Here is a 101,817-nt window from a genome sequence, read left to right on the forward strand (position 1 = left end):
CTCCTACTGTGTAAATCTTTGGGTTTGTCCCTCTTGACATCCTGAGGTGGGGGCCTGGCACAGAGTCAGCACCTGCTGAGTCGGGAAGGGACAGAGAAGAATGTAGGCGCTAGACAACTGTGATGTCACATCTCCTCCAGTCTCTGTGACAGAGCTGTAGTCTGGGCTTGGTACAGAAGAGAGCTTGGGGTGGGGGGTAGGTATGGTGGAGAAGGCAGGGACATCAGGGCCATATTGAATATTGAATGTGAAACTCCAGCCACAGGTTATCTTTTATGCCTAGAGCAAATCCCATATCGAAGTGTTCAAGCGTTATCTGGCTAACGAAGCCAGTGCCCTGGTCTTCTTCAGCCGCAGGATGGACATGCCTTACCACTTCCATTGTTCCCTCTTGGAACTGAACTACCCCAAAGGCAGAGTGTATGAGGTGAGTACCCTGCCATCCTTGGTCCCTGGCCCAGCCCTCCGGTCTCCAGGTGGCTCCACACAAGGTATCAGGATGCCTTGGGACTCTAGGGGAGGGGGCAACTGGAGGCACCAAGGGCTGTAGCTGGTGCTATAGTTCCCTGGCACAGTTGTTTCCAGATATGTAGAATGACCCTTGACCTCCCAAGCTGGTCCACACTCACCAGTCAGGTTTTGCTGAGGTTGCCCTTCCAATTTCCACAGGGTGGGGCCTTTTCTGTTTTCTGGTTGAATATCTGTCAGCCTTGCTAATAAGTATAGGGTATACTAGAGGCCTTGCTCAGACAGGTTGGAATACAGGCTTCTGCAGTGGCGGGAGTGTGCGGGTGTGGGTGTGGTTGGGTGCGCATAGCCTTAATAAAGATGTATCCCTCCACAATCCAGGGCCAGAATGTCTTCACAGGAGATGTCATCAGTGGCCTCCAGACTGAAGTCAACTTCACTGTGACCATCAATCCTTCGGGGGTTGTGATGTGGTACCTGTATCCCATCAAGGGCTTGGAGATATCCACGAAGATGTCCCAGTTGTGAGGACCCAAGAAAGACAGGCTGTGGCAGCTCCGCTGAGCCTAGACCTTGGCATGCCGGGGACATGACAGGGCTCTGTCCTCTCCAGGCTGCTTGGTGATGTGACCTCCATCATATCCAAAGTGCATTTGCAGGGCCAGGTTCCGTGTGCCATGCCCAGCTGAAGCAGGGGCTCTCTTGGAACTCTTGGGATAGTTTCCTGTGGCCTTCGGGCCTCTTCCCCCACACAGCTCTGCAGACTTTGCTGAACAACTCAGCCAGCCTCCTGAGCCCCCACAGGCAGGGCCCCGATGCCCATCGGACTCCAGCCTCTGACTTTGCTGACTCAGAAATCAGGATTTGGAATTTTTTAAATTAAGAATAGAGACCTGGCTCCTGGCCAGGAATTCTCAGAATCATGTGATTGACCTTCCTACTGGAGAAGGCCTTTGCAGTTTGTGCCCTGGGGAGTGAGAGGTGGATCCCTTAGCTCCCTTAGGTCACTAATAAAGTTGGTTTTTTAAAAACTGTTTTTAATCAACTAGTGGTACTATGACCTGTGGTGGTTGTGGAGAGCTCATTGAAGGACTCTGGGTGGCACTAGCCAGATGCTGGCAGCGAGTCTCATCCCACACACAAGATGTATAGCATCTTTCTGACCCTCATTTTTCCACAGTGACCTCCGGACCTGATTCCTTTTAAATATTTCTTTTCCTGCATTTTCCACGTCCTGAAAATGTCAAGCTTGCCTCCCAACAGGGGGCCATCCCTGGCGAGCCTAGAACTGGTGAGCTGGTGGCCACGTAGTGAGATGGAGCAGCGATATGCTGAGACCCTCCAGCATAAGCTCTATCCAGCAGTAGTCCCTGTCCCCTGCTCCACAGCCTGGTGGCTGCCCCCCACCCCATTTTCTTTATCTCTCATTCTGTCAACAGAAGAGATTCTGGTTTCCCCACTAAGTTCACAAATCTGGGCGCCCTTTCTGTCCTGGGGTTATTGCCTGAGAGAAGCAATAGTCAAGGAATAGTAGGCTCTGGACCACCTATCCTTGGTTCTGACTCCCAAGCCCTCCCTGTGCCTTTATCCAGCTTAGGATATAGGACACCTGTTTTACCCAGTGGCTCTGGTTCTTTGCCATTCGTAATGCTGGTAGCAGAGCAGGCTTGCTAGGTCCTTCTTACATCTTAAATGCAGGGGCGGCTGAGCTGCAGTTTATCCTGCCATTTCTTCTAAGAAGATCTGTACTTCACCTTCAGGTTTTTTGAGGCCCTTGAGTCTACAGTAAAATGTAAAAATCTTAGAACACACTTGACCTTGACCACCCCATGTGTAGGTTCTCTAGAGGAACCCAACATATGTCTCTCTGTGTGTATGTGTGTGTGTGCATGCATGCATGTGTGCTTGTATGTGTGTATGTGTGTGTTTTAAAAGGATCTATTAAGTTGGTCTAGGAAATACGGTTGAAATGGTCTCAATAGTTTCTGTCTCACACCTGAGATGTCAAGAACCTATATTTGCTAGGTTTTCAAAGCTGGATACCTACTCCAACAATGGCCATCTCATATCCTAGAGGCTGACAGCTCTGTCCACAAGGCTGAGTGCCTAGGCAGTCCAGTCTGGTTTGGAATGCCCTGGAGCGTTCCTGGAGATTCACTCCTGTTTATTGAAAGCCCAGAAAAGCTGGTACTGATATTAAAGGTCTCAGTAAATTCACTTATCAGTGATAGGGCAAGCCAATGACTTCCCTTCTCTGTCCTTTTACACCTGAACTGTCCCCAGAAAGTACTGCCCAAATTTGGGTTGGGTTTTCCCAAATGAGTCGAGGCACTCAACAGAACACACCCACAGACAAGCCCACAGGCCAAGTTGAATGTAAACAACTCAGCTGAGGCTAGGTGACGTGGTGACTCCAGGCTGTGGCAAGCTGATGTGTAAAAGCAAACACATCGTGTGAGATGACAAGCTTTGCTGATAGGCCGCCCCGTCTTACCAATAGAAGTTCTGTCACCCGAGAAAGCTGCCCTTCCCCCAAAGGCTCTACCAAAGAAAATTCTTGTTTTGTTCTCCTTTATCTCAAGGATAATCACACTGAGTGTGGAATTTTAGCTGCTTCATCCTGCTCTGTCTTTGGAGGTTCAAGCAGTTTGTCCTCTTGTCCTTGTCCTAAGTTCATCCATCCTAACCCTGGAAGATGCCCTGTCATTGTGTGAGGGTCTGTTTCTTCCTGGTACTCCTAAATATGTGCCCCACACCATTTGTGACTCTTTTTTTTTTTTTTTTTTTTTTTTTTTTTTTTTTTTTTTGCACAATTTACCTTTTGTTTTCTCTTCACCCTTTAGTCTCAGTGGTTACATGTGTGAGTATGTGTGAGTGTGTGTGTGTATACACATGCTTGTGCACAGGCTCTGAGGCCAGAAGACAGTATTGGCTGTCTTTATTACACTACCTTGTACCTTTTGAGGCAGGGTCTCCAGCCCCAGGGTCTCTCATTGAGCCTGGAGCTCACTGATTTTAACTGGGCCAGCAGCAAGTAAGCCACAGTCATCCTCCTGCCTCTGCTGCTCTCTGCTGCCCTCTGCTGGAGTGACAGGCACTATGCTGGGCTCTCATGTGGGTGCTTAGATTTGAACTCTGGTCCTTACCCTTTCAAGGATAATCTCATCACTAAGCAGTCTCTCCTGTCCGTGCTGGTTACTACTGGCATATAAACAAATTGGATGACTTTCCCCTTGGCAGTGCTTAATTCATTCCTGAATTCTTACCAGAACATTCCATTTCGGTTCTAGTCATTTTTGATAGGTTAGCTCCACCCACAAAATAAGCCAATTCAAGCCAAATGTATATAAAGGCAAGTGTATTGGGTGCAGCTCTTCAGTGGGTTCCCATGATCTCACAGACAGATGTCAAGGACTCTTTTTTTAGTTTCTGGTTTTACTGTGGCATTGGGAGGTTTGTATTGTTACTGTTTTGAGACATGGTCTCTAACTGTAACCCAGGCTGGTTCAGATTCACCATCTCCCCACCTTGGCCTGCCAAGAGTGGGTATTCCAGGTGTGTACCACCTACATTCTGAGATGGGCTTCATATATAAAGGCTGTTCATTCAGTTGTAACCCCATGGTTATTTACGTGGGTGTCTGGGAAGGGGATAGGAAGGAGTTAATCATCTCAGATCAGGTCTCAGTCTCTGGTGAACTCTGACCTAGCCTTTGACCTTACAAGCCTTTATTTACAACAAGCTGCAGAGGAGGAGAGTAGGGCTTTCTCTTTCACTGGGTCAGTTAGGCCCAGCTGGTTAGGCTATGACAAAATAGTTAAACAGTCCTACTAAATGCGTTGGGTATGTTCTTCAAAATAACTGCATGTCCCTTCTGCTGAAAACATTAAGGGATCTTGATGGTTAATTCTCTCCTTTCTATGGGATCTTAACTAAAAGGCAGCATCTCAGCCAGTTTCCAGGAAGGATGAACTTGGTGGTGGGGGTGGGGGACTCCTGCTTCAGAGTGGGCCTGTGGCACCTTCTAACATGTGGGCAGACAGAGCTGCACCAAGTCTTGCTCGTGAGTCTGTCTTTTAGTGTTCCTGTGGTAGCACCCCGCTCCGGCTTCGTCAGCCTTCCAGGGTGGACTTGGTAAAGAATATTCTCTGTTTCAGCTTTACACACACACACACACACACACACACACACACACACACACAACCATGAACACAGCAAAAGTAACTTGGCAAGACAATGTCTTTTTGCAAAAAACCTGTGCCACTACCCAAACCAGTCGAGACAGCCCACCTGGGGGAGAAGTTGTTCTAAGAAGGCAATAAGGCCTTTGCATAAACTAGACTTTTAACAGGTGGAGAAGATTAAATGATTTGCATAGGGGGCTGGAGAGATGGATCAGCAGTTAAGAGCACTGACTGCTCTTCCAGAGGTCTTGAGTTCAAGTCCCAGCAGATAGTGCCAAGAGACTTCAAGGCTTGTCTGACTGCAGAATGAGACAGGTGCCTCGAGCATTACAGTGAAGCAGATGACAGCACTGTGTTTGGGGTGAAATTAAAGCCCATACCAAAGTGGGCCAGCCAGGAGCACTTGTCAGCCTGAGACAAATGTAAACACCAGGAATAAAAGAAAACAGACATGCAATCCCTTTCGACACACTTCTGGAACTGTAAACTGTTAATACAAATACTCCAAGGTTAACTGTTTTCTGAAACTTACTTTTTTCCAGTGTGAAGGCAAGTCTTTGGTATGGTGACCCGAACTTATCACTGCTTTTTGCTCAGCTTCTAATTACACGTTATACTCAAATTACTCAAATGTGTTACCTCCAAAACAGCTCTCTACCTTCCTACAAAGTACCAGACAACATAAACCACTGAATGTTCCCTATTAGAAATGCTAGCATACAAAATGCCTTGGGCTGGAACAACTTAAATAGCAAATAACCATGACAAAAGAAAATCAATCAGATATAAATCCGGACTGGCCCTTTATTCAAACAGTGTGCTGACTCACTTCCGATTCCACGTCCTAAATTATGTCGAGGCCGTTTCTGAGTGCCGTCTCATCATCAACTGCCACTGTCAACTCCTGAGAATATAACTTTCAAGGACACTTGTTGCACATTAATCCCACCAGCCAGCAAGTCAGTAGTGATCAGAACACAGCTTGACCCTGATCGGAATTCCCTCATGACATCTCTTTCCTTCTGGTCCGTGTCACCACGCACAGCAGAAACTGAAGTCCCTGGCATGCATTTTCTCTGAGAGCCAGTCCACCTTGCGCCTTGTATTGAGAAAAGTAACTGCTTGTGTGGTAGTCAAAGCATCATACAAGTCACATAGAGTCTCCTCTCGATCAACATTAATATAAAATTAATTCCTTCAAAGGTCAATTCTTCCTCAGAATTCAAATTGGAGCTCTCGTGAATTTCTTGGCCACTTCCAGCACACCAGTTGCCACTGTGGCAGAAAGCAACACAACCTGGATACTTGTATTTAGTTTTTGCAAAATCTCACAGACCTGATCTTTAAACCCTCGGCTCAACATTTCATCTGCTTCATCCAATAGAGAACATGTTGATCCGTTTTGGAGAAAAGGTACCTTCTGTTTAGCATATCAAACCCTCTCCCTGGAGTGCCAACAATATGAGGGGCTTCAGCCTGTAACTTCTGCATTTCATTTCGAACATTCGCTCCTCCAACGTAGGCATGACAAGTTGCTCCCATATCATCTCCAAGAGCTGAAATTACCAATACTAGTGCTTGGGTCTCCTTGAACTCAGTGTCCAGCTGCCCCAGGGTAGAAATAGCAAATGTTGCTGTCTTGCATGGGACTGAGCTTGAGCAATCACATCAAACCCTTTAGTACAAGGGAAAATAGCTCTCTGCTGAATAGCCGGAGGCTTTTTAAAACCATACGCATAGATGCCTCGAAGAAGGGACTCTTTTAAATTCGTATCATCAAAGTTATCAACAATTTCATTCCAACTGCTCTCAATGACACCATCGGGGTCCATTCCCTCTGGGCCGCCATGTTCTCTGTTGTAATCCTCGGAGCCGCCAAACAGGACCAGGAAAGCCACTGGGCACCCAACTGAAAAGACAGCCTTCGACGCCAATTTTTATAGGCTTGCGGCTGGAACCTGTTTCTCGCGGAGGAATTTTCTTATTCCCCCTTCGGAAGCCACTAAATTGTACTCCTAGAGTTTGTCACTGGAGGTGGAGCCCTAAGGGAGTCGATGACAAAATCCACATTTTACTATTACTTGGTATTACAGCGTTCCTGGAGATTCATAAGTCAGGAGGAGGCCTGGGACTCTTTACTTTTGGCGGAAGAATATTGTCGGGTCCATTTTCAAAATAAAAGTACTTTAAATCAGGCTTGGTTCATTAGCAGATAAACAGAAAACCCTGGCTGGCCATCTAATTCCCCCTCCCAACTCTCCTAGTCTAGTTACCTTTCTACCCAAAGTACCAAGAGTGAAGGGCAGACATGGAAAGATTGGAAAAATGGGTGGGGTCGGGATAGATGATGTGAAATTCCCCAAAATTCAACTTAAAAAATTATGTTTAAAAAAAACATATTTCTATGTGGTAGCAACAGCCGGAGCCAGGATCCTCCCCACCAAGACTTTGGTATAGGTTTTCACAAGATGGTTGATGAGTTCCTGACAGGAAAACTTGGTGGCCACGGTTCCTTTCCAGAGATCAGGGCCAAGCAGCCATAATCTCATTATGCGGTCATAGCTGACCTGGTATTCACTATGTAGACCAAGCTGGCCTTGAACTCATGGAGGTCCTCTTGCCTCTAGAATTAAAGGTGTGTGCTACCATACCTGGCCACCTCCATCTCTGAATTTTTTTTTTTTTTTGTTGTTTTTGTTTTCTTAGGTTCCCAAACTTTACTATGCTTAGCTGTAAGATGAAGCTATGAACAGCAAGTACCTTGTTGGCTCTCTATAGGGTTAAGTTGGCAAACTGCCTGACAACCATCCACGGCAGTGAGCGTATTCAAAAGTCTTTGAGCACAGAGTCCTCTTTGGACTTTGGCCGTCCAGAACCCCATGGCCCACTGTGACATGGGAGGAGCTGGAACAAAGCTCGGCCTTCAACACTGAAAGGCTCAGTCAGCCAGAGAGACCTTCGCGCTCCCCCAAATCTGAAAATATGTATGTCTTCTAACAGCCTGCTGAACAAAACTGATTCTTCAGATACACTCCATTTGGTGGCTAGAAGTCAGCAGTGCACATGCTTGTGTGTGTGCGTGTGTGGGGGGGTGCCTGTGTGGTACAGTTAAACACAGCATGTTCTTTTTTTCCCCTCACCAAATTCCTAGTGGCCCACCCTGTGACCCGCCCAACAATGAGACATGGCTTCTGTTCTTCGGAAACCCACAGGCTGCCGGGGACTGAAAATACACACAGTCCCTACAGGACTGACACAGCCCTTTGGTGGGACATACAAAGGACACCCCGCAAGCTCGGCAGAAGGTAATTAGCCTAGAAGCAGGACTCAGAGCACTGCTTAGGAGAAAGGACTTCTGGGCTGTTTTGAAGGATGACTGGGATGATGGGGGGGGGGGGGAGACAGAGGCCAAGCCAGCTCAGTTCAGTGTCTGCCAGTGTGTAGCACAGCTGGATCACACAGCTGGAGAGGTCAGTGTAGGGCAGATAGAGCCTGGATAGGAACAAGGTCCTTGTATACACGAGGACCAGAAGTCTAGCCTTTCCCCTGAGACGGTGGGAAGCCACTGTGCCATTCGGAAGCAAAGTGGAACTAGGCAAGCTGTCTACACATCTTTTAAATTATTCACTTTAAAAAAAAATCGGTTCTACATGAACACAGGACAAAATTCAAAAGGTACAAATGGAGTTTATAGTTGTCCCTGCATCCTTTTCCCCAAGTCACGCAGCTCCCCAGCCAGAAGCAACCCGTTTACACTGTCTAAGGTTATTCCTGAGGTCGCTCAGTCATTACACATGTAAGAGTACTGGTAAAGACAGTGAGGTGAACTGTGACTCACTTTTTTATCTATTGTATTTTGGAGGTTAGATTTTTTTTTTTTTTTTTGTAACGAGGTCTCACTGTAAAGCTCGAACTGTCCTCCAACTGAGGTCTTTTACCTTAGCCTCCCAAAGACTGGCAAGATGACTCAGAAATGGTGCCTGCCACTAGGCCTGCGGATCTGACTTTAATCTCGGGGATCCACATCATAGCAGGAAAGGAAGAAGTGCCCCGGTGCTGTGCATTGATCTGCCTGCCCAGACCATTTGGAGAATTTTCTAACAGCTGACAGCATTTCCAAAAGAGATGCTAAGTTGGTTTTTTTTTTCTTTTTTGTTGGGTTTTTTTTTTTTTTTTTTTGGTTTTTGGGGTTTTGCTTGTTTGTTTGTTTGTTTGTTTGTTTAAGACTGGCATATCAGAAAGTATCTGCCTGCCTTTCAGCTGGATTCTGAAGAACAGACTAGACCCAGAGCATCAGTAGCAACAAACACTGGATCAAGCTTACAGGGCTGGAGAGACAGGTTACCAGTACTGTCTATGCATCCTGTACAGAGTCCAAGATCTGCCAAAGGCATCCTCTGCCCCTTTCTCTCAGGGGCCTGCAGGAAAAGGGGCTTCCCAGTACTTTTAAATTTGTGGTTCTTAAGAGAAGCTGATCTTCCAGAGGTCCTGAGTTCTATTCCCAGCAACCATATGGTGGCTCACAGCCATCTGTAATGGGATCTGATGCCCTCTTCTGGTGTGTCTGAGGACAGCTACAGTGTACTCACATACATGAAATAAATAAGTCTTTAAAAAGGAGATAGATTACAAGTGAAGAGACAAGGATGGATGGTGTGGTGGTTTGACTAGTAATGGCCCCCAATAGACTCTTGTATGTAAGTGCTTGGGCCATAGGGAGTTTTAGGAGGTGTGGCCTTGAAGGAAATGCATTACAGTAGGGGTGGGCTTTGAGATCTCTTATGCCCAAGCTACATCCACTGTGACACCCTCTCCTTCTGCTTCCTGCTGATCAAGGTGTAGAACTCTTAGCAATCTCTCCAGCACCATGTCTACCTATGTACCACTATGGTTCCTGGCATGCCCATAACAGACTGAACCTCTGATCTCTGAGCCAATTCAATGTTTCCCTTTATAAAAGTTTTCATGGTTGTGGTGTCTCTTCATAGCAATAAAACCCTCAGACAGGTGGCACTGGAAATAGAGGGCCCTGGGGGTCAGGAAGAAGCTGAGTGGCCATCACTAATTACCAAGATTGACGGAGGGTGGAAAGTCAGAAGAAACTCTTGGTCATGAGTGTAGCCTAGAATCTGTCCTTCACACTCCATTCGGCTACCTTTGAAAGAGTCTGTTCTCCAGCAGCATGGGATGAGCATGTCCTACCCATCCACGCCCCAGAAGTCCCACAAGAGAAAAGCCAGGACAAATGCTACACATCCCACTTAGCACCCAGTGTCTTAGTAACTTCTGTAGCAGAATGGTGTTTTGTTTTTTTGTTTTTTTTTTTTGTTTTTTTTTTTTGGCAAATTCTCGTTACCCAAATTGGCTTGAACTCACTACAAAGCTAAGATGGCCTTATGGAAGAAGTGTGTTACTAGGGATGGGTTTTCAGGTTTCAAAAGACCTACACCATCCCCCATCTCTCAATCACTTTGCCTTCTAGTTGCAGATCAAGATGTGAGGCCGGGTGATACCTTTAATTCCAAAACTTGGGATTCAGAGGGAGTTGGATCTCTGTGAGTTTGAGGTCAGCCTGGTCTACAGAGCTAGTTCTATAACATCCAAGACAGCCAACGTTACACTAAGAAACCTAATCTCTGGGGATGAGGGATGGGAATGTCTGTAGGTATTTTCTTAGTAATTGATGGGGGAGGGCCATTTTCAGTGGTGCCATCCTTGGGCTTGTGATCCTGAGATCTATAAGAAATCGGGCTGAGCAAACCATAGAGAACAAGCCAGTAAGCAGCACCCCTCCATAGCCTCTGTGGTCAGCTTCTGCCTCCAGGTTTCTACCCTGCTTGAGTTCCTGTCCTGACTTCCTTTGATGAACAGTAATATGGAAGTGTGAGCCAAATAAACCCTTTCCTACCCAAGTTGCTTTGGTCACTGCATTTCATCACAGCAAGAGCAACCCAAACTCAGACACTATGTAGCATGAGCTAGCTTGGAGCTCCCTATGTGCTCCAGACTGGCCTTGAACTCACAGAGATCCAACTGCCCTGCCTCCAATGTGCCAGGACTAAAGGCACGTGCTACTACATTTGGCAAAACACATCACTTTTAAGCCATAACCTTTGTCCCTTTGTCCCCATAGACTCATAATTTTTATAATGTAATATGTGTTTAATCTAATATGATATTATAATTTTTTTGAGGCAGAGTCTCACTATATAGACCAGACTGGACCCAAATTTGATAAAGAACAGCTTCAGCTTAGAGAGGGATTCTGAGGAAGGGGAGTTCTGAGGTTCTGGGAGTGGCTAAACAAATAACTGGAAGTCAAATTGTGGATTACAAGCTGACAACCTGTGTTCTGCATGTGTGCCTGTGTGCATGCCTGCGTGGTGCGTGTGTGCATGTGTGTGTGTGTGTGTGTGTGTGTGTGTGTTTCTGCTTGAGATAGGTTTCTCTTGCTATTCTAAAAACTTTGGATAGCTCATCTCTTGCAGATCAAAACCCCAATCTTTTATTTACAGATCAATTCAGTCATCACCCCAGGTTCCCTTTTGCTTATCCCATAAATCAGTATCCTAGGACCCCAGCCCCTTGATTCTTACAGACACGGCAAGCACAAGACAGACAATAAGATAACTGGTGGGATCCCATCCTGAAATTACCATTCCGACCACATCTGAGACTGGACTCAAACTTCCTCTGACCCAGGCTGACCTTAAACTCAGGAATCTGCCTGCCTTTGTAAGCATAAATGAACAAAAACTTAGCTAGGTTGAATCTTTCCCTGAAATCACTAAATTCCTTTATTTCCTTCCTTAGCCTCTTTCTGACAAGCTGGCTCAGTGTGGCTGCCTCTGTTTCTTTAGATCTGTGAAGCTCCTTACACAATTCATATTGCATCCTTACATTTTGCATAGTTGAGAAATATATTTTTGAACTCATGTTTTCAGCATTCTTTCCCACGGCCTTAAGGGCTGTCCTGAAGGTCAGAGCAATTTACCATTTTGCTGAGATATTAGATACACCCTCACCTCCCAGACTTATGCTGTCTCTGATTATCCATGGGAGTTACATTTCCCCATAACCTTAGCGGGGAGAATATTTTCTGTAGGAGGAACATGAAGTAATATATACATTGTGGAGAGGCACATCCTGTTAGCTCTTTTCCAGTGGTGGAAGCCATGTCATACCACCTGCCATGGCCAAACAGGACTCAGCATAAACTCATAGAGATCTGCCTGCCTCTGCCTCCCAAGGGCTAGCATAAATCACTTCAACTTTAAAAGTTCCCGGAGTCAAACAAGGCAGTGGTGGCACATATCTTTAATCCCAGCACTTGGAAGACAGAGGCTAGCCTGGTCTGCAGAGCAAGTTCCAAAACAACCAGGATTACATATAGGAAAAAAACTTGTCCCCAAAAATGTTCCTAGCATCTTTAACAATCCCAACATTTTAAAAGTTTTAACTGTAAACTTCTAAAAAATCAAAGTCACATGCTTCCAACATATAATAGCACAGGGTAAACATTCTTCTCAAAAAAATAAATAAAAAGAATCAAGGCATACAAAGAATAAACCTGTAACTTCAATTTCAGGTCATCTGAGCTCTTGCCTCCATAGGCACTAGGTCTACACACACACACACACACACACACACACACTTCATATACTCACATACACACACATTCATATACTCACACACAAACCAAAACCTTAAAATTTGACTAATAGCTATTTCTGTACCCTCCTTATATGACATTTATGGTATTAATAATTTGTTGAAATTGTGTGGAATCATGTGAAACTATTGACTATGCATGGCATGTTACAAAATATTCATTACATGTAAATCTATGTTTGTTTTTTTAAGATAAAGTTTCAATATAGCCCATGCAGACCTTGAATCTGTGACTCCCCCCCACCTCAGTCACCAAATGTTGGAATTACAGGTGAGTACCACTGTTTACAGTTTACAATATATTTGCTACAAATATGCTATAGAAGGGTCTAGATTTCATATTTATGGGCATGCATTTTAATTACTTCTGTCACTACTGTGACCAAATAATCTACAAATGGCAACTTCAGGGAGTAAGGGTGTTTGGGGTTCACAGTTCAAAGGCTCACAGTCCATCCTCATAAGGGAGACATGTGGTAGAAGGGTCTGGGTTCAACATTGTTCAGGAAGTAGAGAAAGGGGGAAGACCTGCCCACCTGCCCTTTCTCCTTGATTCCCTTTTTAATTCCACTGAAGACCCCCAGCACATAGGAAAGTGTTGCCTACATACATTCTGAGCAATTTTTCACAGTTAAACCTCTAGAAATAGCCTCGAAGACACACCTAGAGGAGTGTCCCACTATGCCCAAGCGTTCCTCAGTCTTGATCAAGTTGACTGGAGAAACTAACCATCATGTAAGTTATTTCTACTTTTGTACTATTGGAAACAAAGAATGCAACAGACCCTTTCTGTATGCATCTTTGTGGGCATGTGCCAGTATCCCTTAGTGGGGGATGCTGAGATTCAAAACTGCTATGGCGAAGATCTTAATATGGGGGGAGAAGTCAGCTCAGTGGTAATCTGCCTGTGTGTAGACCACCCTGGGCTCAATCCTCGGCAGTGCAGGAGCAAAGTCATTCAATATCTAGAAATGTCTTCTCATTTTGGGTCAAAGTTCCCCAGCACTGTTTGAGTCGGCATTCCTTTAACTACTTTGTCACGTTACTACCTCCGAGAGCATTACTGTCTCCATCAGCATCATTGCCTCCCTGTTAATTGGTAATACACATATATTTTTTACATGTTCATTTCTTTCCTTTTTGATGCTAAAAAATGTTTATGTAGGTGTCTATGCATGTGTGCGCTCGTTGGCTTGGAGGTCAAGTTAGAGGTCAAGTTCAGGTGTATTCTTCAATTGCTCTCCACCCTATCTGGAACGAATTCTCCAATCAGGGGCTCGCTGATTCAAGCTGACTGACTCACTGATTCAGCTGCCTAGCCAGGCCTGAGGATTCCCACCCATGGAACAGGAATTTCGCAGCAGGGTCTGGCTTCTTACAAGTGCTAGTGATCAAAGCCAGGCCCTTACGATGCTAACAAGCACGTGAGCAACTAATCATCTTCCTGGTCCCATTTCTCTTTTGCCAGCTCTTCACACTCCAACTGCAGACTGTTAATGCACATGCTGGAGATGACTACCCTAGTCTGCTGATTTGGACCTGGGATCGAGGCTGCCTTCTCTACACTTCCCACATCTACACACTGTTCTATTGTATGTATATGCTGTAATTTAGAAGATCCTCTATAATTAAGGTAGTCCTATTTCCACTAATAGGAACAGCTGTGTTCAATGTGATGAAGTTTGGATTTTCCTTCTGAGACAGGTTCTAATGTAGCCCCAGCTGACAGTTAACTCCCTACATGGCCAAAGATGACCTTGAACTTTTGAGCCTCCTTCCTATCAAGTGCTGTGGGATTACAGGTGTGTGCACCTGTGCCTGGCACCCGAATTAACCCATGGGGATTAAACCTACAACCATCAGCATACTAGGCAAGCGCACAACTGATCTCTATCCCTGGTCCCTTTTTATAGTTTTTGAGACAGGATCTCACTAGGCTGACTTTGACTCCGCAGTGCAGGCAAGCCTTGAACTTGCCATCTGGGGTTCCAGGCCTGGCCCATCAGGCCCAGCTCTCAGCATGACGTTTTAACAGATCTTAGTATCTTACAAAAAGAGTAGCATAGCGGGTTTGAACACAGATGAGAGCAGGAGGCTTTTTGCAAACTCACATCAAGGTATGTTTTAAATACAGCCTATGGCAAGCAAGTCATTAGGGGATTAACCCTCTGGCCCTGTTCCTTCTTTATCCAGCTAACCAAGAGATGAAACTGCTTCTAAAATCAAGGCATGAAGATAAGGCTTGGCTCTGCCCTGTGACTGAACTCCCATGGAGGGAGACAAACTACCGAGAATGGGTCTGTGATCAGATACCTAAGTGCTCCGTGTTATCTTGACTCCAAAGCTAGAGTGCGGTTTTGCTTGGTGAAATTTCAAGGTTTACATCTTAGAGGGGGGAGAATGGGCCTGTGAAGACGAGGTAGAGGGAAAAGATGCTTGAACTTCAGGATTCTGGGCTGCCACAGACGCGGGACGGCCTGCTTCAGACTCAGCAGGTGGTGCGTCCTGTGTTATAGGCAAGGCTGTGGATCCGGATCCAGGACGTAAGGACTCACGCCCTGAAGGAGGAGTTCCGTACCCAACAGGCGGGGCTTCATATCCGGGAGGTGGGGAACCGGATCCCATAGGTGTAGTGGCATATCCGGGAGGAGGGGCTCCATACTGCATAGTGGGGGCTTCATATCCAGGAGGTGGGGATCCATATCCCACAGGTGGAGGTCCGTACCCAGGAGGTGGGACTCCATAGCCCATAGGGGTAGCTACGTAGAGAGGAGGAGGGGATCCATATCCCGAAACTCCATATCCTGGAGGCAGGACATCGTATCTGGGAGGTGGGGCTATGTATCCTGCCGGTGTGGCTCCGTACCCTGCAGGTGAGGCTCCATACCCTGCAGGTGGGGCTCCATACCCTGCAGGTGGGGCTCCATACCCTGCAGGTGGGGCTCCATATCCTGCAGGTGGGGCTCCATATCCTGCAGGTGGGACTCCGCATCCCGCAGGTGGGACTCCGTAGGCAACTGAGAATGGCAAAAAGAAGGAAAAAAAGTTGTTACCCTGTGAACAAAGAACAAAGAATAACTGAAGAACACCAAAAAAAAAAAAAAAAAACAAGGCCAAGAAAAAACACACATGAGAATGGAGCCATGCTAAAAACCTTATCTTTAGCTGTTACCTGGGTAAGGTGGTGTTCCTTTTGGTGAGGTGGTCTGAATTAACTGGAAATAGCCTTCTCATTACATCGGTCATTCCTGAGAGTTGTGCAGATATATATTGTATTTGGTAACGTTTGTTGTGGTTATGAAAAGAGGAACACCCTCAGTGAGGAGTATAATTTGGAAACTAGAATGGGCAAGATCATTTTAGAGGCGGGGTGGCTCTGGAGAGATGGTTCAGTAGTTAAAAACACTGGCTGCTCTTTCAGAGGACTCAGGTTCAATTACCAGCTCCCACATGGCACAACCATTTATAACTAGAGTTCTCCCCCAATTCCTGCCAATCTTCCCATCTCCCCTCCCTACCTCACCTACCTCATGCGCTCTCTCTCTCTCTCTCTCTCTCTCTCTCTCTCTCACTCACTCACTCACTCACTCCTTAAACCATAAAACAAACAAACAAAAATAGGAACAAACAAAACCACTTCGTGTTGGCTAGCACTCCTCGGTTTAGGGTCTGCCCTGGAGTGTGGTTGATATACCCAGAGACATGCCACTGGAGAGAATTACTTCCCCTTTCCCAAAGGCTATCAATTACAAATAGCTACTGTGTCCACCACCGCTACCCCCTCTAGATAAGGGGGTTTTTGTCTGTTTTGAACTTGTGAAGGTCTAGTGTGTGTTGTCAGTCTCTGTGAGTCAAGCAGCTCAGACCTGCTGTGTGTAGAAGACACTGGTTCCTTGAAGTCATCTGTCACCTATGGCTCTTAGAATCGCTCTGCTTTATCTTCTGCATAGACCCTGGGCCTTCAGGGGAGGGTGCTTTGTGGTGGTTTGAATGAGAATGGAACATGGCACCCGTACGCTCGAGTGTCTTGGTGAATTGTAGAGGAAGGGGTAGGAGCTGTGGCCTTGTTGAAAGAGGTGTTCACTAGGGTGGCTTTGGGGTTTCAGAAGCCCATACTAAGACCAGGCTTAACTTTGTCTGCTTTTTTATAAGATATAAAAGCTCAGCAACTGCTCCGGCACTATGCCCACCTGCCTGCCACCATGCTCCTCACAGTGACAGTTATGGACTCACCCTTTGGAGCTATAGTAAGCAAGCCTTCAATTACATGCTTTATTTTATAAATTGCCTTGATCATGGTGTCTTTTCATGGAAAAGAAAGACAGGATTGTTGAAAATACCTCATTTAAGACTAAGTGTTCTCTCTCTGTCTGTATTTGTCTAGCTGTGGGTCCCTGTGTTAACTGCTGTCCCCGTAACAAGAAGCTTCTGATGAGGACTGAATGACACACTAATCAGTGGCTATATCATGTCATTAGGAAACGTTTTGTTGCTATGTTCCTTTAGCAGAATAACAGTATTAGTTTCCCTCTAGGTTCATGGTCTATCTAGTCGAAGGTTCTTGGCCATTTTAGCAGTATCGGGTATGGGCTCTTTAATGGAGTGAGCCTTAAATCCAATAGAAATTAGCTGGTTACTCCCATAGCTTCTGTGCCATTAGTATTAGTATATTAGTATTAGTGTATCTTGTAGGTAGATTGGCATTAGAGATCACAGAGTGTGTAGCTGGGTGGTACTGATGATTACCTTCTCCTCCAGTATTGTCTCCTTAAAAATGTCAGAGAAGCTAACTCATGAAGTCTTACCAGCATGGCTGCTTAAACATGACTTGGAGGAGGAAGACACCAATAGCCATGGTACTATGAAAGGGGGAAAGCCCATAAAGTTTCAACCCTAGGCAAAAAAAAAAAAAAAACCTGCAGGCAACAGTGGAAGTAACAGTCTTCCCCAGAAAAGACCACAAATTGGTTATCCAACACCAAATGGTCAGCCCTGAAAACATTTAGATACAAGTGATATTCTATAGACTGAGAAGATTTTATTTATATATTTAGGAATACACACAAGCACAACTACAATTAAAAAGAGGCCATGAGTTTTGTGGCCTTGTTGGAGTAGGTGTGGCCTTGGAGGAAGTGTATCTCTTTGGAGGTGAGCTTTGAGTCTCTCTTAGCAAAATGGGAACCAGTCTTCTGTTTGCCTTCAAAATAAGATATATAACTCTCACCTCCTCCAGTGCCAAGCCTCCCTGCACACTGCCATGCCCTGCCTTGATGATAATGGACTGAACCTCTGAACCTGTAAGCCAGCCCCAGTAAAATGTTGTCCTTTATAAGAGTTGCCTTGGTCATGCTGTCTGTTCACAGCAATGGAAACACTCACTAAGACAAATAATAGAAACATATTTAAAAATATTAGAATGATGATGACTTGCCTTTTAAGTCAACAAGCCAGACAAACAACAGAAGGACATAAAATCACAGTAGTCTTACATGTCCGATGTCTGGGCTAGAACAGGTTAAGAGCTTGGAAACCAGCCAGCTAGTAGTGTCACACACTTTTAATCCCAGCACTTGGGAGGCAGAGGCAAGCAGATCTCTGAGTTCAAGACCAGCCTGTTCTACAGAGCAAGTACTGGATAGCCGGGTCTACACAGAGAAACCCTGGGGGCTGGGAGGGGGGGAAGAGCTTGGAAACCATCACTTCCATCCCTATATAACAATTAAAAAAGAAAGAGATGAGCCAAAAATCCATCAATGAATTAAGATCCCAAGGCAAGCTGCCACCACCACAAAACATGGAGACAATGAATACAAAGGCCAGAAACTGGACTTCAGTGTAACAGTGGGCATATATGGATACAATGTAACAATGAGGAAAAACGTGGACACTGCTGTGCTTGTGTGAAAAGGCAAAGACAACAGAAAGGAAAAGGAGCAAGAAGAAACTAAAGCCCTGGAACCTACAACCAGAGAAACTGAGGAGTCTCACTCCTACCCAGATTAGAGGAAAACCACACACTAAAAACCCACAATCTGGATCTGTAACTTAATACATCATGATTTGCATTCAATAAAAAGCCACAGACATCCAAGTAGGGTTTTGCATCCCTATAATCTCAATTCTGGGTGATAGATTCTCAATTCTCAGATAGATGCTGACTTCAAGGGCAAAAACGGCAGCTGAGAACTGTGGCACACGTCTTTAATCTGGAGGCATAGACAGACAAATCTTTACATTTGAAGTTGCCTTGGTCTACATAGTAAGTTCCAGGTCAGCCCAGGCTATGTGGTAAGAGCCTGCCTCTGAAGGAAAACAACAGCAAAGGCAGAAATCCAACTAACCACAAAAATAAAAACAAAGGACCAGCAAGACGGCTCAGTAGATAAAGTCCTGTACCACCAAGCCTTACAAACAACAACAGCCTCACACCCAAAACCCTAGCACCAGGTGAGGCTGAGACAAGGATTACCACATTTCAAGGATAATGTGGCTTCTTACAGAATAAATTCCATGCCAGACTAAACAACAGTGGAAGACCTTGTCGTTCAAACTAGGTATGGTACTGCACACCTGTAATCCAAGCACTTGAGAGGTGGAGGCAGGGGGATCAGAAGTTCAAGGACATCCCCAACTATATAGTAAGGCAGAGATCAGCCTGAGCTACAAGAGACCCATCTCAATAACAAAACCTTTTATTAATTATCTCAGGAGCAGAAGTCTAACCAGAGAAATGGGAACTCTGGGAAAGAATCAACATTTCTTTTTCTTTTCCCTAAAGTGTTGTTTGGGTCTGACATTAAAAGCTCTTTCTCTTTATATACTGTAGCTGTCTTCAGACACACCAGAAGAGGGCATTGGATCCCCTTACAGATGGTTGTGAGCCACCATGTGGTGCTGGGAATTGCACTCAGGACCTCTGGAAGAGGAGTCAGTACTGGCCCTTAACCACTGAGCCTCTCTCCGGCCTCCATTAAGGCTCTTATGACAGGACCTTTGGTTCATCTTCTTGTTGCTGTGCACTGTTAATCCCTCACACTGTGTAGTCTCCTTTGGTTCTTTGGTTTCAAGTCAGCCTTCAAGTGCTGAAAACTGCTGATGGGCATTTGCAGTCTAGTGCAAGGGACATGAATGCCCGTGACCAATATGAGGGGGCTATGTATACAGTTTTTTAATCTTGGATTTCAAAATGAGATGTTAAATCAGTAACATTTAATCTAGAACATATCGTAAATAACTGGAATGGTGCCTCACTCATATACTACTGAGCAAGCCAGGTCTTCCTAGAAGCCTCCAACTTCCTCCATCTTAGGCATGGTAGATGTGAAAAATAGGAGATGAGGTGGGCAGAGCTGTGTTTTCTGTTCAGCTCTCATAGGAGTTGCTTAGGTGCCCATATGAACCATGATCGAAGTAAGTCTACAACATGCACACGAGACCTCAGTATTCAGTGGGCTGAAACTGTATGGCGAATTCCAGGCCATCCCCGTTCCAGGCACACAGGTTTACAGGCAAGCAAGCAGAATGAGATCTGAAATGCAAGTTCAGTCCTTTGCTTACTCAGTATTGGGTTTCAACCAGGAAATAAAGCTATGAAAGCCCCAAACCCTGAAGCAAGGTGGTGAACTGTCCAGGGTCTAGCATACTTTTCCACTTCCTGGAGCCACCTCTTCCCACATCTCACCTTGGCATGCTTGTGGGGCATACAAGCTCCTCTCCCCAGTGATGACATAAATTCCTAGAGGGCCCATCCAGAAGCTTGCAACTCTGAGTGGAACTCCTTGGGCAGCTGAGAAGACAATTTGGCAAGATAAGAACTCTTTATTCTTTTAAATCAGGTATGTGTTGGCTATGAATTGAATAACGATCAGCACTGACACCTTACATGTGAGCCAACAATAAACAGTCTTGTGGTACCAGGTAAAAAAATACATGTGGCCCTTTTCTTAAGCTGCATATTTCTTGAGAATAGCAACTTTGTTTCACTGCTGTGGTTATTTAGGCCTAACAGTATTCACTATCTAACCATCCCTTAATTTGTTTTCCCATCTCTCATAATACTAGTTTCTCTATCATAAGGTTTTATGAGCATCATACTGGCTCAGGCCACTGCCCACTACAGTCAACATTTTTAAAATGCCAGCTAAATTACTTGTCTTTAAGTGGAACTCATTTCCTCTCAGATTTACACTGATTATGGGTCTTGACCATGATACATGGCATCCTAGTTCACTCGATATAGTAACTTAGACACATTATACCCTTTTTCCATTTTATCTGCAAATCCATATTCATGCCTCTGTTAAAGCAAACATATGTCTGTGAATATCCATCTTCACTAGACTGTGTTTTTTTTTAAGATGTGTTTATTTTATATGTATAAGTACAATGTAGCTGTCTTCAGACATACCAGAAGAGGGTGTTGGATTCCATTACAGATGGTTGTGAACCACCATGTGGTTACTGGGAATTGAACTCAGGACCTGCTGAGGCATCTCTTCAGCCCTAGACTGTGCTTTTAACATATATTTTAGAGTCTGAGGTGGAAAGAAAGAAAGAAAAAGAAGGAAAGACAGAAAGAAAGAAAGAAAGAAAGAAAGAAAGAAAGAAAGAAAGAAAGAAAAAAAGACAGAAAGAAAGAAAAGAAAGAAAGACAGAAAGAAAGACAGACAGAAAGAAAGAAAGAAAGAAAGAAAGAAAGAAAGGGAAAGGAAAGGAAGGAAAGGAAAGGAAAGGAAAGGAAAGGAAGGAAAGAGCCTTTCCTGACAGAATGAAAAGGCAACCAGGAGAGTGGATAGGGCACAAAGCACAGTCTTACTGGACTGTAAAAGTGTGGGTGGCATGAACAGAAGCCAGGTTGGATGAAGAGTATTTTATCAGTCACAGAAAGCCATGAGGTCGGTAGTATAGGACATAGTTATCCCTAGTCTCCTCTTACAGATGATAAGAGCAGACAAGAGAAGCAAGGCCAAGGCGAAGAGATCAAAATACACATGGCAAAGCCTTCCCCAGGCCAGGCTCAGGGAATTGGCAAAGTCTTCCTATAATCCATGTACAAATATTGACAGAGATCACAGACAGCTCGACTGTTCCCAGCCTGAGACTGCTCCAACAGTCCTCTACTGAGAATACCTGACCTTTCTGCTTGTTCTTTTCTATTCAACACTCTTGACTTTCTGGGCTGCTCGTGGTACGGCTCAGTCCCAGTGAGCAAACCCACCACATCCAGCTATCCTGTACATGGCTGTGTGTATTCATTCCCGAGCTGCTCCAGTCAGGGATCCAGGTGTGCAGGATGTGGCACAAAAGACCAGCAGTTTTAGGTTAGTCATGTAGATGTCTGACCACAGGCTCCCAGCTCCTCCAGGACAGGATGAGGTTTATAATCACACAGTGTGGGATTTGACACACAATAGGTGTACTGGCTGGTTTTGTGTGTCAATTTGACACAAGCTGGAGTTATCTCAGAGGAAGGAGCCACTCCTGAGGAAATGCCTCCATGAGATCCAGCTGTAAGGCATTTTCTCAATTAGTGATCAAGGGCAGGAGGGCCCCTTGTAGGTGGAGCCATCCCTGGACTGGTAGTCCTGGGTTCTATAAGAAAGCAAGCTGAGCAAGTCAGAGGAAGCAAACCAGTAAGTAACATCTCTCCATGGCTCTATATCAGCTCCTGCTTCCTGACCTGCTTGAGTTCCAGTCCTGACTTCCTTTGGTGATGAACAGCAATGTGGAAGTGTGAGCTGAATAAACCCTTTCCTCCCTAACTTGCTTCTTGGTCAGGATGTTTGTGAAGAAACTCTGACTAAGACAATAGGTAAACTCAGAAATGCTTGTTGAATGAATTCATATAGAAATACCAAATGCCTGATACGGGGCTAGCCACTCTGCTGAGTAAGAGGCCCGTTTCAACTCCTTAGCCCCTAAAGCTTTTACTAGTTTTATCACTCACCAGCAGAGGCAGCTTTGGCCATCAACTGGGCAAAGTCGATAGCACCTCCTTTCCTGAAGACTATTTTAAAAGTAGCAGAGCCTTCCCAGCCTCCTAGAGGAAGAAAGGACAAATGTTTACCGACACTGAGGAACACACTCTCAAATGGGGAGGTTAGCTTTTGTTTGAATTCTAACATGAAACAGGTTTTAATCTTAATCTTTCTAGCATCTTTTCTGGGCTGTAGGCGAGGCATTTCTAAGAGAGAAAACTTACCATCTGGAGCTGCCTGAATTGTCCCTTTAATGTAGTTTGCACCAAAGACTGGTTGTTCAACAGTACAGTTATTCATTAGACGAAATGGCATCGTAAAAGACAACATGGGACTGTTGTCCGGATGTGAAGTCACAAAAATCACCTGAATGAGGAAGGAAACTTTGGAGAAGGAATTCAGAATTTGTCCGTGGATAGACTTTTGAAAGCAAGCTCAAGGTCACTTGGGCACTATGGCCTAACTGAGAAACATCTCTTTTCTTCCATCCTTCTTCTAAATGGAAGTCTCAAAGTAAAAAAATTTTAGACCACCTTCAAAGCCAATATTTAACTTTTTTTTTTAAAGCATTAGGAACAAATGTAAACTAATCGGCCAATCAAAAGTCCAAGTTACCCGGTATGAGGTGAGAAACAGAGCCCCCCTCTTTGTCCCACTGAAGAGGTTGGAGCCTGGCGGTGGCTGGGGGAAGGAGAGGTCCACATCTGAACATTTCTTCAAGAGACTGCGGAGAGGCAAGGCAGGCAGCACATGTTAAGATGTACATAAAATGAGCTAGTCAGTGCTGGCGCACATCTTTAATCCCAGCACTCAGTAAGAGACAGATCTCCTCCCCTTTTTTATCATGGGGTTCTCTTTGTCTTTTCAAGCATATTTCTATTTTCAATGTCTGTCACTAATTTTTTTTTTAAGATTTGTTTATTTTATATATATATGAGTACACTGCAGCTGTCTTCAGACACACCAGAAGAGGGCATCAGATCCCGATACAGATGGTTGTGAGCCACCATGCAGTTGCTGGGAATTGAACTCAGGACGTCTGGAAGAACAGTCAGTGCTCTTAACCACTGAGCCATCTCTCCAGCCCCACTCATCCTTACATTTCTTGTGGAAGAACTGGGCTCTTGGAATGTTTAGCTGGTAAGGAAGGAAGGGCACAGGTGCTTGCACCCTGGCACATTAGTCCAGCTTCTCTCTGAGTGGGGACAATTCGGGTTCATGCTCTCTTCACTCACAGAATCTAGCTCTCTCATCTCTTCGTTTCAGTTTGTTCACTGCCTCCCTGGTGATTATTAGAAACAATGACCTCCTTCTTCCCGGCTGTGGCTCTACCAAAGGATAAGACACTAAACATGTTCTTTTAAATAAGAAAAGGAAGCATGAACAGGGAACACCATGCAAGTAATCGGAGACATGTGCCACATAAATGGCACAAAAATGTCCCAGTCATTTGACAGGAGGGATTTATGGAAAGGATGTGGCTGGAGCCGATTCTTAAGAAATAGGTGTTTTAAACAGACAGAGGTAAGAATACAAGGAACAATCCAGACCGGGGGGGGGGGGGGGTCAGAGGCATTAAGAGAGATGGAGAAGCAGATCACTGGCAGCAGACTACCCACTTGGGAGAAGACTGGCTGTGTAGACGCACCAAGGCTCAGCACGCGTTAGGAAGGTGGGACGCTGTCTGGATTTGAGCTTGGGGAACTCACTGGACTGGCAAAAAGAAAAAGAAAGCTCTAGATTTTTTCAGAATGAAGTCACGTAACTGAGGAAAAGGGGCTAGCTGGAGTAATACAGCAAAAGGATCCATTTAAGATCATAGGATAAAACAGTAACTCCACATTTGTAGTGGTGATGATAATATATAAAACTCTAGTTTGTGACAGTAAAATTTTGGGAGTGAGCAGAGCTATATAGGATAAGTGCACACCTCACAAATACACACTTCATAGCATATGCACCTGTACATCCACAACGATCACAGAACACACCCTTCGTTCAAGGCTCACATCCTGGGTTTATGTAATGATCTGCAAGACTCTTTAGTGACATCCTGTCTCAAAACAGACAGACAGCAGGACTGCAGAGATGGCTTGGTTGTTAAGAGCACTGACTGCTCTTGCAGAGAACTTGGGTTTAATTCCCAGCACCTGCATGGCGACTCACAAATACTGGTAACTATAGTTTCACACATGGCACACAACATACGTGCTAGCAAAACACCCATATGATAAAATTAAAATAAAGGAAAACATTTAATTGGGGCTGGCTTACAGTTCGGAGTCCGTTATCATTAAGGTGGGAAGCATGGCAGCTCACGGGCAGACATAGTACTAGAGAAGAAGCTGAGAGTTCTCCATCTGGATTGGCAGGCAGCAGGAAGAGAGAGAGACTGGGCCTGACTTGAGCACTTGAAACCCCAAAGCCCACATTTTCATCAACAAGGCCACATCTACTCCAACAAGGCCACATCTACTCCAACAAGGCCACATCTACTCCAACAAGGCCACATCTACTCCAACAAGGCCACATCTCTGAGACTATAGAGAACATGTTCATTCAAACCACCACAAAATACAACAGTGAAACTCACATAAACTAACCAGGCATGAATAACTTTTATATGGGAGAACAATAACACCGTGAGAGCTAATGGTATTATTTTCCCACTTTAATTAAAATTAATTCAAGATTAGTTGCTTGAATCCTGATTATTTTTATTTTTTAGTGTAACTTGAGTATCTCTTAATGAAATATTTAGGATCAGAACAGTTTTAGATTTTGGAATGCTTGCATATATAAGAAATTTGAGGGATGAGACCCAAGTCTAAATGACATTCAATTGTTTCATATATATCTTACTTATATAACCTGAAGGTAACTGTCTATTTAAGCAATGTTATGTATAAAACAAAGTATCATGGAATGGAATTTTCCAGAAAAGGTATTTGGTGGCACTCAGGGGTTCTTTTGTTTTTGAGATAGGGTCTTGCTATATAGCCCAGGCTGGCCTAGAACTTAGGATCCTCTTGCATCAACCTGAGTGGAGGAATCACCAGGTGGTTGCACCTTCGGTATGCACCAGCACACCTGGATTTATTTTTAATTATGTGTAAGACCTCTGTGGGGGAGGGTGGTATATGTGAGTCTGTAGGTGCCCTTGGGAGGCCAAAGGATGCTGGTTCCCTCTAAAGCTGGAGTTACAGGCACTTGTGTGCCATTCACCACAGGTTCTGGGACCTGAACGAGGGTCCTGTGGCAGAACAGGATATGACAGAAATATCTTGTAGGTCCCCTTCTCGCACAGTCCCTGACTGTCAAGGCGGTTTCACCTTCAGGTGAACTCAGCTACTCTTCTGTGAACAGCAATGCTTTTAGCACTCACTCCATCAAATGATTTGTCTACTGCGATGGTGTGACTTTTATCCAAAGCTAGACAAACACAATTCTTTCACAATGCTTAGTATCTTCATCTTTCAAATTCACAATTCACTACACATGAAAAATAACCAGGGCAAGCTGGGTGCATACACTGTGTTATTACTGGAAAAAGTCATTACTGTTTTTTTCATAGCAGAAGAGAGGCTCAACCTGGCTCCTCCTTGCCTCTCACAGCATCCTTGGTATCACAGGTAAGGCAGAGAACCAGGTTGGGTAATCAATACCAGCCTCATTTTGATAGATGGGTAAAGAAAGGAATGTTTTCAACCAGGGCCTGGCAAGATAGCTCCTTTAGTAAACACACTTGCCACTGGGCTTGGTGATCTGAGTTCGATCCCCGGGGCACACATAATAGAAGATAACAGAACTCCTGCAAATCGTCCTATGACTTTTATATGTGCTCTGGCATGTGCGTATGCACATTCACACACACACACACACACACAGACAATTTTATTTTAAAAAATTATTCTAAACAGTAATGCTTACAAATGAGGGGAGAGCCTCAGAATAGTTCACCCGGAGAACCAAGCCAAGATGTATGCACACTGGAGTACCAGCCATGGACAGCAATAATATAGATATGGCTCCTGGAAACTGTCCCATTATATCCCATTATATTAGCAAATGTAAATTAGAGACAAAGCCGTTGTTGGGGGGGGGGGTGTGGAACAAGCATAAGCTTCCCAAAGAAAAAGTGCAGAGAAAGCATGCCAAAATGCAAAGCTTACTGAAAGTTGGAATTTGGGTCATCAATTTCCCCCCTGATTTACCTACTGTGACATCAAGTAGCTGCACAATTTTAAATAATGATGAAATAAAACAATTCAGTCTTTTCCACTTTTACAACCCAGCCTGGCCCATACATTTATGACCTCTCAGCCATGACGACCAGTTATCTACGAGCCAGGCACGGGGGCATGCATCTGTATTCCCAGAAGACTTGCATCATTGTCACGGAACTGGCTCCGATGGCGCATTTGGGTTTTTTAGATTAGGAATGTTCAACATGTCTATGCTAAGGCAAGATAGAAACAAAAATACTTCACCTCCAACTTGAATCAGTAACTTATTCCTCATCACTGAGATATATGCTTCTCCGCCACCAACCAACCTCTTTGTAAGTTACTTCCTCATTTATCAATACACTGCGGATGCTTCTCAGTGTCAATATCTATAGTCTTATTACTGCCAACGGTTGGTGTTCCAGTGTGAATCAATCCTTGTTCAACCCCAAATCTAAGATATCCTGGGACATTTTGTTGTAGTTGTTTAATTACCACAACATTTATTGGGAGGCTAAGGCAGAATCACAAGTCCAGGGCCAGCCCTAGCCAAATAAATAAACAGCAAGACTTAGTCTGATCACAGTCAAACACACAATTGTTAAGTGAACTCTCAAATGTGTATGAAAATCATAAAGAAAACTCAAAATAGAACCCATTTTCCACCTCTCAAACTACTTCCTTACAGTATTTGAGAAATGCAGAGAACAGATTGTTCTTTGATGAAGAGGAAGCAGGAGATAAAAGTTTTCTAAAGGCCAGCAAGAGAAGTTAATGCGTGGCATTTAATTCAAATCCAAGTTCAGGCTTTCCCACGTGCACCAAAAATGGCTTTGAGCAAATTACCTCTCGAATTCCTACCTGTGAAATGAGGGAAATTGCTCACTGCAGACAGAGCAGTTATAAAGACAAAGAACAACACTTGTCACGCTTAGCTGTTCTGTGAAAACTACTGGTACATATTTAAGAGCACAGACTCTAAAAATTTAAAGGAACAAGAAGGGGAAAAAAATAACTTTTCTTTTTTGAGTTGGAGTCTTTCTACAATGTAGCTCTGGCTGTCCTGGAACTCGCTTTGTAGATCAGGCTGGCCTCAAACTGACCTCGGGGTTCTCTTTGAGCACATTGTCGAATGAGACTCACAGCTAAGTGGGAAATAAAAGAAAATCAGCGGAGAGAGGACATAATCCAGAAGAGGCAGAGACAGAGGGTGAGGAAAGTGGGTGAGGGATAAAGAGGGGAATGCATCCAAGTCATTAAGTTTGCCTAGAGATGGGCTTCTCCAGACAGGGAAGCCTCTTTCAAAGCCTCAGCACTGCGACAGACTGGGAGTGCCATTCTTCCTGGGCACCCCTACTATTGTTCCCAACCATTCTAGTAAAGGTGACATAGTCATGTCCTAGACTGAAGCAACCAGCAAAGGGAACTTCTGGGGAATTTGGAGGAAGGCCTGTGACAGTTCTGGATTAGGTGCCTAAACTCCACATCCTACCCCTTCTTCCAACTTGCCTACCCCTTTGTTCCCGGTCACATGAGGCACACCCAGGGCCCTCAGGGCGACTGTTACCCTCTTAAAGTAGTAAAGTCTCACACAGCCAATAGAGGCTGCCCCAATCTTCACACAGTCCTTGCCTCAGGGGATGCACCTAGCCACAGGTTCCTGGATCATTCTCATTGACGCATGCGCCCAAACGTCAAGGGCGGAGCTCCGAAGAAGGAGCTCGAAAAGGGCGGGAAAGTCCTCAAGTCGCAGAGGGCTTTCTAGTGCGCATGTCTACCCTGAGCATCCCTTCCTCGACAGCAGCCCAGAAGTCCCCACAGACACCTTTCACCATGCGGGATGGCGGCCCCACGGCGGTCCACCGTATGGTTCTGGTTCACCGCCATCTTGCTCTTGGTCCCCTCCCGCCGCCGCCAGCCCTTCAAATGGGAAGGGGCGGGGCCTGCAAGGCAGGGCGGGGCCCTGAGGAGAGGGCGGAGATTATGGCGCAGAAACCCTGCAGTTGGGTGGGCAGCTGTCACAAGAGGAACTGTCACTAGTCAGGGAGAGAGAGAGCCCTAGTGAGGAAAGAGGGTGTGTGCGTGGAGCTGGCTTCACCCCTAGAACGGGGAGGTCCTGCTTGGAGCCAGCCTTGGTCCTGATAGGAGATAGAGGTTTAAAAAGTAGCCATTAGCCCCAAATCTCAGTCCAGATTACACCAAATCAACCCACATTGAGGGTGTACATTTCCTCCACTCTTTTAAGACCAGAGCTTCCTTCCATCAAAGAGGGCTTATGAAAGAACCTTATGAAAGAACCTTATGAAAGAACCTTATGAAAGAAAATATGGTCTTGTGAAAGAACAGCCAGAAAAGAAGAGCGAGGTCAGTGAATTTCAACCTTCACTGGGTCCAGTTCTTGGATCCATTGAACCTTTGTAAGAGCTCAGTCTATTGCTAAGACACACTGGAGTGTTAGTGCGCCGGTGAAGAAATGAAAATTGCCAAATAATCAGATAATCAGATATGTTTTCATTGTAAGACCTGTCCTGGTTTCAGATTTTGTTGTTGTTGTAAACAGGGTCTATGTAGCTCTGACTTTTCTGGAACTCACTGTGTAGACCAGGTTGGTCTCAAACTCACAGAGATCCTTCTGCCTCTGCCTCCCAAGTGCTGGGTTTAACGTCATGGGCCACCACTCCCAGCACAGAACATTTTTACAAGACTTACTAGAATTAAGAATCAAACTTAATAGGAATATTTATTATACAGCAGCAAACTTTGAGATCTAGCCTCTTATGGTCAGTGAAACCTTGGGCAAAAACAAAAACAAAAACAAAAAACAAAAAAAAAAACAGTGTTCTCTAGACTTGTCCTTCCACACTTGAATTTTAGTGTGTAGTCTTACTGTGGCTTATGGGTTGATGTCTACCAAACAGCTGTGTCTTTCACATGTCACGTCTCTTCATGTATGTTTGTTCTGTTACCATCAGTTGGTATCTTCCTCATTTTACCTGTATGATCTCAAGAGCCTCTCGACTCATCTTCCATTCTGGCCCCTCCAAACTGTTTCTCTTAGGTTCACCTCTCAGAAAGTCAAGTGTTGCAGGATATCTGCGGGATTTGATCATACTGTGAACCCCCGAGATTTGTGTTATTTGCTGGGAAACCTATTTCTAGTTGTGGTGTGGCTCAGCCCTAGCACACACCTTTAATCCAAGAGCTTTCTGTTTGTTGTAAACAGGATTAAGTAAGTCAACCATAGGTCAAGTGGCAGAGCAAGCAACCAGTTACAGAGAGGGAACATAGGAAAGAAGACAGGGAGTAAGAGGGAGTCAGGAGGATGGGTAGAGAGATGCACAGTAAACAGGAGGGAGAGACATTAGTTGGAGGGGCTTGGGAGACTGTGGAGGAGAGCTTTCCTTTTGGGATGTTGGCTGAGGAGGAAGATCCGCTGGATGCTTTCTCTGCCTCTGAGCTAATAGGTTTTCACCTCAGCATCTGGCTCCTGGGCCTTTATTGGCAAAATTGAATGCGTGAGATTTTGTTTAAAACAACGGTCAAGGTCCCAAATAATGGCTTAAAGTTCACATTAAAATTTAGGAAATAACAAGCAAGTGAGAGTTGTGATATTTACTGAGCTACATATGAGGGGAAGGGTCATCCCAAATTCAAGAACAATGCTACTGCATAACTTCCTTTGTGTGGATGAGAAGTATATGTGCACTTTGAGCATTTGTTTGGTGGTGCATGCCTGTGGGCACATGAAGAAGCCAGAAGAAGATCTCACATATCTTATCACCCTCCCCTCTTGCTTCACACATCTCCTCATCACTCCATAGCCACTCTCCGCTCTTGCAACCTTCCTCCCACCAAAAGAAAACAATATGTATCGTCTAAAGATATTATATTGTTAAATACGAATTGAATATAAAGTATTTAAATATAAAATAAAAAATAATATAAATTACATATAATGGAGCTGGAGAGACGGCGCAGTGGTTAAGAGCACAAATTGCTCTTCCAGAGGTCCTGAGTTCAATTCTCAGTAACCACATGGTGGCTCACAACCATCTGTAATTGGATCTGATGCCCTCTTCTGGTGTGTCTAAAGATAGCAACAGTGTACTCATATAACTAGAATAAATCTTTTTAAAATTACATATAAAAATATTAAATTAAGGGGCTGGAGAGATGGCTCAGCGGTTAAGAGCACTGACTGCTCTTAACTTCCAGAAGTCCTGAGTTCAAATCCCAGCAACCACATGGTGGCTCACAACCATCTGTAATGAGATCTGATGCCCTCGTCTGGTGTGTCTGAGGACAGATACACTATACTTACATATATAAAAATAAATAAATAAATCTAAAAAATATTAAATTAAATATTATATATACTGTGTATTAAAAACAAAACCATCTTGCCATGAAAGCTATGGTGTGTCATGGTTTGTCACACAGTATAACAGCTTTATTTGCAAATGTTCATTGCCATGAGTCATTAGTCTGCTTCGATGCCTCTGGCTTCTGTACACTATCGATACTGGATCCTCACTGGGACCACTCTCCGATATCCTGTTGTTGCCTTGTGTCATGGAGATCCTGCAGCCTTGGTTCTGCAGGACTGACACCTTCACGTGCTCCAGCAGTTCATAGACAGGGTAGATGTTCAGGTGGTACAACTCAAAGTCCTGGATCTGGGTCGAGGTGGCACCTGACTGGGTTCACCCTGACAGCTCTCCTGCATCCACAGCACCAGGGCCAGCTCCCCCACACTCACACCCTTGGGGCTGGCTCACCTGAGCCCACAGCACCAGGGCCAGCTCCCCCACACACACCCTTGGGGCTGGCTCACCTGAGCCCACAGCACCAGGGCCAGCTCCCCCACTCACACCCTTGGGGCTGGCTCACCTGAGCCCACAGCACCAGGGACAGCTCTACTGTACTGCCCAGGGGGAGGTGCAAGATACTCTCTCACTTTCATGCCCTTGGGGGCAGCTCTCCAGCACAGCCCTGGCAAAGGGTGGGTCCAGGTCTCCTGCTCTTAGGCCCCCAGAGTCGGCTCTTCCACAGTCACACCAGGTCCAGCTCTCCCAAGGTGCCCAGGGGAGGGGCAGAGTCAGCTTTATGCAGTCCTCAGACATCAACATGGCCTCAGGCAGCCGTCTGGACCAGGGACATCCACATGGCCTTTTATGGTAACATGGGCCACAGACATTGACATAGACCTCTACTGCTATAGGACCTCAGACACAGATGTGGCCCTTAGTGACAGCATGGGCCTTAGGTGGTATTGCAGGCTTCTCACATCAGGCTGTTCTTCACCACCCTCCACTTTCCAATTCTGCCTCTTTTCAGAGCATACAAACCATTCCACCTCTTTCCACCACATCCTTGCTCATTATAGGCACCGAATGGTAGGCAGGGGCCTCTGAGTCCTTATCTGGATTTATGTGGGCGTTAGGGATCTGGACTTCATGTTTGTGCAGCCAGCACACTGAGCAGCAGAGCCATCTCCCTGCTTCCTTTTAAGTTGTGTGTATGTATGTTTGCATGTGGATGCACACACGTGAGCTCAGAAACATGTGGAGGTCAGAGGACAACTATGGAAGTTAGTTCCCTCCTGCCATGCAGGATCCAGGGTTTAAGCTCAGATTATCAGCCTTGAAGGCAAGTGTTCTTCCCAGCTGCGCTAACTGGCCCCTTTATATTCTTAATATATTCATAGTAAAATAGCTTTCTAGGCTAGATGAGGCTTTCATTTATAGACTTGGCCCTTATGCCTTGGGGATAGGAGACATACTAAGATGTTAAGTAACTAGGACTAAATACTTCCTGGGAAAACACAGGACCTAAGAGGGTCAGCAGTCCTTCTCACTGGGATTTCAAAATTCCAGGAAATGACTGGGATATGGCTTTCAGGTCACCCAAAAATGAACAGATACCACATGTTCAATCTTTAATATCGGTGGCTACTTCTTGTCTTGCCAAGAGGGTCTCTGGCTCACTCCCAGTGAGATGGTGTCATCCATGGCTGATTTTATCAAAGAGCAAGAAACACGAATAAGACCCATTGTTGTTCAAACAGTAATGTTTAATTGTACAACAGAGGCTAGCAAGATTTCCATGACCAGTTGGAGTGTCTGTTGGCTTGTTTTCAATTGGGAAACTAAACTGGAATCTCACCAAAAACATTGTCTGGGACCAATAACATTTTTTAAATGGGTCGTTCTTGCATCCCCTAGGCTTGGGCCTCGGTCCATCAGGACTTGTAGATGAATTATCCACCAGTCACCAGCCTTTGAGCAAGTTGTGTCCAGGTGGAGATGGCAGGTGGGTGGCTGAGGGAGAGTTCTATAAAGACAAAGTGTATGGGGCAGTGACAGCCGTTTGCAAACATTCATGCATCTGATGGGGGCTTTGCCCTCCATTAGGTATTTTCCATTAGCCTATAGCGACCACCTGTGGTCAGGCTAATGCATTGCTCACATTAACAGGGTGGGGGATGGGAGTAGGACTAGGAGTAGGTGGAAAGAGATCCCTCTTATTGCTAAATGTACAAAAGGGTGCTATTTTTCTTTCTAGAGTATAGTTTGTAGGTTTGGGGCAGTCCACGTGTGTGTGTTTAATTCCCTTTTAAAGTTTGGGGATAAGGATGTCAACTCCAGCAACCTCTTTCCAGGAAAACCACTTCCCAGATGGCCATATTTTGGGCAAAACAGGTTGTCTACACACATAACTCACTGGGCCAGCCACCAGCGGTGATTTTTTTTTTTTTTAATGATGCTAGCCCTCTTGCTCCCCAACATGTATAATGAATCACCCTTATAAATACGTTTAAGCAATGAAGGAGACACCCTTGTCCCACACAGGGGCTCACACGACTGACCTCAGTGACTCTGACAAGCAGGAAAATTGCTTTCTTGACCGGTTAAGGTAGCCAAGAAAGTACTCATGCAGATGAATGGCTAGGGAGCAATGCCGGTTCCCTTGGAGACAGTTACAAGTCGCTGGGTATGCGCTTGCCAAGGGCAGGAGAAGCTCTCCGTGAGTTCCTCCTCCCTACACAAGGGCTGGGTGGGGCGGCTGACACAGATGATGGAGCAGGGTGGTGCTGGCAGGAACTCCATTCCACGGGGAGGAGAGGAGTCCTTTGGCTTAACAGAGGAAGCAACTGTCCTAGAGACGCAGCTAGCCCCTCCCACCTGCTGAGGGCTGGGAGGGGCTGCCTGGTGGGCTGGACAAGCACGCATTAAAGGGGGCGTGGCCCTGAAGCAAGAACAGCTGGGAGGGATGAGGGAGAAGCAGCACTTGAAATGGCCGTCATTCAGCAGTGGGGCAGGGGATGGCTGGCACAGGTGGAAGGACAGTGCCCAGGAGGCCTTCTCCCTGCAGGGGGAGTTGAGAATGGTTGAGGGTGTGGAGACCGGCAGCTGACAGTAGACACATACAACAGCTTCTCCAGGGAGAGTGAGACCACAGCTTAGGGGAGATGGGCAGCATTCTCCTACTTAGCCTCTCCAGTGCCCACCATCCTTATCCCCTACTGGCCCAAGGTGCCCCAATCCATGTCACCACACAGGGCAGCTCCCTGGAGCAGTCAGCGAACTCTGTAATGGTGCTACCATTCTAGCCTGCAGCCTGACTACTCTTTAGTTATGGGATGAGGGCTAGTGATAGGGCAGTCTCCAGAACAGGCTAAAACCATAGGATTAGGGTCACATGATCTGATCATTCCCTCTGCTTGGTCCACTGAATTATGGGTGTTTCATCTCTTTTTGGTTTTTCTTTGTTTGTTTGTTTGTTTGTTTTGCCTTTTCTAGTGACTGGGTATTAAAAACCCGAGGTCGTAAGTGCTGGCCTTCAGTGGGATAGTGGATAGATCAGGTGTAAACAGAATCACGTGGTTTCTTCCCTTTCCAGAGGCTAAATGGCTTTCCTTAAAGCAGCCTTAGAAACTACAGGGAAAGCGAATAACTTGAATGTACAAGGAGCAGTAAAAGTATGCACTAATAAATACAGGGCTCCTGAAAAGGCAAAAAAAAAAAAAAAAAAAAAAGCTAGATGTCCGGCTGTGGTATTCCTGGGAACATGTACAGGGTCGGACGGTGAGAGGAGGGGAGGAGAGAGAGCGAGAAAGACGAAAGAGAACAGAGTGAATCGGGTTTGCACAGAACAAAGCCACAGAGAAGCCAGCTTAAGCCAGACAAGGCTACTAGAGAAAGGGACACCTGTGTTAAAATTTGTCTCAGAAGTCCAGCCGCCTAAGAAACTCAGCATATTTTTTCCCGGTACTTCAGAATTAGTTCTCGAATGTAATTTCCTCCACCCAAAGGATGCCTCATTTGACTAATATATGTGCTTCCTTGAACAGAACAGAGCAGCCCAAGCTACCAGGTTCTCCCATTTCCCCAGGCTACTCCCAGTCAGAGCAAATTTCAGTGGTCAGTCACAGAAACTGGTTTTCCTAGAACTCTGAACTCTCTCGAGATCTCAGTATTCACTGCCCCAGGCTTTTACTTGGGATCTTATTTTTTTTTAAGGTTTATTTATTTTTATCTTATGCATATGAGTGCTTGTCTATGTTCATGTATGTATTCATTCTCAAGGACGCTAAAAGAGGGTGTCAGATCCTCTGGAACTGGGGTCAACAACTGTAAACTACCAAGAAGGTGCTGGGAACTGAACCTGGGTCCTCTGCGAGAGTGAAAGGTGCTCCAAAGCACAGAGCCATCCCTTCAGTCAACTAGCCAACCCTAGTCGAGATTCTCGCTTAGGGCAGTAGAAAAGCAATTTAGGAAGTAGGCTGGGCATGATTGCTAAATATAGAAAGGAAGCTAACCTAGATTGCTCTAAAAGGAGACGAAAGGTCAGAGACAGGCAGGAAATGGGGTAAATGCATGAATATACGAAGAAAGGAGGCAAAGGACGCTGGGGATGGAGAAAAACCAGGAAGAGGAAGCAGCCTGGAAATACAGTGAGGGCAGGCACAGAAAGCAGTGGCTTGTCGCGGTGATGCTCCACTTACAGTGACCTCAGCATAGACACAGGGTGGAACTCCATTTCCAGACACTGATTCTTCAGGAACCCCCTCAAGCTTTCTTCCCTGCTCCCCAAGAATTTTCTTTCCGTTTTCCCAAGAAGTCCTAGCCTTACTCCAGATGACCTCAACTTACAGTGAAGGTCTGAGCTCCCACAGCCCACCACAGGCTAGCCCAGGTTAGCCCAGCAACCATTCCATGAATACTTGCAGCCCCAGTTTGCGGGTGGCTCAGAAGTAAGAAAGAGTTGGCTGTGGCTCACCTGTTCCCAGCATTTTAAAATAAAACCTTCCCCAGACCTCTTGAGTGAGGCGCACAGCTTTTTGTTCTGGAGCACAAGAAAAAAGGAGACAGAATGGGGAGTCATGGAGAAAGCAGACTTACAAAGGACTTTCCAGAGAGGGCAATGAAAATGCCTCACCTCACACACACACACACACACACACACACACACACACACACACACTCTTCATTATATACACACACACACACACACTATAGACAAAATACTGCACAAATACCAGACAGGCCTGTGGGACAGAGCCTAAAGAAGGAGGTGGCTGGAGGTGGTATCTGGGATGTGTGTGTGTGGAAAGGGGGACATGTATGATAACACAGAGAAGGGCTCATCACGGGTTACTGTCCTGGCTTTCCTCTGTGTCCACGCTCACCGGAGGGAGGCCTCCATTGTCATTAAGCCTCTTGGCCCTGTAAGTCTCATAGTGGATATTGTGTGTTACTTCTTTGAGGTCCTGGAGGTGAGTCCTAAAAGACACAGTAAAAAAGAGAGAAGCAGATACGATTAAGGGTCAGGAGAGAAGGTGGTCCACCTCTGAGGCTAACACATCTCCTTGGTAGACTGGACCCAATGACTGGGACCCACCCTTGGGGACTAATGTCAGTTTTATAACCCCTTTGAGACAGGGGGTTAGAACTGGGACAAGAGCTCTGTTAGAGAGGAAGTGAATCTGAGCAGATGCTCTTTGATCAGAGATCATTAAACCAGCCATCCCGGGGAGTGTGGAGGCCACATCGTACCTGATGACGAAGTCTCGAAGCAGTGCAAACTCACAGTGGTTGAGGTTTTCCACTGCAGACAAAACAGAAAGAAACAGGTAGCCAGCTCGCAGTGTCAGCCCAGAAGGTAGGCCACTTTAAGACACTTAAACACAGCACAAGGTGGGTTCTTATGTGGACTTGCCTGAGGTTTGCTTGCTAGGGTACTGCCTTCCTCCCTTCCTTCTTTCCTTCCTTCCTTCCTTCCTTCCCTCTCTTTCTTTCTCTCCTTCTTTTTTGTTTTTTTTTAACTGAGCAAACACTTTTAAGTCAGGTATGAGGGACACAGCACCATACTAGACACTGTAGAATGAATCTTAATATGGACTGGTTTTGTCCCACATTTTACAAAAATAAAATAAAATAAAATAACGTGGGGAGTTTAAGAAACTTGTGAAGGCCTGTTATGGTTTCTCTTCTAAAGATAAAATAAAGATTGAAAGAAGGTCAAACACATAGGACCTAATAACTGGCCCAGCTTCCAAAGGTCACATTCTATACAATAAATCCAGTTGACAGAGATGGGGTGACTGCTGTCTACAAACCTCTCACCAAGAATTGTGGGAACAGAGGAGGATAAGACATGACTCTCTGGGCTTAACGATGCAAATGTGATGTTCTCATGAATAATTCTATCTCGAGGCAAATACTGAATCAAATCCCAAGGTACTGGGTGTGGTAAAGTTGGTGACCCACCACTGTCATCCCAACATTTGGGAATTAGAAACAAAAAGATCATAAATTGAAGGTCAGGGCTGCAGAGATGGCTCAGCGGTTAAGAGCACTGACTGCTCTTCCAGAGGTCCTGAGTTCAATTCCCAGCAACCACATGGTGACTCACAACCATCTGTCATGGGATCTGATGCCCTCTTCTCCTGTGTCTGAAGACAGCAAAAATGTACTCACACATAAAAAAAAAAAACAAAAAAAAAAAAAACAAAAAAAAAAAAACAATTCTTTAAAAAAAAGTTTGTATATTCATTTGACAGGCTAAGTCATTGCCACTGGTCACATGTTAAATGATGTCACGGTTTACTGCCTGTGACTAGCATCTCAAACTCTAAGATTCTTAAGGGTAGCAGCCAACTGATAACAATATCCTAGTAACCTGGGCTACTGACACTTTGACCTCCTGCTATTTAGTAGCTGCCCTCTGGACAGCCACTCCTCCTGGGAGATGCGCTGGATTACCTTCGATGATCCCCCAGGGCGTTTTTCTCCCGAGGACCCTCTTGCCATTCACTTGGTACTCCTTGTCGCTCCCCACCACTGCGAAGGGCATGCTCTCCTGCTGGAGAGGGGAAAAAGCAAAACCAGACACAGATGCTCAGTCCTTGGCTCCAAACTGAGGGCAGCACAGCCTTTCACATCTTATTCCTTTGCTCGCTCAGTGAAGCCACTGGTGGCGAGAGCAATAACGCTCGGCCCCTTGAAGAGACTGAGCCTCTGAGACTCAAGGCCAACCCTGACTACACTCTTGTCTGACTGGCCAGCCACAGTAAGTTGGCTTTCCTTCAACTAGAGAGCACTTTGAACAGTCCATTGTGCTCGGGCACATATTTTCATTTGATTCGGAACCACTCTGGGAGCTAGGGAGGACAGACTCTCTCACAAACAGCACCCACCCAGGCGCCAGCCGGACTCTGAGATGTGCTATGTGGCTCCCATGGAACCAACCTACTGGCAGTTGCCCCTGTACTGAACTCTCAGGGCTCTGTCCTGAGATGGGGGCTGCTCTGCTCCATCAGGGCAAGCACCTGAGCAGATCTGCCTAGTATGCACTTGTCACTGGATAAAAGAGTCACATATTGCTTAACGGCAGAGTAAGTTCAGGAAAGGATCACAGGAGACTACAACAGCACGTGACGCACAGCATAGAAGAACGCAAACTAATAAGGCAGTGACCGTGTCACCAGATATGGTTGCAGGAAACACTGTCTTATGTGGTCCCTCGCTGGCCAAAGTCCCTTCATGCAGCATATGCATACAGTATGTAACCTGAGGGCACATACGTGTAGAGCTGTTCTCTGAATATTAAGCCAAGCGTGCAGACCGATGACAGAGGCACACTGCTTTGGCATTAAGAATGGATTTTGGCTGAGGGCACAGGACAGTGACAGAGCACTTACCTCACAGACCCAAGGCCATAGGTTCAATCCTCAGCACTCTGTGTGTGTGTGTGTATATGTGTGTGTGTGTGTGTGTGTGTGTGTGTGTGTGTGTGTGTGTGTGTGTGGTGTGTGTTTACATTTGTGCCGTCAAGTATATACAGAGATCAGGGAACAACTTTTGGGAGTTAATTCTTTCCTTATGCCGCATAGATCCTGGTGATCCACTTCATCAGGCTAAACGCTTTATGCATTAACCCCTGTTTACTTTTTAAATAGTTCTTCTAGGGACAGAGACAGCCTCTAAGCCACGCACCTGGTCCAGACCGTATATTATAGAGGCAGAAACCGAGGCACACTTTGACTAGAGTATAGAGTCCTTGGGAGACTGTCCCAGTGCCCCATCATCTGACAGTGGTTTTGCCAGATCCTGGGAAGGAAGGTGAGGCTTTCCTAATGTCTGGTGACAGAAGTGACTAGCTTCCTGAGAGTTCACAGTCCTAGTGAGGGTCACTGACATCCATAATTCCTGTGGTCGGGGTTAGGTGACGTGACAATGGGTTATAGTAAGGGAAAAGCTGGAGAAAGGGCCTGAAGGCACACCCCAAAGGCACTGAGGGGGCATCTGGTGACAAAGAGGGCCCCACACACCTACCCGGATTTTGTCGTTCTCTGTCTTGTCTTCCAGATCCTCATCAAACTCCTTCTGAGGGTAGAACTCAATGCCATTTACTTCGAGCTCTTTGCGAACCTAGAGGCAAGGTAGTAAATCAGTCTAGGCTATGGGCAGGAGGAGGAGTCTGTGAGCACAGGCTCCGCCCCTGGGATGCCCAGCTGGCAGGGGAGGGAGGTACAGCCTGCCTCCCGGGCTCTCAGCTCTCTTTCAAAGGTTCCTCCAGGAACCTCTTCAGTGTTCTTTTCTTTTCTTTTTCTTTTCACCCAATGGGAACTTGTAGGGCTTGGGTACCAATTAGCATACTCTTTTCCAGTAACCTAACGTTGGATCAGTTCACGGTGAGGAGTATATCTGAGAACCTTTGCAGACCAAGTGTGGAGGCCTCTGGAGGAAAAGGCAGCCTGGAACAGGTGGTCTCACCTTTGGTCCCAGGAACGTCTAGCCCTTGCCTCGGATGGTGAAGTAGGATGAAGTTAGGGTGGAGAACTAGACAGAGGTGACGTGGGAGACCTGGCAGGTAGGACATGGTTTGGACCCAAAGGAGGAAAAGCAGCACTAGAAGAGGGTAAAGGAAAGAGACCCCAGCTCACCCTCTGCTTGAATTCAGACTTCTCCTCCAGCGTCATGGTGTCGGCCTTGGCAATGACAGGAATGATGTTCACCACTTTGCTGAGGTGTTTCATGAACTCAAGATCGAGTGGTCGTAAGCTGGGGCCCAGAGAAGGCAGGAAGATCAGAGCCACATCCCCTTCCCGACTCAGCCACTGCCCACCACACCAGACCGTCCTGGGATGCGGACTGGGCTGGGAACCTGGCTGAGGCCTCTCCTCTTGCACATGTCCACTGCTTCAGTACCTGCTGCAGGTCCCCAACTTTGTCCTCAGAGTCTAGCTCCTTCTTATCTTCCTCAGTTTCCACACCAGACATCCCTCTCCTTAAACCCTCTCAAGCCAGCCATGACACCTTTTCTGATCCACGAATTTCTTTCTTTGGGGGCCGAAGAACTAAAACTATCTTGCTAGCTGAGGCAGAAAGATCTCAATTTCAAGGCCAGCTCGGACTGCAGAGTAAGTTTAAGGTGATTTTGGGCAACTAAGTGAGACCCTGTCTTAAAAAGTAAAAGCAGGGTCAGGCATGGTGGCGCGTGCCAGCACTCAGGAGGCAGAGGCAGGCAGATCTCAGTCTGAGGCCAGCCTGGTCTACAGAGCCAGTTCCAGGACAGCCAGAACTCTACAGAGACACCTTATTTCAACAAAAAAAAAAAAAAAAAAAAAAAAAAGTATGAGGGGGAGGAAGAAGAAGGGGGAGAGAAGGAGGAAGTAAAAAGAGGGTTGTTGTATAACTCAATGGTACAGTGCTTACCTAGCATGTATGATACCCTGAGTTCAATCCCTAGTACCCAGTCTTAAAAAACAAAACAAGCAACAAAAAAAAAAAAAAAAAAAAAAACTTTAAGAGCCCTAATTTTATTGAGGTCCTAGCTCTGATCCAGGGTTATTGTTTTCTAACCTCTATGACTCAACATTGGTAACCCTGACACCTTCAGGGTCTACATCCTCTCAAAAGCTTAAGTTCTGACCCTGCAGAGGGGCTTAGAGATACACAGTACCCTGCAGGAAACACCAGAGAGATGTCTGACCTCTGCCTGTTCCCACACTCCCTACCATGGGGCCCATCGCTCTGCTTACAAATTAGTTCCCAGCACAGCCTTTGCCTCTAGATATCTGGCTCCTCCTGCTGGGATGGCCACTCTCTAGATTCCCACAGCCAAGTTCCGTATCTTGCCTAAATACCAGCCTCAATCCAGGAGCCCCAATTCTCTCTGTTTTTTGTTTCTTGCCATCCCCATACCCCGAGCTTTGTCCAAAGCAAGTATCTATTGAACAAACAAGGTGCCCCTCTGCTTAAGTTCTCTCTGCTGGTACAGTTGGGCTGTACGGAGACACCAGCGAACAGTATGGAAGGCAGTAGTGGCCAGTTTTATTCTCTTTCTTATAGAAAGACCGAGGAACCCTGAGTTCCCAAGGCCATGACCCTCCAGCCATCTGGCTCTCCTCAGCTAAATCCAGGTATGGAGTCTCCGGCCCAGGGCACAGATGACACGAGCTGGAGCCAGGCCCGGCAGTAGGAGTGTGTCTGGTACGTACGAGTGTCCTGTTGGGGAGATGAAGTAGAGGCAGCAGTGAACACGGGTGTCGGGGATACGCTTCTTCCTGGCTATGTTCACCTCCTCTTTCAGGAACTTTTCATACTGTTCGTTGATGTATTTCTCGATGGGCTCCCAGCTGAGGGGCAGGAAAAAGACATAGTGCGATGGTTTGTATATGATCAGCCCAGGGAGTGGCACTATTAGGAGGTATAGCCTTGTTGGAGTAGACGTGTCACGTGGGTGTGGGCTTTAAGACCCTCATCCTAGCTGCCTGGAAGCCAAAATTCTGCTAGCAGCCTTTGGAACAAGAGGTAGAACTCTCAGCTCCTCCAGCCCCACGTCTGCCTGGACACTGCCATGCTCCCACCTTGATGATAATGGACTGAACCTCTGACCTATAAGGCAGCCTCAATTAAATGTTGTCCTTATAAGAGTTGCCTTGGTCATGGTGTCTTTTCACAGCAGTAAAACCCTAACTGAGACAGATGGGATCCATCCAAAGGACAAAACTCCAGCGTGCCTCTGAGGCACGGCCGGGGCACATCCCCTCACTCCCTCTTTTTATGACCCGATGGCCAGCTCAGCCTCAACAGATGGCTTTCCATGGATAGTCAGCAAGGATAGCTCCCAGGGAACCAAGCTTCCTGTCAAGGGAGGATCCACATTGTTCTCAATGGTAATGAATCGAATGAGTCTACATCATGTCTTTCTAGCAGTGTATTTAGGGGAACGAAAATCTCAGAGGCAGGCACATACCAGTTTTCATTGTTGATCTGGTCTCCAAAGCCTGGCGTGTCGATGACTGTTAGCTTCATTTTGACACCACCTTCCTCTATCACTAGAGAGAACAGAAAACACCATAGAGGTCACTCCTACGGCTGACCCTAGGGACCCTGCAGCCTGCTGGTCAGCCATACCCGTACTTCTTAGAAGCACGTCAAACTTTGCAAAGTCAAGGCTACAGACTTCTCCCACTTGGCACTTTTACAAATACTGTTCACTACACCTAAGAGACGGTGCTCGGTTTCTTCCTGTTTCTACTTGTCTAAATCTTGCCTGGGCTTTCTCACCTAGTTCAAGAACCACCTCTTTCTAAAGATTTATTTTATTTACATGAGTACACTGTAGCTGTCTTCAGACACACCAGAAAGGCTGGCAATCAGATCCCATTACAGATGGTTGTGAGCCACCAAGTAGTTGCTGGGATTTGAACGCAAGACCTATAGAAGAGCAATCAGTGCTCTTAACTACTGAGCCATCTCTCCAGCCCAAGAATCACCTCTTTCATGTCTATATCCTTCAATACACACACACTCCCCACTCCTACCTCACTATCTAGGCCTACCACCCTAAGGAGTTTGCTCCAACAAATCTGGGGCTAAATTCCTCGCTGCAGTTACCTTCTACATCTTAGTCCCCAAGAAGCCCCCTTCTCTTTTCTTCTTGGCACACCACCCCCTCCAAATCATGCTCACAGAGGATCCTGGCCTAGTCCTCACCATGCCCAATGGCTTTGATCTCCACGGTCTTAGGGATCTTCTCCTCCCGGTTCCAGCTGGAGGCCTTCCGGCTCACTTGGGACTTGAATAGGGTGTTGACCAGTGTTGACTTGCCCAGTCCACTCTGGCCTGCAGCACGGGAAGGGGAGACAGAGAAAGGGAGACAGGCCCCACATCTGCCTCCTGAGCTGCAGAGCCCTTCTGTAAGCTTGCAGGGCTCCAGAGCTGTGGTCCAGGCCAAGCCTATTTGAACACCCCTTGAAACATGAGCATCAGGTGGGAACTGGCGTCTCTTTAACAGAGAGGGGCCTTGGGAAATGACAGTTGGAGTCTGTGTCCCTTCATGGACTCCAGAACCACTAGGAAAAGCACAACTTGTGTATCTGGGTGGTGTGTGTGGTGTCGTTTTCTAGTTTGGTTTGGCTTGTGGTTTTGCTCAACTTAGCTTTTCTGTATTTAATCACAGTTAAAGTGAGGTCAGAAGAATTACTGTACTTTCTGATCCTACACATAGTGCCTCAGCATTTCCACAGCTGTTAATAAAATTGGTCTTTTTACACCCCAATACACACTGGTTCTGGGGACCGGAAACCAGGGCATTGTGCTTGACAGTCAAGCTCTCTAACAGAACTAAAATCATTCTTTATACCATCCTGTGTATCTTATGGCAGAGTTATCTCCCTAGCTGAGATGGTCCTAGAAACCTCTTGGAATGTAACATATGAGGCAGCAGAGGTAATAAATGCAAGACCAGGGCTCAGATCCTAAGAACCATGCCATACACTCACTCTCTCTCTCTCTCTCTCTCACACACACACACACACACACACACACACACACACACATACACACACACGCATATATGTGTGTATGTATGTGTATGTATATTCTGTATATATATATATGCTATATGTTCATGTTGTGTGGGAGGGAAGGTTGTACATCTGTGTATATGTGATTGTGTATTATGTGCTATGTACATATTGTGTTATATGCTATGCTATGTATGTGTACCTAAGTATGCTATGTGTGTATATATATATATATATATATATATATATATATATATATATATATGGTATGTGTGATATGTGTACATAGTATATATGCAGTATGTATGACATATGCTCATTTGTATATATGTGTGTGCATGCATATGTATGTATGTTTAACATGTGCACTTGTGAGTGCACGTGTGAGTGTGTATGTGTATGTATGAGTGTTTTATATATATATATATATATACATGTATGCATATCTGGGTTGTGAGGTTTGTGTGTTGTGCGTTCACGTATGTGTGCCAGTGTGTGTGCTTGCAGAGGCCAGGAGAGGACACTGAATGTGCTGCCCTATCATTCCCCACCTTAATTCTTTGAGATGAGGTCTCTGATTGAGCCTGGAGTTAGGCTGGTGACCAGCAAGGCCCACTGAGTTTCCCGTCTCTGCTCCCCACTACACCAGGGCCACAGGCACAAGTGTGGCCGGCTGCACCTAGCTTTTTATGTAGATGCTAAAGATTTAAATTCAGTTCCTCATGCAACCAGTGCTCTTACTGAGCCATCGTTCCAACCCCCACTATTTTTTAAACTGTTTTCAGAGAAGGCCTAATGGCCCATTGGAGGAAGTACTGGGAGGGGAGGGAAGGCCGGGCAGGCAGGACCTCTGCACCTTCCTCCATGATGGCTCCCTTTCCACCTGTGTTTGTTGAGCATCGGTTCTCACGCGTAAGCATTACCCAGAAGGCCTCGTAGCTGGTGACCAATACTGCCATTCGCCCAGGTGTTTGCAGAAGTTCCGCCTCACAGCCACAACTCAGAACCTGTGGCTTAACTGGGCTTTTAAGAGGAATTAATTGGATGATAAAGTCCAAGAAGGGCTGGTCTAAAGCATCGGCGTAGTATATTGGGGGCAGAGAGGAAAGAGCCCAGGGTTCTAGACACCAACTGAGGTGTTCTCACTGTTTTGGGCTTGTCACGTGACCCCAGTTGTCTCTTTCCAGAGGGATAAGGAAGGAGGAGACCAACAGAGACTAGGAGTGGTAAACAGATACATTTTCTCATCCCGCCTGGGGAGCTGGCAAAAACGCTTAAACCATCACGTAATAAAGGTTCTGCAGGAAAGAGCGTCGAGTCTAGGAACCCTTTGTGCAGAGCCGAATGTAGATGGGAATTGGTAAGAGCTGACTTGGAGCAGCTCCCAGTCGGGATAGAAGTCTAAATTTATCCTGAGGTTAAAAGACAGTTATGGAATTAGAATGGATAGTTCAGTGAGTTCTGCAGGTTGGAAGAGCCACTGGGTAGCTGGTGGACAAGGAACTGGAGAGGAAGGGAGACCAGAAGGGTCAAGGTCACCCCAGCTGTCCCACAGCCTAGCTGTAAGTGTCCACGAACCAACTGCTTCCGGTTCTTGAGCTAAGACTTTGGAACTAAGTTGAGCATCTGCCTCAGAGAGCACGCACCGACAGCACAGACCTAAGAGACCTTTAAAAGTTAAAGGGACAGGGCTTGTTGACTGGACTGGGAGAAAAGAGAGGGAGGAGGATGCCTCGCTCCCTGTTTGCACACTCAGGGAATAACTCAGATTGGACAATTCTGCTACATTCTGTGACTCACGGATGCTGCCTAGTGACCAAGATCCTGGAAATTTTGAAGCTTTACTGTTTTACAGAACGTGAACATTAAGGCTCTCACCCAACCCTCTCATGGCTCTTGGTGGTGGGAAAGAGCTATCCCATCCCACAAACCTAAAAGCTAGGCTGGCCATCCACCCACATCTCCTATCCTTGAGTCAGCAGGTTAGGAGGAGGCGGTCAGACCCTTGTGATCAGCATGTTGAAATCCTCTCTCCTAGAAAGAGCTCACCCTAGAGAAGCCAGGCCATTCTGGGAAAAGAAATGGGATCCTGGGCGCTGCCCACCACTAGGCCTTCAGTGACCCCATGGCTTTCCATACCAACGACCATGATGTTGAAGTCAAAACCAGTCTTCATGGTCTTCTTGCGCATCTGTTCGATAATGGTGTCAATGCCAATGTAGCCTAGTAGGTTGGAGTTGATGCTGACTGGCTTCATGGGCACCGCCGGCTTAGGCCTGGGCTCAGGTACCAGCTCTGACATGGCTGCGTCCGTCCTAGCCTCTGGGAGCCCTGAAAAGCCAAGGTGGGAGGGATAGGCAGGGTGAGTGGCAAGAGAGCAAGGGTTTCATGGGAGACCAAGACTATCTTGATATGGAATCACTGAGTTGGGACTGGAAGAGAACATAACATCATCCAGTCTGGGTCCCACACTGGGTATGGGGGAAACACTGATGCTCTGAGAACATGCTCAAGAGCGTAGTTTAGGTCAGTGTCAAAATCTGTTCCAGTATGAGGTTCTCCAGTTTGTTTGTTATGTAAAGATTTATTTCTTTTCACCTTATGCATATAAGTGCTTGCCTGAATGTAAGTACGCGTACCGTATTCGGAGGCCAGAAGAGGGCACTGGTTCATCCTGACCCGCTCCAAAGTACTACATCTGTGTGTGCAATCCAAGGCCCCTGCCCTTTAGCCCTACTGATGCTTGGGTAGCTTTTGTTGTGGCACTGACTGTCTTGTGTCTGCAGGATGGTTACTAGCATTCACAATCTCTCCTAGTTTCCAGAAGGAGCCTCTCAGATGTGAGCACCAAAAATATCTCTACCCAGTACCAAATATTTCCCGGAGGATAACTCTATTCCAAAAGAGCACTGGTCCACGAAACATCTCAGTTACTCGGACCTGCATCTTAACTTGCCAACTATGGAACAAAGAACTTTAGGGTCCTGGGTCTATGCCAATAGGTCTGGTAACTGTCAACAGCCTCAGTTACGTGGTCTTTTAGAAGCCATCAGAGCCACCCTTCTTTGCAGAGTAAGCGTTGCTCCACCTTCAGCCTCAGTTTCCCCTCTGTATCATGAGGTGCACAGCTGGTGTGCAGCAGAGGACCCCCTGACGTCCTCCAACACCAAGTTTTGAGTCTACAGAGCCCATGGTAAGGACTGAGTCCCAAACAAGGTCTATAATTTGCCTACAATGACACTTTCATACCAGTAAGCTACAGAAGGGGAGGCTAAGGAAAGAACTCTCCCCAGAGAAAAAGATCAAAGGTCCCCTCGGGCAGACCGTGGATGTGTTCACACACAGGAGAGATGTGGCAAGTCACACTGGCCAACAGAGTAAGTCCTAGGAGAGACCAACTCCATTTCCCTAAAGTGAGTGTTGGGGCGTGAGGTGGAAAAGATCTTCGCTCTGTTATCTGTCAGTTTGTAGACTTGTGTGGGCCACTTCCCTTTTCTCAGCCTGCTTCTTCCTCCAGAGAATAGTAGTAGGGCCATGATGAAATCTGTGGTGAGCATCCTACAAACCCAGAGTACAGTCTCACAGACCCAAGCCCTTTCTCCCTTGCCCTTTTCAAGTTCGGCTTTTTGGAGAGGGAAAGGTTTGAGGCCACGCACGTCAACGTATTTAGGAGGAGAGGTGCCCCCGGTTGCAAATTTCACAAGCATATTCTTTGCCCCCGTGTTCTCTAGAGGCTTTGGCATCTTAGGGTGGTTCATGACTGCCACCCTGCATCTCAGCCTTGTGAGGAGAGTTGAGGGAGCAGCAGATGGTCAGGAGGAAGTGGGAACATGTCTCCCTCCCCACCTCCAAGCCCAGGCAGGAGTCTGCTCTGGTACCCCCACCACCTGGTCTTTCTCCTGGTACTGGCATGATGTGCTTCCTGATGGGAAACTCTTTTTTTTCCCCTGTCCTCCTCAGGCACAGCTAAATCTGACAAAGCCCTAACACCTTCCCAGAGCCTGGCTCAGTTCCCTCCTGCTTCCCAGGAAGCTGTTGCCAGCCAGGTGGCTCCAGAGGGCAGCAGGGTTGGCTCAGTCCTGTGACAGCTGACTCTGAACAGCCTGAGCCTGCTCCTCCACCCCAAACACGGCTCATGTGCCCCTTTAGCACATCTGCCTTGGGAGCCAGTGCCCCGTTTCTTCTTCCTGCTATTCTCACAGCCTGGCCCTTCTGGCTTCCTGCGTGCCTGTTAGGCACATTTGGTACCCACAGCCTGTGTTGTGACACAGCAGCCAGGGATGCAGGCAAGGGTACTTTTATGTGTAGCGACAATAAGTAGACTTACAAAGCATATGTCCTTACATCGTGGCCTGCAAGGCTTTGTCTCTCTGACCCTGGTTGAAAGAGGGAGCTGACCAAATGCCCAAATAACTCCTAGACTCTGGCCAGCTTGGTGTAAGTCCAGGGCAGGAGTGGCTCTCACATTGATTCTTCCAAAGATCAGTGTTGGCTTCTATTATGAGCAAGGTACAGAACACCTACAAGCCAGCCTCCTCCTGACCACATGCCAATTACATGCCAGTCACAGGCTAACAAAAGCCATTGGTCAGCTACAAGTTCCACAGACATGCAGCTGTGTCACAAGCTTTGCTGGAACACCCTGTCCCACCTCCAAACCCAAGCTAAGTAACAACTCCTCGCTGAAAGCCTCCCCATTTGATGTGGCGGCTCCTCACTGTGGGCAGTCTCAGTCCTCTGTAGGTTCTATAGTACTCAGAACATCCATTCATTCCTGGCCATTCCATATGCTGTCAAATGAAAGCCCAACTGAACCAAGCACTACAATAAATGCCAAGGATATATCTGTATTCAAGACAAGGTCATTGTCCCAGAGGACCCACTGTCTGTGAGGATGCCTAACCAGTAGACCCAGACCTAACAGATCAAATGCTGCTCTGGAGTTGGCTTCTGTGGTTCCATCATCTGTACTTCCCGTTCCCCAGGTCCCACCAGGCCATCCTTAGAAGAGCAACTAACACAGGCATGAATCCCAGCGAAGGGATTCCTAGAAGCCTAGGGTTTTTGTTCTTGTTTTTGTTTTTCTCAGAAGCTAGGGGGATATACCTGCCTTGCTTGGCTTACTGTGAAAAGTCATGCAAAACCATGCATATGGATGTCCTGTCAGTGAATATGTGCAAGTTCCCAGCCCTCTTTGAGGAAGGAGCCATGACTTATTGTTGTCTGTGCCCAGAGCACCTAACATATCATAGACCCTCAACAATGGATGGATGGATGGATGGATGGATGGATGGATGGATGGATGGGTGGGTGGGTGGGTGGGTGGGTGGATGGATGGATGGATGGATGGATGGGTGGGTGGATGGGTGGGTGGGTGGGTGGGTGGATGGATGGATGGGTGGGTGGGTCGGTGGGTGGGTGGGTGGGTGGATAGATGGATGGATGGATGGATGGGTAGGTGGATGGGTGGATGGATGGATGGATGGATGGATGGATGGATGGATGGATGGGTAGGTGGATGGGTGGATGGATGGATGGATGGATGGATGGATGGATGGGTGGGTGGGTGGGTGGGTGGATGGATGGATGGATGGGTGGATAGATGGATGAATGGATGGATGGATGGATGGGTAGGTGGATGGGTGGATGGATGGATGGATGGATGGATGGATGGATGGGTGGGTGGGTGGGTGGGTGGATGGATGGATGGATGGGTGGATAGATGGATGAATGGATGGATGGATGGGTAGGTGGATGGATGGATGGATGGATGGATGGATGGATGGATGGGTAGGTGGATGGGTGGTTGGATGGATGGATGGATGGATGGATGGATGGATGGATGGATGGGTAGGTGGATGGGTGGATGGATGGATGGATGGATGGATGGATGGATGGATGGGTGGGTGGGTGGGTGGGTGGATGGATGGATGGATGGGTGGATAGATGGATGAATGGATGGATGGATGGGTAGGTGGATGGATGGATGGATGGATGGATGGATGGATGGATGGGTAGGTGGATGGGTGGTTGGATGGATGGATGGATGGATGGATGGATGGATGGATGGATGGATGGGTAGGTGGATGGGTGGATGGATGGATGGATGGATCGATGGATCGATGGATGGGTGGGTGGGTGGATGGATGGATGGTAGATGAATGCAAGTCCTACCAGACAGGTGTCCCTGCAAACAATTCTTTCCTTCCTCGGAAGATGCTTTCTGTTCTGAGCACCTGGACCCCACTCCCAACCAACAAATAGCTATTGTGTGAGCTCAAGGTAGGTACACCTATCAAAACCTCCTCTGTCCCCTGCATCTGAGGGTGGAGGGGGGCTCCCCAAGAATAGGGAAAGAGCTCACAACAGTGCTCGTAGCAGAAACCAGCTAGATGGTCCTTGGTAGCCCACTCCTAATCTCCCAGCTCTCCCAGACAGGGATGCATCTGTCTGCAACACCCCCTGCTAGGCACCTGCCATGCCAGGGCTCCAGAAAGAGAGACAGTTCACCTGACTCAGCTCTGGCCCCTCAGGATAGCAGACTCCATCCCTAAGGCAAATAAGAGTGTAGCACTCTCTCCTGCAGGAAAATGAGGCTTTGTCTTTGTCTGGACCAGAGACCCCACCCCTCTGTTGAAAAGGTGACAATAAGGGAAGAAGACCTTTCAAGAATAGTGTCTGCCCACTTAGCTTAACGCTAGGCTCTCTCTTCCCTCCCAAGCTTAGGGGGTCTTATTCAGCCTAGTAACCACGCAGCTTTTAAGATACCACCCCCATCATAGAGCCAATTCCAGTTCATCCCAGCTCCAGCCATGGGCAGCTCCAAAACCGGGAAAAAAAAAAAAAAAAAGAAAGAAAGAAAGAAAAGAAAGAAAGAAATCCTTCTCCATTAAAAGAAGCAAAGGGCCCTGGGACAACCCCCCTTCCCCCATTCTAGTCAGGAGGCCAATGAGTTTCCCTTGGAGACCACCAGCTGGTGCCTGTCTCGGTGCTTGGTCTCTGTGTGGGGGAAGGGGACTGACTGATGTGTCAGCGCACAGGTCTCTTACTGGTTGTAGGTGGTCTGGTACCCGAGCTTGGAGTACATGCTGTGTGTGTGTGTGTGTGTGTGTGTGTGTGTGTGTGTGTGTGTGTGTGCCCCGGTGTGCTACAGCGGAGGCTTTCTCTAAGCATTTAGGTCTCCATACCTCCCCAAGCTTCTCCGTGTGCTTTTGCCCGAGGTTATGCTTCCAAGTGTATGCCACCGGGTGTACGTGTGCCCATGCATTTGTCACTGTACGTGGGGTCCTCGGCACAGCAAACCCTCCCTTTGGTAGGGCTTGGGGCCACAGCCTCCTCCAGGCCGGTGCCAGGCGCCCAAGCGACAGCCCTACCTTTGGACATGAATCCTCCTTTGTCTCGGGTCCTCCGGGAGATGCTCAGGGCGCGGGGCTGCAAGGCTGAGCCGGGCGCGGGCTCTCCCAGGGCCAAGCGGCCCCTGCAGCCGGGCCTCACCCCTCGGCGCCGTACCGCTTACAAGCCCGACCCGCCACCCGGCTGCGCAGCCCCTGCGCCCCGCGCCCGTCCGGGACCTCGCCTCCGCTCGCTAGTCGCCGCGCCGCCCCTGCCCGCGCGCACCGATGCCGCCGCTGCCACCGGCACCACGTGACCCGCGCGCAAGCTGGCCCCGCTCAGGGCCCCTCCCCTTCCCGCAGCTCCCGCGCCAGCACGCGGGAGTGGATGCCGGAGCTGGGGATGCCCGGCCTGACAAGGTGCCTGCATCGCCGTCTCTGTCTGTCTCCCTAGATCCTGTCCCCAGCCCCTTACCGGGTCCAGGGAGCAGGAGACCGGTGGCAGCTGCGGGCGACGGTGCGCTTGCGTGAGTCACGCGGTGACTGGGATATTGCGCTGGCTCACCGTGGTTCTGCCCAGGCGCGGTTGCTGACTGAGCTCCGAATGAAGAGAACTGGGTTCCAGACCCAGCTTCTAACCCGGGTGCTGAACCCTATAACCTTGAACTCCCTGAGCCTCCCTTACCCACCCAAAAAGTCTCTGATGCATTGGCGACGGCTAGTTGATTAACCCTGGGAGCACAGGACAGAGAGGATGACCAAACCTCCTTGACCTTAAAGCTTTTGGGTCTTAACAGAGAAAACAGAAAGTTGACTCGCACCGTTGCTGTGGAGCGTAGAGCAGGCACCATGGGAATATAATGGAAGGTTTGGAACAGGTGAGGGCCAACATGGAAAGGCAAATGGGGATGAGAGAAAAAGAATAAAGGGGCGTTTTCCAGTGAAGGGCAACGCAGGCAGGGAAGCCCGGAGGCGGCAGAGCGCTGTGCAGGTGATAACTCAGAACGCGGATGTAGTCTGTGGCAAGAAGGATGGCAGACAAGAGCCTTCCAATCTAAGAGGATGGAGAGGCAGGCTGAACAGTGGGGCTTAGGGGTGGGGAGAGTGAGACTTGTACCTTCTGGCACCAAATAACTAAGTGCCTGTGGCAGCTTTGTGGAGGCGCGAAGAAGCAGAGGGATACAGAGTGGGGACAGCTACCTTGGTGTGGCTGTGCATGCCTGTAATCCTCAGCAGAGGTCAGGGCGCTGTCGCTTGAAACCAGCCTAGTTAGTTCCAGGACAGCCAGGGCTACATAGAAACATTAGGTAGATGGATGGATGGACAGACAGACAGACGGACGGATGGATGGAGAGATCTAGCATTTGAAAACAGCCTAATCTACATAGTTATAGTTAGTTCCACGTGGTCAAGGACAGAGAGGGTACTTATAGAAGTCAGATTGGGAATAGACTGAACGGGCTGTAGAAGAACATGAAGAAGACCGGTTACCTGGGAATCCCATCCCTGTGGTGCCTACAGCTGAGAGAGGGAGAGGGGGTAGGGCAGCAGCTGGTCCCCAGCCTCTGGACATGATGTCCTGGAGATACCCAGGGGGAGGGGTCCAGCAGAGTTCTGGAGAGAGAGCTGAGCTGACGCCAGAGAGCTAGGGTCACACAGCAAAGAGCGAAGACAAGGCTGTGAGCTAGGAGAGGCTCTGACAAGCCGAGGACTCGGCTCTAGCATTGGGCTGGATATTTCCCAAGTTTTTTTTTTTTTTTTTTTCCTGACCCGGAATCTGAGCTGAGACATCCCTTGTGCTGACCTGTTTATAGACCTGTGTAGAATTTACACCACACACACGCACGCACTCACACACACACCTCCAGCTTTAAAGAGCTGGAGCCAAGACTTCTAAGTAAGGCTGGCTGTGAACTCTACCCTTCTGCCTTTACCTCCCAGTCACTGACATCCCTTTTAGATAGCAGATCTGTGTTTCTGTTCTTTAGATTTTTTCAGGGATAGGGGGGGCATCCAGAGAGGGTTTCTCTGTGTAGCCCTAGCCATCCCAAAACCTGCTCTGTAGACCAGGGGAGCCTCAAGCTCAGATAGACTTTCCTTAAAGCTGGATTCGCCTATTAATCACCCAGTTATTATGACTCTTTAGAGAAGTAAGGAACAAGCATAAATAATGGTCAGGAGGGGACTCAGCACATCCTAAGCTGTGAACCTTCCTCCTGATGGCTTCCCTCGGCCCAGCTCATTCTCCTTCAGCCCCTCAACCCCTGTTCCCCTTTCTGCCACCTCTTCAGTTCTGACCAGAGGGTCCCCACTTTCTTTCAGAACCTATTGAAACGCATGCATCCCTGCTCACTCAGCAGCAGGGCCTCCCCAACCAAACTCTCGCATTTACCTTTGAGTTCTCTGGCCAGGTCCAGCGAGGCGGGTTTGGCGGTGCTGTCTGTGGAAGCATCCACAGTGCCGTAGTCCTGGACCGGGTCTGTGCTTCCGCTCGGCACTGGAGGAGAGTTAGCATCCCTAACAGTGTTTGGGGTAGTCCAGCTGTTGTCAGCACGTGGCTTGGTCTCACCAGTGGTTGGGTCTAGGCAGACCAGCACAACTGAATCCATGGCTGTACCCAGTCTGCTTGTGTCCACTGCAGGAGAATCTGCGGTTGTGTCTTTGCCTGTGTCCAAGCTGGTTATGCCCTGCTCGGCCTCATCTGCTGTTGTCCATGCAGTGTTTGAGCCCCCCGGAGTCAAACGCATGACATTTTCCCGCTTGTCTGTCTCTGCACTTACCGAACTCATAGACTGGTCTGGCTTGGTTGTTCCTGCTCTAGCTAAATTGTTGCCTGTGCCTGCTGTAAATGAGTCGGTGGCGTTTCCTAACTTGGGTACTATAGGCAGGTTGATGGCCAGACCTATCTTGGCATCCAGAATAGGAAGTTCTGTGCCTCTGACCAGACTGGAAGGGTTTGTGGCGGGCATATTGATAGCTAGCTTGGGTCTGTTGATAGCCACTGTGCCTAAATTTCTGACTTTATCTAGTTTTGTGCTCACAATAGACAGATCTGTAGAAGAGATAGCCCTTTGGAGGTACGCTCGCGATCTGGGAATACCCCTGGGCCTGTACCTGCCTCTTCCTGGTAAGGTTCTGGTATGGACTTGACCCACGGGACCTGGCCCTGGAAGGCTTGAACTCTGAGGGAACTGGGCTTGGAAAGGTAACGTCAGACATGAAGATACCAGAGGCTTATCCCCTGCGGGCGTTCTGTTGGATTTGCTAAGGTCTGGGTTCCTATGGCCTTCAGGGGAGGTCTTGACCTTTGGCACTTGAGCCATGAGTGGCAAACTTGAAGTGGGCAGCTTCCCTTCTCTGTGGGTGACAGCCTCCTTATGCAAAGTGGGCAATTCTTCCCATTGGGAAAGCAAGGCATCTAGGGGCCGAGTTTGGACATTATGACGAATTGTTAAGGAAATGGAGCTCAGTTTTCTGGGCATAAAGCTATTAGGAGGCATGGAACCCCGGGACCCCGTGGCAGTGCCCTGTTGGGACATACTCCAGGCCCTGGAGTGAATGCTTTGTTGGTTGGAATTCTGTAGGACATTGCTTTGGGGGAAGGCATCCAAATGCACAGTCTTCTTGATAACAGGGATGATGGGCGACACATCTGCAGCCAGCTTTTGGTGGGTGTGGTGCTCCAGCATGTGACTTCGAGAGAAAGAAGTTCTGGGGCCCGGAGCCCTGTGCGGCTGCATCTCCGGGGGAACAGGTGCAAAGCTGCAGTTCCTGCAGGCTGTCCCGGCTTTCCCTAAGGCAATCACAGGAAAGGAAGACGGTAAGGGCAAGGTCTCCGCTCTCCTCCTCACAACCAGCAGGTGGCGCTGCCAGCCGGAGGGAACCTTGTTTGGGGGCCTGTTACATTTCTTAGTGGAGTTTGTGTTTTCCTATAGCCCAACAGCTTCCAACCGCTACAGACTGACACACACCTCATAAAGCTCTGCCCATTTCAGCAGCCACAAGATGGGCACTGCCATCAAACAACTTGCCCCTGACATGAGAGAGAACCCAGGGTGGAGTTTAGCTCTCTCTCTTCTTGGGTCAGAGAGTGGCCGCTCTCCCTGGACAGCTCTGTGGAGGTCACATATGTATTCAAGGACCCTGGAGGAAGACAATCTGCCTGTCTCTTGCAGAAGCCACCACTGCTACCAAAGCAAGAATCCAGCTATCTGGGTCAGAGGCTGTGGGATGTCCAAATGGTCTGAGAATAGAGTCTGAACCAGGGGTTCCTGCACCAAAACCAGGAAAGAGCTCCTGAGCTGGACTAGTGCTTGGGGAGAGACACTTAGGAGGAGCCTGAAATGGGGTGGATGTCAGCTGAAGGAAGCTGTGCCTCGCACCAGGCATCTCCTAAGGACAACCCACAGATGAGAAGGTAAAGCCTCCTTTTGACAGCCCGGGCACAGGGCTCCCGGGCTCTGCGTGGCAAGGGAGAGATAAGGCTGAAGGTGAACAGGGTTCCCGAGATAACCTGGCGCCCTCTGCTCTTAGGAACAACCATTCCAAGACAGCTTGAAAGGGGAAGTCTTGGGAATGGATCTGAGAGTAATCGACCCGTGGGGCATGACTAAAGGACTCTGTGGTCCGCGCAGTGGGTCAGGGATGGGGTTGAGAAAGGCTGCCTGGAGGCAGGGAGTTGAGGGAAAAGGGGGTCCCCAACTTGATGCCCCAGTGCTGCCAGATAATCTGGATAGATGAACCATACTGCCCAAGGTGGTCTCCAGGGTTCACAGGCGGCTAGCTGGTGCTGCCTCTGGGACAAGGTTATTTCCATTACTTTTAACACCGCAGGATGTTGCTCAGGGAGTCAGGCTAACACTGGGGGGAGGGGATTATCTGAATGTAAGGGGCTGGCAGAGGAGTGTGGTATCATCTCTCTGAAGTTTGGAGCCGGAGAAGCAGGAAGCACAGAGACAGACACTCGTTCTGCCTTAAGGGATGTCCTCAGCCCATCATCTTTAGTCAGGTATTTCTCTCAAGATGGTCCAGCCTCTGCCTCTTCTTCATTGGGCATATCCCTGCCGCTCTGACCTGTCTCCCACTGTTCCCACCACACCCACCTGGACACACCATCCTGGACACACCATGTTTACACTGCACTTTAGCCACAAGGACGAGAACTTCTGAGGTCACTTTGTTCTTATGTCACTAGATCCCTGCCTCCTCAGTGAGCCCCACATCCCCTGGTCCTACCCTCCCCACACCCCATCCCACACACACACATCCCCCCCACACACACACAGCCACAAGAACAGGCACACACACCTACCTGGATCAGAAGACAGAAAAGAGGCCTATGGTTTTCAGTCAAGGAAGCTGGACCACTTACAGACCGCACTCTATCCTCTGCACCTGGAGGCTAGCCATGTGGCTGGGCTCAGAGGTCTGTCTTCTCTGGGTCCTCTCTTGATAAGCCTCCCAATCACAGTCCACAAGCCAAGGGCCCAGTTCTCTCCTGACCTGTCCCTCTAGCTATGTCCCCAGCAACTGGGCTGGGCTCTGGGCAGGGAGGATCTGGTCTCTCGAGAGTGGGTGGTGGTGAATGGCTGCTCTGAGTCTCTGGAATCCTACAGAGCTATGAGTGTCAGCCACTTAGGGAGGGAATAGCACATAACCCGTGTGCTCTTGTCTCCAAGACAGGACACTTGAGAAGCATCACCAGTAAGAGAGAACCGAGTTACTGTGATGGTGATGTTCCTGTTTGTCCCTATACCCTCCTGCTTCCTTCTGCAACCCCCTAGGACTTTGCTGACCCCGGGGCGATCTGTGTCTATGCTCCTGAGATTATGCTTTAGGTTGGGATTTCTGCCGTATGCATCTGTACCCTTCAAATCCATTCTCCGAGACCCACCTCGCTTCAGACAGATCCTGTACTGAGACTCGGGGTATGAAGACAGCCAATCCCAGGTCGGACCTCACAGACCTACCCGAGCTGTCTCTGGTGAGGCAGATTCTCAGCAGCCTCTGGCCACTGGGCTGAGATAAGTACTCTCTCCTGCATTCCCCAGCTGGAGAACTGGGCTGCTCTGTCACACGATGGCATAAGGAGGACAGTGGTGAGAAGAGCCACCATTGGCTGGGTACTTACTCTGTGTGGGGGACTGAGCCAGGCTGGGGAAACTCAGAGTCTTCTGCAAAAGACAGGCATGTAAGCAGATCCTCACAGCATTGGCCACAAAGCACATGCCACGGGCATCCCCCAAAGACTTATTCTGAGCCAGGAGCTAAGCAAAATGTTCTCTTGGCTAGTCCTCTAGCCGACATCTTGCCGCTCGCTTCCTTTTTGCCAATGAGGATGCCATACCCCACAACCCTGTGGGGTCTGGCCTGCTTTCCTATGAGCTGCTCTCCTTGGTGAGTGAGCTTCTAGCCTGGCCAATAGAACTTTCCATGATAATGGAAATGTTCTATATGTCCGCTGTCCAATAAAACAGCCACCAGCCAAGCCACAGGTGGCTCCTGAGCACTCACCGTTATCCTAGGACGACCAAGGACCTGTTTTTGTTTTTGTTTTTTCAATTTTATTTTATTTGAATCTGTGTCTACCATATTGGGCAACACAGCTCTGAAAGTCACAGATCTTTTTCTTCTCTGGGTCCCAGGGCCTGACAAGAATCACTCAGTGTGTTTCTCCACCGTGACTGGATGGTGAACGTGTGGGCCCAGGATCCTCTCCTCTTCTGATCTATTCTCTCCCCCTTGAAGCCTTAGGTTTCCAAAGCTGACTATGCCCTGGTTACCAGGCAACCTGCAAGAAATCACAGTGGAGGGGGGAGGGGTACCATCTGAGTTCTTTCCCGAGGAAAGAAAGAAATGACAAAGATCAGCCTGGACAGCCTGGGAAACTGGCTCTGTAGGGACTACTACTGCTCTATTACTTCCTGGAGATCAGACGGCCATGGCTGAAGTCAGGGGCCCTGGGTTCTCCTTGCCTGGCCACTCATTATAAGACTCCTGTCTGATAGGCCAGGAGGTGGTGGCGCTGGCCTTTAATCCCAGCACTGGGAGGTAGAGGCAGGTGTCAGAGCAAGTTCCAAACCAGCCAGGGCTATATAGAGAAATCCTGTCTGGAAAAAAAAAAGAAAGAAAGAAAGAAAGAAAAAGAAAGAAAGAGAGAAAGAAAGAAAAGAAAAGAAAAAGAAACAAAAAACCCAAACTAAACAACAACAAAACCCTCCTAGGTCTTAGCTGTCTTTTCAGTTAGAGATTAGATGCCCTGAAGTGTTTTCTTCCCACCTGAAGATCTCCTCCCTCCCTTCAGAGAAGGACCAGAGAGTCTCATCCATCTCTTTCCCCCCCCACCCCCCACCCCCGCCTGCTGGTCTGCCTCCTTTGAGTCCAAGCAAGCCTCTTGTTTTTCCATCTGCAGCCACTGGAGCCAAGACATTTGTACTCAACGTCATGTCTGTAGGTTTCTAATGCACTTCTATAAATCAAGTACTTACTGATAATAATAATTCAAGGGAATGAATTCATTTTGCCTGGGGATTGGTGTAGTGACAGAGCTCTCAGCTAGCACACATAAAACTTGGAGTCCCATCCCCAGAGACACAGAAACAACAAAACAAAACAAATAGATAACATTGATTTGAAAAAGAAATTTATTTTAAAATAATTCTGTGGTACACATAAAAGTTTACGGTTTGTTAAAGACAAAGGCAAATTTGCATACTAATGAGATAGATTTGTTTATTTGTTTTTTTATAACTAAATCTTAACTGTTTCCCTGCTACTGTGGAAATGTAAAGTCTCTTCAGAGGTTTTTAGAGCTCATGGATATTTTGATTAACTGAGTGCTGCTTCGCAAAAATTAAAATAATAACAGCAGGCGCATGTCCAGAAATTTTTAAAAATGTTTTTCCCTACTCCCAAGTCAGATTTCCCTCTATAACTCCAGACAGCAACTGAAGATGATTGTTTGGTTTTAGATTAGGTCTCACGTGGACCAAGTTGGCCCTAAACTTCCAAGAATGACCTTGAGCTGGTGTCCTCCAGCCTCCACTAACGGTGGCTGAGATTGCGGGGCGCGCTCTGCCGCGCCTGGCTTGTGCACAGCTGGACTGAGCCGGTAAGGACCAACAGCAGGAAAATGCTGACTTCATTTTCCATCATTAAACCATTATGTTTCTATATTAGCAGCAAAGACGCTGCAATTTACTATGTACCACAGTCTCTGTGAGCTTTGAGGTGGTGTTCATCGGTAGTGTATGGCACGTGTAGGTCAAAGTGCGCATGTTGAATGTTCAGTACCAACACACAAGAGTTGGCAGAAACAGCCCAGATTTGAGTTTGATGATTTAGGTCGTTGTGCACCCAAAGGTTCAGAAACCTTTTGCTGTTTGCCCAGTTTTCTCTGCTTCCTCATTTAGCTTCTGGTGACCACCCATGGTTTTAGAATGTGGGGCTTAGCGGAGTTCACATCTGCCCAACAATTACAAACTTGGGTCCAGCTGCCCTCTAGTGGCCAAAAATGCTAATTTGCATCTGTGCGCTTTCCCACTAAAGACTGAGAAGTTTACAAGTGTCCTTCGAGGACAGACACTCTACTCCAATCATTACGGTAGCCTTCCAGACAAAGGGCACATGCTATGGTACATCTCAAACTTGTGTGTTCTGCAGCCACATGAATTTGAATATCCCTTTGTCTTTCTGAGTCCCAGCTCATTCTGTAGAAGGGGTTGGATTCAACAGCATGGATGACAAACTATTCCAACACCCTAGGGGCTGTGACACCAAAAACTAGTTCTCATTCATGCCTCCTGTCCACAGCGTCCAACTAAGTCCTACATCACCCTCGCTCCAGGACCCTCCAGGTCATTGCCAGGGATTGTGACAAACTGCAGGTTAATGAATGCCTTTGCCAGCCACTAAAGGCTCTGACCTAATTATAACTCATTGGCCAGAACTAGGATGAGATACCCATTATAAGAAGGGAGGAAGGTAAATGTCTATGGGACACTGAGAGCTGAGGAGCCGGGATTATTTGGTGAGCAGTGTTGTAGACACATTTTCAGGGTGCTTAAGAGTGACCTCGGGGAGCCTCTACATCGTGCCCAGTACTATAAGTGTGTACTGCGCTCATGCCATGGGAGCCAGGGTTAGCTTGGTGGCAGATGGTGTACCTAACATGTGGAAGATGCTGAATTCAGCCGTAAACATACAGACCTACAAACACACATACATGCAAGTGCACACACACACACAAGCGTTCACAGACATGCTTACACGTGCACACACATATTTGCACACACACAGTTGCAGCCTTGGAATTTCTATTTTCTTGTCTATTTGAACGCCCCCCCCCCTTCAACTCGCATGAACCAGTGGGAAGCTATTCAAAGCCACAAAACTGGAAAGGGAAATGGGGTTGTCACAGTCACACAGTAAAAAGCATGGCTCTGGGATCCATACCTCGACTTCTGATGGGCGGGAAGGAGAAGGTCTGCCTACCTGAGTCCTCGGGAAAGATCGTTATCCGAGACTGTGGCCCACCGTGTGTCCCTGTTCATGTATGTGTCCATATGGGTATGTTGTGCATGCCTTCATGGAGAAGTCATAAGGCAATGTTTCCTCAATCACTTGCCATCTTGTTTTCTGAAAGAGTCTCTCGGTGAACGTGGGGCGTCTGCCCAGTGAACTCCAGGGAATCTCCCGTCTCTGCCTCCCTAGTACTGAGGTACAGGTACACTTGACTTTTAGGTGGGTATTGGGACTCGAACTCATACTTACACAGCGAACGTTTCCACCCTTGGAGTATTTCCCCAGGCCATGGCTACTGTTCAATTGTTTCTTTGTTGTTGTTTTCGAGACAGGGTTTCTCTATGTAGCCCTGGCTGTCCTGGAACTCACTTCCTCTGATTCAGAAATCCCCCTGCCTCTGCCTCCTGAGTGCTGGGATGAAAGGTGTGTGCCACCATGCCCATGCGAGACCCCTGAAAGCCACTTTTCAAGGGCGCTGACACACTCCACTCTTCCTCTAAGCTGCTCTTTTGGCCTCTTCCAGCCTTTGAGCTCAAGCAGGACAACAGTGGGGGAGGAACAAAGAGAAGCCTGTCCTGCCCTCTCAGCTGGAATCTGAACATTGCAGCCATTCCCACTCAGGACCCTGCACACTCTTTCCCTGTCCTCGGGCTCTGGGCTGAGCCCAAACACACCCACCCTGGCAAACCCTGCCAGCCCCTGGGAGCCCACAAAACCTCCTAAAACAGCTGAAAACCTTCCCAGCAGTCTCCGTCTCCGGGGGGTGGGGGTCCCCGCCAAACACCAGGTCTGCTGACCACTCTGCCAAGACACTTCTTCACGACATGTCAATAAGCCACACCCAAGCCAGGGCAGGAAGAAGTTGCCCATGGGGTCAGAAGAAAGTGGCAACTACAAGTTTATTATGGGGTTTTCTCCTAGGCCTTGCAAAGCCACCCTCCAGTCAGGTGGCAGACACTAATCCCAATCCTTGGGAGACAGAGGCAGGTTCTACCTCTTGAGTTTGAGGGCAGCCTGGTTTGCAGATCCAGTTCCAGAGTACTGAGTTCAAATCCCAGCAACTACATGGTGGCTCACAACCAACTATAATGGGACCTGATGCCCTCTTCTGGTGTGTCTGAAGACAGCGACAGTGTACTTATATGTAATAAATAAATACATCTCTAAAAAAAGAAGAAGAAGAAAAGAAAGGAGAGAAAGAAAGAAGAGAGAAAGAAAAGTAAAACCACCCTCCAATCTGCGGCCACCACACTCACACCTGGAGTTCCATGCTCTGGCCTCGCAACACCACCCAGTTCTCAGCAGATTCCCTGGAGACACCCCAGCTTTTGCTGGCATATTTTTCTTCTCTTACAAGGAAAACTCATATGCAACCTTCAAAACCCATCCTCCTGGTCCCTTCCTTGGGGAAGCCTTCCTTGATAGCCCCCTGTGGAGACTCAGGGCTTCTTCAGTGGTGTTGTCTGTTCTTGACTCAGCTTTGACCACTGTTTCCCTTTTTCCTGTATTTTTTTAGCTCTTTGCAGTTAGGGGCAGCATGGGTTCTTTGCATTCTCTGTGCTGGGACTAGTGTGACGTTGGAGTAGGTTCTGACCTACATGTAGCTAAATGACATCCTCAGTTAAATGTTGTTATTTATAAGACTTGCCTTGGTCATGGTATCTGTTCACAGCAATCAAACCCTAACTAAGACACTCCCTATTAAGTATAAAATAATAATAATGTAATAATAATAAGATGACGATGATATTTACTTGTTGCTTCTCTTTTCCCTCTAGCTGTCAGGAAACTTGGAAACAATAGTAACAAAATGACAGCAGGAATAAGTATTTTAAGATGCTCCTGCCTCCACCTCTCAAGTGCTGGGATTATAGGAATGAGTCATTATAGCCAGTTTATAGCATAATGATTGAATACAAAGCATTGTGCACACAAGGTGAGCATTCTAAGCAACAGAGCTACCCAGCCCACGTAGTATTCCTTGCACAATCATAACTCTGGAATTTTGTCAAGCCATAGTGAGCTGAGGACCACTCACATCTCCTGACACTGGCATCTGGATGCGTGAGAGGAATCTGCAGGAGACCGTCATAGGTTCTTTCTGGAAAGATCAGATAAGAAGATTCATTTATAAAGCAAGGCCCTCGGTGAGACTGACAAGGGGTCCAGATCTGAGATCAGAAGGGTTGATGAATCCCCAGCCCTCCCCGCCATTGAACACTTGGTGGTGGACACTGGACAGAGGCAGCAGCTGCTCTGGGAGCCTGGCTACCTCGGAGTCTCTGGTGGGATCCCAGTCAAACATGGTGTCATGCTCACAGCCAGGAATTTCACACTTCACACCCAGAGTGCCTTGAGTTCTATTTTTAAAGGCGTCAGAAATGAGGTTCTAACGTGAAACCTCCTGACTTGCAAATGCTGGCAACCCATTGCATCTTTTCAAAACACTGTCTTGAACAAACCGGACTTGCCTGCAAGTCACATTGGGGCTCATCTGGTCAAGCCCAGTCTACTCCCAAAGGACCTTTTTGGTATGGCAGAGTGACTACGGGGTGAGATTTAGTGTTCGTTCTGGAACCTACCTCAAGACATTCTGAGAGAGCTACCCGGTTCTGAGACAACTCAAGCCTAGGGCATGTGGTCAGTCCAAGTGGGTCTGAAGAACCAGCCTGCCTCCATCTTAGACCTAAAAGCCATCTTATAGTAAAGAGAAACTAGGTTTATTCCTGCTTATGGTCAAATCTGTTTCTCAAGGATTGAGCTATGCCCCACCTATGACCTCAGCTGCAAACGGCTCTGCACTGCCTGCTTCAGAAAATGGCAACTGTGTCTTTGTTTCAAAAAGATATTTATAACTACCTTGCAACCCTAAGGGTTATTGGCCCCTTTTCACTACTTCATTATGACTACCTGCTGTGACAGCCGTGTATAGACTGTTGTGTTCTGTTCCCCTAACCCTGCCAACTTTCCCCCATTTAGAACCTCCATCCCCTGAGATATAAAGCCTTGTCTTCTTCACATTTAATGCTGACCTCTTTTTTTAAAAGGAATTATTTTTTTATTTTACATATAAGTACACTGTCACTGTCTTCAGACACACCAGAAGAGGCCATTGAATCCCATTAAAGATGGTTGTGACCCACCGTGTGGTTGCTGGGGATTGAACTCAGAGCCTCTGGAAGAGCAGCCAGTGTCCTTAACCGCTGAGCCATCTCTCCAGCCCCTAATGCTGACCTTTTAGACCCCCTCCGTAGGGAGATGCAGCCTGTGTACAAGATCAAAAAAAAAAAAAAAAAAAAAAAAAAAAAAAAAAAGCTTGCTTTAATTAACTTGGCCAAGATGCTCTGAGTGGGTGGTCTTTCTCCTCTCATCTTTGGGATTAACAGACCTGGACCCAAACTGGGTCATATGTAGTGTCCTAGCCTCATAAGAATGATTGATTCAAAATGAGCACTTGACCTAGGATGAGGGATAAGTCCCATTGACAACCTTCTATTCTTGCTTCTGTGCACCTTTTAAATGAGCCATTATCCTCTCACTAACGGAATAGCCAGTTACTGCCAGGTTCCCCGCCTTCCCTTCCCTTTATCATCCAATCAGGGTCTCCTTCAACCCAGGCTTGCTTTAGGTTATTGAGTTGATGCTGGACTTGAACTCCTGATTCTCCTCCTGCGTCCGCCTCCCAGATGCTGGGATCACTGGTTTATGCCACCACACCTGGCGTTCACGTCAACAGATTTTTTTTTCTGCCTTGTATTGCCAGCCACCACAGACAGGCTCACCTGTCCCAGGTTCTTGCTGAAATGCCAATAACTCAGGAAAGGGACTTATCCCTAGATAGTGTCCTCCAGGGAAGCATCACCTCCCCACCTCCCACCCCATCCCACCCCCATCTCCCTGATGCTTAGCTGCTCAGGATGCTCAGAAACCAGCTCATGCTGGGCAGGCAGTGGGCCAAGTGCGGCAAAGGGGAGCTCGGAGTCCCTGAGTGGAAATGGACACCAAACCATCCCCGGGCACCCTCTCCGTGTTTAGACCTGCTGTTTTGCATCTTGTGACTCATTTTCTCTCCTGTCCTCTACTCCAGGGACCCCAGTGAACATGTGTGCCCAGGAGCTAAAGAGACAGCTCACACTCTTCCAGCGGACTCAAGTTTGGCTCCCAAAATCCACCTCAGGTGGCCCAGCACCTCTGACTCCAGTCCCCTCTGTCCTCTGAGGGTACTTGGAGGCATTTATCGCAGCTTCTAGGGGGTAGCACACCAGATGCTAAACATGTTCCTACAGTCACAGGACACTCCCCTTCCCATATCCAACAATGGCCCGTGCTGTCTGCTGAGAATCTCTCCCCATCTTTGCTGAGATTTGCTGTTACGACCCCCAATGCAGAGACCACTCGGCTGTCATATTTTTCACAAGGACCCCACTTGGAGAAAGAATAATCCTGCAAAGGTGGCCATGAAACCTTTATTAGTGGTGCATAAGTGAAGATGGAAGCCTCATCAGGAGAGAGGAAGGAAGGCTGCCAATTTGTGTGCAAAGTCAAGTAATGAAACCTCCACCGGGAGGAGCTTCCAGAGTGGGCGGGCAGGGCTAAGCTCAACCCTGGAAGTGCAGCATGGGAGGGACCGAGAGAGAGCCTGGGCTGCCTAGGGGAAAGGGTGAAACCTGCTGTGGACAGTCCTCCCACTGCCCCACAGAGCCCACTTTACCCCCACCACTGCCTGCTCAGCCTGGGGTCTCTCTCGAGTGCACACACACATACAAGCACACCCTTCCCAAAGTCTTGCCCTTCTGCACACCCCCACCATACACTATCGCTGGTTCTAAGCCTGACCCCTCGGAGGTGGGCGGGGCTGATCTATACCAAGCCGGCATCCTTCTGAGTTAAATCCTTTTCCTGGGTCAGCTTTGAGGGCTGTCCAGCTCAGCTGCGAGGCCGAGATGGGCGCAGAGAGCAACTGGGAGTTCCGTGGGACAGTCAAACCTGACTCCAGGTAGAGTGGCAGAGGGAAGGACAGCACAAAGGCACTGAGGGATAGTGGAGGATGTCCCCAGAGCTAGGAAGGGAAGGCATGGGGTAAACGGACTCAACTGAGATTTTGATCCCACAGCAGCAAATTCAAGTGCCTGGTTTCTACAGAAAGGGGCTTCCCTGAACGACAAGGACCTCTACTGGGCTGCAGATGGATGGATGGAAAGATCAGAGGAGTTGTCCTCTGTTAGCTTGGAGCGTCTCAAATACACTCAGACTTCTGGGCCTCCGAAAGCCAGGTTGTCCCGCACCATCAGCGTCTTGCGGAGATCACGGTCCACCAGGGGGCGCTGCATGCGCCACTTGTGCGCCTCCTGCAGGCCAGGCTCGAAGTAGTAGATGCAGGCTCCAAAGCCCACCAGGATGAGGACGGAGATGACCAAGTAGACAGGCACAAACCAGTCCAGAAAGTGCGGCATCGCGCCAGCTTTGGCTGCCAAGACATAGACATGAGGACACTAGACAGCTCCTTGGTAGTACCCACCCAGAGAGAGAGAGAGAGAGAGAGAGAGAGAGAGAGAGAGAGAGAGAGAGACGTACGTCTTCCCCATCAGATGGGGAGTGTCTAGGGGAGCCGGGGACAGTACCTGAGCTGACCTCAAAGTAAATTAGCAGCTCAGGCCTTCCCCCTTCAGCATGCACCATACTGTCCTCTTCACACGAGGACACCAGCTCCTTCTCATCGAGAACGAGATTTATAGCCAAGAGCTGCGCTGGCTCCAGACCCCATCTAACGTCTGTGCTCTCGGACCAGTGGCCTAACTTGGGGCTTCCTCAGACGGACGGGGAAACCAGTACAACTCCAGCATGGGTCATAATGAGCATTCATTGATGACTAATCCTTCCTGGTGGGGTGAGGTGTGGGGGGTGGGGATGTAGCACAGAACACTCACGGAAAGAGGACAAGGCATAGAGGAACCTCCTCTGCTCTCCCTGCACCGTGAAGGCCCTGCTGAACCTGGTGTTCTCAATAGCCAGAGTTGCTCCTTGGCAACAACCCCACCCACCCACTCACACACACAAAGATGACTTGGGGCCCCAGGCAAGTTGCAGCCTGGTGACCTTACAAAATTTAAACACTCATCCCCAGGGTACCTGATCTGTTATCAATAGAGTCTACATAGCCCAGTTTTGTATGAGGCCACCGTCTCTGGTGACATAAAACTTGAGTATGATCCGGGGTTCTCTGGCTATAAATAGAAATGACAGCTCCTGGGTGGGAGAAGCGCTGCAGCCGCTAGGTGGGTTAATGTATGTAAGATTTTCCCAAACCAGTGTCTCCCGTGTAAATGCTATAAGGTGTTCTTACACTCCGCCCTTCTGTTTCTTTGGCTATAAAAAGAGATGGAAATAGGACTAGCTTCCTAAGAACCTTGTAATTCAAACTTAAGCACTTTTGTTACGTTGTTACTTATCATGTATGTGTGTGCGCTCACATGCGTACCTGCATGAGTGCATGTTTACATGCATGAGAATGACAGTCATAACATGAACATGGTGGTGGAAGGGTAACTCTCAGATGTTGACTTGTCCCTTTGGGTCCTAGAGATTGAATTCAGGTTGCCAGGCAAGACAGGAAGTGACTCCAACTACTGAGCTGACTCGCCAAACCCCGTTTTTTTTTTTTTTTCCTGCCTGTTTTTTAATGTTTTAGTTGGGCATTGGTAGTGCAAGCCTATCACCCCAGCACCCAGGAGGCAGAGGCAGGCGGATCTCAGAATTTGATGCCAGCCTGGTCATCTACCAAGTGAGTTCCAGGACAACCAGGGCTATACCCTGTCTGGGAAAAACACAAAAGAAATGTTAAATGGGTTTAAGACAAGGTCTCATATTGTCTCATATTGTCTAGGTCGGCCTCCGTTTGAGGATACCCTGAAACATCACCTTCTGAGCTCTGGGATGGCGGAGCTGCCTCCCCCCACCCCCATGCCTGGTTGATGCAGTCCTGGGGAATCAAACCCAGGGCTTCACGTAGCCAGACAGCACTCTACTAACTGCGCCCCCAGCTCGGCTGTGGGCTCCAGACAGTGCCATCTCGGGTCAAGCCTGGCACCTAGTCAGCACTCCGCCTGCCTTAGCAACTGTCCTTTTGAAGAAGCCACAAAGGGAGAGAGAGCAGGTACATGGAAGGGGACATGTAACGTGACTCATAATAGCCATGTGAACCCAGGCTCTTTAGACTCTGTCCCTGTGATGGCTTAAATGACAATGGTTCCCAGAGGCTAGTCCCTGGTAGGTGGAGCTGTCTGGGAAGGATTAGGAGGTGTGGCCTTGTTGGAGAAGGTGTGTCACTGGGACCAGCTTTGAGTTTTCAAAAGCCCACACTATTCCCAATCCCACCCTCCTCTTTCCTACTTATGCATCAAAATGAGAGCCCTCAGCTGTTCCTGCCACCATTGCCTTTGCTCCACCTTCATGATCTCTACCCCTCTGAAACCACGAGCCCAACTTACTTTCTAAGTTTCCTTGGTCATGGTGTTTTTTTGTGACAGCAATAGAAAAGTTAAAAAAAAAAAAAAAAAAAAAAAAAAAAACCACCAACTACCCTCTGCCAGCATCTCTACCTCATGACCCATTCTGGGTGCTCTCACAAAACTGAATACCAATCACTGGCTGCCCTGCAACCCTCATCTTTATGTCTGTTTTTATTTCCCCAGACTGTTCTTTGATCTTTGTTTATTGGGCAGACTTTCATGTAGCCAACCACGTTCAGGTATAGAAAGATGCAGGGTTCACCCCTACACCTTCCTTAGATCTGGGAAAGCATGGTCCCCTGGTGCATACTTGGCTGGGACAGCATTTCCACAGAGCTTAGCCAGGTCATATTGACTGGGTGTTACTGCCCATAGACCAAGGACAAAACAGAAGCTACTTTACAAAGGATTACCCAACTGAGACGTGGCAGAGCCAGAAGCCCATTCCCAGTGATGGCCTGAGGTTTGGGTCCCATACCACAGGGAGAAGCTTCCCAAGCCTGAGGAAATGATCCACTGAGGTTTCTGGGGGGGTGGGGGGGGGAAGTGGACAGAATCACCTCCAGGGCAGCTTCAAGAGAAATTCCACTATTCTAACCTCCAAACTGCAGCTTCTCCTGCCCCCCATCCCTCCATTCCCAGGTCTTCTGTAACCTTGTGGGAGGGAGAGATGTTGTTAAAGGTGGCCTATTTCTGGAGGGATGGATTAAAGGGCCGTTACTGTCTTGAGTCAGGACAGGCAGAGGTGGAGACAGGGTGCAGGGCCCAGCACCCTCCCAGCATCGTCCTTTCTGGAGAGCCAAATAAAGAGCGCGGAATTGCTGGTTGCTGATGCTGCGGTGGCATGGGAGAGAAAGGGCCCCCAGGACAGCACAGAACTTAACTGTCAGAATGAGGGTCTGAGACAAAGCAGTGTTTATGTCATAAGCAATACTGTAGCTCTGCGGTGCAGAGCTTGGAGTCCCTCTACCTTCCTAATACTCTGAACAAGAATCCTTGCATTCTGGGGCAACAGAGGACTTCTAGACCTTCTCCTGGTTTCTTGGGGGACCAGCATAAAAAGAGGAAAAACATTCACGAGCCATCTCTGTGACCTTGGACCACTCCTCACCCTCTGGCTGCAGCTTCCGTATGCTCAATGGCTGGGTGGCTGTGTCCATCGCCAGACTGTCTCTAAGAACATTGCCAAGCCTGTTTCAGCTCAGGCCCTGCCTGGGACAGTATGAAGGTTGCAGAGCCCCCCACTCCCTGTCTCCCAAGCCACTAGCAACACGGCATGCCTGCAGACTCACCTCATACCCGTAGATGCCCGCTCTGCAGTCTGCACAGAGCTAGATGCCTCAGCCTGTGGACTCAGTCGCAGCTGCTGTCCCCAGAGACACTGCCATCTGTGGCCACTGTGGGAGCTAGAGGCAGAGAGCGACAGGATACTACTCCCACGGGAGATGGAGTTTGTCTGGTCTGAAGGCCTCTGAGTGGGCCTAGAGGCAGCAGGCTTGGGCTGGCTGAGCACCCTGATACCTCTCCTTACTATCAAAGACCCTTCTCTCTGCACCCCCACATTCAGGATAGCAGGAGGTGGGACAGATCTCGGCCAATCAGCAGCCAGACAGAACAAGGGCTTTATCCTCTGTTGCCCTGGCAACCAGCTTTCTTTTCTGGATCCCTTTACTGTACACGTGGTACGGACGGATGACGGGGAGGGCAGAATTCAGGGAGGATGAGAGTCACCTAGCAGGGATGGTAGGCAGAGGAGAGGAAACCCAGGGCGGACTATGGTGTCCCGCAAGTGGACAGAGACACACCCACGGGAACGGGCAGTATTAATGAGGGTTCTGTGTTATGAAGTGATGACCCGAACAGAGAACTGGGAGCCAGTATGGGCTGGCTTCGTGGATCTCTTGCTCTTGGTCACACACTGTTTTCAGTCCTTCATTTCAATGAACCCACCGCCAAGGAAGGCACTGCTTTCAGAGTTGCCTCTGACAGCTGCCTCACCCCCTTCTGCCTTATTTCTACAGATCCCCAGGCACTAACAGCCCCGGCCAGCCTTACTGCTGAGTGGATGTCGGCCTACTTGACTATGGGTCAGCCCAGACCCAGACAAGGGAAGCTGCTGGATCCAAAGTCAAAGGCAAGATTGGGCATATGAGACTCAAGCTGTAAACCCAGATTCTCTGCCCCCCACCTCTGCACCGTGGTTATAGATAGTCTGTAGCTGGTAAGGTGTCTCCTTCAGCTTGAATTCCATGAACACCCTCGAGGGTCTAGGGGATTTTTAAACTTCAAGTACACCAGGGGAAATGACCCCATTATACCTATAGATCTTTTTATAATTATTTATTTCATTGTATATTGTTCTTTTATTATATTTGTGTACCATGCTGTGTTCTTTGTGTGCAGGTCAGAGGTCAACTTGCAGGAATCAGTTCTCTTCCACCACACGAGTTCTAGGAAGTGAACTCCAGTTATTAGGTCTGAAACAGCAAGTACCCTTACCTGCTGAGCCACCTCATTGGACCAATTTTTTCTTCCTTTGTTACTAAGGATGTGTACTGACTGGTTTTGTGTGTTAACTTGACACAAGCTGGAAGTTATCACAGAGAAAGGAGCCTCAGTTGAGGAAATGCCTCCATGAGATCCAGCTGTAAGGCATTTTTCTCAACTAGTGATCAAGTGGGGAGGGTCCAGCCCATTGTGGGTGGTGCCATCCCTGGACTGGTAGACCTGGGTTCTATAAGAAAGCAGGCTGAGCAAGCCAGGGGAAGCAAGCCAGTAAGTGACATCCCTCCATGGCTCTATATCAGCTCCTGCTTCCTGACCTGCTTGAGTTCCAGTCCTGACTTCCTTTGGTGATGAACAGCAGTGTGGAAGTGTGAGCTGAATAAACCCTTTCCTCCCCAACTTGCTTCTTGGTCATGATGTTTGTGCAGGGATAGAAACCATGACTAAGACAAGATAGAACCCACAACCTCACTAAGTATGAGGTTTGCATCACCACACCCTGCTTTTTTAGCAGCTTCCTTTTATTGATGTGATTTTAGGAACATCACTGTGTGGCCCTGCCCATTGAGGAACTCACTATGTAGACCACACTGGCCTTGATCTACCTGCCTCTGTCTCTCAAGTGCCAGACGATAGGTTACTTCTTCGCTGGTGAAATGAGCCAGTACAAACCAGATTAGAATATAGTAAAGGCAGGTTTACTGGGAAGCTGCTCTCAAGCAGTTCACTGACTACAAAGACTGGCCAGGAAAGTACCGTAGGGAAAGAGGAAAGAGGGGGGAGGGGGGAAAGGAGGAGAGAGAGAGACAGAGAGAGACAAAGAAGGAAAGAAGAGAGCCAGAGAGACCAACATATCTGTCACAATGGACCAGTGTGGAGCTGAACAGACATGAGAAAGTAACGATAACTGCTGCTTTTTATTTGATTTGATTTTAGAGATAAGGCCTCATGTGTTCCAGATTAGCTCCAAACTCACTATGTACCTGAGGATTACATTGACCCTCTGACCCTCCTGCCTCTACCTTCCGAGTGCTGTGGTCATAGGTGTGTGCCCCACATCCTGGGTTGTTTTTTTTTGTTTTTTTTTTTTTTTGTCATTCTGGGGACCAGACCCAGAGCTTTGAATGTCTGAGACAAGCACTTTGCCATCTGAGCCAGCTCACAGTTTCCGTAAAGTAAATAAAGCTGTGCGTGCCTTATCTCTTCCTGGAAGCTCTTGCCTTCTGGTAGCTTCCTGCAGACAGGAATGAGCTAGATTATCCCTGTGTAAGTAGAGCAGACTCTCGGATGCTGAAGTTCGTGAAAATGACGTCAAGATAAATGCCGTGCAGAAAGCAGATTGGAAACAGGAAAGCCTGGGAAGCAGAGGTAGGTGTTATTTTAGAAAGGGACATTAACAAAGACTCCTCTGGGCTCTCAGAGACTGAATCACCAACCAAAGAACATACATGGGCTGGACCTGGGTCCTCCTACACACACACACACACACACACACACACACTCACACACATAATTGTAGAATGTGCAGCTTGGTCTTCATGTAGGTTCCCCAACAACTGGAGTGGGGGCTGTCCCTGACACTGCTGCCTGCCTGTGGATTCTGTTTCCCTAACTGGGCTACTTTGTCTGGCCTCAGTTGGAGAGGATGCACCTAGTCCTGCAGTGGGTTGGTACCCAGGACTGACCTCCCACTTCTCAGAGGAGAAGGGGAGGAGAGAGGGGAGGAGCTTTTTGAGGATGGCCTGGGAGGATGAGGGTTGGGGGGGGACTGTGATTGGGGATGTAAAGTGAATAAACAAATTAATGGAGAAAAAAAGAAGAAGAAGAAGGACCCCTCTGGGAACTACTTAAGAAGAGGAGGAAAGTTGCTAGGAGTGGGAGGGGCCAAAATGCTTACATACATTTAAAAATATGTCACGATGAAACCCATTACTACATTTAACTAATATATGCTAATAAGAACATTTAAAAAAAAATGGGTCAGTGAGACAGCCTCATGGGTAAAGATGCTTGCAGCCAGCCTCTGATAATCTAAGTTCATTACACGGGACCTACAGGGTGGAGGGAAAGAACCAACCTCCTGACCGTCATCTTCTGGTGTCCACTTACGAGCCGTGGTACTCGTGCCCATGGGTACCCCCACAGTGAACAAGAAGCACGAAAAATATAATTAAAAAGGAAAGCCCTCGCCCTGGGCATGGCAGCCTCTGCCTATAATCCAGCATTCCAAAATGCTGATTGCCCAGAGCTGGGCACCCAGAGTAAAATCCTGTCTCAAAAACAAAGCGAAAGCCACTCGAGGGAGAAAGCCCTCGTGATAAGCTGACACTGGAACAGGCGTCTCCGTGAACACATCCTGACAAACTGGAAGATTTCACTCCAAGGGAACAGGAGGGACCGAGATCCTTCCTGCACAAGGACAGCATGGTGGCCGGAGGTGCTTTTGGTGAGGGCAAAGGCAAGGTCAGGGAGCTCGTCAGGGGCCAGGACACATGGGGGTCGTGACCAATATTTGCAGCACAGCGAGATGGGACTCATAGGTTGGTTAGATCAAGGAAGTCGTGGGCTCTGATATCTGTCTCCAAGGGACCCAGATGCTCTTAGGAGAAGGGCTGGCTACCCTGAGAAGCTTGCAGAGAGCCAGGAGCAGGGGAGGCAGCCCACATGACAGAGGACAGCAGCAGCCCTAGTTATGGCTGAAGCGGTGGAGTGCATCTTTAAAGGAGAAAACACACTTGCTAATGCACTAGATGTGAATCCTAAAGCCGACCCATGAACCACCAAACACCTGGGCTTGGTGTAGCACAGTGGTAATCCCAGCATTCGGGAGGGAGAGGCCAGCCTGGGCTACATAAAGAATTAAGGTCATCTGCTGTATACAGAGTGAGAATTTTTTTTTCCTTAAAAAAAAATAAAGAGTCATGTCAAGTTTTTATTCTGAACTACTTTAAGAATGGAGCCAGCTTTCAGGCAGGAATACCATAAATGAAGCAGTTAACCTAAAGGCCTATCCAGTTATATGTCTGGTGCCAGAGCCAAAATACCTTCTTAGGAAGGGGGTATGGGCTGGAAAAATGGCTTAGTAGGTGTGATGGTTTGTATATACTTGGGCCAGGGAGCGGCACTGTTAGAAAGTGTGGCCTTGTTGAAGTAGGTGTGTCACTGTGGGTGTGGCCTTAAGACCTTTACCCTAACTGCCTGGCTTCAACTGGCAGTTTTGGGAGACTAGGCCTAAGAACTGGGCAAGTTCAGGCCAGCCCAGGTAAGTCAGTTAATAGAAAAAACAAAACAAAACAGGCTTCAGGCAGCTAGTCAGAAACTGCCCTGCCCTTTGAGGCTGCCCAACCACCTGGCCTGAGGCAAGGACAGTGGGTCAGCAACAGTTTCCAGACCTCAGTTCCCAGGCCCCATGCTCCAGTAATGGAATGACCTTAGAGATGGAGCAAAATATAGGTCACCTACCGCCCCCAATCCCCTAGTGTGCTTGAAATCAGGCCTCTGAGCTCACTTGGGTGTCTCTCTATGCTGGTAATGGGAGACCCCAGCATGCTGGACTTCTGTGAAATAAAACACTCTGAGGTTACATACTATTTGAGTCCAGAGTATCATTCTTCAGGGAATCTTGGACCCTTACACATACATATGTAACCAGTATATAGTCCTGGTACTTGGGAGAGGGAAGGAGTCCCAAGACCAAGGGAGAGAGAGATCACACCCTCAGGGTGGAGAAACTTAGGCTGTACTTATCAGGAGAGACACCCAACTATTAAGTGCTCTTCCAGAGGACCCAAGCTGGATTCTGAGTATCCGCATGACGTCTTCTTCCGAGGCACTGTGCAAATGGTGCACAAGTAGGCAAAACATCCATACCCATAAAAGAAAAAAAATTAAAAATCAAACTGAAAATCTTTGGTCGGGGCAGAGAGGTAGCGGTTCCTTTAAGAGTAGTAGCCCAGAAGCCACGCCCAGACATGCGTATCACGCCCGGCCCACTGGAGGCGGGACTTGCGGCAGTTTGAAGGTCCGTGCGCTTAGCCGGGTGGCTCGGCTGCCGCTGGGATGTCGGTGCTGAGGCCGATGGACAAGCTGCCCGAATTGAACAGGGCTACCGTCTTGGTAGGTGAGGGCAGCGCCCCTGGGCCAGCTTCCCGCAGCCTAGGCCGGTGCGCTTCCTCAGCCTCAGCGTGCTCAGACAGCGCGGGCGGGTGGGTGCATTGCTCTGGACCAATCGGAGCGGCGGCTCGCGAGGCTGATGGACGCCTCCACCAATAGGCGCGCGACTGGCTTTACACAACAGGCTGAGTGGGCGTTTCAATCCGAACTTGGCTTTCCCGCGTTTTGTGGAAGAGGCCGGGCGGTCCCTCCGCGGATGGCTCTCTAGAGGTCCTCGTCTCGGGAAATGGCGGCCTCAGAGCCGCTTCTAGCTCAGTGGGTACCCTCAGGAGGGATTCAAAGCAGAGGAGCTGCCCTGCCCGGGTCTCCACCTGCCTGGTTCTCTCCCTCGGCAGATGGTGAGCACGGAGGATGCGCTTCTGCAGCAGCTGGCGGAGTCGATGCTCAAAGACGACTGTGCGTCCGAGCTGAGGGTGTAAGTTGCTGAGGTTTTAAACTCTGGGCTGGCCTAAGGGAAGGGAGCCTTCGAGAGAGGACCCAGCTCCTAGCTGCCGTCAGTCCTCAGTGACCCTGACCGCAGTTGCGGAGCTGGCTTCTGTACAGGTTTTCTGCAAACGTTCATAACTCACACGTACGTCAAAAACAACGGGGGAGGTGTGTGTTTGGGTTTCTTCTCTTGCTGTGATAAAATACCCTGAAAAAAAGCAACTTAAGGGAGAAAGGACACATTTGGCTCGCTCGTTGCTGAAGAAGTCAATGTTTCGGGAATTTCAAAGTCAGTTGGTCACTGTATGTCCACAGTCAGGAGGAAGCAATGCACACACAGGGAGTGCTTAGCCGGCTTTCTCCACACAAGACAATTCAGGATCCTCTCCTAGGGAATGGTGTCTCTTGTAGTGAGTGGGCCTGACTTCCTACCTCAACCCAATTAAGAAATTGCAAACAAGGACTGGAGAGATGGCTCAGCAGTTAAGAGCACCGTCTACTCTTCCAGAGGTCCTGAGTTCAACTCCCAACAACTAACTAACTACGTGGTGGTTCACAACCATGTTATGGGATCTGATGCCCTCTGCATGGGCATGCAGATAGAGTACTCCATACATAAATATTTAATCACAGCATTTATGAGGTAGAGGCAGGAGGCTCCAGGCCATTCTCTTACATATCCAGTTCCAGGCCAGCCTGGTCTACATAGAACAAACTTTTTAAAACACTGAAAGAAGTTATCTGCCCACCTGTTTACTTGCTTCTGGTCCCCATCCTCTAAACCATACACAATCAACTTCTAAGAACAGAGATTTTGTGTTCACTGATGAGCAGGGGTTTCTGAGCAAAGTTTAGTGAGCTGGTTCAGAGAAGTAAAGTAGAAAGTAGCAAAAATTCGAAATCTTCACTGTTGGTAGGTTCTGGCATGGTATACCTGCAACAAACTTCGAGGAATTCTTTAGTGGCTGCGCCATACACACACATTTGGAGGAACAGTAATTTATGTGTATTTTCCCTTTTCTAACCTCACTGAGCTTTTAGGCTTGAGAATAAGAAACATATTAACACCAGTCCAATCTCATAACTCAGAAGGGGATTTTCAAATTTCTCCTTTGAATAGCGTGCTTGTAATTTCAGCTACCAAAGAAGCTGGAAAAGGGAAATGGATGTTTTATGTAATTTTTTTGTAGGTATGGTGGCACAAGCCTATAGTCCCAGCACAGGAGTCAGAGGCAAAAGGATCAGGGGTTCAAAGATTAACTTCAATGAAGAAAGTTAGAGGCCACAGCTGGGCCACATATCCCTTTGATATGAGGCAGATATGGGCTCATGTCTAAAATATGTATCTTTGAAAAAGAATGACATTTTTTAAGAAATGAATGTTGTTACACTTTTGATGTTCCTTGAATTATAATCTAAGACGGTTTTGTTTGTTTGTTTTTCAAAGACCTGGCATGGTGGTGCATGCCTTTAATCCTAGTGCTTGAGAGGCACAGTCAGGAGGATCTCTGAGTTCAATAAACCTGTTCTACATAGCAAGGTCCAGGACAGCCAGAGCTACATAAAGAGGCTCTATCTCAAAAAGAAGGTGGGGGTAAGATGATGTCTTAGTTAGGGTTTTACAGCTGTGGACAGACACTATGACCAACACAAGTCTTATAAGGACAACATTTAAATGATGGACTGGCTTACAGGTTCAGAGGTTCAGTCCAGTATCATCAAGGCAGCATCCAGGAAGGCATGGTGCAGGAGGAGCTGAGAGTTTTACATCTTCATCAGTCTGAGCAGCCTCAGGCAGCTAGGAGAAGTGTCTCTAAGCCCACCTTGAGAGTGACACACTTCTTCCAACAAGGCCACACCTTCTAATAGTGCCACTCCCTGGGCCAAGCATATGCAAACCATCACAGCTGGTAAGCAGTTTAGAGCACCGTTGTTCTTCCGGAGGTCCTGAGTTCAATTCCCAGCAATCACGTGGAGGTTCGTAACTATCACGAAGGGATCTGTTGTCCTCTTCTGGCATATAGGTACACATGCAAACAGAGCACTCTTATGTTTAAAAAATAGTAATTTTTTTTAAAGAGAAAAGAAAACAAAAGAGAATGCAAAATATACAAAGAATGGGGGGCAGAATTCAAGAAAAGCCTTCAGGTAGGTGTTTGGCAACCAGAGATCAAGCCCAAATAAAGACTTAGCAGAGGGCACACAGCCAGCTAATTAAAAGAAAAACTAGATGGACCCCCATGTCTGCCTCATACTAAAGGGATTCAGTCTAATCTCACCACCTCCATCCAGCACCCCTCCCCTGAGCCTGGTCTCCCACCAAGCCAGGGTTAGAGTCCTTTTAGCATGGTGGTGGTCATTAACAGCCTCTCTGGCAGAAGGAATCTGTCCAGAGAGGTTTTTGTGCAGAACTGGCTCCATCCTGCTGGGCTCCTTTGGAGGCAGCTTCTTTCCCTATAAAGGCCAATCAATGTGTGACCGGTCACTGTGAGCTGGGTATATGTGTCCACTCCTGCAATGTCTTGTTTTTCAGCCACTTGGCCAACTCCCTCCCTTTGCCCTCCAGTGTGAACCGGCCCCGAATTGATCTGATTGTGTTTGTGATTAACCTTCACAGCAAATACAGGTGAGAGCCAGCACAGGATTCTAGCTCGGGCAAGTACTAGAACAGTAAACCTTGTGAGGGGAAGGCAGGAGGCAGTGGGAGGCGCTTGGGGAAAAGGGGGCGGGGTCTGCAGAGTTTGAAAGACAAATCACGACATTGCCACCCATTCACCTAGTTAATGTTCCCTGAGACCTATGTACAACTAGCAACAGAAAAGGAAACAGTCCTGCCTCGTAGCCCACGTATGCCTGTGTTTACTGAGGGCATCATAGGGCATGCCTAGTAACTGGGGATTGGGGGGCAAAAGTAAGTATCCTGCAAGCTGCTAGCGCCGTTCCAGACAGCTGTGAGCTGCCATGTGTGGGTTCTGGGATGCAAACTTGAGTCTGTGCTCTTAACCTTTGAGCCCAAATTCCTGCTCTGGTTTTATTTATTTTGGTTGGAGCGCAGGTGGCAGAACACAGGCCCTTGCACACTGTGGGCAAGTTCTCTCCTGAGGTTTTCACACTGGGGATTGAACTTCAGCACATGATACAGTCAGCAAACCATATCAAAACTACAGCAGCCAGGAGTTGGGCAGCACATAGGACAACAGTATTTGAGAAAAATACTACTACCACTGTATTTGCACATGAAAACAGAGTCCTCTAAGAATTACACCCCAAATTGACAAGTTTCTTGTGGAGAATTGGCAGCGTAGGGGTGGAGCTAAGAGTGTTTTACCCTTATGTGTACCGGTATCTTGCCTGCATATAACTCTTTGTATAATATTCATGCAGGGCCACCGAGGCCAGAAGTGGACATTGGACCTCCTGGCGGTGGAGTTAGGGACACTTGTGAGCTGCCATTAATGGGTGTTGGAAATTGAACCTGGGTCCTCTGGAAGAGCAGCAAGTGTTCTTAACCACTGAGCCATGTCTCCAGCCCCAAAAGAAGGATTTTTACTATTTGTGTGTGTGCGGGTGCATGCGTGTTCATATTTGCTGGCCTGATTATTTTATAAGCATTCATGAACTTCTCTCTGAGCAAAACTAAAAAATAAAGTAAAACCCTGCACCTCTAAGTAAAACTACATTTTAAAACAGTATATGAAGTTGGACAGGTGGCTCAGTGGTTATGAAGGTTTGGTTCCCTCACCCACAAGAGGTTCACAGCCTTCGGAAAATCCAACTCCAGGAGATCCAATGCCTCTGGCCTCCACAGACCCCTATATTTGTGTACCTAAAATTCATGCAGGCTCCTGCGTATACACACTTTAAAATAATAATAACAACAACAACTTTAAAAAAAAAAAGTTCAGGGAATGCTTGTCCATCGCAGCCTCCAGAAAGTGGAAGAGTCTCTGAACCATGTGGACATCAGCTTCTTCCTGGGGAAAGTATACTTCCTTGTCACAGGGGGTAAGTTTGGCCCCTTTCAGCTGCACCCCACCTAGCTAGAACGGCAGCACTTACAGACCCTTACTGAAGCGGCCTGCAGGGAGGGTCTCCTTACCTGACTCCTAACTTTTTTTTAGTTTTTATATATATATATATATATATATATATATATATATATATATGAGTCTTTTGGCCTGAGGAGGTCAGAAGACAGTATGGGATCCTCTTGAATGGTAGTTACAGACAGTTGCGGGTGGTTCTGAACCACCATAGGTGGGGTCCTCTGGAAGAATGGTTAAGTACTATTAACTGTTGAGCCATGTCTCCAGCCCCATTCAAGAATGTACTTTTGAAGGTGGGCGGTGGTGACACACACCTTTAATCGCAGCCCTTGGGAAGCAGGGGTAGGCGGCTCTCGGGTGGGCGGACGTAGTCTGAAGTGTGCCTGGCTTCTTTGCAGCCGGACAGGAGAGTCACTGCAGCATTCACCGGAACACAGTTACAAAACTGGCCCACACCTACCGGAGCCCCCTGCTCTTCTGTGATCTACAGGTGAGGACCCTGCTCATTGCGGCCAGGGTTATAAATCAGTACAAGGAAAGGGCGGATGGCAGACAGTGAGCCTATCAGGACTGCTTCCTGAACAGTCCCCAAGTCTCCAGTTGAGATGCCACCTGGTAAGGTGAAGCATGTAACCGTGGTTTGAGGCTTAGCTCGAGTCTTGTGTGTTTGGTAGTCCCTGTAAATAGCTTACTCTCCTGTTGGAGGATCGGGTCTTAGGAGATAAGGTGTTGTTTCTGTCTCATGAACCTGCATATCCTGGTGTCTTCCTGCCCTTCAGCGTGCAGACCTCATCTGTAGTGTCACGGAATAGTGTCACAGGACAGGACACAGCAAGTAAAAGCAGCGTTTGTTAGATGGGCTGTTAGGTCGCTGGGTGTATAGCTTCCGTTCTGATTAGTTTCTGTACGCGTCCTCACCAAGTGAGGCCTGGCTGGCCGTAGAAGGCAGGTGTGCATTTTCTCCCTCTGTTGTCTTTTTTTATTCACTTCGCATTCCACTCACTACCCCTCCTCCCGGTCCCTCCCTCTCCCGTTCTGTCTCTATTTTTATTTTGTGTGCATGTTGTATGCACACTGTGTGGTGGATCATGTACCTGTGCGTGCCCAGAAGCCAGAGAAGGATATCAGGTGTCCTTTATCTCAAGCTGCCTAATTCCCTTGAGCAGGGTCTTCACTGAACATGAAGCTAGACTGATGGCTAGTGAGACTCAGCAATCCTCCTGCCTGCCTCTGCGGCTCCCTTCCCTTAACAGCGGTAGAGTTACTGGCATGCACAGCCCTACCCAGCATTGACATGTGTGCTAGGATCTGGATATGTGTATGTACAGAAAACACACTTACTCACTGAGACAACTCTGGAGCCCCAGAAGTGCACGCTGCTTGTACATCAGGAGCTAATGTTTGCTCCCCAGGAGAATTACTGAGGGTTCTCTGGGCCTCAGCTGTCCTACCCAGGGACCTGATTGCTCAGTTGCTCCAAGGGATCTTCTTGTTAATTTCAAGTTTTGTTTTGAACAGTTACATTCTGGATCTAGCACCTTTTCCCAAAGACAAAGTGTCTCAGTGAGAACCAAGTCAGGACAGCACCCCACACATCCTGTGCTCTGGGGTATGTAGACTATACCCATGATGGCAGAATTCAGGCAATCTGTAAACTTAGATTCGAAGTAGAATTGAGCCCCCTCCCTTCAGCCAGCTTCAGCCAGTCTTCAGCCAGTCTTGGCTACTTTGTGCGTTCTTTTTCCTCCCCTTTATCAGTAGATAGAAAAGACAGAGGGGGGAAGGGAGATAGAGATCTCTGAGTCCAATTTCTTCTTGTTTCTTCTTCGAGCATGACTGCTAACAAACTATAACCAATCTCCCTTAACGACATCACCACCCACCCCGCCCCTTGGGCTCTAGCATTTATCTACCCTCTGAAAAGTTCCCAGAATTCCAAACATCATACAATCGCAGAAACTATCTGCAGCTGGGAAAACCACGAAAAAACTCTGCTAGAGCAGGAGGCAAATCACAGTCAGCTGCTGTGGACAGTCCAAAGCAGCCCGACATCCTCACACTTGGGATTAAGACATAAACATCCTTGTGTTTCTGTAAATTTTTTTTTGTCTTTTTTTTTTTTTTTTTTTAAAGAAACCAGAATTCTAGAATTATCACATACCTCCCCCACAGCACCATACTAACCTATGGCTGAAACTAAGCTGAATTAATCAAGAGTGTCAGTAGGAATAGCTAAGTTAGCAGCTACCAACATACGGTGATGCTGGGGCTTGTTGGCTGATTGGTTGACAGCATGTGCTGTTCTTATAGAGGACCTGAGTTTGGTTTTCAGCATCTACGTAACCGCTCACAACTGTTCTATAACTCTAGACCTGATGTCCTTTTCTACCCTTAGCACCCAGGTGCACACATGCATAGATACACACGCATGCAGAACACCGGACCCATAAGAGGTACTGATGCTTTTGACTACGTGTTAGGGCCAGCCTCATCACTACTGTGTTCTGGTCGTTACACTGCCCCCTAGGTCACCCCTAGACCAGAGCACTGGTTAACAGTTGTTTTTAGAATCCCTGACAAGATCCAAGGTGGCACCCCGTGCTCCCAGCACACCTGAAGTGTCTCCCGTGCCAGGCTTTCCTCAAAGAGCCGTCTGCTCAGTCACACAGTTGTCAGTTAGGCTAGCCGGTTAGTGTGCAGCTGTTTCCCCGTTGTGGCCTGCTTTCCGTGAGTCACCTGGGACCCACTTCTCAGCAGTTTTATTTTGTTCTTAATGGAAGTGGTGGCTGTGGTGGCTGCTAACCTCGGACAGGTGCCGTTGCAGTTTTGCACATGGCCATGAGGTGGCAGGCCACACCAGTTTTTGAGTTTCTCGTGGGGCTTGCTGGAGGCCTGGAATAGAGCAGAGATGTGGCTCGGCAGGTAATGGTACTGCTCTCAGCCTGAGTGCTGTCCCTGGCACCCATATAGAAGAAAAGAGTGGACTCTTTGCAAGTTGTCCTCTGACCTTTGTACCTGGGTTTTTCTGTGTAGCTTTGACTGTCCTGGAACTTGCTTCATAGACCAGGTTGGCTTCCAATTCAGAGGTCCTCCTGTCTCTGCTGGGGTTAAAGGTCACCACTGGCCAGCCTTCCCCCATACCCCCCAACTAAATGTAATTTTTAAAAGAAAGAAAGGAAAGCCCTGGGCCAAGTGTGTAGAGGAGAGCAGAGGCCCCTGTATGTTTCTGACTGGCAGCTGGGACCAGACTGCAGGCCTCCGTCCTTCAGGTGAAGAGCCCATTTCGAGGACAGTGGTTCTCTGCCTGTGCCTCCTGCCTATCAGATCTTTATATTATCATGTATGACAGTAGCAAAATGACAGGAAGTAGCAGTGAAATAATTTTATGGTGGGGTAGCACAGCGTGAGGAAGCCTGTTGAAGGGTCACAGTGTTAGGGAGAATGAGAACGCTGCTCTAGGACGTGTGTGATCCTCCAGTGGTAGTTGTCTACCGACAGGGCCTGAGCTAGTGTTTGGCGACACAAACAAAGCAAACGCTGGCCCTGTCTGGTCAGCATCGAGGGAGGTGGCTGGCAGCCTGGCAGAGTGTGTCTTCCCATGTGACACGGACAAAGTCATGGCTGTGGTCAGAAGGGGCGGGGCATGTCTGCAGAGGGCCTGAGTGACAGGCAGCAGCTGTGGCACTCAGTGTCTCACACGCACAGTGTGCCTGCCCAGCACTGCGTGAGAGACACCGCACGGAACGGTAAGGTCTACATGTCTACATCCTGGCTGTGCTGCCTTGTTCGCAGTGTAGAGACAAGTGACTGGTCTGGGAGCGGAGGCTGTGGCTTTGTGGGTAGAATGGATACCGAGGCGGGAAAGAGTTCGAGTCTCGGCAGCCGACATGGTGCTATCTGGCCGAACAGTACTGGTCAGGAGTGGGAAGTGCAGAGGCCTAGAGCTTGCTGGTATGTCGAAGGTCCTCAGAGAGGCCTGGGCAGGAGTAGCTGAGTGCTGGGGGCACGGAGCAGTGGGAAGTGTCAGCAGTGATGGGTCAGGTCCTGAGTCAGTAAAGACTCTGGCTTTCACTTGGAATAAAACTGGAGCCGCTGAAGTTTGGAGCCAGCAGGCATGTGGCTTTGCTCTGGCTATGAGATGAAAAGAGAAAGGGCAGAAACCAGGACAAGGTTTAGAGATTTTTCTGGGAGGGTTCAGTGGCCTGGATTCATTGGTGTCCAGGGGAGAGTGACACGGAGTGGCCCATAGTCTTTGCTGTTTCCCGGACAGTCAACAGAATGTGCTGGTAGCCAGATGTGAGATGACAGGAAGATGAGTAGGGGACAACAGAGGCTTCCAGCATGGCAGCTGGTAGCAGGGCGCTGCCCATGGAGATGAGGCAAGGCTACAGGGAGTCAGTGACAGGCTGACAGTGCCCTTCGGCCACTGGTGGAACTCTATTTGCTTTTCCGCAAATGTCTGTATCTCTTACTTGCCCAGAACTTATTGGTTCAGGGCCCAGACAGCTTCTTTACCCCCAGCTCCCCTGGGTCCCCCACCCCAATACAGGGATTATTTGTAGGTGGCACATCCTGTCCATCCACCCTTTTGTCCCTGTCAGTGGCTGGAACTAGCAGTGGTTGAGGTCCAGCCTCTGCAGTAACTCCTCTGTGACCCTGTGTTTGACAGCACACTTGGCCTTACTGGTCTTGCTTGTCATTTCCTCTTGATCAGGGCTCAGTGTCTCTGGGTTTGAAGAACGAGGTAGGAAGCTGCCTGGTAGGGATTGACCATAAGGTACCCCTGCATCTCATCCTCCTGCTCTGAGAATCTTCACTGAGTATGGCCACTGGGCCAGCCACCCCCTCACTGCGCTCTTTGTTCTTCCCTGCAGGTGGAAAGCTTCCGAGCTGCTACGGCGCAGCGCCTGGTGCGTGTGTTGCAGATCTGTGCTGGCCACGTGCCGGGCGTCTCAGCACTGAACCTGCTGTCCTTGCTGCAGAGCCCCACGAACCCCCCGTCCAAGGAGCTGTGAGCACGGCTGCCCTCCACACGTTTGGTACCAGCTCCATAAGCAGCCACTGCTGGTGAAGACCAGTCAGGGCCTGACAGGCCCGGAGGCAGCCTGCTCACTGCAGGACTGAGCTCCACCAGGGAAAGCTAGGCTGGGGAGTGGGGAGAGAGACCAGCAGTTGGGACACCTCACAGAGGCCCTGTCTCCAAATGTCTGACATCATATATCCACCTAAGATTTTGGAACAAAGAGCCATGGCTTAAAAAGAAAGAAAGAAAGAAGCTGCCTCACTCCTCACTTTGGCTTTGCAGATGCAGAAACTGACTCAGTGCAATTATGGGGGCAGAGCGTGGCTTCCAGGAGCCCAGGGAAATGTCATATGCTGGCCCTGCTTTCCTTACAGCCTGGCTGTGTCTCCCTGGTGTAAGTGGAGAAGGCTCGACTCGTGTTGAGAGGACTGAATGAAGTGGCAGGCGGCTTTCTGCCTGAGACCACATTGCTCCCTCCGACTCAGCGGTCTCTCCGGTAGATCACACGGCAGCGCCGTGCCTTACACGGCAGCAGCTAGGCATTCAGCAAGCTAACAGTTATGCGTAAAACAAAACCAAAAACAGGGTTTCTCTGTGTAGTCCTGGCTGGCCTAGAACTCAGAGATCCACCCACCATGGCCTCTGAAGTGCTGGGATCACAGGCTTGTTTCACCACTGCCCGGCAGTGACTGAGCTGATTTTTAAAGCTACACTCATCAGGAATGAGGCCCGCAAGGTCAGAGTGTGAGAGGCAGCAAGCTGGCTGGAGGCATTGCACGCATGGATCCAAAGAGAAGGTTGTTAGAGCTGGGTTGGTCCTGTCAGCCGATGCTTCAGAAAGTGGCTTAATACACGGGAGCTGGGGTGCTGCCGAGAGAGCAGGAGAGACAAGTCCTAAGCTTATCCCCCTTTGGGATGTCACAAGGACTAGAGGTCCTTCCAGAACATCCCAAGGCCCTGCTCCTACTATGATGTTAGGGTCAGACTTACCTCTCTGAGTTTCGTTGTTGGGTTCTGTTTTTGTTTCTTCAAGACAGGGTTTCTCTGTGTAGCCTGGCTGTTCTGGACCAGGCTGTCCTTGAACTCAGATCCACCTGCCTCTACCTCTTGAGTGCTGGAACTAAAGACGTGTGACACCACACCAAGCTAGACATACCTTTCTGTCTCGAAGGAAGCCCCCTTTATCCCTTTATTCAGTAGGAACCTTAGGTTCCTCTGAAGCCACACCTGTCACCTGACACTTGCAGAGTACTTCGTGAGTCACAGAGCTGTGCTCACGCAGCAGCAGCTCGCTCCTGCCGTCCTCCCAGCAGGGTTGCTGACCCCCCATTTCAGGCTTCATGTCCTTAGTTCTGTGTGGTCTGCAGGACCTGAAATGGAAACATAAGGGTTTATGCCTGAGAAAGCAGCAGTTGTGTGAGCTGAAAACCTTACTTCACCGCAGACTGCCAAGGCGCTTTGTCAGTACCACAGGTCTGAAGCAGGGGACCCTGACAAGACACCCATCAAGGGGCCTAGCACAGGCAGATCCAGGGAATGGCTGCAAGCAAATGAAAATATTGCACTGTCCCTAGAGGAGCCAGGACTGGAAGGCCAGCCTTCTCTGAAAGCACTTGCCTCTTGGGGATTAGCATTGTCCCTAGACCACTTGCTACCCTGGGTCCCAAAGGGTGGGAGGGCTGCTGGAGTGGCGCCTGAGCTAGAGAAAGCATGGGGACACTATTGGGTCACCTTTTGCTGACACACTTCTTGCCCCTTCCCCCTCTCCTACCTCGATGTGTACATCTCTGCCTTGGGTCCCCGTGCCACATTTTCTTTGCCACCTGGTGCCATTTAACAAGAGAAATGGCATCACATTCTCCAGCAAGGGCCTGGGAGCCATCCAAGCGTTGGGGGAGCTTGAGGCTGCGGCTGCTGCCAGCTCCCTGCCAAGCTTGGCAGGGACCTTGGAACTAGAGGCACCTCTCTGGGGCTTGGGCTGGCCTGCCACTGATGCACAGCAGAGCCAAGTGACACTCGAATAGCAGGTGCCCTCAGACCTTCCCGAGGACAGCGGGGAGTGGTTGCTCCTGGCGCATGTCTGACTGAGAACATGACACTGGTGTCCCCAGGACTGTGGCCTGCTGCTGAGGTGGAGTTGTTGGGTGGCTTGGATACATTGAACCTAGAAGCTACCAGGTGTCTGCTATCTACACTAGGATTAAGTCTCCTGAGAGCTTAATTTCCATCGAGGGCCCCTCGGGCTAGGCTGCCTGCTATGGGCAGGTCTTTACCTCTACAGGAAAGCTCTCTGCAGGAGGATGCAGATACCCAAGTGTCCCGGCAGCTGTCTAGTGGGACTTCTTGTCCCTGCCTTGGTGGTGGCGATGGTGGGCTGTTCCTACAGAGAAAAGGGAGCTGCAGAATGGTACCCAGTGTCCTCCACCTGGCTGGACATGGCTCACTTCTGTAGCCAGCAGTGGTGAGAGGAACAGTGGTCTCTCAGACCAGTCTGGGCTACAGCATAAGATCAGTTTATAAAAGGGGGGAGGCTGATGGGATGGTTTGTGGGGTGGAAGCATTTTCTGGGTGAGCCTGACTCCCACATTTGGAGAGAGCGCATTGACTTGTCCTGGCCTCCCACGCACGGTACTAATACAGTTGGGGAGGGGGTAGCTCAGTTGGTAGAGTGCTTCCCTAATGTGTGAAACCCTATGGCAGTCCACAGCACCACGTGCAGGTGTAGTGGCTCAAACCGGTAATCCCAGCACTCAGGAAAGGAGGTTTAAGGTCGTCAACTATATAGTTCCTTTGAGGCCAGTGTGGGCTACATGAGACCCCTGTCTGATCCGAGCCAGGGCCAGCAAGGCAGGATGGCTCAGCTGGTAAGAGTGTTTGCTGCCAAGCCTGATGACCTGAATTTCACTCCAGGACTCACTCCTGCAAATGGTCCTCTGACCTCCATTTGTGTGCACAGTGCTGTTTATAAAAATAAAATTCAAAACAGAACACAACACTCTACGCAGGAACCTGCTGGTGAGTTTGGGGGTCAGCTGAGTCAGCATCTCTCACGGAGCTTGAAGTAACTACCAAAGCTAAAACCGCACCTCTCATTCCCTGGTACCCTGGTTTATCTGCACAACTCTTCTTATTCTTGGCTTACTAGAATGGTTCCTTGCTGAAGTTTGACTCCATGGCTGCCTGTTGCCGCAGAACTTAGTGGGTGCCTGGTGCATAGTACTTCCTAGATGGTGAGAAACCATCTCCACAGCTCATCCCGAAGTCAGGGAAGCTCCCATTCCTCCACAGCCTCACTGTACACAGCTGCCTATTGGGCCCCTGCTGCAGCTAAGAGGCTGAAGGTCTGTGGTCTCTTGTCTAGTACCTGTGTCCCCACACCAAGGCCATGCTTACAGAATGACAGCGCTGGATCCCCCACCTGACATTGTCCTCCCCTCTGTCCCCACTGAAGGGGACTTTCCAACATCGTCCTTGTTTCTCAGAACTAGATACAGGACAAGAGGATGGGAGCCTCCGAGAACTGGATGCTGAGAAATGGGGTGGGGCTGGAAGGGTACGTGTGAGAATCATGGGCACCGGGAAGGCCCCAGGGCAGTCCATGTTATGACTCATGTCTCAAAAGAACAAAAAGCCTCTGCGTGTATACCTGGGGCTGTGTGAGTGGTCTTCAGAGCACGGGCGCTCGGGGGACTGCCACCGCTTCAAACTCAGACACTGTGGTGGTGCTGGGCTTTTAATAAGACTGCAGGTATTAAAGCTAAAACTGACATTGAAACTCGGACACCTCAGGTCTCAACAGTTTCACATGCAGATCTGGGAGGCTAGGCCTCTCTGTCCCTAGAGACCGCCTCCCCCACCCCCAGTACACTGGGCTTGTCCCATAGACACAGAGTGGCCTTACTTCCCTGACCCTGGCTCTGAAGCGTGAAGGACCTGGCCATGCTTTGCAGTCAGGTGGATGCTGACCCCATCAAGGCCTTTGCACCCGCTGGCTCATCCTCTTGCCCTGCCCCCAACCCCAAGTAAAAATTGAAGTAAAAATCGCACTGTTTCTTTTAAATGCGTGAAAGGTTGGGTGGGATGTACCTGTAGCCCAGCTGCTCAAGAGGCAGAGGTAGTAGGAAGCTTGCTTGAGCCCTGAAGTTTGAGGTGAGGCCAGTCTCGGTACCATGGCAAGATCCTGTCTGTTCTAAACAGATGTAGAAATAGCGTTAAAAAGAGAAGAAAAAAAAAAAAGGAAAATGCGCAAGCACTACAGTGGATTTGAAACTAACTTCTTGATTATCTCATGGTCAAAGGTGACACACAAGAGCTTCTGGCTTGAGAAGGTAGCCAGCCCAGAGGGGACACAGAAGCCACACCACCTCCAGACTGTGCCCTGTGCTGCTGTCCGTCATATCTCTGAGTCGACTCCTTTATAAGAAGCTAGTAATGTTATGTGACGCAAAAGGATGAACTTAAAAATGAGTGAGCTCAGGGCTGGTTAAGAGTACCGGCTGCTCCGCCAGAGAACCTGAGTTCAGTTCCCATGGTGAGTCACATCTGTCTGTAACTCTAGCTCCAGAGGATCTTACGCTCTCTTCTGGCCTCTGAGGGTGTACCCACACACACTGTGCACAAACGTGTATTCAGATTCACGTGCATATAAAATAAGTATTAAAAAGAAACTAACTAGCCTGGTGGTGGTGGCATACTTTTAGTCCCAGGACTCTGGAGGCAGAGGCAGATGAACCTCACCTCTGAGTTCAAGGTCAGCCTGGGCTACATAGGGAGTTTCAGGACAGCTAGAGCTACAAAGAGAAGACCTGTGGAGAGAGAGAGAGATAAACAATATATTAAGTTAAAGGTGTAGCCTAACATTTCCTGCTTCCTTGAGCTCTCTTCCCCTCCTAGTCTTGTTCTCTTGCTTTTTTTTTTTTTTTTTTTAAAGATTTATTTATTTACCAGATCCCATTACAGATGGTTGTGAGCCACCATGTGGTTGCTGGGAGGTGAACTCAGGACCTCTGGAAGAACAGTCGGTGCTCTTAACCACTGAGCCATCTCTCCAGCCCCCGGTCTTGTCCTCTCTTGATCTCTGGGTCTTATATAGCCCAAGATGAACTCTTCAAACCCATTATGGGGTCAAAGGATAGTCTTGAACTTCTGGGCCCCCACCTCCCCAGTGCTGTGCAGAGGCTACAGGTTGGTTCCAGTATCCTAGTCTGTACAGAGCTTTGTTCGTGCTAGGCAAACGTTCTCTCAACTGAATGACACCATTAAGTCCCCAAATCTCTCTCCATAACCATTAAAACAAACCATCCAAGCAGAGAGATTTAAGGACCACAGCCTCTGCCCCCACTTCAGAGGTTCAAGTGAAAATATCTGGCTGAGGTCAGGCACCTGGAAAAACCACAGAGATGAATCCCACAGGCCTTTTGCTGCCTCTGGCTTTGTCTGGCGCCTGTCTCAATGGGACCCTTAGGAAAAGCCTGACAAACATTTGTGTCAAGTAACTAATTTTGCTCCTGTCCTACCAGACATCAAACCTCCCTCTCTGGCCGAGGTGAAGGATTTTGTAATTGTGACTGTGACCTCTGTCTGCTGTAGGAGCTGGGAGCAGCTAGTGATCTTTATCCTGCAATGAAGTAGCTCCCGCTTGCAAGGCTGGCTTCCTTGGTGTGGCCCCTGTGCATTATCCTGGCCTTGCCTAGATTCCTACAAACCTCAGTCTGATCAGCTCCAGTGTCTGACACGAAAGCTGAGATACCCGGTGCATAGGCTCCATGTCCCTTACAGTGACAAGTAACAGCCACCCCAGTAGTGACAGAGGTGGGTGTGAGCAGAGGGTTGCAGCGAAGTTTCTGGTCTTACCTTCATGCCTCTGTCCTATGAGAAGGGCTGGCTCCTCTCCATACCCTTTCCCTCCCCCCATGTCCCCGTACATCCACACTAACACCCACCCCACCCCCACACACCCACTTCTCCTTTGCAGCTACCCTGACGCCTACACCTTCCTGCTGTGGGGTTGCTGGCCCATAGGCAAAGGGATGGACAGGCAATGGGCCGGAACCCGTAGAGTCTGGTTGACCAGGTTTCTGTGTGGGTCCTCAGCATCTCCTCTTACCAGCCTTGATCCCGTCACTCCATGATCAGCTCCGCATCACCCCCTAGCCTGGACAGGAGCATCCTCCTTGCCTCTCCATCCAGTCTCCAATCTGAAGCAGCCAAAGGCCCCTTCCCACTAAAGCACAAGGCGGGGAGAGACACACTCAAAACACCAGGCCTCACACTCCATCTGGACCTCATCCATCCAAAACAAGGGTGCCCTTGCCTTTCACACAGCACCCCCACAGCAGTGGCCAGGTTTGTTTCCAGTGTGCTTAGCCTGGAGGGCAAGTTTCCCTGCCCCTTGCAGCTGTCCTAAGCCCCTAGCCCTGAGAGCTCAGAGGTCTCTATGACCCACCATGAGGCCCACCAAAAACCTCCAGGCTTCAGCTCCTAGCTGGCAGCTTCCTCTGGCATTTCCCAGCCAGAGAGCTTGTTTGTGAGACTGAGGGATGGGAGAGAACACAGGCCCCAGAGCCTGATACAGCAGGGGCCGGACAAGGCTCCGGTGTGAACCATCTCGTGCCCTAGGAGAGGAACTGCAGGGACAGGGAGGTCCCTTGCTAATCTGTGGATTTTACCAGGGCTCTGCTTGCTGAAAGTTTGTGTGACTCCCCAGCACCCTGCTGCCAGAGCCCCAGCCCCAGGTCCCAGCACGCCTTAGCCTCCCCAGTTATGGCACTGGCTTTTGCTCACGCTCTACCTGACACTGACCCCTAGTTTTCACCTCTACCAACTCCATGTCATTTTGTCAGTCAAACCTTCCTGTTATTGTTGGTGGCGACTCGCACTGGTGTGCCTCGGGCCAGGCCCCATACCTACCCACTCTGCTGGACTCCAGGGTGGCTGGCAACCTGTCCCCGTTACTCTCAAAGGGGACAGGGAGGCAGGGCCAGGCAAAGGGCAAGGCTGTGGAGGATTAGAGGGCATTGAGACTAGGGAGTCTTTTAAAATTGGTGACCCTCCATCCCCACTGTGGCATTTTGATCCGGCTACTCAGGATAGTTTGATGTCTTGACTCTAGGAAGGGCAGATCAGGAAGCAGGAGGGACTTGGAGTCAGATGGTTAGTGGGAACAATTGGTCTTGGTGAGGCACCGCAGCAGGGGGCTGCATGGTCCCTCTGCTGTTCAAGAGCAGGCTCTAGTGTGACACCCCCCTCACCCCCGGCGCAGATGATGCTCAGCTGTCAGTCGTCTGCGGTGAAGGTTGAGTGGTTTAATGCAGGAACCACAGGTGAAAGAGGTCTGGGGTTCCAGGCAAGGTCGCAGCTCCACCCCAGTGGTCCCGCCCCAGCAGGCAAGGGCGGGGCGGAGGATGCTGCGTTGCGGTTTCATTCTAGACTGGAGGGGACCCAGAGCCCAGACTTAGAACTGTCCCAGCTGCATGCCGCGGCGACATGGGCGCCAGGAGGCTCCGGGTCAGAAGCCGGAGGAGCCGGGACAGTCCGGTGCCCACCCAGTGCAATCAGACCCAGTGCTTCGACCTTCTGTTGAGAAACTGTGTGTCCTGTGAGCTCTTCTACACACCGGACACTAGATATGGTAAGCAAAGGCATGGGGATGGGCGTGACCAGACCCCAGGTCTCCAGCCTACCAGCGCTGCGTGCTCTTCTGCTGACCCTGGGGCCAGAGGTCCCCCATGACCCTCACTGTTAGTCCCTCTCCCCCTTCCTCTCTCCCTCCCATCCCTCATCTCCTCATCCCCTTCACCAACAGCAAGCAGCCTGGAGCCTGGGACAGCTCTGCAGCCTCAGGAGGGCTCCGGGCTAAGACCCGACGTGGCGCTGCTCTTCAGTGTCCCCGCGATCCTGGGACTGGTGCTGGCGCTGACCCTGGTGGGTCTGGTGAGTCTGAAGAGCTGGAGGTGGCGGCAACAGCGCAGGATAGCCTCCCCGGACACTTCAGAAGAAGTCCAGCAAGGTGAGAATTGCGTCTGGGGGAGCTCAAGAGCTGCTGGGGGTGGGAGTGGGGGCTCAACCCTTTGGTGATTACGAGAGGTCTGAGCAGGGACACAGGAGCATAGCCCAAACCTTAATTCAAGAGGGAAACCCAGAGCCCAAGAAGAGATGTTTGGGATGAAGGTGTCTTCTGTGCCCTTTGAGAGCCCAAGGGCCCTGATCCTAGGATATACCGGGGTGTGTGTGTTTGGCCAGATACCCCTCTCCCAATGTCAGCGTCCCTCACCTCTCATCAAGTCTCTGGACTCAGCACTTCCTGTCTTGAAGACTTGTCATGTGCTGTCCCACTTCCTCCTCCTAGGGCTGTCCCAGGGGAGGCTTCTAGAATAGGTATTGTGTGTGGGGGGGGGGCTAGAATTCAATCCTGACCTGTCTTAACTGGTCCCTCTCCCACCCCAGAGTCCCTGGAAAATGTCTTTGTACCCTCCTCAGAAACCCTTCACGCCTCGGCTCCTAACTGGCCTCCACTCAAAGAAGATGCAGACAACGCCCTGTCCTGCCACAGCATCCCAGTGCCGGCCACAGAACTGGGTTCCACTGAGCTGGTGACCACCAAGACCACTGGCCCTGAGCAATAGCAGCCCCAGAGGTTGGAGCCCAGGGAGCCCTATTGGGCTTGTGGACTTTCACCCAACACTTGGGAAAGAACTCAGCCCTTCAGTGACAGAGACCTTTGCCTGGGGGTGAACCCAGCAGAACCAGACACTACAGGCCACAGGCTCCCACCAGCGTGAGATTTTTTTGTGTGTGAATTAGCTTTTTGGCTTGAGAACATTCCATTTTTTTGAGATTTTTTTTTTTTTTAAAGCCGTGTGCCTTCAGATGGTTGGGTGAGCTTGAGTGATGAATATTAATCTCTATAATGAGTCAGAGACTAGAAACTTAAGCTCTTTCTAAAAATTTTGGATGATGGACTAGAGACATGGCTCAGCAGTTAAGCGCATGTGCTGTTCCAGCAGACAACTCCAGTTGTTCAGTTTCCCTGTGTTTCCTCACATCTGGCAGCTTACAACCACCTGCAGCTCCAGCCCCAGGAACATCCTTGTCTCTAAAGGGATCAGAACTCATTTGCTCCAGTGTACACACACACACACACACACACACATACACACACACGCGCACGCGCACACACGCCACACCTTAAAAAAAAAAAGTTAACAGTGGGAGCTGGAGAAATTGCTCATAGTCAAGAGTGCTTATTGTGTTTGCAGAGGACAAGCGTTTGATTCCCAGCATGCACTTCAGGTGGCTCATTACTGAGCAGAACTTTTACTTCAGAGGACCTGATGCCTCTGGACTCCATGGGCATCTGGATTCACGTGCACACCCTTCACACACACACACACACACACACACACACACGCTCACACACACACTTTTACATATTATAAAATAGAAGCTGGGTATGGTGTAACATGCCTTGAATGAGGTAGAGGCAGGCAGATCTTTGAGCTGGAGGCCAGCCTGGTCTACATAGCAAGTTTCAGGCTAGCCAGAGCTATATGGTGAGACCAGGTCTCCAAATAATATCGAACATATCTTTTTAAATTTTGATTTTTCTTTTATTATTATTGTTGCTTTTAAATTAATCTCATGGTGTTTAGAAGTGGTATACTTGGGTGGTGACTAAGATGAAGGTAAAGCCATCAGGAACGAACCTCCAAGATACAAAGAGGCAAGAGGTGATGAACACACCCCTCTCCTACCGTGGGCCATCTGTACTGTGCCAACTCCGGACTCCACCTGCCAGAGGGCAATCATCAGATTTGGACCCTCAAACCTAAAGAGCTGTAAGCTAAATCAATCTCATTCCTTCCTAACGTTATTTAGCCTTAGGTGTTTTGTATGTTATTTAGCCTTAGGTGTTTTGTTATGGTAATATGAAATGGTCTAACACAGGCACTATGAGTAAGAGGGTTTTTGTTTTTTGTTTTTTTTTTTAGGGGGGAGTTGGGGGTGGGGAGTGGTGAAGGTACAGTTAAACCAAAAGCAATCTGAATAAAGAAAGACTGGGGGGAAGACACTTACTCTGTACTTGAGTGCTGTGTTTCTTTAATTCTTGCTGTGGGCACTGTTTCTGCTTTGAAGCTGTGGAAGAATCAGTGGTATCTAGTTCAAGATTCTCTGTCATTTTCTTTTTCACCATATCGGGGGCCAGACCCATGCTAAACGGGCACTCCACCATGAGCTACACCCTAATTGTAAGAACAGTTTTTAGAATAAGCAGGGAGTAGAGGAGAGGCCTGGGCAGGGTAGTACTGAATCTCAGGTGACTGTAACCCAGGAATAACCATGGGTTTCTCTGACCCGGTCCTGCTAGAACGTAAGATGTCATCTTCACCATGATGGCTGTTTCTAGAGACCTGTGACTCACAGGCAGAGGTCTGTAGTCTCAAGTTGGAGTTTAAATTTAAGCTGAAGGGACAGCCTGGTGGTAATGTCCCTCAGAGACCAGCTGGAGGCCACATTCAGCAGTGTGCTGGGGAGTGACCTATGACACTCCTTCATAGAGAGGCCAAGGCAAGCCAGTGGCTCTGCAGCAAGCAGAGGTCCATTGGTTCTCTCTGTGGACTGTTCCCCCCCTGAGCCAAGCCTGTGCCGGGCCCCAGGTTCAACACCACCCCTGTGGAAGCTGTCCCCTGAAGCCACTAATTCCCTCTCTCCAGTTCCTGGGGTACATTGCACACTCAGATGGGGGTCATCATGTCTCCTCCTCACGGGGAAGCTGAACTCTAGCTGGTGTAGGAAGGGGAGTCAGAAGGGGAATCCATCTGCAGGGTCTTGTCTGAGTTCTGGCCTTGCCTTCCAGTCTCTCTGGACCCACCCCCCCCGCCCCCCCGCCCAGCTACCTGGCAGCACTAGGCTCTCTGCGCTCCGTTTCTAGTTTAGAAAATGGTACCCAGCGGCAGTTAGAGACTCTAGGACCCGAACATTTATTTCCAAGATGCTCCTTTCTCTAGGGGTTAGGCAAGTAGGGTGAGATTGGAGGACAGTGGTCAGTGACAGGTGTCACTCAGACCTTTACTGTCCACTAGTGCTAGCCTGGAGCTGTCTCTGGCCACCTGTAATAGCTCTAGCCAGGGTCTAGGTTCTGGTGGTGAAAAAAGCTGGTGAAACCCCCATGGGGCCATGGTATACAAACCTTCAGCACCTTTCCATCCCAGCTAAGCCTCTAGCTGGCATATGGTTTCCCCTCAATCTCAGTTTCTTTTGAGAAATGGGGGGATAGGTACAAAGTTCTCCTTCTGGTCTTTGGCACATAAAGGAAAAGAGTGGGAAGGAACCTGAGAGAAGTCTCACACACGTCCCCATTTCATAGTGAGGAAACCGGAACCCTAGGCAGCAAGAGAACCTGGAGCCATCGCTGTCATAAATAAGAAAGGAGCTCTTTGGGAAAGGCAGGAAAAGCAAGTGAAGGGAGGCAAGGAGTGGGGCACCCCCCCCCCACACACAACAAGGGCTGCACCACCAGGCAGTGAAATCAGCACCCACTTCCTGTGTGTTATAGGTGTTACTTTCTGAGGAGTCCGGTCCATTCTGCACTTCATCCCCATGGCAATGGAGAAAGGGGAGGGGCTCACCTTAGTTAAAACAATTACTACACCTAAATCAGGGGCTGGAGAGATGGCTCAGAGGTTAAGAGCACTGACTTGCTGCCCCGAAGGGCCTGAGTTCAAGTCCCAGCAACCACATGGTGGCTCACAACCATCTGTGATGGGATCCGATGCCCTCTTCTGGTGTGTCTGAAGACAGCTACAGTGTACTTATATATATAGTTAATTAATCTTTTTAAAAAACCTAAATCAAGATGTCCTTTTGCATGTGACCTGAAAGGCGCATGGTGACGGTCCTTAGTGGAGGCTGAGGAGAGCTTACGATGGCCCAGAGGACCTGCCTCTTCATTTGTAGTGAGTGCTGTCATCTATAATGTCAGCTATAATCATCACATACCTGAGAGTCCCAGCTCTGGTCAAAGATGGCTCACAGAGTAAAGATGCTCGGTGCTTGCTGCTGAGCCTGGAAACCCAAATGTGATCCTAGACCCCACGTGGTGGACTGCCATAAGCTGCTCCTTGACCTCCACCCATCCCCCCACAACCTTTCCCTTTAAGTCTCATCTTGACCGTCATATACCGTAGGTTTCTGTCTTTAAACACTCCCAATTGAGCTTTTTGATGCTTGTCAAGTTTCCCATCTGAGCATCTGGTCTCCTAAAGGCTCTGCTGGTGCCACAGGCACAGAGCAAACACCTCCTTTTTGCAAAAACCTGTGTGGTGTCTCTTTTCAGAAGGACCACAGTGACAATGGCTTTGACCTTTTTAATGACCTCTGTAGGGGGCACCCCCTCCCTGAGAGAAGATCTAACATCTGTAAGAGTGGTTCTAAGACACAAATGAGTGATGGGCGGGGTTTAATCGGGGTTCCTGCCCCTACCTCATATACCTACCCAACTGGGTGGGAGGTCACCCACCCAAGGTCCTTTCCTTTGGATGGTCTGGTTTCCCCAAGGTCCCCAGGGGCTAACAGGTGGGGGCAGAGGGCAGAAGTCTCAGTTCCTTTTGGTGCTTCCTGCAGGCCATTTTCACTTCCTGTCTGGCAGCTCCAGGGCTGGGGGCTCAAGGTGGAGGTGGAGGCCCACTAGAGAAGCTAGAGAGGAAGCCCTGCTGACCACCACACATTTACACACACCTCTCCTGTGTCAGCCAGGATGGACCCAGACAGCACTGTCTTTAGAAGTCGGTAGCATGTCTCAAGGCCCGCCTCTGTATCTTATAGCTGGGGCTCCTGGCTGGGAATGTGGCTCCTTGCATCGACACTTGAAGATCTTAGTTCCACCTCCAGCACGGTGGCTCACACCTGTAATTCCAGCATTTGGGAGATAAATGCAGGAAGATCAGGAGTTCAAGACCATAGTCAGCTACATATGCAGTTCAGAGACCTTGTCTTTAAACAGAACAAAACAAAACAGCATCTAAAGACTACCCAGCTGTCGCCATCCTCCCAGGACTCTGCAGAGTGATGCAACCAGGGGGAGGGGCGAGACGGGATGTTCCCTAAGCTTTAGAGAGTCCGGGAAAAACTCTACATTCAGGTCCGCACAGCATCTCCGCGGCAGCATCTCCGCGGTGGGAGAAAGTCTCTGTGCACGTCAGAAGGTCAGAGCCCTACTACTAGGTGTTAGGTCGAAAAGATGGGGCGGGGCGGACCTGGGGCGGAGCCAAGGAGAGGCGGGGCTGAGGGGCTGGCCAGGTTGCACAAAAGGGGTGTGGCCAGAGCAAGTCCAAGGGTGCAGACTGATAAAAGGCTCTTTAGAGTAGGAGAAAACTGTATCTGGTATTTGTTGTTGTAGTAGTTTTGTTTGTTTGTGTTTGTTTGAGACACGACCTCTTGTAGTCCAGGCTGGGCTCCAATGGCCCTGAACTCTTGATCTGGTCTTCCCCTTACAAGCAATGGTGTTCACTGCCACACCAGGCTTCTTTTTTTTCTTTTCTTCTTCTTCTTTTTTTTTCTTTTCTTTTCGTGGTGTTGAGGATAAAATTCCTTGTGCACACTAGGCAAGCTCTCTACTGCTCAAGCTTCGAAAGTCAACTCCTCATCTAGCTCTCTTCACGAGGACTCTTCGGGTACCTTCAGGTAACTGCAGCTGGAGCAAGAGAGGTCTGGAATGACACACTTTAGAACGTTATACAAATAAGGGGGACCAGGACACGCCTACAGCCCGCGTTCTGAGCCGACTGGGAGTTACCCCCAGACGTGGGCGGCAAGGACGGTATAAGATTTCTCTGACCTGGTGGCTGACCTGTCTAACCTCCACCAGTCCTGCTCTCACCAGCTCTGGCCTCTGGGGGAATCCTAAAGGGGACTAACTCGGTGGGTGCAAACAGGGAGAGGGATTACCTGAACAGGGAGGGCAAAGGCCAGGATACAGTATGCCGATTGGGGCTAGCAGGCTGAGTCGCAGCGCCCAGCCCCCCAATCCTGCTGCTCCCTTGAGACCTCAGGAGCCTAGTCGCCCCCTCCCTCCCACAGGCAGCTGGAGCCTGAGTCACGAGCTGCCTCTCAGGAGACAAAAGCAGCCCGGGGCCCTCCCCCCAGACCCCCTCCTGGTGCCAGCATCTGCCTTAGCAGGGAGTCTAGCATCCCCAGAATCTCTGGAGGAAAAGGAAGACACTGAGCTTAGGAGTCAGTCACCTTCTGACTAGAGTGGCACCTGACGTCACCATCTTCTGCAGGGGCACTCCCAGGTGTTTGCCTATACTGAGTGTTTCCAGTTGGGGCCTTTCGGTTTCTCCTTGTAGCTCGGTGAAAGAACAGCTAGTTGCCCATCTTGCTGATGAGAAAACTAAGGTCTAGAAAGATGGGTGGGCCCTCACAGAGTAAGGATTATAACAGGTCCACAGTGAGCAGGAATGTTATCATAAAGACAGGAAATAGGAGAAGGGGAGAAGCAACAACCACTGAAGGGAGGCCTTCTGCACTGGCTGCCCGTGTACAGGCCTTGAGGAAGAAGCGCCTCCCTAGGATGGAGGCGGATTCTAGCTCTAGCAAAGGCAGACTTGGGGCTCATAGCATGGCCCCAGGCCAGACCCTTGTCCTTTTCTGTCTGTGTGCCATCCTTAGCAAGCCACTTCCCCTTCTCCTGTTCTTAGGATTCCGTCTAGTAAATTCCACAGCTTCCTGTCCACAACTGTACGGAGCTACAGACCTAACATCTAAGATGCAGACACGGAGACCCAACACTCGCTTTTACTAACTTCCACGGAGTTTCAGGAGCCCTCCCTAGGGCTTCCACGGCCAGACTTAGGCAGGGAGATACCCATGCAAACCCTTAGTGCAGTGATGGCCCTGAGAGTCACCCTTGCCCCCGACATGCACTCTGCCACTCACATCCAGGAGCACACTCTGACACCGCCTGCACACTTGCACACTCACACACTCAGCTGCCAGCACCAGGAGCTGGGGGTGGGGCGGGTGCCCTTCAGGCAGACACTTGGCTCCTCTTGCCCGCCCCGTGGGGCTCATTGCAGATGCCAGGGGTTATTTTAAGCCTGGATCAATGGACGACTTTTTGGTGACACAGGCTTGGGAGGGGAAGAGACAGGGGGTGGGTGCCCTAGAGCTTTTCTGTGCTCAGAGGCCCTGGGGTCCAGGATAAAGGGGTCTCACCTTCACTGGGCTGCATTCTCTCTAGACCCCCCCCCCCCAGCCCAGCTCACAGCCTGTAATGGAAGTATCAGCTGCATTGAGGGTCAGATCCCAGACCAAACACAAGCTGTGTCTTATAACTACTCTTTCGCTGATGCCATCACCCTAAGACCATGTGTGCACACAGACAGGCATCTAGGGTTTGGCACAGATATCTAGTTGTTGGCACCTGTGGTTGTTGGCTCAACATAGAACCCACAGAATTAGGCTAAGATGGGGGAGAGACCTAGGGATGGGGTGAGGTGCAGTTCCTGCACAGGATGGGGAGCTGGAATCAGTTTCTTCACTGGACCAATGGAAACACCACAGGTCAACAAGAGGTCATTGCTGGGTAAATGCCAAAGGGAAGAAGAGAAGAGCCCAGAAGAGATGCAACCACGGGAGACTCTCTGGACAAAGGGAGATGACACAGTTCCAAAGTGCTGCTCAGAGACGGGGTAGGAGAGAGGGTGCCCTCAGAATCTCCCCGAACCCCAAGGTAGTTCGGCAGAAGGACGGAAGTCTGGTGTACACTGCAGAGTTGGTGACGGTTATTCCATCCTTAGAAAAGCCAGGGAAGGAGGCAGAGAAGGACTCAGCCGAAAGCGCAGCTATGAAGCTCTCATCAGAGCAACAAAACCCCAACAAAACCCAGTCATGACACAGGCTGTAAAGTGTGATCTGACCTTTGTCGGGTTGTCCTGGCGATGGGATCAAAGCACTTCATGTCTCTGTCCATCTTGTTCCATACCCCACCCCCCAAATGACAATGTAGAAAGTCTTTTTATGGGGATGGGAGTCTTCAGGACTGGGTTAGGAATTACATGGGGGGGGTGTATATGTGCATGTGTATGGGGAGGGGAAGAGGTCAGTTTTACCCAGGGGGGGAATGGAGACAGCCTGGGGGTGGGGGTAGTAGCCCTCCTTCCAGCCTCAACCCACTAATACCTCACATTCCTGTCAGCCCCTCATGTCCTACAACAGGACTTGATCCTCCTTAAGATGTAAATCCTTCCTCTTCCTCTCTCACACCCTCCACTTTCATAAGCTGATTCCAGGCTCTGAAGAAGGAGAGGTGGAAAGGAGAAGAAAGGACCCTGGAACTGCTAAATTCTCCATCAAACAGGAGTTAGGAGCAAAGTATCATCTCACTGTTTCATTTGGCAGATATTGACAGGCACCTGAGCCATGCTGGGGACAGAGGCTCAGTTGGAAACCTCGCCCTGCCCTCCTGGTGTGCCCATCTGGACAGTGAGAGTTCACCTCTACCTCCTGGAAGGGATAGATTATGAATCTGTCCTTCAGAGAAAGGTCTTGATTTATTTTACTGGATTTTTTTTAGGGGGGGGTTGTTTTTTGTTTTTATTTTCGTTTTTGTAATAGGGTCTCTCATGTGGTTGGAGCTGGTCTTGAACTCCTAATCCTCAAGTTGACAGGCATGCATTGCCAAAACTAAATGTCTGGCTTTCTTTCCTCCTTTATTTTCTTGAAACAGAATTTTCCAATAAAGACTCGGCTAACTTGGAACTCGCCATGTAGACTGGTTGTTCTCAACCTGGGGGCTGGATGTTGAATAGCCTACGTCTCATATATTTACATTATGATTGATGACAGTAGCAAAATTACAGTTATAAAGGAATAGCAATGAAACAACTTTATGGTGCACGTGGGGGTCTCCATGAGGAGGTGTATTACAGGGCCGCAGCATTAGGGAGGTTGAGAACCCCTGATTTAGATCAATGTAGCCTCAAGGAACCCTCCTGCTCCATCCTTAGGGTGTGAAAGGATGCTATTTTGTTCTGTTTATTTTTTGAGACAGGGTCTCGCCATTTGGCCCCGGCTGGTCAAAGTTGTGAGCCCAAACAGTCTTTCTTCTTCAACCTCTCACCAGGTCCCCAGTGCTGCTAAGTCATGGCAGGCACCAAGACCTTTGGACCTTAACAGTAGCAACTGAGGTAGGGAGAAGCAATGACTGGCGTCAGGGTCATATTCTCTTTACCGGCTAAGCTGTGGAGTGGTGGAAGGGAGCGCTGAGCCTTGCCTTGAACAGACCTGGGCGTCCCAGGAGTGAGAGACCAAGGGCAGGCAGGAGAATACAGAGGCTGGGGAGGGAAGTCGATCACGGACCACTTGCTGGCCAGGCAATTGTCAGAACTGGGACTTCCTAAGACCCCAGCCAGATGTTCGGGTTTTGGAATCAGGG

The 101,817-nt window shown here is 48.7% G+C and overlaps 6 protein-coding genes and 1 pseudogene across 11 annotated transcripts in view; 3 read left to right on the forward strand and 4 right to left on the reverse strand.

Annotated features, from left to right (window-relative positions):
• The window catches only part of NAGA (alpha-N-acetylgalactosaminidase), a 9,544-nt gene extending 8,097 nt beyond the window's left edge, over positions 1-1,447 (forward strand). The window contains exons 10-11 of the mRNA XM_080939047.1: positions 284-427; positions 850-1,447. Of these exons, the coding sequence (XP_080795173.1) occupies positions 284-427; positions 850-996 (291 nt within the window). The 3' untranslated portion in view covers positions 997-1,447. The remainder of the gene's footprint in view (positions 1-283; positions 428-849) is intronic.
• A 4,089-nt stretch (positions 1,448-5,536) lies between these two features.
• LOC308438377 (eukaryotic initiation factor 4A-II-like) lies at positions 5,537-7,201 on the reverse strand (annotated as a pseudogene). Its single transcript has 2 exons — positions 7,141-7,201; positions 5,537-6,561 (listed from the first exon to the last, which is right to left on the reverse strand). The product of its transcript is annotated as a eukaryotic initiation factor 4A-II-like (transcript).
• Positions 7,202-14,702: 7,501 nt separating this feature from the next.
• Positions 14,703-28,416, reverse strand: WBP2NL (WBP2 N-terminal like; the record flags this gene model as incomplete). The annotated part of the gene is made up of 6 exons (XM_080939237.1): positions 14,703-15,274; positions 20,008-20,112; positions 22,273-22,365; positions 22,528-22,669; positions 22,919-23,027; positions 28,355-28,416. 6 exons carry the CDS (start codon positions 28,414-28,416, stop codon positions 14,703-14,705), a joined length of 1,083 nt encoding a protein of 360 aa, XP_080795363.1.
• Positions 28,417-32,667: 4,251 nt separating this feature from the next.
• SEPTIN3 (septin 3) lies at positions 32,668-46,175 on the reverse strand (the record flags this gene model as incomplete). Of its 3 annotated transcripts, none has more annotated exons than XM_080939555.1 (10): positions 32,668-33,897; positions 36,221-36,314; positions 36,588-36,639; positions 37,797-37,893; positions 39,369-39,464; positions 39,980-40,097; positions 41,537-41,674; positions 42,295-42,376; positions 43,038-43,166; positions 45,989-46,175. In XM_080939555.1, the coding sequence occupies 10 exons, from the start codon at positions 46,149-46,151 to the stop codon at positions 33,832-33,834; spliced, it is 1,035 nt and encodes a 344-aa protein (XP_080795681.1). In that variant the 3' UTR covers positions 32,668-33,831. The 3 variants fall into 3 exon arrangements, with proteins under 3 accessions (XP_080795681.1, XP_080795680.1, XP_080795682.1); XM_080939554.1 differs by having other exon boundaries at positions 37,797-37,896; positions 45,989-46,151; XM_080939556.1 differs by lacking the exon at positions 43,038-43,166 and having other exon boundaries at positions 37,797-37,896; positions 45,989-46,166.
• A 19,773-nt stretch (positions 46,176-65,948) lies between these two features.
• SMIM45 (small integral membrane protein 45) lies at positions 65,949-66,155 on the reverse strand (the record flags this gene model as incomplete). Its single annotated transcript, XM_080939855.1, has 1 exon — positions 65,949-66,155. The coding sequence occupies one exon, from the start codon at positions 66,153-66,155 to the stop codon at positions 65,949-65,951; it is 207 nt and encodes a 68-aa protein (XP_080795981.1).
• An 8,573-nt stretch (positions 66,156-74,728) lies between these two features.
• On the forward strand, positions 74,729-88,514 carry CENPM (centromere protein M). 2 transcript variants are annotated; one of them, XM_080939144.1, is made up of 6 exons: positions 74,729-74,831; positions 75,224-75,303; positions 77,848-77,940; positions 79,240-79,319; positions 79,759-79,850; positions 84,235-88,514. In XM_080939144.1, the coding sequence occupies exons 1-6, from the start codon at positions 74,775-74,777 to the stop codon at positions 84,373-84,375; spliced, it is 543 nt and encodes a 180-aa protein (XP_080795270.1). In that variant the 5' UTR covers positions 74,729-74,774; the 3' UTR covers positions 84,376-88,514. The 2 variants fall into 2 exon arrangements, with proteins under 2 accessions (XP_080795270.1, XP_080795271.1); XM_080939145.1 differs by lacking the exon at positions 79,759-79,850.
• Positions 88,515-91,868: 3,354 nt separating this feature from the next.
• Positions 91,869-93,007, forward strand: TNFRSF13C (TNF receptor superfamily member 13C; the record flags this gene model as incomplete). Of its 2 annotated transcripts, none has more annotated exons than XM_080938860.1 (3): positions 91,869-92,013; positions 92,188-92,391; positions 92,829-93,007. In XM_080938860.1, the coding sequence occupies 3 exons, from the start codon at positions 91,869-91,871 to the stop codon at positions 93,005-93,007; spliced, it is 528 nt and encodes a 175-aa protein (XP_080794986.1). The 2 variants fall into 2 exon arrangements, with proteins under 2 accessions (XP_080794986.1, XP_080794987.1); XM_080938861.1 differs by having other exon boundaries at positions 92,862-93,007.
• Between the last annotated feature and the right edge of the window lie 8,810 nt (positions 93,008-101,817).

Source organism: Micromys minutus (genome assembly GCF_963924665.1).
Source record: "Micromys minutus genome assembly, chromosome: 27".
NCBI lineage: Eukaryota > Metazoa > Chordata > Mammalia > Rodentia > Muridae > Micromys > Micromys minutus.

Coding starts and splice junctions, on each gene's coding strand:
- CENPM (XM_080939144.1), top strand. CDS start 74,775: ATGTCGGTGCTGAGGCCGATGGACAAGCTGCCCGAATTGAACAGGGCT. Junction 77,941..79,239: donor AACCTTCACAGCAAATACAG/GTGAGAGCCAGC, acceptor TGTCCATCGCAG/CCTCCAGAAAGTGGAAGAGT. Junction 79,851..84,234: donor TGCTCTTCTGTGATCTACAG/GTGAGGACCCTG, acceptor TCTTCCCTGCAG/GTGGAAAGCTTCCGAGCTGC.